The 144,179-nt window shown below is 47.7% G+C and overlaps 1 protein-coding gene across 1 annotated transcript; it reads left to right on the forward strand.

Moving 5' to 3' along the window:
* Nucleotides 1-33,038: 33,038 nt before the first annotated feature.
* On the forward strand, nucleotides 33,039-95,195 carry DR1 (down-regulator of transcription 1). The gene is made up of 3 exons (XM_069641835.1): nucleotides 33,039-33,552; nucleotides 86,957-87,120; nucleotides 92,406-95,195. Exons 1-3 carry the CDS (start codon nucleotides 33,333-33,335, stop codon nucleotides 92,547-92,549), a joined length of 528 nt encoding a protein of 175 aa, XP_069497936.1. The 5' UTR covers nucleotides 33,039-33,332; the 3' UTR covers nucleotides 92,550-95,195.
* The last annotated feature ends 48,984 nt before the right edge of the window (nucleotides 95,196-144,179 follow it).

Raw genomic sequence — 144,179 nt, forward strand, 5'->3', positions numbered from 1 at the left:
GAAGTTGGGGCGTGGCTACGAGAGCCATGTAGGAGGACGCGTCCTGGAGGAGCTCCCGAGATCCTGCAACGATCCGGGCAAATATGTGCGGTACGACGTATCGCTGACCACCGACGATACACAGGATGGTGTGTGAAGGTATTGGCCACGCATTGTGAACTTTTGGAGAGAATCGGATTAACAGCGACGGAGATCGGTGGCTATGAGTTAAAAGACTCTGCGAACAAAGGGCGACTCAAAATGGCCGACCGGGGCCCGGGACTGGAATAGAGGCGAGTTGTGCGGTGGCCTAGCTGTGAAGGTGCACTGTACACAAACTTGCTACTTTAGCAACTGATCGATTTTCTGAACCATGTCGAACAGGCCGGTGCGGCCGAAGGGGAAACAGCCTACCTTAGATGACTTCACTAGAACTCCCCCGAGCCAGGACACTACCAAAAGTATGGAAGTGATGGCTGGGAGTGGCACGACATCTTCGTGCACCAACCAAGAAATCCTGGCGGCGATTGTGGAACTGAGGGCGGCCTGGGAATCCAAGTTGGAACTGGCCGTTACGGAACTGAAGATTGCACTGGATCGCAAGGTTGGAGAGGTCCAAGAGGACGTTAATCTGCTACGACAAGATGTCAGGACCCTGGCGGAGCGCACGGAGGCCCTCGAAAAAGAAGTTGGCCCGAATACAGCAGATTGCGCCACTCATAAGGCCGACTTGCATGCCCTGACACAAAGGATGGGCAATCTGGAGAGCAGAGCGGAGGAGGCTGAGGGACGAGCCCGCCGCAATAACATCCGCATCGTGGGCCTACCGGAGGGGATGGAGGGCCGTGACCCTACGGATTTCATCGAATCCATGCTCTTACAGGAGATATCTGGAGGGGCCCTATCTCAAGGATTTGCGGTAGAAAGAGCACATAGAGCCCTAACTAGGAGGCCACCTCCCGGGAACCCGCCGAGGCCTGTGATCGCCAAAATCCTTAATTACCGCGATCGGGAGAGGATACTGGAATACTTCCGCAAAGGAGGGACGATTACGAGAGGAGCGGCAAACATCACGGCTTATCCAGATTATACTTTGACTGTACAGCGTAGTCGCATGAACTTTGGGTCTGTAAAGCGGAGGCTGAGAGAAGCGGGCCACAAATATATGTTACTCTATCCTGCAAAATTGAAGGTCTTCCATGCACATAAAACCTTATTTTTTGAAACTCCGGAGGATGCTATGGGATGGCTCGATGCGCATGGATGCCCCCAGGAACCAGAAGTTCGGCCCAGAAAGGGCTCAGAAGAGACGCGGGAATCATAACATGGCGTCGCAAGATGGCGTGGCTCGTGGGACTTGAATATAGTCGGTGTGGCACTTTCGGTAAAGAAGGTCAGATGACTGCACTATTTGTCAGGACACTGTGAATTTTTATTTGATCGGGAGCCTTACAGGGCGATACTCTCTACCCCACAATAGTTTTAGTTGGGTGACCACTAGGGTGACCTCACCCTACTGGGCTCCGTTCGCCGATCGGTGTTTGCGGAGCTAGATGTGGGGGTGCCTGAGCTCTGAAGCTGGAGCTGGGCAGCAGTTGGGGTGTGTGATGATGGGGGGAGGGGAGGGGAGTTGGGGTTTAGTTGTGTATATAGTTGAGGGGAGTTTGAGCTTATATGAGGAGTTACTGGACCAAAACGCTATCTGTGTCATGGGGGCGGTTGGGGGTCGCTACATGGGAGGCAGGGGGGAACGAGCTTGCCATGGGAGACCTTAAGATTGTCACCTGGAATGTCAGGGGACTTAATAGTTATTTAAAAAGGAACAAAGTTATGTTGTACCTCAAAAGGCAGAGGATTGACATCGCACTATTGCAAGAAACACACCTGAATCGACACAAGTTAGAACTGGTTGAGAAAAAGTGGAGTGGCATGGTGGTGGGCTCCCCGTACTCTGCCTATGCCAGGGGAGTGCTAATCTGGGTAGCACCGCACGTTCCGTTCAGAGTCACGTGGCAGGAGGTGGACACGGAGGGCAGGTTGGTTATGCTCAGAGCCCTGGTGGAGGATAGAGAGGTTTGCATTATTAACACATATGCCCCCAATCAGAATGCTGCCGCATACTTCAGGACCCTATGCACCCGTCTGGGCACATGTGTGGGGGGAGCGATCATTTGGGGAGGGGATTTTAATTGTGTTCTCGACCCAAGGGCTGATAGGTCCGATGATAGGATTGATCGGCCCACCCCGGCGGCCAGAGCACTACAGACGTTACTGGGCGACTTTGGGCTGGCGGATGTTTGGCGACTGAAATACCCTGGTACCTCGCAGTATTCTCACTACTCTGCCCCACAGCGCTTACACACGAGATTGGATTATTTTTTTGCCACGTCAGAAGTGGTGTTGGTGACCACTCAAATTGAATATAAAGCAAGGGTCCTATCGGACCACTCGCCCTTGGTGCTGACCTGGCAGTATGGCCGCCCTCGTGCACGAATACCTACATGGCGCCTCCGTGCAGAGGCACTTAAGGACACGGTTTTTAGGGAGGACATCAGGGAGGCGATCCAGCGGTACTTTGAGGTTAACACGGGCAGTGTAGATTCGGCGGGCACACTTTGGGAGGCATTCAAGGTTGTGTTACGGGGGGACGCTATTTCCAAGTCGAAGGGCCTGCAGGGTGGGGTTCTGATGGAGTTAGAGAAGGCGGAGAGACAACTGGAGCGCGAATGTAGCAAGGCAGGAGGGGATACAGACCTAGTACTTGAGCTGCAGCAGCGGTGTTCGGAGCTTTGGGAGAGGCTTTGTAATCTTAACTATAGAAAATATGTTGAGAGGCAGCATGCGGGTGGAGACAAAACTGGCCGCCTACTGGCATGGCTATATAAGAGAGAAACCCCTAGGCCCCCGATCAGGATGATGGTTAGAGAGGACGGAGAGGAAGTAGACACCCAAGAGGGAGTTAATGCAGCCTTCCTTGATTACTATAAAGCACTGTATGAGGACATAGGGGGAGAAAATCAGGCAGAGATCAGAACTACACTGGAAGACATAGAGCTGCCCAGGATTAGTGAGGAAGAAAGAGAGGAGCTGGATGCGCCTATTACACTAGAGGAACTGGAGGAGGTAGTGAAGGGATTGCCCACTTGTAAGACCCCGGGCACGGACGGACTCCCTAGTGAGTTTTATAAGGTGTATGGAGCAGAGGTACTCCCCCCGATGCTAGAAATGTTCAATGAATCTTTCGAGACGGGTCGGTTACCGGAGACGCTCAGAGAGGCGCTGATAGTGCCGCTCCCCAAGCCTAATAAACCCCGACAAAGCTGTGGATCTTATAGGCCGCTGTCGATGTTGAACCAGGACAGCAAGATCCTTACGGCGGTCCTGGCCAACAGGCTACGTAGGGTCATCAGTAAACTGATACACCCGGATCAGACGGGCTATGTCCCCAACAGGAACATAACTCACAATCACAGGCGACTTCACCGGGTGATTGAAGAGGGGAATAGAAGCGATGAAGAGATGGTGGTGGTGTCCCTAGATGCAGTTAAGGCATTTGATTCAGTGAGGTGGCCGTGGTTGCTGGCGGCCTTGGAGAGGTACGGGTTTGGGCCTGGCTATGTGAGGTGGGCGAAACTGCTGTACAGCGAGCCACTGGCCAGGGTGCGCACGGGATCTGTGATATCCAAAAGGTGGCGACTTAGCAGAGGCACCAGACAGGGATGCCCCTGGTCTCCGATGCTGTACATATTGGCCCTGGAGCCCCTGGCGGTGTACCTCAGACAACAATATGACCTGGTTGGCATCGAGGTGGGAGGAGCGAACCATTTGATATCCCTATATGCTGACGACCTGTTGGTGTACCTGAGGTGTCCGGAGGAAAACCTCCAGTACATTTTAGAGGTCATGGAAAAGTATGCGGAGTTGTCCGGCATAGCGGTTAATCCCAGCAAATCAAGCATGTTTCCGTTGGGGAGCTTTATTGGAGTCCCTCTGGAACGGTTGCCGGTGTTGCCCGTGCCCTGGGCGACTGAGTCTTTCCGCTACCTCGGAATCGATGTATATCATGCTGTGAAGGAAGAACACTTGCACAATGCCGAGGCGGCGGTAAAGAAAATCCGCGAGAGTATGCGGTTTTGGGAGAAGCTGCCGCTGGCAATGGTGGGCCGGGGGGCGATGCTTAAAATGGTGGTCCTGCCCAGGCTTTTGCACTTTTTCAGTAATACACCATATTTCATACCCAAGAAGTTCTTTGTCAAACTTGATAGCGTATGCAGGGACTTCCTGTGGCACGGCATCCGCAACAGGGTAGCCTTGTGGAAACTGCAAAATTTCCACGATAGGGGAGGCATCAAGCTGCCGAACTTCGAGGCCTATTATGTGGCCAGCCAACTACAATACGTGACCAGATGGCTCTCTGATGAGGAAACTCCTGAGTCTAGGCTGGTTGGGAGGGACTGTGCCCCGTTTTATCTAAAAGAGGTTGTCTGGGTCCCTAGGTCGGACTTGCAAGGATGCCCAGGTATGTTGCTGCTGGGGTGGAGAATTTGGCGTAGAATGTGCCAGCTGATTGAGAGCCCGCACCCGTGTTCCCCGCATGTGCCATTGGTCGCCCTAACTATGGGGGATAGCCAGCTCAGGAAAATTTTCAGGACATATTGGGAAACGGTTGGACTGGCCACACTGGGAGACATATGGCAGGACGGGGTCATTAGAGAATTCGTAGACCTGGGTGAAGAAACAGGGTTGCACGGGGGCCAATATGTTACATACCTAAGGCTGGTACAGATTATCCGCAAAACTTGGCCGGAGACGGTGCTGGCGGAAGACCCAGATGCACTGATCGGAACGATATATGATATATCAGAGGGCGGGCATGAGATCTCTAGATTATATGAGGTGGTGATGACCCGGGTGGGGAAGGATTTGATGGATTTGAGGCTTGACTGGGAAGCGGAAGTGGGGGTACAGATGACTGATGGGATGTGGGAACGGGCCATGGGATACCATAAGAAAGTGTCCAGGAATGCTAGATTGCAGCAAATACAGCTGTACATCACGCACAGAGCATATATGACCCCGAAGAGAATAGCTAAGTTCGCGAACGCAGGCAGACAAGCATGCCCGAAATGTGATGAAGTAGACGCAGGCATGACACATATGTTCTGGTCCTGCCCAGTGATTGAAGGCTTTTGGGGGGAAGTGGCACAGAAATTGGCAGATAAGGGGGTTCTGCTACGCATTGACACGGCCTGGGCCTGCCTCCTGGGAGGGTTCCCTAGACCACGGAACACCAAACATCTTGGGAAACTGAGAGACCTGGCGTATGTACTAGCTAAGAGAAGGATAGCTATGAGTTGGAAGCAACGCCATGGGCCAAGAATAGAGATATGGTGGCGGGACCTGCAGAAGTGGGCGGAGGCTGAAACGGGGGTATGGCAGGAAGCGTGTGGTAATTGTGGGGAGGAAGAAATGGGCAACCTGGCGGCTTGGAGAATGTTAATCACGGGACTCTTTGGCGCGGAAATGGACCCTGCTGCTTCCGGTAGGGGCGGCGCCCGGCCGCACCAAGCGTACACAGAACTGTAAGGTTGATAAGCTCTCAGGGGGGGGGGGGTTTAAGTGCAGTAATACGGTATTAATTGATGTTTACAGTTTGCAATGTATAATGCTGCAAGTTTGGTTTGTATTGTGTTATTTTGAAAATAAAAAATTATTTAAAAAAAAAAAAAAACACTTCTAATAGAAGTTTGGATTTCTGCAGAACCCACGTGGGCACAATAGCTTCTATTTGCAGGTTGGCTACCCAGAGCCTGCATGACAATTATAACACCAATTTGCAAGTTGCCAACCCAGAGCCCGCAATTAATTAAAATTATATTTCAAACATATTGAAGATTATTACATTTTATATACTGTGAGAAACCTGAGGGTAGTCTCACTCCTAGACCCCTTGCATCCTGTGAGCAGGTGGCCAGGGAAAGGCCATCGCTATTGGATCCGGACCCTGGGGGCAGAGAAGCGAGGGAGGGTCATTTGGGTGGAGGATCCTTGGAAACTGGGATTGGGGTACCCTTGGGCGAGACATGGTATCCTCCTTTCCCTAGTGACAACCAACCAATCCACCACCAACCTTTATTGGCTAATGTAAGCCAGTTCCCCTAATTTCTTCACAATTGACACTTAACAGTACCAGATGAAGAAGAGGCAAATAAGAGCAATGCAATGAAGACTATGCTTTTTTACCACTCTAGTACTGAGAAGAGGACGATGCCTGCTAAGAGTAGTGAAGGTCAGGCATGTCCCTTTGGCGAGAGTCTGGCAGGTCTGAATAATCATCCAAACCTGCCTGTCAAGGGGCTGCAGGTGTATAAATGGAGCCCAACCCAGTGGCAGAGAGAATCGGCAGGAGAAGGACCAGGAGTTCAGTGCAGGCAGCGGAGGTCCAGACCGCATGGCGTGGGAGTGAGAACTCCCTGGAGCAGATTAGGAAAGCTAAAGGGAGCAATGCAGGAAGGCTGCCCCGTTCCTTTCCATTCAACGTGCTTGTTCCCCTGTGGTGGAGGACCACCCCTGGATTGTCTGAAGGGTAGGTACTGGAGCCCCGACACGGATGGAAGAAGGATGTGTGTTCCACACTGCAGCACAAGCATTCAAAGCAACCACTGAGTTTCTAGTGTTCGAGAAACCCGGTACGCATTTGTGAACTGAAGTGTTTCCTGAATTACATTGTATTGGAGTGGTCGAGTGTAGCAAGAAATACATTTTCGAAGGTCTCCGAACATTGAATTGATCAATTAAAGGGAAACGAACAATTACTTTGTATCAGAGTGGTTGGAAGTGGCAAAGAATATGTTTTCCAAAATCTCTGACCACCAAACGTTTTAAATTAAAGTACAAGAAACAGTTACATTTGATCAATATTAAATAAAAGGGAATATCTTGCATCAGAGTGTTGGCATGTGGCACGAAACATGTTGTCGAAGGTCTCTGCACATTGTACTATGTATTTAAAGTGAAACAAACAATTATTGAACTCCATGCGAAGGGAAAACAAACCCTAACCCAGAGGTTTAATTATTGAACACCGAAGTGATTTAAGACTTTACTATTAAACAGAACTATGAGTTTGCTACTAAACAGAATTAACCAGTTGACATCTAAAGGAGGAAAGAAAGTTGAAATACATACAAATCATCATATATTGAAGTGCTATAAATCAATCATCTCATGCTGCAATATAACAAGAGGTGAAAAGAACAGGCAAACAAAGGACACTGAAGCATGATTTATAATGACATTTTCAAAATGTGGGAAAGCTACAAACTTATTTGAACTATATGTTTGAAAACCAAACCAAACCATAGAACACAAGGACATTTTGTGCTTCTTTTGGAATTGTGGCCTTTGGAACTTGGGGAAGGGAACCCTGAGTCCTGACTGGAAGCCCTTCATATCAAGGTCATTTAAAATGCGATTTGGAACTTGGGGAAGGGAACCCTGGGTCCTAACTTGGGGGAAGGAAACCCCAAGACCTGGAGAGACTATTGCATTCTAATTCTCAGAAAGGGAATTTTGAGACGTTACTTTGTTGAATTGTTTCATACTTGGGGAAGGGAGTTGAAAGAGAGCTATGAGCTGGAGGAAGCTCAGGACTTTGTGTTGAACACTGTTTTCTTTTGGTTGCTGACATCCCTACATATTATATAGTTATAGTTGTGAGTGCAAGCATAGGATTTGGACACAGACAGATTCCTAAATTGAACTCTTTGACTTTCCTTAGGTTTATTTAGGTAGGGAAATCCCACCATGGTATATGGCAAGTTAGGCCTTTTTCCATACTGACATTTAAGTTAATAAACTTGGTTATTTTTAATTCGGCATTTGTTGTCCGTGTCTTTATGATGCCTTCACAATACATCTCTTTATTGAAGCCACAATATTAACTGCACTCATCACGAGATTGGCTTATAATAGCTACACTAAGAACTACAATGTTGTGATTTCCTCTCTTTCACTAAACCCACTGTTCTTGCTCACATTCTCACCTTCACTCTTAAAACTAAGCTTTAGACTGGCCAGTAACTGGAGCAAATCTGGTGCAAACTTCACAAGTGCACTGTGCTGCTCACAACACTGTAGGGTCAGGTTTAACTTGCAAGCCAGACACTCTTCTATGACTCGACACTGCTCAGGTTCAAAATTCTCTTTTGCTCCATCTCCAAAGTCAGTGCCAGATGTCTCAAGGAAATCAAATCTTATATCATCCTCTGCTTCACCCGGTGCAAAGTTCTCCACTGTTCTTTTTTTCACATGTTTCCCACACTTCCTTCTACTCCTTTTTTGCTTTCCTGTCTATGTCTCTATTCGACTTTACTTCTGCTGGAGCCCTTTCTGCACCCCACTGAGCATAGTGAACAACATGAAAAGAAGGCAGTACATTCCCCTGGCCTTGCTTTCCGGGTCTTTTGCTGGTGGAGCTCGATGCAGCCAAGTTTCATCACCTTATTGAGCTTCAACTGACACTTTGCCGCAGCCAAACACTGTCATATCCAAAATATACATTAGACACCTTCCGGCACATCCAGGCATCATCTTACAGGAAAGGACCTTTCACTTCTTCCCTGAGCATGTCCTTGGAACACCAGCCTCCACAAAACCAACGGCTCGCTCTGCCTCCACGTACGTCCTCATTCTGCTTGATGGATGGCCAAGCACAGAGCTCTCTTAGCTTCAGCACCGCCTGTAGCCCTGGCACGTGTTGGCACCCACTGTGCCAACCACTTTGTCGCCTTCTCCACAATCGGGTGACGCTACTTCTTGGACACCCCACTGGCACTCTCCGGCTACCAGCTCCTTCATCCTCTCACCGAAAGTGGCTCTCACCCGGCTTGCACAGGTCCTCTTTCGGTTTCCCGTTCACAGATTGCTTCAATGGCCTACGGTGCAATTTGCACGTCCCTCCGATGCACACCTTTGGCACCACTGTGTTTTCCACACCCGCAATTCTGGCTCCTCAGCAGTTCGTTAAGTTTACAGCTTGTCCACTCCAGCATCCTGAAAAGGGGCATGAAGTAACCAAGGTGGGGTCCTTCCACCACACCGCATGCAGGAACCAGGTAAATCATAGATAGTTTATTGTGTCCAGTTGTACAGGTAGGTTCACCAAGAACATATAAAGAATACAATGGCTCATCCACACAGCTCCCTCTCTCTCTCCAACTGACATCTTAGAACCTCCACACTCAAAGATCCACATTCTACACCAACGTTCCACCCTCCAGAGATTCTACATCGCCAGCACATGACACCAGCACATTACAACACTTCTCCCCCGTTAGTTAACCCAACCACAAGAAAAAGATGCTAAACTGAAATTGTTATCCAAAACACACGCTGCTGCAAACCATAAACCAGAACACAGCTCTTGGAAACACAAATTGCAGATCAAACATACACCATTGCACACCTAAAGCACAATGCCCTGCACTACGGAGACACCCTAAACTACCTTGAGGCCAAACCCCCAAAACAATTGGAAACGAAGCACAAGTCCTAAACTGGCAGGATGTAAACCAACCCACGTTACAACTGCTAAAATGAAGTGCAACAACACAAACAATGTGCATCAACACCCAACATAACCCACCTCCTGCGATGGATCCTCATGCATATTACTAACACCTTCATGCACCTCAGTCTATACACAATCGACCCCCTACCGCCTCGACAGTAACCAACAGCACAAACCGCAACCCGCAGTCAACCAACCTGAAAAGGGGCATGAAGTAACCAAGGTGGGGTCCTTCCACCACACAGCATGCAGGAACCAGGTAAATCATAGATAGTTTATTGTGTCCAGTTGTACAGGTAGGTTCACCTCGAACATATAAAGAATACAATGGCTCATCCACACAGCTCCCTCTCTCTCTCCAACTGACATCTTAGAACCTCCACACTCAAAGATCCACATTCTACACCAACGTTCCACCCTCCAGAGATTCTACATCGCCAGCACATGACACCAGCACATTACAACACTTCTCCCCCGTTAGTTAACCCAACCACAAGAAAAAGATGCTAAACTGAAATTGTTATCCAAAACACACGCTGCTGCAAACCATAAACCAGAACACAGCTCTTGGAAACACAAATTGCAGATCAAACATACACCATTGCACACCTAAAGCACAATGCCCTGCACTACGGAGACACCCTAAACTACCTTGCGGCCAAACCCCCAAAACAATTGGAAACGAAGCACAAGTCCTAAACTGGCAGGATGTAAACCAACCCACGTTACAACTGCTAAAATGAAGTGCAACAACACAAACAATGTGCATCAACACCCAACATAACCCACCTCCTGCGATGGATCCTCATGCATATTACTAACACCTTCATGCACCTCAGTCTATACACAATCGACCCCCTACCGCCTCGACAGTAACCAACAGCACAAACCACAGACAACCCCAATTCTAACACCAACACCCCCTGACTGACTATAGCCAACAGTCAAAACACTGGCTGCACCTTACAACACCACACTCCTCACCAACACCAGAATGTACTCCTCCTCACATTCCGGACCAACCCCTCCAACACATCCATTCATACTCAAACTAACTCCAACACATCCTTACATACTCAAACCAATTCTACAATGCTCCACAGCCCTAAAATACTCATCACCCATGCCACCAAGCACCTCTCTAAAGACTCTGGGTAAGGCTCTTGTAACCAGGACGCATGTCTGGCAGAGAGTCTCCCAGGACCCACCTTGTTATTTGCACCAAGCACCTCACATGGCACCCTGCTGTAACCAACACCCTTAAAATACTATCATCAACAACCAACATAACCCACCTCCTGCGATGGATCACCACGCATATTTCAACTGGTACCATGCAGCTCAAATGGCCCTATACCAAACCAAAAGTTGCACAATACCGCTACCAAAAGTACCATGCACCTCACACAGTCCCTGATGCCCCACGGTAACCAACAGTCAACCGGTTCCATGTACCTCACATGGCCCTAAACCAAACCGCAATCAACACTGAACAATACCGCTACCAAAAGTACCATGCACCTCACATAGTCCCTGACGCCCCACTGTAACCAACAGTCAACCGATACCATGCACCCCACACAGTCCCTGACGCCCCGACTGTAACCAACAGTCAACCGGTACCATGCACCTCACATGGCCCTATACCAAACCGCAACTGTAAGATCAGTTGAACAATACCGCTACAAAAGTACCATACACCTCACATAGTCACCGACGCCCAGACTGTAACCAACAGCCAACCGGTACTAGGCACCTCACATGGCCCTACATCAAACCGCAACTGTAACCAACAGTTGAACAATACCGCTATCAAAAGTACCATGCACCTCACACAATCCCTGATGCCCCACTGTAACCAACAGCCAACCAGTACAATGCACCTCACACAGTCTCTGTGCAGACATACCGGAAACATGACAGATGGAGGCATCCAATACGTGCCTTAACAAATCTGGTGAAAAATGGGCGGGAACACTAACCCACAGAACCCGCCGGAGCAACCAATAACCCCAATTCCTGCTGTACCCCCAGCAACCTGATTGACTGTAACCAACAGTCAAAACCTGGCTGTAACCAACAGGCCCCATTCCTGCTGTAACTAACAGCAACCTTACTGACTGTAACCAAGTCAACACCCTGACTGTAACCAACAGCCAACACACCAACTACACAACAACAACACACACAGACTCGCTCCCCGACTGCACCGACAGTCACTCATTCACTCCCACCTCCTCCATCCACCAGGAAAACAATCACAAAACAACACTTACAAATATAATAGATGCAGAACACCTAGGAAAGTCGCAATATCCTAAATCACCCCCCCCCCTGCATGTCCAGAATGCACACCTGTAAAAGAAAATAAACACTTAACATGAACAGAAGAAAACAACACTACTGTCCCCCTTGGTAAACAACATTCCCTTGCACCCATATGTCCAATAGCACCTGCAACGGTGAAACCCTGTTACTGACCCAGGTTAGTACACTGAATGCATTGAACCAACACAAGGTGTCCCACCAGATAACACCCCACCCACAAGTCCAGGTTCCCCCTAGAAAGGAAAATACATGTTAAAGCAAAAAGCTGTGCATCAAAACCCCAAAACCAAACATAATGAACACTAATGGGATACCCGGGCCACCACATGTACACACACACTCAGGCTACTGGCCCACCATACCATTAACCCATGACCACCCCACTATGTCCACCCCCAACAGAAGCACTAACCCAGAGGCCACAATACCAAACACCACAACAACATTATTACCGGCCTTCCCAACACCTACCCGTGTCACACTTCTGTCAAAGTGAGGGCCATCATCCGTACCTAGAAATCCTAAAGATCAGGGTCAAGCTCCCTCAAGCTCTCCACAACGCTGCAACACTTGCCACAAAAGTCTTCTTAGAACTGCACCCCCCACACCACAGATGGAACACGTTTTATCATCCATAGTAATGTCATAAGAACAGTATTTTCTTTTCCCATCCAAAGGGCCATAATCCGCACCACCCCCTTGCGTATAAACTACACACCGGGCCTCATTACGACTTCGGCGGTAGCCATGCCGCTATTGCCTAATCGGGTCTGGATTCCAAAATTGGGGAATTACCGGGCCATTCTGAGCAGAGCCCGTTAACCCGTTCCACCTCAGTCGTAATGAGGCCCACCCCACCGTCTCTTAGCTCTGTGTTCCTTATTGCACTTCCCTAAGGCAATGACGCCAGGACCAGCCGTTCCTGCCACCGGCTATGCTGCCTCTGACAATGTGCCTAGTGAGCCAGCCGTTCCTGCCACTGGCCCTGCTGCCACTGATGATGTGCCTAGTGAGCCAGCCGTGACTGCCAACTGCCCTGCTGCCACTGACAATGTGCCTAGTGAGCCAGCTGCTCCTGCTACCGGCCCTGCTGCCGCTGTAGGTGTCCGTTGTGACCCTTGTCCCTCAGTTGTTGCTCTTTCCCCCTGCCACGAGGAGCATACATCATGCCCCCAATCCGGAGCAAGAAGATCACACTTGGGAAACACGCTGAGTTCCAAATCCACTTTGTGTTCCAGCTTCCTCTGCTGGAACGCCCACTCCAGTGCTGGCACTGTCATAATTCCTGCCACCGGCTCCCAAAGAGGAACCCCACTACCCTGGTACCGTTGTTGCTGTGCCACCCGGCCCATAGCAAAATAAATTCCTGAAGACACAGTCACTCCTAAAAGACACTCCGTTCTCCTGTCCCTCACCTGTACCGCCCGGCCACAGGCATCTAGTCCAACTTGGACACTGTTGGGAGCCCAAGTCCCTCTTGACCATGGGAACTTTGCTCTCACGTCCCCCACGGCCCCACCACAACCTCCGCGGTACTCTCTCCTCACCCCGACTTAACGTTATTGCCCCAGGCCCTCCTGCCTCCATTGGTGTCCATTGTCTCTCCGTTGTTGATTGTTTCCCATGCTGTGGAACGCTGCACTCCCCATGATTGAAACATGTACCGCGTCCCAATTAAACGTTGCGTTCCAGCCATCTCTACTGGAATCCCTCCTCCGGAGCTGGCGACGTCATCACTCCAGTCTCCGGCTCCGCAGAGGAACTCCTCCATCGCCTCTCCTCACAACAGCCGACACTGGGATCCTGTTGCTGTGTCACCCGGCCAACAGCTGCTCCAACCCCTGTCGTGCCCTAGGACTAAGGAAACACTCCTCCCGGGCTTACATCCGGTCTGCTGCCTGCCTGACAATACAGACGATGCTGCTCCACGCACCGTTACTACTCCAGCCCCTTGCTGTTGCCCTTGAGCAAGGACACACTCCTCTGGGGCTCGCTTCTGCTCAGTTGTCCACCTGAGAACACCTCCTCACACCGCCTGGCCTGCAAGGTACCCTGTGAAGGGTTGCTTGTGAATGGGAACCTTTGGGGGCAGTGCCTTTGCCCGCTGCTCCCCCACAGCAGCTCCTGGTGCTGGCAAGAAAATCCTTGTTGCAAGTTAATTAACCAAGGTGGGGTCCTTCCACCACACATCACGCAGGAACCAGGTAAGTTATAGTTTATTGTGTCCAGTTGTACAAGTAAGTTCACCCTGTACATATGAAGAATACACTGGCCCATTGTTACGTTTAACGATCGCTCGTCACACAATATATATTCTGAAATCAAGTGTAGGTTTATTCATAACAAGGAGTCCCCGGTGGATGGGACCTTCTTCAGCAGGCTTGCTTCTCATATGATTCTCGAACCCTGTGTTCCAGAATCATACGTGGACTTGAGCGCGTGCATAAACTAACTATACATCATGACCTCTCCCCCTCTACACTGTTCAAAAAAGAAATATAGAAATTGAGGTGGGAAATTAAGAAATGAGAAGAAAGGAAATCACATATTAGAATAAAGAATGAAACATAGAACAATCTGTGGCAAGTTGACCATAACATTTAAATGTTGTGAGGGCAAGCTCACATTATTAGCTAAGAATTAATTAACTTGAAACAACACATGGATATAACTATCCCACAAACTTTAAAGGATATAGTTAATTGTCATAACTCTTCTTGAACCAGCAAGTCTTCTAGTAGTAAATGTAGTCATCCTTAAAATTCTGCACAATACTTCTGTTCCTTGATGACATAAAATCGGTTCCCGTCATCTCCCCATAACACTCTTGCATTAACTCTTCCTGCAGGGAGTCTCCTCTTTATGCCGTATGATGTAATCACAAGACCACTCCTTGCCGTCCTCTAAAAGCCCTGATTTGCCTGAACACTTCATAACCCTTTGTGGAGGCCGATACCTGGATTCACCTTTCATCACTTTCCTTGGTTCTCTCACTCTAATCCAATCTCCTCTCTCCATCTTGTTCTCTGACACATGTTTCTTGTCATCATAGTATTTCATATATTTAGCTTGTCTTGTCCTCACTCTCCTCACAATCTCCTCCAAATTGATTCTCTTATTCTTGTTCGATGCAAGCCAGGCAGATCTAAGTCGGTTGGTAGCTATTCTTCCTCTCATAAGTGCAAACAGTTCTTCCTCTGTTACTGAATGTGGAGTGACTCTATACTTATTTAACGCCTCCTTAAGCGTTTCCTTCCATGGCAAAGTGTTGGCCACTGCTAATTGAATGATACTTTTTATGAAACCATTCATCCTTTCGACCAAACCATGGGATGATATAATGCTGTTGTTTTATGAGTGATGGTTATTTCCTTCAGAAAGTTTTGTACTTCTGAAGACATAAATTGCACTCCATTGTCTGATATCAATTCCTGTGGATCTCCTTCCCTGTTGAAGACTTCCTCTAAAAACTTCACCACTTTCCTTGCTGTAACAGTGTCTTCCGCCACTCCCCACTCTACCTATTTTTATTTTGATGTTTAGTCCATTAATACAATAAAGTAGATATCTTGAGGTTCCAGATTCTCAAATGGGCCTGTTATGTCAATGGCTAATTTAGACCATACAGACCCCGGAATTTCTACTGGTTCTAAAGGGGTGTTTTGTGTTCTCTTCCCTTTATCACTCACTGCACAGGCAGTGCACTTCTTAACCAGTGTCTCTAAATCATACCACATATTGGGCCTCCAGTATGCCTCCCTCACTCTTCTCTTAGTAAGGCTTCTACCCACGTGGACTTCCTGGGCAATTTCCATGATCTTTTCTCTCAATATCAATGGCGGAATTATGCGATCACCTCTGTAGACACACGTATTGTCACAGGAAATCTCATCTTTTATCTTCTCCCACGACTTGATACACACATCGACATCTCTTTAGTTGTTCTCAATGGCTTTTCTCAAGCATACTTGTTCTTCATCATCTTTTACAGGCGTCATCCATTCTTCTTTGGAAAATCCTGGATGTATGTGTGCAATAATACATTCCACACCTTGTTGTTTCTCTGTCAGCCCATCATAATTTAAGTGATCATCTTTATCACAATCCCACGGCAGTCTAGAAAAACAGTCTGCGACTACATTGGTCTTTCCTGGTGTATGTTTTACTTTGATATTATATTGCATAATATCTAATGTCCACCTTCTTATTCGTGGTGATGTCAGATGTGGGTTTTTCTAATTCAACACATGAACGAGTGGCTTATGGTCAGTCTTCAGATCAACAGGAATGCCCCAAATAAGTCCTCTAAAATGTTCCAATGTCCATTTAACTCCCAATGCTTCTCTCTCGATCGTCGAATAATTTCTTTCAGCCCCTCTCAAGATTCTGGACACAAAGGCAATTGGAACGACAATGCCATCTTGTACCTGCTCAAGCACACCACCTAAACCGATGTTGCTGGCGTCCACTGATATCATAGTCTTGGCATTACGATCAAACATTTTCAGAGTTGAAGCTTTATTTATCAGTCTCTTTATCTGGTCGAACTCCATTTTACAACCATCTGACCATGTAAAGTTCATACCTTTACACATCAACTCCCTCATATGTCTTGTTCTGTCGGAATAGTGATCAATGAATTTCGAGTAATATTCAGTTAAACCCAAACACTTCTAAGCTGATCTTTATCATTGGGCTCCTGGATGTTCAGAATGGTATTTACTAAAGCTTCTTTGGGCTTTATGCCTTCGGCATTTATGCAATGACCTAGGTATGTCACTTCACTTTTTTTTATCTTGCACTTATCTATCTTGAGGGTAAGACCTTTTTCTTAAATGACTTGCAAAACACGGAACAGTTTCGCATTATGCTCTTCTTCAGACATTGACGATATGAGTATGTCATCTTGAAAAAATGTACTCCTCGGAGACCATTAAACAGTTGGTGCATCAACCTTTGAAAGACAGCAGCTGCTGGTGCCAACCCAAACGGCATCCTCTTATACGTGAATGCACCCAACGGGGTAATGAAGGACATTAGATGTCTCGATTCATCATCTAGTACCACTTGGTGATAAGCCGAAGATAGGTCCAGCGTCATGAGAAATTTAGCTGGTCTCATCGTAGTAAGCATTTCCCCTATATTCGGCAACTGATGTCGATCCACCCATATGTTATTATTTAGGTGCCTCAGGTCCACACACATCCTAATCGATCGATCTGGTTTTTGTACAATGACAATCGGGGACAACCATTCTGAGCTTTCAATAGGTTCTATTATGTTCTGTTCACATAATCTTGTCAGCTCTTTCTGTAAAGCCACTCTTGTTGCTATGGGTATATTCCTCACTCTATGGACAACCGGTTTGGCACCCCTCTTCAGCATAATCCTATGTTTAAAACCCTTCAAAGTGCCAGTGGTATCATTAAATATCCTTGGAAAACTTTTTGCCAAATTTTGAAGAGGGTCACAACTGTTTTCCGTAATGCTCAGGATGGGTATGTCTTCACCTGGGTGTATTCTGATTTGCAACGAGTCTTGTTCCCATCATCCTACAATGAAAAAACCATTCTCAGCTACATATAATTTTCAGTACGTTTTCCTTCCTTTAAAGTCCAAGTGCACCCATGTATACCCTATGATGTTGATGGGTGTCTTACCGTAACCAGTTACTCTCACTTTTGTCATATACAATTCTACCATCTTTCCTCCCCGGTCATGGAGAAAAGTTTGTACATCCACCATAGTGTATGGGGAGCCAGTGTCAACCGTTACTTGTAAAGATAGTCCATTTATTAACATGGTCACCCATGGGCCCACAGCCCCTTCAGTCGGTGTGAAAGCTAAAATGTGTACTTCATCTTCAAATCTATTTGTAACTGACAGTAAACTATTGGGACCACCAATTTCTTTCAAAGCCTTTATACTGGCCATGTTATTTCTTCTAAAGTGATAATTATCCCTTTGCGTTCCACTATTGAAATGTGACTTTGCTCTACCACTACCTCTGACATGCTGGCAAACCTTACCAAAATGGCCAATATGTCCACATCTGTAGCACTCTGCTGAAAATGCTGGACAATCTTTCTCAGTGTTCATGGGTCTGTACCAACCACATCTGTGGCCTCTGCTTTGTCTTGTTTGTGGTTTCTCTTTCTTTCTTTGCATTCGTGCCAAAATCAGCTCTGGCCATCTTCTTCACTATGGCAATAAGCGCCTCCTCATTTTTTTCATGGATCTCATTGTGTGCTTCTTGAACATATTTGACTTTGTTTCCCTCAGACTTATCCTGTATCTCTCTCATGCATTTCTCCCCCAACTCCATTGACCTGGTTATTTCTATCGCCTGTTCTAGGGTGGGGTCTTTCGCCTGCCATAACCACTGTTGGATACGTGGATCTGCCACATGCAGGACCAACTGGTCCCTCAAATACTCATCCCCTATGCCAATGAATTTGTACGTCGATATGAGACCTCTCAGAGTGGGGATGTAGGTGTCAACACTCTCCCCTTTATTTTGTCGTCTAGAGAAGAATCTATACCGTTCTAGTACGATGTTGGTTTTATTAGCGAAATGTCTAGACAATTTTGTTAAAGCAGTCTCAATTGGCAATTCAGGCAATGATCTGAACACTCTCAGGGCTTCTGAACCAACACAATTCAACAATGTAGCTTCCTTGAGATGTATTTTGCGCCCCCTATAGCTCTTAAATAAACTTGAAAACAGTCTTGCCAGTGTTCCCATGTGCACACTGGGTTACCTGGGTGTGCCAAAAATTGTACAGGGGCTGAAATGTTCTGCATGTTGTTTTTATGCAACTTCTCCTGCAAGGAACGCTGTCACTGTAGGTTGTTTATATTTTTTTTATTTATCCATGTCTTTTCACTGGTTTGTAAGTGCTGAGTATAGCGTTTATATTATCTTCAGTGTCCTTATTTTTTCACCCCCTTTTTTTCTTTCTTTTTTTTTCCTCAGTGCTGTAGCTGTTTTGTATATTTGCAATGTGTAGCACAATGTTTGTCAGTAACGTGTTGATTTACTATGAGTTTTGCAGTGTTTGTGTCTCTCTGTTTCAAACTGCTTTGTAATACGTTTCTTGAGTTGTTATGGAAACTCACACTGTTATTTCCAATTTGGTGACACGTAATCTACGTTAATCAAGGTCCTTTTTTCTAATGTCCATACGGCGACCCACTCGTGCACACATTCATAAGATGTGGTCAGCTCCAACGTCCGCACGCATAGGTACAGTCTATGTTTCAATTGTTTATGCTATTTCCCTTTCCAGTACCCGCGATACCTTGCTGCGGGGTTCAGCTTGCACCCTCTTCCTTGTCTGTGTTACTCGGTTGGCTTGAGAAACCATCCAATAGGCTGCCGACAGCAACGTGAATTCCTCCTATGCAAATTCTGGCCAGGGACTCCTTGCACAACGAGCAATCCTCGTTGCCATTATGTTACGTTTAATATCGCTCGTCACCCGATATATATTCTGAAATCAAGTGTAGGTTTATTCATAACAAGGAGTCCCCGGTGGATGGGACCTTCTTCAGCAGGCTCGCTTCTCACCTGTGTTTGAGAATCATACGTGGACTTGAGCGCGTGCATAAACTAACTATACATCATAACACCCATCCACACAGCTCCCTCTCTCTCTCCAACTGACATTTTAAAACCTCCACACTCAAAGATCCACATTCTACGCCAACATTCCACCCACCAGAGATTCCACATAGCCAGCACATTACAACAGAGCACCTCTGGGCAAGGGCAGACATCTGTGTGGGCAGTGGCAGTCTCTGGCTGCACCCACAACACAACATCTTTCATTGTTCTGTGTGTCTTTACCCCGTCGCCAATCATATAAGTTTCCTGGACACCATGGTATGTTTTCTTGTAAGTTTAATTAAGCTTTATGTTCCCATAAGTTCCAATGCATATCACAGGACGTACACTTCATACAACCACTGTCCACCCTCGCCCAGGCTAACAGATCCTCCTATTCAAAACTCCACATTCTACAACCCCACGACATCCCGCTCTGACATTCCCCAAACTCCAACCGCAGAGATTCTATCCACAACAATAATGTAAACTAGACTTACATACAAATTACAATAGAGCAGCAGTATTCAAACTGTGGGCCGCGGCCCCATGGGGGCCACGGCCGCACCCTTGGGGGGCCGCGAGAGCCCAGCATGAAATGTAAAAAAAATATATATATATATATATTTTTTTTAGGTTGGATGAAAGGGGCAGGGGCGGCTCACATGGTCGGGCTGAAGCATGACACTGTCTCAGGCACCAATGAAAAAGTGGCCCGCAGTTGTAAATTGATAATCATTAACAGACTGTTTGAATAGTACCCAAGGGGTTGCTTTGTGTTAGAATGTAAGTGCATTGTGATATTTATAGAATATTATTCAGCAACAATTGTCAAAATTACTAACTGCGTAGGGAAGTAACTCACTAAACTGGCCCACATTGGCCAAAAAGGTGGCCCATTTTGACTGGCCCACAATAGCATTTTGTATTTTTGGTACAGGCATTGCCCTATGATATGATATGATATTTTATTTGTATTGCGCTCGTACACAGGTGTTTCATAGCACGACCAGGCAAAGGGAAGGGGAACAGGCCAGTAGGCCAGTCCGAGCCTGGCGGCTCATCCATAATGGTGAGGGAGTGCCCACCCAGTGGCACCCTCACCCATTATAGAGGAGCTAAGGATCCAGCCCAGTGAAACAATGAGCACTCCCTCAGTTGCTTTTTCCAGCTGAGGGAGTGCTCCTGGGCTGGCTGACCTGTCAAAGGGAAACCCTATTCGCCTTTGACAGTTCAGTTCATTCCCCAGCCGCACATGCTCACTGAGCCATGCAAGGCTGGGGCGTTTTGCTTCACCAGCATTGCATAGCTCATTGGAAATGCTGGCTGGCTGGCTGGAGCACTGCACGTCTGTATGTGCGAGGGGGAGTTCCTGCGCCTCCTCGCACATACGGACAGAGCAGCCTGGAACAGGGCGTTTCAGCACCCACATGCAAGCCAATGCAGAAGGTATGTTTATGTTAATGTCTTTTATTGAATTATGTGTATGGATGCGTGAATGCTTGTGTTATGTGTGAGTGTATGGTGATGGAGGCTTGTGTGAATGATAGAGTGATTGCTGTATGAATGTGTGTATTAGTTTGTTTTGGTCCGTTGAGCTGATTTTGGCAAGTGGTGGGTAGAGGGGGGAAGGAGGGTTGTACAACAAAGGCATTTTTAAAAAGCCTAAATGCCTTTGTTGCACAATTCCCCTGCCCACCTGCCAAAATCAGCTCTCCTTCTGAGGCGCTGTGGAGCCCAGGCTACAGGGATGGTATTTTTTTTACTGGATTTCTCTCATAGATGTCCAGTCAAAATACCATGCTTTCCCCCTTGGCACCCCAGCGCCTTGCATACACACATAACCATGTTGATTGTGTTAGGCCTAGTGGGGCTCAGGGGACAGGGATGGTATATTTTTGCTGGACATCTATCATAGATGTCCACTAAAACATGTCATGCCTGCCCCTTGCCCCCCCCCCCCCCCAGCAGCAATTGCAAACTGTTTGGATATTTACCCATTTTCTTTGAAAGAATGCTCTACAATGCAACATTGTAACCCATTATTTTATTTAAAAAATTCAAGGGGGAACCCCCCGAACCCCCCTTGATTGTTTCGGACTCCCTCACTGCGCTCGGTCGCTATGGCATTTTTGGGGGAAATAGTTATGCCCCTCCACTTAAAAAATTCACCAGCCGCCACTGGCTCTCGGACTGTGTTGGGAATGGGATGGGGGAGCAGGATGGGCGGGAACCTTTGGATAGTGATGGGAGCAGGGTGGGGAGAGCCCAGGGTGTGTGATGGTGTGGGGAGAGCCCAGGGACTGGGTAGGAGTCGGATGAGGGAGCCCAGCCACTGTGATGGGAGCAGGTGGGGGAGCCCAGGGACTATACTGGGAGTAGGGTGCAGTGACTGTGCGCAATACATACTATCCATTTGGCATTTTTTGGGGGGCCCGGTGTTATAATGTAGACCACTATGTGTATATAGTTCTATACCAGAGCTGTGCTTATTGTATGGTTCCAGGATCTGATTCCAGAACCATACAAGAAGATGCCTGGATGTTGAAGGTTGGCCTTTAGGGGACTTCCTCCCAATAAACTGCACCTAATCTTAAACTCATGAAGTATGAATCTTATTACAACAATCCCCGGCCTGCCCAAATTTTGCTCAGGCTAAACATTTTTGAAGACCACTGGCCTAGTGGATTTACAATGTAAGGCATAGCTCTCAACCATTTGTGTCGCAAAGTGTTGTATAATAGTTGTAAGGATGACAGGAGGCGTCTTAGTTATAGTGATGTCCTTTATTCAGCATACGACATCAGTCGTCACATATAGGTGTATATGTGGTAAATCCACTTAGGCAGCTTGCCTCTTAAGTAAAGGGTTGCAGCTGGGAGGCTGTCTTGTCTCCTGTTAGGCCTAAGGCCTAATTCTCGGAGGAGCTGGGAGGGCACGTCTTCACGCGTCCTCTGCTGCTCCCGTAATGCGCGCCGAGCGCGCTGGGACGGCCCTAGTGGCCGTGGCCGAGATCTCGTGAGAGTTGCGGCTCTCGCGATATCTCTACACACCTCCCCCTGATAATGCAAAGGCAGTTAATTGCAATACATAGTCATTGTATCTCACCGGTCTTCTGTGTTCTCTTCTTGGCCGGTCACTTTTCTCGCTGTGGGCATCCTGATGTTCCAGTTCTCGTTCTGCTGTGGGTGCATCCGGTTCCATCTCTGTTTCCTCCCTTTCTCTGTCATCATTCTCTGGCTCACGTTCTTCTTCTCGCTCGTAGTCCATTCCTCCTTCCACTTCTGATCTCTCCGGGGTCCTTGCTCTCTCTTGTCTCTTCTGGAATAGGGCTACTCTTTCCAGGTTCCAAGTGCGCCCGTCTTCGGTACGGACGTGGTTGGTTCCTCTGTGGATCACTTTTATGGGTCTGCTGAACCGAGAGCCCGTGATTTGATCCTTTGTCGGTAGTCGTATTTTGATCCAATCTCCCTCTCTAACGTCTGACGCTTGTTTAGTCCTTCTTATTCTGTCACTCCATGTTTTCATGCGTGTTTTGCTGTTTTCAATTCTCCACACCACCTCTGACATGTCTACTTCTTCATCTTCTCTTACTTTGGTCAACCATGGTGGTATAAGCGTTGAAGCTGCTCTCCTCCCTCTCAACATTCGAAACGGGGATACTTGAATGATCCCATTGGGAGTAAGTCTGTGGGCCGCTATGGCCTCTTTGGTTGTTTTGAGCGGGTCCATTCCGGAAGCGGTTGCTAGCTGGATAGCACCTTTGATAAACCTGTTGGCTCTCTCTACCAGTCCATTGGCTTGGGGATGATACAAAGCTGCTTTCTTCTGGTGTATGTGGTGCTTCCTCAGGAATTGTTCCATGTCCCTTGAAATTAGTTGTACCCCATTGTCCGTTACTACTTCGTTGGGGAGTCCTTCCCTTTGAAAAATTTCAGTGAGGACTTCGATTACTGTCGCGGTGGTGATGTTTGGGACAAACTCAGCCTCAACCCACTTTGATAGGTAGTCCACTAGCACTATGCCATAGCGATGTTCGGGCGCCATCGCCTCCAAGGGTCCTATAAAGTCTATACCTACTTTTGACCACACCGCTTCTGGTACTTCTGTGGGAATCAGAGGCGCCTGTCTGACCTTTAAGCGCTTGTCGCTGTTGAGGCATTCATGACATCTCTCTATCATGGTGCGAATCTCTTGATCCATGGACGGCCACCAGTAGGCCTCTTTCACTCTGCGACGGGTCATAGTGTTCCCTAGGTGGCCCGCATGGGCTCTGCAGAGAATGGTCTTTCTCATACCTACGGGTGGGATTATCTGGTCCGTCTTCAATATTATTCCATCTGTTTCTGATATCTCATCCGCCACCTTCCAATAGGGCCTCAAGCCTTCTGGCATCGCTTTTTCATTCGGCCACCCTTCCCTGATCCACTCTCGTATTCTCGCCATGGTTGGGTCCTTTCCGTCTTCTTCCAACCAATGCTTCTCACTGAGTTCCAAGTAGTCTGGTGCTTTGAGATCTCTGATGGATGCCACGATGCATTCCTCTTGTAGAAACGTGGTGGCCTTGTCTTTACCCTCTGGCAATCTTGACATGCAGTCTGCCTGCGAATTCTTCCATCCTGAGATGTGCTGTACCTCAAACGTGTACTCCTGCAGTTTGGCTGCTATGCGTGCCAATCTGGGTGTTGACACTTTAGTGCCTCCTGGGCTGAGCATGAGGATGAGGGGTTTATGGTCGGTTACCAACCTAAATTTTGTGCCCCACACATATGTTCTGAAATGTTCTACCGCCCATGCACACGCTAACATTTCCTTTTCTATGGTGGAGTAGTTCTGTTCGGCCGAGGATAAAGCTTTCGAGGCAAAGGCTACCACATGTTCCGTGTCACCTTTCTTCTGCGTTAGGACAGCTCCTAATCCGTACGCACTGGCGTCTGTGGTGATGACTGTACCCCATTCGGGGTTAAATGGTTGAAGACACAGCGCTTCCATTATGTGGCGTTTTATGCTTTCTACCGCTTTCTTTTGGGGTTCTTGCCACGAGCACTCCGACCCTTTTTTGAGGAGTTCGCGGAGGGGTGCTGAGGTTTCCGAGAACTTGGGGATAAATTTTGCATAGTACTCCGCCAGTCCAAGGAATGACCTCACTTCATCTTTGCTGGTGGGTTCCGGTGCTTAAATTATGGCTTGCATTAAATTTTGTTTGGGACTTATCCCTTGCTCGGATATTTTGTACCCTAAGTACTCAACTTCTTTCGCTTTGAATACGCATTTCTCGTAGCGTAACCTCACCCCCGCTTCTTGCAGCTTAGTTAGGACTGTTCTCAATGTGGCATCGTGTGTCTGTTCGTCCCTTGCATAGACAAGGATGTCATCCTGAAAATATGCCACATTTTTGACCTTCCGTAGTAGGACATCCATCATTCGTTGAAAAGCCGATGCAGCAGAAGATAAGCCGAATGGCATCTTGGTGAACTGATAGGTGCCAAACGGAGTGATGAATGCTGTGAGGGGTTTGGATTCCTTGTGCAATTGTATTTGATGGTACGCGTTTCTCATATCCAGTTTTGAGAATATTTTGGCTTCTTTCATCATAAGAATCAGTTCATTTATGCTCGGTAGCGGGTAACTGTCCGTAATGACCTCCAAATTTAAACCGCGAAGGTCAATGCAAACCCTTAGCTCTTGTGAGTTGGGTTTCTTTATGAGCACGACTGGGCTCAGCCACTCCGAAGCTTCAATATCTTCAATGACGCCATCCATCCTCATTTTGTCCAATTGACTCCTGAGTGTGCCTCTCGCAGTTGCTGGTACTGGTCTCACGCGATGTTTGACTGGGACCGCATTCCTTTTAAGAATTATTTTGTGGACGAAGACTTTGATATGCCCCGGCTCCTCCGAGAAGAGTTTAGGATAATCACCTTTGACTATTGGCACACTCCTCCCGCAGACAGAGAGTACTTGATCTTCTGTGCTGGGATCCAGTTTGATTTTCAATTTATCTTGGTCGTCCCATCCTAATACTGCTGGGCCTTCTTGGCTGAAATATACTCTGGTGGTGGTTTCTCTTCCTTTAAACTCCACCTTCCCATTGATATAGCCCAGTAGGTCAACTGACGCCCCTCCAAAAACCGTGGGTTTGTGCCGTGTGGTGAGCACTCGAACCTTTTCCGTCCCCAACATTTCTTTGTATGTGCGTAGGGGTATTATGGTGAGGTCAGAACCTGAGTCCGCCAGGACTTTTGTTTCCACCCCGTCGATTTTGATTATGCAATGGGGTTTTTCTCTCCTGGCCCGTGTGCTGTTCACCATGATGACTGTGGGTCTCCCTTCATCTTCCGAGGACGAATCTCTCTCCGTGTTGCGACCCATGTTGACGTTTGTGACTTTCTTGTTTCTCCACCGACACACAATCGAGAAATGGCCAATACATTTGCAGATAGAGCACTCTTTATCTCTGGCTGGGCACTCCCTGTCAAACGCCAAATGTTTCGTGCTTGTACACCTGTGGCATTTCAGTGGTTCTTACGTGCTCCATTTTTCTTCTTTTGTGTTCGATACTTGTCTCTCTTTCTTCGGGCGAAACGCCACTGCTTGTATTTCAGTGGAACTATGGCTTCCCGTGAGTTCTTTTCGTCTCCCAGCTGTTACTTCGACTGCTCTGGCAATCTCAATCGCTTTCTCTAGCAGCAGTTCCTTCTCCATAATGAATTTATCTTGCACTTTCCTGCTGTTGGTGTGAACTACCAGCATGTCGCAGATGAGGCTCTCGGCATTGTTACCAAAGCTGCACAGCGCTGCCAATTCCCGCAGCTTTGTAACGTAGTCGTCAACGGGTTCCGAGGCTTCTTGTCTGCGGCTATAGAAATGTATTCTGTGCAGAACCGTGTTCTCTTTCTGGCAAACCTTTTTACGATTCTTCTTACAGCTTCCTTGAAGGCGTCATCGTTGTCACCAACCACCGGGCCCGGGGTGAGACTTTCAAACACCCTCTGTCCTTCTACCCCTAGGGCGTTAAGTAACATTGCCCTGCGCCGTGCCGCCGAGAATCCTGCACCGCCCACAGCCTCTATGTATGTCGTAAATAAGGGTTGCCATTGCGGCCACGGGCTGGCAGGTTTACCTGGAGTTTGTAGGAAGGGCGGTGGTGGTGTCGCGCCTTGCATGGTTCACGTGGGTTGTAGCGGTGATCCTCGTCGCCAATTTATGTTGTATAATAGTTGTAAGGATGACAGGAGGCGTCTTAGTTATAGTGATGTCCTTTATTCAGCATACGACATCAGTCGTCACACATAGGTGTATATGTGGTAAATCCACTTAGGCATCTTGCCTCTTAAGTAAAGGGTTGCAGCTGGGAGGCTGTCTTGTCTCCTGTTAGGCCTAAGGCCTAATTCTCGGAGGAGCTGGGAGGGAACGTCTTCACGTGTCCTCTGCTGCTCCCGTTATGCGCGCCGAGCGCGCGGGGGCGGCCCTAGTGGCCGCGGCCGAGATCTCGCGAGAGTTGCGGCTCTCGCAATATCTCTACACAAAGGCGGGTGAAAACACCCGATTTTATTTTTTGGCGGGTGAGAGGCCCATTGAAACGAATGGGTGTGCAGGAGGCTTGGCGGGTGAGTCAGCTGTTTACAAGGCAGGCAAAAAGCGTGTGAGTTGAGAGCTATGCGTAAGGCAACTTCTTTGATCGGCATGCTCGTATACAAAACAATCCAGTGTGATCGTGCAAGGACATCGCACATTTCACAGCTATCTCTGTAATAAATAAAAAAAAAAAACATCAACACAGAGGGGCAGGGGGGTCCCGAACATTTTATTGTTTGCTCAGGGGGGCCCTGGCATAAAATGTTTGAAGACCACTACAATAGAGGGTTATGCTCTCAGTACAGAAGGTTGGGAAATGTTAAATGTATTTGTAAAAAAAAAAATGTATTTATACCGCGCACCGTCACCAACGGAAATGTGGCGTTTAAAGAAAATATGGAATGGGTGCCTGGTGTTTGTTATGTTCCGCCCTGCGTCCCGCTACGCGGTGACGCAGGGCGTCTCTAATAAAAGCCCCGTCCCCGCGTTTGGGAGGCAGTTCCGGGGCAGACCAGCAACGCGTGTGGGTGTCTGTCTCTGCAGCTCGCGCTGGCGCTGCGCCACAGGCCGTGCGGCCTAGCCCGGACACTCCAGCCCCCGCGTGCGCACACCGCGGGCTGGAACCCAACAATGGCGACGAGGCGGAACGAAGTTCAACACGCGCTCGGCGTGTAAAGCATACCGATGGCCCACAGCCATCGCGGTGAAATTTTTGGACACTCGGTGGGGGGTGGAGATCACTCGCGTGACCCCCCACCCCAAAAAAAAAAAAAAAAAATTTTTTTTTTTGTTTTCTCTCTGCATTTCTCCTTCGCTCCACGATCTCCTGCTGGGCATGGTGGAGCCATTCCAACATCTGGCACCCCCCCATTTGAGTGCAGCGACACGGATTGCCAACCAGGACAACGTGGAGACACCAGGTCCTGCGCTTCATCACTCAGTGGCTGGGGACCGCAGCACGTCCAGAGAAGGCCCATTTCCACGGCACTGGCGATGATCTAAGCGAATCACGACAACACCGACAAGGTACACGTCGACATGGCGGCCGGCACATCAACCCCTGGGCCCACCACGCCATCCAGAATTGCGGCAAACCTGTCGCTGTCATCCCCCCAGCCGCGCACGCAAGGAGGGTCGTCAACTCTAATCCAGCCGTTTGACCCCTTCACGGACCCATCGTCATGCGGACCCAGATGGCAGCTGTGGATCCAGAAGTTTGAAATGGCGATGGAGTGCAAGGAGATTACGGCGGCCAGGAAGATGAAAGCACACCTACTGCTCAGTGTGGGTGACGAGGTATTGCGCATTTTCAACTCCCTCAATGTTGATGATGGCCAAGATGCATACCAAAGCGCGAAAGATGCCCTCACGGCTCACTTTCTCCCTCAACTAAACCCGGACTACGAGACTTTTATTTTCTGCACCACCATACAGGCAGCGGACGAAACCTTAGACGCGTATCACACCAGATTGAGAAAATTGGCTATGTCCTGCGAGTTCACAAATGTGGAGAGGGAAATCAGGAGGCAAGTTATCAACAGCATACACTCAGAAAAACTAAGACGCCTGGTCCTCAGCGAGAGAGGTATTCCCTTACAACACATCCTTGAACTCGGACGCCAAAGGGAACTGGCTCACACCAGAGCGGCCAACATGGAGGCCACGCTACACAGATTGCAACCTACCCTCAACACAGCCATGGTGGCCCAGATTGCCAACAAACCATCCTCGAGGGATGATCACAGTAGGGGATATGGCCAGAACAGGTGGCAACCGCGCATTCCTGGGCCCACAGAGTGCGGCTGGTGTGGTGGCCCACGACATGGCCGTCGCAACTGCCCCGCACAAGGAAACACGTGTGGAGCATGCGGCAGGAAGGATCATTATGCGAATGTATGCAGATCAGCGGGCAGCTCCATCCAGCCCCTACAAAATCTTCCTGAGAAGAATGCGACCAAGAAAAAGAAGCAAGCCAATGCAAGGAGGGTCGCAGTGGCCAACTCCTCCACGGAGGAAGAAGGGGATGACGTCTCGACGATGCAGCAGAATCCCAGTAAAGACAACGACAGAAAAGGAAGGAAGGTATATCTGGTGCATGCATTGAGCCAAGGTCAAGGACCGCAAAGAAAATCTGCCCGAAGGCGCAAATGCATGGTCACCGTCCAAAACCAGAGCATCCTTATGACCATTGATACAGGCGCCTCAGTGAATGTGATGCCCACAAGCACATTCCAGACTCTAAACCCTCCACCAGAGCTGAAAAGCACAGACACGCTGCTATACGCATACGGCAGCCGGAAGCCCCTACCAGTGATTGGCAGATTCCGCACCATGCTGGAACACGGTGAAAATAGACTATGGTCGAAAGTCTATGTCGTGAGGGCAGGAATTGAAAGCCTCCTGAGTGGGGACGCAGCAGAAGATCTGGGAGTGGTTAAATTCGTCTGCCACGTCGATGAGGGCGAGGAGGTGGAGAACATACTGAGGCAATACCCCCAGCTGCAAGAGGGAATAGGCTGTCTGAAGGGCAAAACCATCAAACTACACATTGATGAAACAGTACAGCCCAAGGCCGTAAGACATCGGAGAACCCCATTCCACATGAGAGAGCAAGTGGAGCAGGAACTCAAGGCTCTGGAAGAAGCCGGCATCATAGAAGAAGTCACAGGACCCACACCATGGGTCTCGCCAATGGTGGTAACGCGGAAACCCAAACAGCCTGGAAAAGTGCGGATTTGTATAGACATGCGCCTCCCGAACACTGCCATTAAAAGAGAGCGCCACATCACACCAACAATCGATGAAATCGTGGCTGACCTCACGGGTTCCTGTGTATTCTCAAAGGTTGACCTGAAGGCGGGGTATCACCAACTCAAGCTCCACAGGGACTCTCGCTATATCACGACATTCTCGACGCATTTGGGGCTGCGGAGATACAAACGCCTGAGCTTCGGGATATCGTCGGCAGCTGAGGTATTCCAGCAAACCATTCAAGAGGTCATCAGGGGCATCCCTGGTGTCCTCAATGTGAGCGATGACATTTTGATTCACGCCCCCGACACGGAAGAGCACATCAAGAGGCTTCGAACCCTACTGGACAGACTACAAGAGGCTGGGCTCACCATACACCGGGAGAAGTGTGAGTTCCTCAGATCAGAGATCACCTTCTTTGGCTAGAAGTTTGGCAGCACGGGCATCTCCCCTGACCCCCAGAAGGTCGCCGACATTCAGGCCGCAAGCCCACCGATGACCCCCACGGAAGTACGCAGTTTCCTTGGCATGGCCACCTACTGCGGGAGGTTTATCCGAGACCTGGCCACCCTATCTGAGCCATTACGGGAACTGACGAAGGCCAACACCAAGTGGGACTGGGGGCAGAAATGCCAGGACTCGTTCGAAAGCATCAAAGACTCCCTGTCTGTCGACACCAAAATGGCATATTACAACACCGAGCTGCCCACTGAACTGTTCGTGGATGCAAGCCCGGTTGGGCTCGGTGCCATCCTGATGCAGGTAACAAAGGAAGGGGAGAAAAGGCCGATAGCGTACGCATCGAGAGCCCTCACGGAGACCGAACAGAGGTACTCTCACATCGAAAAGGAGGCCATCGCCGTGTTGTGGGGGTGCCGGCATTTTCACCTCTACTTATATGGGCGTCGGTTCACGACAATCACCGACCACAAACCCCTGCTGCCCATCTTCATGGGGACATCGTCGCACCCTCCGGCACGAATCACCAAATGGCTCCTACACCTTCAGCAATACGACTTTGATCTCATCTACCAGCCAGGCAGTGGAAACCCCGCGGATTTTCTCTCGAGACATCCGCGAGCGGCGACCCACCAAGAGATCAAAGTGGCCGAAGAGACTGAGGAACACATATGCCAAGTGGTACGCGCAATGAGGCCTAAGGCGGTGAGCATCGAGGAAATTGAGTCAGAAACCCACAAGGACCCTTGTTGCGACTTGGTGAAAGATGCCATCATCTCGAGTGATTGGAAGACTTTCATGAGACACACCCACAACAGGACAGAGGAAGCGAAAGGGTTTCTGTCCGGCATGTTCACCGTCAGGCAAGATCTGTCGATCACTGAAGGTGGGGTGATACTCCGAGGAAACCGCATCGTAATTCCTCTCAAACTACAAGCCAGGGTTGTGGCCCTAGCACATGAAGGACACCAAGGACTGGCTAGAACAAAGGCCCGCATAAGGCACAGGGTATGGTTTCCCCAGATCGAGGAACGTGTAGAGGCACTAATCAGCACGTGCCTATCCTGTCAGATAACGGGAGCCCCGCCAGAACCGGAACCAATTCTATCGGCTGAACGCGGCCGCTCTCGGTGGGAGGCAATCAGCATTGACTTCTGTAAGCTACGAGAAGGCCTCTACCTACTGGTGGCCATTGATGATCACTCGCGCTATCCTGAAGTGGAAATAGTCGAATCCACCGTGGCGGAAGTGGTCATTCCGGCCATCGAGAAGATGTTCGCAACTCACGGATTACCCACCTCCATCAAAAGCGACAACGGGCCGCCGTTCACAGGGGAGGAATTCAAGAACTATTTGCAAGAACTCAATATACAGTATCACCACATCATGCCGGGATGGCCCCAGGCAAACGGGGATGTGGAACGGTTCATGAGAACAATTAACAAAGTGCTAAGGGTATCCAAGGCGAATGCCAGCCCATGGAAAGTTGATCTGTACTGTTTCCTCAGAAACTATCGGGTCACCCCCCACAGCACAACCGGTATACCACCGGCGGACCTTATGTTCGGCACCGTTATCAGATCCTCGATTCCGCACCATCCGAGCAGGACCCCGGACGGGGTCAACGAAGAACGCACAGAAATGAGGAGAAGGAGTGCCAATGCCCACATGAGCGGCAAGAGGAGAGCCAGGCCGTCCAACCATCAAGTAGGGGATCAAGTCATCATGCTACGCAACCCCACCAAGGCAAAACTCGACACCAGATACGATGAACTGCCATGGACCGTCAGTGATCGGCGCGGAACCATGGTGACAGTGACACGAGGACGCCGTCAAGTGACGAGGAATTCGTCGTGGTTCAAGGCGGTGCCCCACACCATGTGGACAGACAAAGAGGACCACCGGGAGGAAGAGGATGCTCGGTCCAGCGAAGAGGAGCCCGGATCCATCCCGGACGAGACAGGAGCGGGGGACAGGACTTGGGAACCGCCGGATGCCCCTAGCCTCGAGAATACCACCAATGAAGGTGAGCCAGATCAGGGGCCAAGGGGGGGTAGTCCCCGAGAAGGGCGATACGGCCTGAGAACTGCCACGAGGCCGCCAGCCAAGCTAAGTGACTATGTGTAGTAGCCAACACACCCCGTAGACTAACGGTGAACGTCCAGTTGATTGCAGTTGTATTGTGTTTGTTTGTTTTATAATAAAGGAGGAATGTTATGTTCCGCCCTGCGTCCCGCTACGCGGTGACGCAGGGCGTCTCTAATAAAAGCCCCGCCCCCGCGTTTGGGAGGCAGTTCCGGGGCAGACCAGCAACGCGTGTGGGTGTCTGTCTCTGCAGCTCGCGCTGGCGCTGCGCCACAGGCCGTGCGGCCTAGCTCGGACACTCCAGCCCCCGCGTGCGCACACCGCGGGCTGGAACCCAACAGTGTTGAGGTTGAGACTACACGAGTAGGCAGTGGGACGAAAAAGAGAGACTTGAAGGTAATACCATGTGACAGATAAAAGCAGATAACACGAGCGGATAATTCGGACAATTAAATACCATCAACTCCCTGCCGTCTCCTTTCCCAGTGAAGCGCACAGCATTCCCTAGGTCATGTCAACAGATTAGTTTCGTTTTGTCATCACAACAATTGAGTACGGAAGAAGGGTGGCAAGTTTCATGAAGATCAAGTTAGAGTCAGGCGAAAAGGAGTGTACTAGATCCAGTCTACTGACGTCAGAAGTGGGCCGGACTTGCACATTCGACACCATGGTAACGTCTTTGGAGCACTGCGCGATGGGGCACCCGGAAGTGGACGCTGACTACGCTGCGTTGTTCTCGGGCAACACTTCCGGCGAAGTAAGAGCGAGCTCCCGTCCCATCTCCCGCGTGTAACCTACGGGTCAATGAATTAAAGGGAGCCGCGCAGGGGGTTTTACTGAGGCGCCGCCCGACAATGTTGCTGCGGCCCTAGCGCCGCCTTCCAAGGAAGGACGAAAGGAGGAGGCGCTGGGATCCTTCCAGCGGCCGCTGTAACTACCTTTTCTCACCGCCGATCACCCCCTCCCTACCCCGGCATGGCCTCCTCATCGGGGACCGATGACGACCTGACGATCCCCAGGGCCGCCATCAACAAAATGATCAAAGAGACTCTTCCCAACGTGCGGGTGGCCAACGACGCCCGCGAGCTGGTGGTGAATTGCTGCACCGAGTTCATCCATCTAATCTCCAGCGAGGCCAACGAGATCTGCAACAAGTCGGAGAAGAAAACCATATCACCCGAGCACGTCATTCAGGGTGAGCTCCCGGGAACTTTAAAACTGGAGGTACCGAGGGTCTCGGTCTTTGTGCGAGCAGTGGATATATGGGCACTCTGCAGGTCTATGTATTTAGATTGTGGTCGGTGTAGATGCAGAGGGCTCTTTGCTCAAATTAGCGATGCACCCTTCCGTATGCTCCCCGGGCATACATCCTTGTTGTGGGCAATCGCACAGTTCCCCGTGCTCTCTGTTTATGGGCGGAGGAGAATCCATTCAGTGCTCTCTTATGCTTGCATACCTCACGACATTTTCTTTTTCCGGGTGAAAACAGATTATTTCCCTTTTAGCGGGTGAGGGCCCATTGAATGGTATGGCCAGGTTAAGGGCTTGGTGGGTGAATGGACGGGTTCCTTGGAGGTTGACACCTGTCAAAAGCATGTGAGTTGAGAGCTATGTGGTTGGATTTACAGTATAACATCCCGACCGTAGCGGATATCCTGCACTTGATCGCTTCACAAATACTGGGCATTTAACTTATGGTGCCGTCTGTTTTCCAGATGTGGACTGGAGAGGGTGTAGTGAGTTTGAATCGACCAGCTCTACGTCAAGTGTTTTCAAATAATGCTCTAATTATGAAATGAGTGCACAATGTGTGCAGTTCATCCCAAGTGTGTTTCATCAAGTATCGTACGTTAGACATATGCAACACATCTGTACTGTCATCAAAGGCTAGAGGGTTGCCCTTGCTCCAAGCACCGCCTCCTGTTGCATGGGTCGTGTTTTCTATGGTTGCGTGGACCAAGTCGCAGGAACGACGGGGTCCCACGTTGTCTGGTCACATAGAGATGCACTACGTCAGCCTCCATTATCGGAGTAGTGGCAACGTGGGGCCTGTTTGCCGTCGTGTTGCTTGTGTTGACTTGCAGTAAGGCACACATCCGGGACAACTAGATGCAGAGACTAAGTAACATACGTATTAACATTTACAATTAGCACAAGTCACCCCCCAGAACAGCAGACTTCAAATCTAGAAGTGAGTCTGGAGCACTTGTACGTGTGTGTGTCACCCCACCCATCTATTATTTGTTTGTTACTAAGCTCTGGTCTGTTTTTGCTTCACTCTGTTCTGCCTTCCTTTGAAATGCTGTGAACTTCTTTGAGATGTAGGATCGTGTTTTAGAGGCAACACGTTTTATTTCCTGATCCCTATTTTGTTACAGTAGTTGGATAGATCATGTTAATATCGGGTTGTATCATGTCACGTTTCATTATGCCATTTTGTGTGAATGTTGTTCAAGTGGTTTGAAGCAGCCATATGGTAGCACGTAGCCCTCCCCACAACACCCGAATAAATGAAATCCAGGAGCAGCACGTAGTTTATGAAGAAGGCATAGTACCCAGGGTTCAAAATTGAGATCTGTGGACCAGGGGCTAAAAGTAGCCCCTGGATGTCTGCATCACCCAGTAGGTAGGAGCTTGAGCTGGGAAATCAGGAGTGAGTGCACAGCGCACCTCAACTCTAATGTCCAAGTGAGATGCTTTAACTTGTAAAAATGTCTACTAGATTTGTCCTAATTCTACTTTATTATTTGTCATTCAGTGTAAATATAAAACCTTTCACAATCCTCGCACAAGAAGAGTACATATTATATGCAAGAAATAAAATGTATCAAACATAAGTTGAAATTCATGCTGCACTCAAACTACATAATATAATTCATCTATAAACCTCATTAATTACATTTGGAATTGATTTTAGATAATGCTAAGCTGCAATAGATATTTATCTTTTTTAGAATTTCCCAAAATTAGTTATACTGTAAACTCATTTCATTGCATTGTATAAAACAATGAATTATTTTAGGACTCAAAGCTTGACATTCAATAATTAGATGTTTTGGGTGTTCACCCTCATAGCCACAAAAAAATTACAATGTCTAGATCGGGCTTGTCCAACCTTTTTGAATGTGGGGCCGAAGTATTCACTTTTTGTCACCCGGAGGGCCGGCGAGCCAAAAGTGAACACCCTGACCCAAAGCAGTATATTCAAAAGCGATGGTGTGTGACCTTTCACACAATAGCATCAAAGGCATAGCCATGCAGTCCCAAAGATAGCTTTTGGTGTCGGGGGCAGTGATGAAAGGTTAGTTTCTTGTGATTTCTTCCAGTGTGTATGTGTTGATATTTCTCGGAAATATTGGGGGCGACCAAGCGTAGCGAGGGAGCTATAACAATATAGGGAGGGTTTGGCGCTGAAATTGTGCATTTTACAGCAGGAAAAGTGACCAAAAAGCCATACATTTACAATCAGTTCTAAAGGGGAACATGTACATTCCATGCCACTAACACCTGACAAGAACATTGTAGAACACAACACATTTTAATGATCAATGTGTCCACAGTGTAAGACAGCACTGTCACTACATTGACATGCTGGTTGTGCCCAAAATATGCCTCTGTAGCAACATGTCTGTGCTGGCTGTTGCCAATTTAGGCCAGCATTGTCCTCTACAAAGCATGATTGATGCTGCCTGAGCATGTGCAGTGTGCCCAATGCATATGCCAGCTTATCTCTGTAATACACATTCATTACTTCTGTGGTAATGAAAGAAGCATAATCCAATTCCAGGGGGGCGCCTAAGGCAGTAAAAGTCTTCCGCCACAGCCCGGTTTATTGGTCGGACCCAACATTGCAGAAATCAATTAATTAATCGTGTCCACGGACCCGACAAACATTGAATAAATAAATCGGGCAGGGGAGCCGACTTATGAATTTCCCGGGTGGTGCCCAAATATAGAAAGTGACATAACCAGCACTTATATGACCGCATTTGCATGTGGTCGCCAACTTGGTGCTAGAGGAACGGGGGGGTGCAGAACAGTGGAAACATTGGCTAGCATGTATTGCATATACTAAAGGCAAGTAAGAAGGAGGTTTAAGCCTTCCAGTTGCATCCCAGTAGGCCAATACTGCCCCTACTCCACCCCTCTATAATCAACCAGGTTGTAGTAGCCCTCAAAAGGCAGAGCAACACAACTAGGATGGGAGAACGAAATGCCAGCCCATCCTGTGAGTGTGTCAAACCTCAGAGCAAAGACTGCGCGTGCCTTGGAGCACAATCTCACTAATTTGGTGCAATTCGCGCAAGTCGGTGCATGGGAATGCCATGCGTGTGTGTGGGCTGCATACCCCGGATCACTTGCTCACTTCTTCACTGTGAAACTCTGTCCAAGACAGTACTGTCCCGATGGTGAGAAGTGTCATATTTTCACATAAACTATGCTTAAGCACTTTGGGTTATTGAATAGTGCTGCTACATTTGGAGTAATTCCATCCCTTTAAATATATTAGCTCTTGTATAACCACAACATTGTTGATTTATTCTAATGATGATGATGTTAGACTTGCTCAATAGTTGGTTCTGTATCATTAAATGTACTTCAGATCTTCGGAGTCTCGGGAGGATAGCTCAGGAGCAACACAGGTTCGATCCCGCTGGGTACATTATACCTCTACAACTGTGCACCCCTCTTACCAAGAGGGGTGCACAGATGTACAAATACACCCAACCCAAAACGATTTTTTAGAAATTGGGGGACAGACTTGCTTTGCATCTGTGCCTCCATTTCTAAAAATCGTTTTGGGTTGGGTGTACCTCTACATCCGTGCACCCCTCTTGCCAAGAGGGGTGCACAGATGTACAAATACACCCAACCCAAAACGATTTTTTAGAAATTGGGGGACAGACTTGCTTTGCATCTGTGCCTCCATTTCTAAAAATCGTTTTGGGTTGGGTGTACTTCTACATCTGTGCACACCTCTTGCCAAGCGGGGTGCACAGATGTACAAATACATCCAACCCAAAACGATTTTTAGAAATTGAGGGACAGACTTGCTTTGCATCTGTGACTCCATTTCTAAAAATCTTTTTGGGTTGGGTGCACTTCTACATCCGTGCACACAGATGTAGAAGTATACCCGAACCAAAACGATTTTTAGAAATTGAGGGACAGATGCAAAACAAGAGCATCTTGCTTTGCATCCGTCCCCCAATTTGTAAACATTGTTTTTTACCCGGCTTTTACCCGGGCCGCCAGAGAGAGACACAGTATGGATGGAACAAAGGACCATCCATACTGCGTCTGTTCTCTCCGGCCTGGGGGGCCGGAGCACCCGCATACTCTGCGCCCCTGAAACTGGGCCGTGGCCTGTAACTGCCTCTGGTGCTGGGGGCACCAGAGGCAGTTACAGACCATGGCCCAGTTTATTTATTTATTTGTTCAATGTTTGTCGGGCCCGTGGACCCGATTAATTTATTTATGCAGAAATAAATAAATTAATCGGGTCCATGGACCCGACAAATATTGAACGAATAAATAAATAAACCAGGCTGTGGCAGAGGCAGTAACAGTCCTCCGCCACGGCCTGGTTTATTTATTTATTTGTTCAATGTTTGCCGGGTCCGTGGACCAGATTAATTTATTTATTTCTGCAATGTTGGGTCTGCCCAACATTGCAGAAATAAATAAATTAATCTGGTCCACGGACCCGGCAAACATTGAACAAATAAATAAACCGGGCCGTGGCCTGTTACTGCCTCTGGTGCCCCCCCCCCCCTTTAGGGGGCACCAGAGGCATTAACAGTCCTCCACCACGGCCCAGTGTATTTCTTTATTTGTTCAATGTTGTCTGTACAGCCTCGCGGGCCACATGAAATGGCTTGGAGGGCCCCATTGTGGCCCGCGGGCCGTATGTTGGTCTAGATAAACTCAGCATTTTATGTCTGGATCCTATAATTTCATTATTATTCAATTAAAATCACAAAAGTATTCCTCAAAGCTCAAGATGGGTACTGTAATAAATAACGAGGAATTATATTAAAAGCTTTGACCTCCATCAATGACTGAGAAAATAAATGGTACTTCATAATACTTTATCTTGTGTTGATTCAGTCAGTGACCACAATTTTTAGTTTTAATTTTTGTGGGATTGTGAAGCAACTCTTCCATATCCTATTTTCAAAGTTAATGTCACAAATGCATGTTTTGTAAGGCAGAAGGGAGCAAAAAGCAGCTTCTGGTAGCTGTTGGTTCCAAGCTAACCACACTCTCCTAGGATAGAAGCAAGAGCTAATTAGCTGCCAGCAATTTAGAATCCTTCCTTACAAAGTAGATGTTTAAAAATCCGGTTAGCATAATCTACACCCGCTTGGACCTAGATTTGCATGCTATAATTTTGTTAACGTGGCACAGTAACTGCGGCTGAGGTCGATAAGGATATACAAGGCTGGATTATGCAGATGAACTCCCAGAAGAGCCCACCCTATAGATAGTCTGGCCCAAATGCCACTAAAACCATGCACATGAAGTTCCTCGCTGGCCACAAGTCCTTCCACGAATCCCAGGACTTTCTCCCAAAGTAACCACGATTCAAAATCCAGCTGCATGCCCATAGTTCTTCCAGCTGTTGTGCGTACAAAACCTTGTTGTTTGTGGCTTAGGGGAGTAAGTATAAGGGCTCTTCCCTCCCTGTTTTCTTGGTCATGGTTTGCTCATGCTCCGGTTCAAAGGACGCCCTGAGACTCTGGACTGTTCACTATGGAACCAAAGAAATTGTTTGGTGTCCTTAAACATTTTGCACAGAAGGGCAGGGCTAGGTGCCCTGAGACTTCTGCAGTTGTGATTTGGCACAATATAAACCCTTCGTAACGTAAGGATTACATTTTGTCTGTTTTGTTAATTAATTGTCATTAAGGTATTCATATCCTTAGATCAGCCCTCAACAATTTGATCATGGAATAAATGCAAGCCTGGAAATTTGCAATTGCTGCTAATGGTTTGCTAGGGATAATTGACTCTTGGCAAAGAAGAAGAAATGCTGCATCTCTGCGGCATCCAAACACTCGGCCGAACTTTTAAAATCTGCAAGGAGCTAGCCAATCCAGCTGCAGTTCCTACCTCTCCTGTCCCCTCCTAGGCCCTCTGCACGGCCCTGGCTTCTCATTTCATCTCTAAAACTCAGGACATCCTGGTCTCTCCCTCTCTCTTCTCCGGCCACCTCTCTTTCCTCCTTCTCTTCTTTCCCCTGTTGTCTAGAAACCTTGTTTGGGGAGAAGTCTTGTCAAAACAGGTTCACCCCTGTTCCTCCAAAACCATCAAGGACCACATTGACCCCTTTTCCCCTGCTCTGGCTGACTTCTTCAACCACTCCTTCGCCACTGGGGTCTTCCCTTCCCGAAGCACTCCCTTGTACACCCTCTTCTTAAGAAACCCTCTGCCGAACCGTCCTGCCCTGCTAACTATCGCCCAATCTCCATCACTCCTTTCCTGGCAATCTCCTAGCTTAATCTTCACACTGAATCTGTTTGTCTCCATGACCACCAGTCTGGCTTCAGAGCTACCAGAAGCACTGAAGCTGCTCTCCTGGACATCCGTGAAGACCTGCTCTCCAACCTTGATTCGAACACTCATTGTGTCCTCATCTTACTTGATCCTTCTTCTGCCTATGATGCGGTCAACCATGCTGTCTTGCTCAACCGTCTGCGTGGTAACCTCGGCATCATTGATCAGGCACTGGCTTGGCTGACCTCTTTCCTCACCGATCGACCCTCCCTCCTAGGTCCTTCCTCTCCTCTATCCCTACTTGTTGTGTTCCCCAGGCAGCTAATCTCTCTCCCTGGCTGTTCAACCAATACCTGGCACTTCTTGCACACCGCATTGCTGCTCTCTGCCCCAACTTTCAGTGCTATGTGGATGATGCTCAACTCATTTTCAGGCTCCCTTCCGCCACTACTTCTCCTTCACTCATCTCTTGACTGTGTCTGCTATCCAGGAGTGGTGTGCCACCAATGATCTTTGCCTTAATGCCAGCAAAACTGAGATTCTCCTCATCGGTACACCTGCTCCCTCCGTTCCTGTCGCTCTCTTGGTCCCTTTTCTCCTCCCACCTGTGAGGCAAAAAACCTCGGGGCCATCTTCGACTCCACACTCTCCTTCTCTCCTCACATCTGACGTCGCTAAGAAGTCAGACTACCAGCTGAACCTCCTCAGAGGTGTTCTTCCTTTCCTTCCCCCCCTCCCCCAGAAGCTCACTGTCTCCAGAGCTCTGGTTCTCTTTAGGCTAGACTACTGCAACAACCTCTTTCTAAATCTGCCTGCTTCTACTCTCCGCCCTCTGCAACTCATCCAGAACAGGACTGCAAGACTTTTCCTTGACTTCAAGCCCAGGGATCGTGTCTCTCCAGGACTGAAATCTCGGCACTGGCACCCAGTTGCTGTGAGTATTAAGTTCAAAACCCTCTGCATTGTCCACAAGGCCTTCTGGGTCCTCAATACCTTCAACTCTCTCTCCCGGAACATCTTCATTCTCAAGCATACCTGGTCAAGACATTTTTATTACACAAATAGCAGTTTACTGCTTGAAGTAATTAACTCTGACTGCTTTGAAAAAACACTGGCAGGCACTTTGAGTGCAAGTTTGATTAAAGCTAGCTCAAAGAGTTCCTATGAGGAAGCATGCATTTTGGGTGGGTAGGTGCAGGAACTGGGTTGGAATGGCCATAGGAATTAGAATGGCCATGGGTGGGCAAATTCCAAAACCACACATACAAGTTGTGTATCCCTCCTTATGTAATTTCTCACCATTTGTGCTGTAATGCAATAGTTTCGGCTTCGCCACCTAATAGCTTAAAGTAATTAAAAAAATACTGCATTGGACATTACTTTTACTCCATAACTATTTAACTCCAGCTTAAAAATGGGTAAAGCACCCGTATGTCAAAACCTTAGCTGGGGACTTGAGTAACGGCTCATTCCACTTTCATTGGGGGGGAAAAACTGGAGGGGGGGGAAGAAGCAGCTCCAAGGTGGTCGGAGCTAACAAGGTGCCCATGACTCAGTTCTGCAAGTGGAAATAAATGTAGGTAGGCACAGTTGAGCTGGGATGAGGTCATTTTACTGTCGTGCACACATCACCCTTTCATTCACAAAGGCGATCTTGCCACGAGTTTAAGAATGCAGGGGATTTCCCACTTCGGAAAGGAAAACAAACGAGATAAAATAAAAAGCTTGACTTAATAGTGCCGGGCCTGCTATAAAATGGCATGGGATTGCTGCGCCCTGCGTAGGAGTTACCCAGGCTTCAGCAATAGTTAGCAGACGCCACAAACTCCTCAAGATCAGCGCCGACTTCTGCTCAAAAAGATACGTTCATTTGCTAGGGCAGGTGAATTTCCTCTAGTGACTGACAGCTGTTAAAAATTAAAGGCACAAGAAACTAATTTGGCCAATTTAAATGGAGACATTTTTGTTCATGAGATTTGCTTACTTAAATTAAAATGTAGACACCGCTCCGAAAATATTAGTATCTCGGATATGTGCGACCAGTATTAGCGCAACAAAAAATGTCACATCTTACTGTTTAATAATTTGGAAAACGCAAATTGATTTACACTTTTGATAATTTTGAGTTGCTCTCAAGGTATACCATTTGCATTCTTGGCATCGTTTTGCAATAGCGCAATGGGTAGAAGGTATGTTGAGGTCCTACCCTTGTCCAGACAGGTACGTCCATTTCTTCTTTGTGCCTTCTAGTCAATTTGTCTGTTACTCGGATTACTTTGTAGCCGTTTCTTAGCGCTTTTAACTATATTGTATTATTGAGCTTTTAGTCTTTTTAAATACGAGGGAAGATTGTTTAGTTGCTCCGCCGCTAAATTCAACTTTATTTGGAACACAAGGGTGCTAAGAGAACCTTATAGTTGTAGCTAGGATTTTATTCCTGAACGCTGCTTTTATTTTGTGTATTTGTTTAAAACGCATTGCACTGAATTGAGAATTGCAAACCACATCACCCAGACAACCTGGTAGTTCTCGCGCCGTTGAAATTCGCAAATCAGACGTAAGAGCGCCGGCGCGAGAACACCAAGCGTTCTGTGTCGGTCCTTGAAGAGTAGGGAACGAGGTACAGTATTTTACTTTTTTCATACCGTTGTTTTACGTTCATTTCTAAAATATTATGGGCATCCTGGAAGGAATTCCATTATCCCAGCAGAGGTAGGCAGGATGCCTTTAGCAACCCACTTGCTATGCAAGACATAGCCACTTCATTGAACTCACGTAAGGCTCATGTGCTCCAAACTACGGCGCACACTGTCAGTAACACTGTCATCACTACTGTACCACACATGCCACCCATCACCCCCCCCCCCCCCCCGCTACCGTATGAGGTTGCTTTCAAGGCCCTTAATGAGTGGGAGGGGAGAGGTAGGGAAGGAGTTTCTCAGTCGATGCTGGCACCTGTAGTAGGGCAGAGCCGCACAGCAATGAACTGTGCACAGCTGTGAATGCACCATAAGTGTGCCAAGGAAGGAGTCAACATTTGTCACTACTGGAAATAATATTGGGGGAACAATCGTCCAACTGACATGCACGCTGAAAATTATGTTTTTGAATACCTGGTCGCTGCTTATTCAACATGCCCAGGAAGTAGCCACACATTGAAGAGCGCAAACAAAGACTTGTGCGCACTTACGGAAACGTGGAGCCATGAGGCAGCTGGGCCATCTCTAGGTTTGGCCATAACAGAAGGGTACTGCATTCTGTGGCAGGACAGACGAGAGGGGGCGGAGTAGCACTAATTTTTGTTTTTTAAATCAGACCTCATAATTTAGGAGGTCAAGTTTTTTTTTTTTTTTTAAATTCTTTTTATTAGGTTTTGTTAAACAAAGAAAGCACAACAACATGAGTACACATGACATTAGGAGACCTGTCTTCGAGGTCGCGATAAATAGCAGAACATAACATAGCCTTTGACGGTTAAATGACACGACAGGGGCAGAGTTTGCACCGCCCACCATGCAGATGCACCGGGCACCCAGGCTCTCCCTTGTTCTTGGCTTTGATATTATACTTCCCACTTCCCCCATATTTTCTGGAACTTACGGGGGGACCCCCTTGCATTATAAATTTGCTTTTCCAGGGAGGCGCATCTGTCCATTTCATTGGACCATTGTTTATCTTGTCTCCCGAGCCCCAGGTGGCTGCCGTTAGTCTCTTTCCCGCTCCAAATGCCATCTCCAGAAATGTTCTTTCGTGTTTGTTGAGGTCAGTTTCGCCTCCTATACCAAGCAGGATAAGTTTGGGGTCCCTCGGGATTGTGGTATCAAGTATTCTGGAGAGGCGGAGTAAACATGCTGTCAAATTCCTGCAGCACCCCACATTACCATATCATGTGGTAGAAGGTGCCCTCCGCCCTTTTGCAGCGGCGGCATTCTGTATAGTCCTCTCCCCCCCCCCCTTCTGTCCCCCCGGCGGGCCATGTGCGTTCTGGAGTAGTAGGACCTGTTTAGGATTCGAAGCTGTATCAGCCCGAGTTTGTCGTTAATACCTATTTCCCTTGGGGACAGCAGGGCTTCCACTCTTCCGCCTCCAGTGGCCCCAGGTCTTGTTCCCATTTACCTCTGAGGTTGGCGAGGTCCCCCGATCCAAAGGAGTTGATTGCCTGATAGAGGGTGGACGTTACCTTGAGAGGGATACGTTGTGGGAGTATATTTGTTTCCAAGGGAAAGCAGGTGGGTATGTCGGCCAGGTTCGGAAATTTTGTGTTAATGGCGTGCGTGAGTTGGCGGTATCTAAAGCGGTCCATGGGTGACAGCCCGTGTTTCGTTTTGTAGGGTTTCAAAGTCTATCAGTTGGCCCTCCTGGACGATGTCCACCAGTGTGGATATCCCTTTCCTCTCCCAGGTTTCAAAGTGGCCCATTTTTGGATTTCTGGGATTTGTGTATTGCGCCAGAGGGGTTGGATCAAGGTTGGTCTACCTTCCCAGCCGATGTATCTATGTATTTCCCTCCAGACTCGGTGGATGTGGCGGGACCCACTCGGTGCTGCTCTTAAGTTCTTTGGGCTATCGTATAATATGTGCAGGGGGGAGGGGGAGCCGATGTCCCCCTGCCTCCACCCGGATGTGTGGGAGCAGGGGGTCCCTGTGTAGCCATTCATTTGCCACCCCAGCCTGTGCAGCCCAGTAGTATGTGTGAATGTTGGGCAGTCCGATACCCCCTTCCCACACCAAGCGGTAAAGCGTTTTTAAAGCAATGCACGGTTGTTTCCCTCCACAGAGTAATGTACAAAGGGTCCGGTTGATGTCTGCAAATGTGGCCGAGATGGGGAGCAGGGCCTTTTGGAGGACATACAGGAATCTTGGGAGTGCCAGCATCTTAAATCATGCCGCCCTCCCGAGTAGTGAAAGTGGGAGGAAGTGCCAGTGGGCGACGTCGTTCTCAAATTGTCATTATCGGGTGCAGGTTCAGTTTGGGGAAATCCTCCTGTGTCCTGTTAATTTGTATGCCCAAGTAAGTGAAGCCCAGTATTGAAACAGAGTATTGGCAGGGTTCTGGGATAGCTTCCCCCAAACACCCCCCCCTGTACCGGGAAGTAAATAGTTTTCTGCGTGTTGACCCGGAGTCCCATGAAGTGTTGGTATTCCTCCAGAGTTCTGGTCACGATCGGGCAGGAGATTATTGGGTTGCTCAGATATAACGGGAGATCATCCGCGTACAGCGAGACACGTTCCTCCCCGCCCCTTGGCCAGGCAAATCCTGCCCATTGTGTCTGTTCTTAGCCGGATTGCCAGAGGCTCGATGGTGAGGAGAAACGATAGGGGAGAGAAGGGGCATCCCTGCCTAGTCCCCCCTACTCAGCGGGAATGTGACGGATGCTTTCCCATTGATTCTTACGGAAGCCTCAGGGAGGGAGTAAAGGAGCTTGACCCATGACATGAAATGTTGCCCGAAGCCCATGCGTTCCATTATGGCCCACAGGGCGTCCCACCCCACTGAATCAAAGGCCTTCTCAAAATCCACCGCGAGGAGGGGATCTCTTCTGCCCGGCCGAGGGCGATCTGGACCCTGCAGAGGTTCATTTGTGTGGACTTACCGGGCATAAATCCACACTGATCTGGCTGAATTAAAGATCCGATCACCCCCAGCAATCTTTTTGTGAGGACTCTAGCTAATATTTTGGCCTCTCCGTTTATTAAAGAAATGGGCCTGTAAGAGGCACATTGCTTTGGGGGTTTCCCTGCTTTGGGAATCACCACTATTGTCGTTTTCCAGAGATCCAGGGGGAGGGTGCCCTGTTCACTGCTGTGGAGGAACATGCTGTGCATGTGCTTCGTTGTCTTTCCGCTCAGTCTTTTCCACAGTTCCACCAGGAATCCGTTGGGGGCCAGGGGTCTTCCCCATCTGTAGTTGTGAAAGGGCTTCCCCTACCTCGTCTTCGGTGATTGTGTCTAGCTGTTCTATCTGTAGTTCAGAAAGGCGGGGGAACGTGATCGAGTCTAGGAAGTTTGGGGTGTTTATTGGGGGTTCTTGTATTGGTGGAGGATATAGTTCGCTGTAGTAGTTTGCAAAGGCCCCCGCCTTCTCAGCGTACCCCGCTAGCATATCCCCTTCCTGGGTTCGAATGGCCCGTACTTGTCCTTTGCTCTGCTCCCTTCGCTCTAGCCAGGCTAGTGTTTTGGTGGCTTTTTCCCCCCTCTCATATATCTGACTCCGGACCAGCCACTGGGCGGTTCGAGCATTAGCTAAGGCCCTGTCTTTCAAAATTGCTTGTGCTGTCACTAAGGCATCATGCGCCTCCTGGGTTCCCTCCTCGAGTAATTGCTCCTCCCGCCTGGTTACTTGGGCCTCTGCTTCGGAGATTGCCTCGTTGTGTTTGCGTTGAGCTGCCACCAAGGATATTGCTTCCCCCCCTTAATAACTGTCTTATATGCCTCCCACCTTATTATTGGGCAATCCACTGCTTCCTCATTTAGGTCAAAGTATTCTGACGTTTTATTCGAGAGCCCCTCCAGTATTTCGGTTATCCCTAAGTAATGGGCGTTAAGGCGCCAGGTGGGTTCCTGTTTTGGTGTTAGACCCTTGAATTTAAACAACAGAGGGGGAGTGATCGGAAATCCCTCTCGCCAGGAATTCTGCGGATAATAGTCGGTGGGCTATGTTTTTAGGAGTGAGGATATAATGGAGTCTGGATAAGGACCGGTGTGCGTTGGAATAGAACGAGTAGCCCCGGTCCATTGGGTGGGTTGCCCTCCACGTATCGGGATAGTCCCATTGCTTTGGCAAAAGTGCGGAGCTTGGGGTATCCACCGCCCTGTTGCCCATGTGTGTTCTGTCCCGGGCTATCTCCATGACTTTAAAGTCCGCCCCCCTATTGCCCATGAGTCCGCTCGTTCTTCCAGCATTATATCTTGGAGCTCGACAAGGAGTTCTGCTGTGAGCGTGGGAGGTGCATACACTGCTATGAGGCCCCAGGTCTCTCCCCGCAATTCCCTCAATACCATCACGAACCTTCCCCCGAGGGTCTGCTTGACCTTTCTTGCCTTGAATGGGATTCTTTTGTGTAAAAGGATCGACTCCCCTAGAGCTTCTGTAAAACCCCGTAAGGTATGTGTGTGGGTAATTAGATTTCCCAAAGAGCCCGCTGTTGGTACCAATCAGGTGGGTTTCTGTTATGAATGCAATGTCTGGGGAGTGGCGGTTGAGGTATTGGAGTACCAGTTTACACTTTATATCTGACCCCAAGACGTTCACGTTCCAGGTCAACAGGGATATTTGTCTCACCTCCGCAAGACTCTTGGCTTGGGGTTGTGTGGGAGGATGTGATGTGATTCCCGTCGGCCGTCTTGAGGTGCGGCGGACACCTGGGCCAGTCTTCTGCTCTCGCTGTACGAACAGTCTTGTGTACTCCTTGTGCAAACTCTAGAACCCCAACCTGTGAACCATAGGCCGTGTCTGTATGGATGTGTACGTGCGGGTCAATGGGGGGGGGGGATGTTTCGGTCCCTCCCGTATCTTGGCAAGGGTTTCTCTGGTCGTTTGTTTCACTGACCTTTGTTGCTGATACTTGTGACATTAGGCCTTTCCACTCCCCCCAACTAGAAGCACCTGTTTCCCCTAACCATTCAAACTATTGGAGGGACAAAACCCAACTCAGGAAGGGTCAGGAGGACCCCTTACCCCAACTCGTGTGGCTTGAAATTACCACAGAACGTAAATGGAACTAACAGTGAAAGCTCCCCCGCAGGGGTGCGGGGGTGGTGGTTGTTCACTTTCTCCACATCCCCATCCGGGGCCGCCAGCTTTGAAGGTCTCATGTGTTTCTTTTGTCCTGTCTCCCAGTATTTGCCCGATTTCAGGTGGGTCCCATGTCAACCGGAGGCCTAGGTGTCCCTGCTTCCCCGCATGCTGGGGTGATCTGCCCAGGAAGGTGGTCATTGCCACTGTCCTCCTTGCGAGGTGTGTTTCCGCTCGGTCTGTCCGGGCGTGGGGTAGAGAGGACCTGTGTTTCCAACCACTCCCAGGCATCGCAGGGATTATAGAACATGTGAATTTTGCCGTTGTGGTACACTTTGAAGGTTGCCGGGAAGAAGAGTGCGTATTTGATGCCCAGGGGTGTCCATTTCTTTTTGATAGTCAATTGTCGCGACTTCTGGACCTCCCTCGTGTAATCAGGGAAGAACCCAATCCGGTTGCCGTTATAAGTGATGGGGCCAGTCTCCCTCGCCAAATGCAGTAGTGTGTCTCAATCCCTATAATTTAGAAGTTTTCCGATCACTGTTCACGGAGGCCCCTGGGACTGTTCTGCCCTAACACTGTTCGCTCTTTCTATTGAGAAAAATGTGGAGAGTTTCTTGGGAGACATCAAGTCTGTTAGCCAGTCTTCCAGGAAGAGTTACGTGGAGGGCCCCTCCTCTTTCGGGGAGGCCGAGTATGCAGAGGTTGTTTCGGCGGGACCTACCCTCACTGTCTTCAGCCTGTTTTCCAGCGTGGTGATTTTCCGTTCCATTTGCTCAAGGCGGCCACCCAGGTTTTTAATGGTGTCTTCGGTGTCAGATATTCGTTGTTCTGCTTCCTCAACCCTGTTAGTTAGGTTCCTTAAGTCTTGCCTCACAAAGGACACCTCAGAGGCCAGGCCATCTATTTTTGTCTCAACCGAGGTTCTAGAGTCGCTGGTTGCTGCCATGATGTCGGTGAGTGACAGCAGTTGGGCCGTGCCCCCACTCGTTGCCTCCTCTTCCACGCCGTTAGTTGGTCTCGGGAGATTGCTGGGATGCTCATCGTATACTTGTCTATTTTGTTCTGAGTTGTTCCCCTTCGGGGCAAATCCTTCCCCATTCTGGCCCTGCGGGGTGGCTCTAGGTGTAGGTGTCTCGTTGGACCGGAGCTTATCCCGCAGTGTGGTCCCTCTCCCTTCGTTTCGTGGTGCTTCTGTGTCTTTCCCGGGGGCTATCGGTGGGTGGCTGCCGCGTGTGGACCTTAACCCTGCTTCGCCCGTGCAGCCGCCTGATCAGTCTCACCCTTTCAGTACCCCTGCTTTTGGAGTCCCTTTGTGGGGTCGCAGACCTCACTGAGCGCTGTCTGCGCTTCACCTTGTGTGGGATGTGGTTTGCACCGGGGTCCGGTATTACCAGGGTTCCCTGCTTCGGGTGTACCCCCAATCTTGGTGGTGTGGGTCCTCTCCCCTTGGTTGTTCTCCTTTGCCTCCCTCCGGGCCTTGGCCTGCGCAGTCCGTCACTCGGGCACCAGAGTGGTCCTTGGGTCCTTCCCTTTGAGCCCACTCACTATGGTTCTGGTAGGCGGTTCTGCCCCAAGGCGGGTTGGCGGGTAGTACTGCCCTTTGGGGTTTTTCCTATGCTGGGGTCTTGTGTGTGGTGCTCCTCATTTCACTGCTATCCACGGGGGGGGGCGCTCTTGCTTAGCGAGGGACCCCGAGGTGGTGTAGCCTCTCACCTCCCTCGAGGTGTCGGGCCAGTTGTACAGATTTTGATTAGGGTCTCACCGGGTCCTTATCTTTTCGTGCTCGTGTAGTGGACCTGCCCTTGGTTTCGTCCAGGGTGACCCACGTCTTGCTTGATAGTCTATGGACCGCTGTACCTCAATCTAACAGTGCGGTCAGATTTGAGGTACCAACCCAGACTCCGGTCCATGATCCGGGTGGTCAGTTTTACCCCCCCCTTCCACTGTGTGTGCTTCCCCACCGTTTGCACCTCCCCCACACTTGTCTCCCGCGGGCACCCCTCGACCCGGGCGGCCCAGCCATTCGCACACAGCGGGCACCGGGGAGGGAGAGCCTGCACGGGGGATCGTGTGGGGGGGTGGAGAGCCCTGGATCTGGTTGAGCGCCCCTCACTGTTGGGGACCAAAGGGTCCGATGGAGTTTGCAGAGGGGGGACCCAGGGGTGAGATGGGGGGGGGGGGAACGTACTCACCTCTTCTTCTTTTGCTGGTCGGCGTCTCTGCTCCCAGGGCAGCTGTCCCGGGGTCGTTGTGGAGGATGTTTCCAGTGGGCACAGTTGGTGATGGCGTCCGCCGCTTCCCTCGCGCCGGCTTTGCCACACAGTCTCCAGCAGGTCTTTCAGACGGTCGGGGAGACCTTAACCAGGTCCGATTCTCGTCGGGATTTCAGGGGGATGGTCCGTGTACGTTCCCCTCCAATCGTATGTGGTTCAGATCAGTATGGGATCTGAAGAAACAGCAGGATTTAGGCAGCCCCGGCGGAGCGACGTGGAGCTAGGTCTTCATTCGGTGGCCGACCTTTGGGAGGTCAAGGTTGAAGATATCCCAGGATCTGAACTAATAGTTGTGCAAATAGGTATTGGCAGTGAAATGACCCTCAACCTCTTGTTGTATAGAGCACCCACAGCAGGAATCGATTTCCCCGATCAGTTGAGTAACTGTCTATTACCCATGCTTAAATCTAATACAAAAATGCTAATATTAGCTAACTTTAATATCTGGCTAGGTAGTGACCTGGATGCTACGGCAGGGACCTTGGAGGCCGCATTGGACACTTTAGGATTTCAACAATCGGAGCCTGCACCCATATAAAGGGACACATTTTAGATTGGGTGGGTTCTCATAATATGAACATCTCAGACATCGAAATCCTGCCATGCCCCTGGCCGGACCTTTCATGTATTTATTTTCAGACTAGTAATTAATGTTTCACAAGGAAAACGGGCAACTACAGGGTCTCGATGTTAGTAAGAAATTGTAGGAAATAAACATCAGAGACCCTAAAACCATGGGTCTCCACCCTAACCTTACAGATTATCAAATCAGAAACATTTATAAGAGATGACAGCTCGCTTCTTGAATCCTTCAAGGAAATCATAGAAGCACTGGCGCTGTTCAAGGAAAAGCGTTGCCATGAGGGACAAAAACTTAATTTGTTTAACGCAAACCTTCTAAGCTTAAAAAAAATATATATATTTTTATGCTTGGAGAAAAAGTCGGGATTTTGCAAGTCTGGAAACATAAAGCAGCGAGGATTTACAAAACTGCGATCCTGATGGCAATAAGAGTCGTTTAATGAGGCTTATGAACTCTAGTTCAGACAGCAAGGAACTCTTTAAAATCCTAAAAGAACACCCAAAAGGACCAAATAACGAACCATTGCTGAAAGATGAGGCATGGTGTGCTGTTATCCAAGCAGTTATGATGGGTAAGCTAGAGAAAATCGCTAGCAGGTTTTACATTTTTCACCTATTTCTGAATTGGAACCGACTAGGGTCATTATGCAGCTTAAAGCCACCAGATGCAAGGGGGACTCTTGTTCTTCTGTGCTAATTCTGGCTCTCACTAAATGTAACCCTTTATTTGCACAAAACTATGTTCTGGAGGGTTTAAAGAAAACCTGGATCACAACCCTTTTAAAGAAGCCAGATCTCTGCCCCTTGACACCGACAAACTACAGACTAATCACTAATACTCCATTTCTCTTAAAAATCAATCCTGGATAGGGTGGCCTACAATCAGATTTTGCTACACCTCAACAGCTCTCAGATCCTGCACAAGTTTCCATCAGGGTTTAGAGAAAATCACGGGACGGAGACCAATCTTCCTGCCCTGAAAGCTAAGATGTTGGAATCCATGGATAGCGGCCAGGCCTCCATGCTTATGATCATGGATCTTTCGGCGGCCATTGACCTGGTGGATCACTCCATCTTGATCGCCAGCTTAAAGGACATTGCCCTAGTCTCTGATCATGCCGCTCAATGGATTGCATCCTTCCTGAGCGGAAGACAATGCAGGGTTGCCAGTGGGGAGGTGGAGGCTAAACCTGTTTCTTTGGCTTATGAGGTGCCCCTGGGGGCATGTGTTTCTCCATCTCTTTACAACATCTTTATGGTGACTTTTTTTTGTAAATTTTTTTTGGTTATTTTAGTATTTTTTATTTTTTTTTATTTTAAACTTGCTAGAACACAAGGGCATTTTATTCGCCAACTAAGCGGATGACACACAATGTGTCTGTCATCCCAATAACAGGGTCACACAGCATAGATGAAGGTATCATCAATAAATCCTATGATACCATCCATACCTGGATGGTGCTGAATGGCTTAGTCCTCAAACATGAAAAAACAGGCCTTATGGTGATGGGAACGGACAATAGGCCAGCCAAGTTAGGTCTGTTATCTATTTAACAGCTATAATATCACAAATTACAAGATAAAAGTGAAGAAGAAATTGAGAACATTAGGCATCATTCTTGACTGGAATCTGAACATGAAAGCTCAGGTGAGCAATCTGGTATCCACAGCAATAGATCGAGTTGCTTGTGCACCTTTGGCCTCTCATTAGAAAAGAATGCAGAGACTATAGCTAGAGCTATAGTTGGCTCAAAGATTGATTATTGTTGCAGACTCCTGCATTACACGGGCAGAGACTAATTGTTTACCGGTCATTCAGAATGGTGCAGTCAGGGTGGTAAAGGGCTTAAAATTGGGAGATCATATGTCGGAGGCCGGCAGAGTTTGCATTGACGCTCTGCTAAAGCAAGAGTGCATTTCAGAATGCTAACTAATCAATCACAAATGTGTCGTGGGTCGCATGCCAGCCTACTTGATGGAGGCTATAGTGGAGAAACAGCATGAGATTGCTTAGTTCCAACAATACTAACCTTCCGAAAACATAACGATGTAAAACAAGCAAAGGTCTTAAGGGAGTATTTAATATAGCAGCTCCGATAGCTTGGAATGCCCTCCCACCTGACCTCCGAGATATTAAGTCTACTGACATCTTCAAAAAGAAACTGAAAACCCTCCTATTTTGTTAGTTTCCCAGCCTTATTGCGGTTTCTCTTCCATCCACTAAGTGTGAATATAATCATCCACTCGTGTATATGTCTGCTCTGTCTGTGTTATGTTTGTGCCTTTTTAAGCCTTCGGGTACCTGGTGTGCGGTAAATGCACCTTGGAGAGGATCCTATTAAATCTGAATCGTGCCATTTCGGTGCCCTCTGTGACATTTTACCCCCATAAGGAATGCCTCTTTCACTTGGTCCTCATGGAGTTGTGCTATCTCCCCGTGGGTAATCCTTGTTCTGGTGAATTGGGCTCCATCGTGTGAGCCACAATGATGCTGGGAGTGTCTTTTAATAGCAACCCAAAGAGATTAATTATGCGTTTTCTATTGTTCAGCTCGAAGCGTTCTGGTCGTGTTATTTGACTCCGCAATAATGCAAATTAAAAACATATCGATGTTGATTCGTATTGATATCCTGTTTTATTGTTTCTTTCATTTAATGGTGTTTTGTGACCTGAGAGTTATTGCTCTTGTAATGTCTGGGGGAGAAGCTGTTCATTCTCCAGGGAAGAAAAGCGGTCTTGAGAAAGAGGCCAGTAGTTGGTGCAATGGTTTTTGGGAAATGCAGAAGATTATCTTGGAGCACAGGTTGATTTGGCTGAACCAATACCAGCCATACATTTCCCAGAGATAATTGCTCCTTTGATTCACAGGGAACGCCTATATTTTCCATTAGTTTGAATTTACAAGAGAATGCATTGGTGGTATCTGTTTTAGATGAGGTTTAACCTGCTGTTAAAGTGGCATAGCATTATAGTGCTAAGTGCGTTGAATACTAAGACTGCCAAAGTAATGCACATTAAGGCACATTGAGGGTGATGGGGGTGCACCACTGACCAAACGTAACAACTAGTCTCTACTTCCACTTGAAAGGTATGCTAATTACACCAATTATCCAGAAGCAAAAGTGTGCTAACTGAGTACGAAGCTGAATCAAAACGTCTGATTCAGAAAGGGGGTGGGGTGTCTTTTGGAGAGTTATTGACATGCAAAAAACCTCTAGCTAAGTCATTGGTGTTGACCTTGGTAGAGAAGGTAGCCTTGTAAGAAAGTAGTCTTGCTGCCACTGTGGTAATAAAGGCTTTAGGCACAAAGGACCCAGAAGCTAAGACTATTAAAGTCTGAGATTAGATGAACATGTTTGACTCGCATGCTCCCCGTTTAGAGTGAACCAGATTGTGGCAAGCAAGAGAAGGCAGGTTCTGTCCCGCCTGTCTGTTCTCCACCTCACCTCCAAAGAAAAATCCCTTATGATTATTCTAATGGGAGTCCCAGTGTTCAGACGTAGCCATTGAACCTTTAATTGGTTAAATGTTTGCAACCAAGAGTATGATTTAGGGACAGCAAACACTTTTAATAGCGAGGGCATTCGTTATTGGTAGTCTTGGGCCCTAAGCAAACAGCTGTGCCTTTTTGCTATATGGTGAATGTTTGGAATATGCGAGCAGGGAGATTGGTTCAATTTCCATGAAAAATAGGGAATTTTCTTTATGTAAACCACTGTTTCAGGAACATGTGGACTGAGATGCAGGAATATGGTGCGCCAAACCTATTTAATGGAAGACCTACTTTGGGCAAATTGATTTTATGAATTTGCCACGTTAGATGTAGGCGCTGCAGCACAAAATGGAACAGGTGACTGAAATTGGCGGTACTGCAGTGAGATGATAAAAACTAGCTTGTCGGAAACCTTTTAATTGATGGATAATCCACACACAAACAAGACTGCATGCCTCTGGAATCCCCCTGAAGGGAAGAGGTATCTGGAAAACTAGTAAGTAAATGCACTTCTGTGCTGATTGAAAAATGCCTATTCTGGTTTTTGAGCTTTGGTACAATGAGTATGGGCTTCTACACCTTGTAATGTAACCCGCTTAGGTTTTGAAAGGGTTTGTAAAGGATTTCCCATTTCTCAATAATACTGCCTCTGGTGAAGTACCCATGAAGGCAATTCATTTTTTGTTTTGATGGGTTTTATTGCATTCCCACAGGCTTGCAGTCCTGACCTTTTTAAAAGTGCGAGGGGCCTAATTTGTTTACGCCCTACCAAACCTATTTTTAATACCATGTCTACCATAATGGGGGTCTTTGACACCCACCCCTACCCATTGCAGGCACTCCTGTTGGACCTCGCCTTCTTTCCATCCTTGTTTTTTTGGCATGTTGGTAATTATACTGCTCCCATCACCATTGTAGTGGTCTTGCAGTGCCTAACCTTGTCTGAGAAGTGGTGTGTTCTGACTCAGCTAGGGGGTCACCCGAACATAGTTTGTGGATAGGAATGAGGTGATTGGAGAGAGGCATTGGCCAATATACAAATCAATTCAGTGGCCGGAAACAAATGGGATGAGGGGGAGGAAATATGGTTGTGGTAGGTTTGTTTGCTGCTTAACAATGGATTAGATATCAGTTAAGTGTGAAAAATGTCAGGAAAGTACAACTGGTTAGAAGGAAGGATTACTGTGGGATCGATTTCTAGACCTATTGATTGATGGTACTTAGAGGTATTTATGTTGTTGCGTGATGGACTTGAGCAGTGCTCAATCAGACCCTTGAAGTGTGGAGACTTTCACCCAAGTAGTTTTGTAAGAAACACCCCCTGTATCGGGGTAGAGTTCTGGATTTGCCAAGCCAGTTGACTGATGTATGTGGCAAGAGTTGGACGTGTGTTGATGAATTGGTGCAAGTGGAGACCAGAGAAACCTTTTTAAAACTTAGTCCTTGGGCTGTGAGCTCAGTATATACCACTAGTAAAAGGGACTTGACACCTTTGTCGCCTCCGATGTAGTTGCTCCATTTTGGAAGCTTGCGGTAGATGTCCCTGCGTATAAAGAAAAAAATGGAGATACAAGGGTCTCTAAATTCCTATAACTCTGCTTCCTCCTTGATACACGTTCTAAAACCATGACAATCTACGGTGCATTCGATTGCAGAAGTGACTGAGTGCAATCCTGGTTTACTGCAATCTCGTTTAAGACGCACTTTGCCCTCCTAGAGAGCCTTGGCACTAATAAACAGATCTTGAAGCGTCTTCTGGTAATTTCTAAATCTAGTTGAAGGGTTCTCCTGATGTGACATGTTACACTCCACAGGCCCCCAAATAATTCAGTAATGCACGCCAGCACTATTATTTCAAGTGGGCTAAATCGTCCATTGCTGACTTGCAAAGGCAGGCTCCACGACCCTGCTGAACTCAGATTATCCTGCTGCCCTCTGTTAACAGATGAGGTGACTTCAGCCCATGTTGGGAAGGCTGGGCAACACTGGATTGATTATGCAGATTAACTCCCAGAGGAGCCCAGACTCAGGCTAAAAAAGTTTCACGTTGCGACATCCATCTCCATAAAGCACCTAGCAGTATTAAACAACTTAAGGCAGCCTTGCCCAGTGCCTTGCTTAAGTGTCTGAAGGTCCTCCCAACTTTACTGTTATAGAAATAGCCCATTCAAGGGCCTAGGGAGTAAGTGCCAAGAGTGTGTGCTGTTCTGCTCCTTTAGGCATCACCTGAATAAACTTTGGCACCGTAAACGCAGGGTTTGAGGCTTTCCTTCACTGCCCGGCAGCCTCTGCATTGCAGGCCTTCCTTATGGACCGTTACACTGTTCCAAAGCACGGTACTCTATGGCCACAGCAGCAGCAATGCTTGTCTGCATCAAAATCTGGATAGAAAAAGAACTGCGTTTTTTAAACAATTTGCGGAGGAAGGAGGTTGGCGATCGGCCGCTTATTTGTGAAGGGATGAAAAGAACAATTGGAATTATTTTACTGCACATTTTTTCAGAAATGAGACCCACTTAATACAGTGTTACATTGCAATGGACGTTTGAGATTTATTTTCTGTTATAGTGGAGGATGAATAGGGTGGGAATCTGTAGCACTTTGCCTGAAATTAAATTACCCATATCACTTTATTTTGACAAATTAGATATTCGTAGGCCACCTAGTTTCAAACTACAAAACGTGCTCACTGCAATTAACTCCCACATTTGCTGCTATTTCTTGGTGTGTACCCCGTAATTCTAAATACTTGTCACAAAGCCGAATTAATTCCTGCAATTTTCCTCCTAAATCCTTTTCTTACCCTTTTTTCAAAACCCTTCTAGATAAGCAGCCCATGTGTTGGACTATTTTGGTCTTTGCCATGGCAGGCTATGTCTCAACACCTCGAAAGGGTAGTTCTGGTCAATCATGTCTTTAATTATGATCGGAGTTGCGTAGCGGAGCAACTCTAAAGCCCCTCAATCATGCATACTGTACAGCCACGTGTCCAACCCCTACAGATAAAGAGGCTCCCCACGCCAACAAATACTGAACACGCGCTTATATGCATTTACCTCTGTGCGTTTGTGACAATCTATAAATAAGCAATAGGACACCTCTAGGCAACATTTTAAAGCATACGGGCCATGAGTAATGGACAAAGTGATGGGTTTACTGCTTACGTCAAAGTTGGATTTGCGCAACGCTATGGACTAGCTCCTCGTTCCCCCAGTGATAGCTCCTGATCACCAGTTAATGCTGAATGGCCAGGAGCTGCTTTTAGCTCCTGCTTATCGAATCTTAATTTGATCCCTGCCATTTATTAAATGGTAATGCAAGGACAAATGGACACAAATGCAATGCTATATGCTTGGGCAATTAGTGCATTGCACATACACCCTAACATTAAGTTATGCATAGCTCATGAAAGGCAGACCAGATACCTTCATATTCGCTTGAGGATCCTTCTTTGTAAATGTTATTTCTGACTGAGAGGCACCCAAAATGTCTTACTCCTAGCCCATTTGAGGTTCTGAACAGTAGTATTGAACAGCTATTGGTGGGAGGTTGTCTTTATCTATGTTCAGACCTCTTTCTTGCATTTGCTGAGGTATAAAACTGGAAGAGGGAAGTCAGGCCAAAATGGGGGAGGCCGTAAGGGAGACCACAGACAGGGCCACCGTTTTGGACCAGGGAGTCAACAGACCCGGTAGGATTGCGTTGTGTATGCAGATGCTCCCCTCCCTAATCCCCCCCCCCCCCCCCCCCCCCCCGCAATAACAGGCTGGCTGCACTGAAGAGTGAGACCACAATGAAGGCACCAAAACCTTTGTAGAAACCAGGTACAGATTTATTACAGGAAGAGGAGTAAACTCATTGCCGGTAGGACAAATCAGACACACTAGACACAGGTGATGGCCTACCCTGGGATTTGGGCACAAGGCGTTGCATTGTTGACGGGCACACCCACTGGGATGGAACTAGGGGGCCTGGGGAGTACCCTTGGATGCACAGGGAAGGGACCTGAGAGGGAGGGAGACGCGTGCCCAATGAGAAAGGTGGCACCCAGTGAGAGAGCGCACACACGGGGCAACAATGGTGATATGGACACACCCCCACACAGGCACACCGAGACACACCCCCGACCCTCTCTGCTGCCCTCTTCACATCAGCATACCACTGCCGACAACCAAAGGGAGGAAAGCGAGGCCCCACTCCTTTCTCCACAGGCTTATATAAGACTGCTGCTCCACCCACTGCAGGGCTAGCCTCTCACCCAGGCAAGTGTGTTTTTGGGCTTTGCCAGGATACGTTGTCTCTCTCTGCCCCCTGCAGGTCCGCCTTCCTCACCCAGGCAAGTGTTTGTTTGGGCAAGTGTTGACAGGGTCGTTTCCAGGGGAGACTGGATGCAGAGTGGGACTCACACTTCCAGGTATTGTGTGTGATTCCCAGGTCAGGGGAGTTGGCGGTTTGAACCTAGAGGAGATATTAATTGTAGGGTGTGGGGAGATTAATTTATACAGTGCAGGGCAGTTGAGGCCAAAGGGCACACTAATTGTTGGGTGTGGAATGTAGGTTCCCAGCAGGAGCTAGCCTGGTGACTTGCAAAGGGTAGGCCGACTAACACCAGATATTGGAGGAGGGCCTCATGGAAGGGGAGTAATGATTCAGTCCTATGCAGCCGATTACACTGGTTTCTGGCTCAAGGAAGCTGCTCAACAGGTTTTCTGACGGGGGAGTTGGCCAGGCCCTTTGGTGGAATGTGATTCCCCTTATTACTGGCTGTAGGTTGGTTACCTGGGAGTGTAGTCCCCAACCATGTCCAGTGTGCAAGAAACAAGCAACTGTAGGGATTATGAAGGTATAACATATAGTGATCAGGCAATGTTGGGGAACATGCAAGCACTTTACAGAAATAAACAGCTAGCGTAAACAGTGCAGTGAATATACAGTCCTATGCAGTGCAAGGTGGAAAATACATTTGAGAAACATGAAAGTCAATCAATACATTGGTAAAATGAAAACCCACAGTAAACAAGTGACATCTGGATACTATCATTTCCACAGAACGTTGGACGATCTGCACTTGTAGGTCTCTTGTATCTGTATAGTTCAATTCTGTGGGATTGAACCGGTGGTGTTTGTCTCCTAAACTTTGGTGTTCTGCTTGTCCTGACTGATCCTGCGGTGGTGGCTGTTTCCCTTCCTGAGGCATTCTTCTTTCCCGCTGCTTTGGGGTTTCTGCGTACTGTTTTGTTCTGCCACAGCTGTCACTCTCTCTAGACAACGGAGATTTGTGACAGAGCTGCTAGTGAAAGGTACCATTAAATCAAGCACGGGGCATGTCGTTCCATTTATTAGATCTTGTGCCTTGAGTTCTGTATAAAACTGAGCCTGAAGTTTCAGCGGGTGTTCACCTTACTTTGACTTTGTTTTATGTAAAGCAAATTAAATGGCTACATCTAGGTGTCGTCCTATGAACTCCATAACTGCGTGTGCAAATGATCATTTTAGAGCAAGAAGGGATTCAGTAAATGTCTTTTTGGACAAGCTAAATCCTCTAATCCTTGAATTCTGGTGATTAGCTTAGTTTTCCTTAAGACTGAAGGGGCTAAACCATCCCTATTGGAGAATGTAGCCACATCTACCCCTTTACTATCGCAAACAAGTGAAATCTAAGATGTTTTGGAAAGGAATATAAGGTGAAGACGCCTGAGAGAACAAAGGTGTAGATGGTGTGGTGGTGTGGGTCGGGGGCTGCGGTCGGTGAGTGTATTGGAAAAGTTGCAACACCTGCTGAAGAGCCCCGTCTTAGTATAGTGACTGGCATGAGTCTCAAGGACAGTGTCCCCTCTACTGCTGTCCCCGATCAAACCTGATCAACAGTTTGGCAAGAGCCGACACCTAGGATAAATAACTTGAAGATCGAAGACCGTGTTGAAATCATTGATAGCTGTATATTAAATGTAAGTAGTTATTGGCCGCTACATTGACTGGAGTCGCATGAGGAGTAATGGAAGGAACAACAGATCAGAACTTTGTTAGTCACCTATAGGGTTGGTGGTAGAAGACCCGTTAAAGATCAACTCCTCCCTGGAAAAGACATGCTGTGAGTTAAATAAGTTACTGGATTGGCAGCCCACTGGGGGAAAGCATCATCACAAAACATAACCTCGCTGCCAATTGTTGGGAGTTTTGGCAGTGGTTGGTGACTCTTGACCATGAGATTCAAGCTCCTCCAATTAATTGTGGCTAATAACTGTCAAACTGACTTATGAGCATTACAGAAAGCCAGAGATGATGATTTGGTGAGAGTTGATTGCAAAGAAACTGCTTGATGAGTATGTTTGATAGCCACTTTGATCTTCCCCGTTAGAACCAGCATTTGACGTGGCAGATAAATCCCGGGTTTGTGTAAAGCAACATTGAAATTAAGTAAATTTCCCTAGCCCGGGGTCTGCGGAACAGAAGCAAAGAAAAGTGATCCGGTTCAGGACAAAAGGAATGTAATCATTACTAACGTGGATACGCCGTCAAGAAATTACCCCAGAGATGCATTAAAGAACATGTTTTTGCCTGGTTGCGCTTGAAACTGGGAATTGGGATCATCAGATCATATGATTTGAAAATGTGCCACAGGCTTCAGATTGAGGAATGGTGTAAGGTAGCGTTGTCATTAGATGTGGCAATAGTAATCTCCCTCTCTTTCTGAGCATCAGTAAGAACTTGGCAAATATCATCTGAAAGTTTGAAACGAGTGATGGACCTTGCACAAGGCTATTAGTTTCTGTGCCTGAGGTCACACATTTCTTTGCCCTGTGCTTAGTGTTATGTCTTGTGTGTTCTTGTGCGCTCTGATGCCTGTGGGCTATGGTGCGTAATAAATAAAATGGCATGGTTAAATTCCAGGGGTTCTTTGTTCTTTAGCTTGTGGAAATGTACTACTGGTCAAGAGACCTTGCTAGGTCTGTTAAATGTATGCATTTAGGTAATATTTCTTTGGAAATGTCTTATCAGCTACTCATCCCTGCTAAATATTAGTTGATCCTTAACAATCCTATACGCTTTTAGTGATGGGTGACAACCAAGGATGCTCATTCTGTATTGCTGCTGTCTCTGTTGTGACAGGTTTTCTCAGGGTATGTTTCAAATTTCCAGGCCATTTGTCTGGCTAAGAGACCCTTTTGCAAGAAGGCTGCATCGATTGCGACTGATAGATTGTCCCTGATCTTCCGGATTGAACAGGTGCTCTGGTACTGGATGATCTGGCTATAGACAACCAACTCTTTTTAGTGTGGCTTGGATGGAAACTTGTCCCGTCCAGGCATTTGTTCCTGTCTTTGTTTCTTGCATACAGCTGTTTCTGGGCGGCTGTTCCTTCCAGCAGAGATGGCTGTATCCAGAAAGTGTATGGTTTCTTCGAATATTTCATGGTGAACTTGGTGCATTGCTGGAAGCCATCTACTGATTCCTGAAATTACTATGAGTAATGTTTTCCTTCTGTCCAAATCAAGGAATGTTCACATTGGTTAAATGCTTAATCTTATTTCCAATCTAGTACAAATGCAATACTTTTCCCAAAAAGATGGCAAGAGCGAAGGTGAATTTATTAAACCCACAGCAAGTAAATGTCGAAATAGATGATCAAATTAAAGAGCGTACAAAATCCAATATCCAAAATATTTACAAAAAGACAATTAGATGGTCAGTCATGAGCAATCATTTATGAAATTCTATGAAGGAATATTTACAAAAAAGGATAGAAATTAGATGCAATTGAACAATTCTATATGAAAAAACAGGTGTTTCCATGCAACTCATTCAATGGGAAAGAAGCAGCATTTAGTATTGTAAGTTATTGACAGTCTCTTAATGTCCAATGAGACCTACTCCACTCAACCTGCGTGTGATGCTTGATTGGCAGTACATTTGCGCACAAGTTACTAACTGTTTTCGGCACAACTAGCCTAGTTTTCCATGTCTTCCTCTGGGTAGTAACACTACAAGAATAACCTTTATATTCCCTGCTTGTCGTTTGTTAACTCAGTAACATGAATTTGGTAAATCCAAATTCATTCTCACTCGGGTCGAAATTAGCCTTGTTAGTTTGACGCCAACAGCTACCAGTAGCTACGTTTGGCACCCATAGCCAACTGATGCCAAACAAACAAATCTATGTGAATTTAACTTGGCCAATCTATAAGTACATATTATGGTACATGTATACAACATTTAAACCATACAGGGGCATAACTAATGGATATGTTTCCACCATATGTGGAAGTTAGATTTGCGGAAACGCTATGTAGTAGCTCATTGATCCCCAGTGGTGGGTCCTGGTCACAGGTTGATGCGGATATCGAGGAGCTACTTTTAGCTCTGACTTATCTTAATTTCGAGCCCTGCTCACTTAAGCCCAGATGGGTAATTAAATTCCACTTGCAACAAAGTTGTAGGGGAACGCAAATCCATTCAGTAAACCTACACACTCCATGGTGACCACCACCTAGTATGTAACAAAACACCACAATACTCCCAAGCACATGGAAGTACTACAGCTTGATAAAATCCATGAAAACTACTGCATGGGAATGAATAAAAAGGGAGAATGACTTGCACCTCATGATGTATAGGTAGCTATTTCCAGTTTCTCCCTGGGTCACTGGGAAACCTGCTTTTCTGCATTACGAAATCAAGAAAGATGTCATCAGTGGATCGCTGATAACGTTGGTGGTTTCAGGGATTGTTGTAAAAACTCTTGCTAGAGCTCTGCCATAACCAGGTTACAATAGTGTGAGGTGCATAATTTGCACACTTCACTAGCCATTGGATAGTGATAGTTGACTGTTGGTGAGTAAGACATTGTGTTCTATTTGCATTGATTTGAGCTTGTGACTTTTTGTGACTGGCTAGCAGCGTGCAACTTGACAATTTTCCCACCCCTTGGCATAGTGAGGTGCTACTTCATGGCCATTCTGGACTTTGTAGGGAACTCAAATTGTGTTATGCAAGTATGAGTCTCATGAGATCTGTGAACGCCATGGTTGGGGTGTCCATCTTGGTGTTCACTTTTTGCAGGAATCTCTATCATGCAGCAATTCCATCTTCATTCCAAATGTTATAAGGAGAGGTGAACTCCAGCCTGTCTAGGAGTGCATCCAGTTGTGCTGTCTACCTCCTTGTATTTTGCTTTGTTTTTTTTATCACAAGAGCTATTTGGATAGACTCAGTATATTCGGCTAATGTATTTATTCTAGAGATGATCAGGCCACCCAGCTTTCCTGGTTTCTGAATATTTGGGTGCATGTAAAAAATGCCAGGAGTTGGAATTTTTATCATATGCTGGACAGGTTCCTCAATAATGCATGTCAAAGAATTGATAGTTGCATGGTTCACAGAATGCTGAACGTTTCTTGCAGGGACAGAACATGTGCATGCCAGTGCCTACATTCCTCTTGTAAGGCGAGCATTTATGATCAGTGAGTAGTTTGCACTTATTCTGAATGGCGTGAAACACAAATGTATCTGTTGTGTGTACTGCAAGTCCATCTCAAGCTTGGTTGTAACCAGGTTGCACATATTCTCAGCCATTGCTGTCCCTACAAAGGAGTATCCTATTTTTTTTTTTCCTTTTTCCAAGCGCACTGGCACCGTCAACCTGTATAGAGTAGAGGTGATCAGTGTCTTGGGGAAGTTGCAGATTGGCCAGTGCTGCGTAAAACTGTGTAATACTGCAGTTAAGTAATAAACCAATCAGCAATTTTGTAGCAGACGTCCATTCTTCCACCTTGTTCTTGAATTTAATACATTCAAAATCAACTAGTGTACCTTGATGCATATTGTTCTTTAATGTCTGTAGTTCAGCCTACCACATTTTCTGGTTCCACTTCTTTCCCCTAATCTTGAGAGCTGCATTTTTCCATAATAGACTCCATTGAAAGCAGGTTATTTTCCTTCCTAGAATATTTACCTTGCAGTAGTACAAAACCTTCTTTTTAGAATTCGACGTAGCAAGACCTCCAAAGATGGCAGATGGGTGTCTGTCGTAGGGACAGGGACCCGTTCTACAAACAGCAGGCTTCTCTGAGAAACTGATTGTTTATTAAGTGGGGCAATTCATGCAAGGGAAAGGGTTGAGGAAGATTCCCCGCCTGCTGAGGACTGGGCTAAAGCCAGAACACTATAGCAGAAATGTAAGAACTGGCTGAAATGTCAGAAGCATTGTTTATTCTAACTAGAGGCAGAGGGGATTCTCCAGATTCTGAAGGGTAAGGATACCTAAGAATTCTGGAGGGCAATAAAAGCCAAACCAGGCCAACAAGAATTCATGCAGGGAAATGGTATAGCAGAAGAGGTGTGGGTAGAGTTGAGTAAACGTATGCCATGGGAAAAAAGGGTAATGTCGGTGGTGATTCACAGCTCGAGTCAGGTAGCTACGACCTCTTAACTAGATGAGGAGTACAATGGCATTTAAATCCTCGTCCAGCAGACCAAGATGGTCTCTCGCTTCATATTGAAATCTGACCCAGTCTTGTGGGCAGAGATTCTATTTGTTTTGAAACTTCTTGCTAAATAAAAAGGATTTTGTTGCCTATCTTTATCACCTTTCTTGACTCGTGCAGCAAGATCTTTTCCACTATGGTGTTGGGCCCTGAGGGGGGTGGTCCATCGGGGCCGGATGTGTTGACCGAATCAGTCTGGTTTTATGAGAGGTCTTGGGACACAGGTGAACAGCTTTATTTTATCCATGTTGGTGAACATAAAAAGATCTGAGAAGAAGTCACTTTAACTGGTTTTGTGAACCTCTCCTCTGCATTCACTGGGGTCGTTGGAGGCCTCCTATGGCAGAAAATTAAAATCTTGAAGCATTCTTCCGTATCTGTTGGCAATCCTCCTCTCCTCGCATAAAATCTCAGGTGTCCGGGTCTGTTTAGATGGGGAGGGGATGCTTACGAGGATGACATGTCTGGGTGTTTGACAGGGTTATGTGTTGGACCCTTGCTCAATCTGTACCTTTTCAGGCTTGGGCTATTGGTTGGATGGGGTCAAGGCATTTCCCCCTAATATTGCTTCTGTGACATTTCACCATCTGCTCTATGCAGATGTAGTGATTATGGAACAAACCCCCAATAAGTCTTCAACGGTCCATAAATGTGTTAATTTCATTTGTGGATGTACATGGTCTTGTGATAATGTGATAAGCTTTCAGAAAACTAAGGTAATGGCCTGTGGGAATAGAAAGAGGAAAGTCCTGTCGGGTTTGGAAAATGAAAGACTCTCCTATGGAACGTATAGATAGTTCCTTATATCTGGGTTTCACTATATATGACTGTCATAACAAAAAAAATGGATTGGAGCCTAAGAGGAAAAAGTGGAACACCTTTAGTGCCCAAATGAAAAGAATTGTGTGGGAATTGGGAGCATTTTCTCTAATACCTGCTATCACCTATTTAGGGTTTACGGTTTTTGATAAATTCTGAAAACTGCCTCAAAAAGCCCCCTGAGTTGTTTTCTCTCTCTTTGGGGGAATCTGAAAAACTCAAGTGCATTTCCGTTGTTCTTGGCATAGTAAAGCTTTTGGTAGGGGCGGTGCACATATTAGAGTGGCATTAGAAGGCCAGCAGGGGGCATATGATTGTCTGCGTGCCTCTCTGGAGAGCGGGGCGCTGACGCACCTCCCTCATAATCCGGAACTGCATTCAATTTTCAGACTACTTTGGGTTTCCTCCATGAGAGCAGCTGGTGAGCTGGGTTGAGCAGATGCGGTCTCGTGATTGGCTATGTAATAGCTACGTGATGGGCCTTCCCATCAGTGTTTTGTAGACATTACTATCTTGACCTGAGCTCCAGGGCTGATGCCCAATTTGTTCCAATAATTGAAATTTCCATCCACCCGTAATACCTATGGTCAGTGCTTGGGCATCTTCCACAAGTATGGAGGAAAGGAGACGGGATGTAGGACTATGACAGTTACTCACCGTAGTGCCTACCTTACTCCTAGTCCATAGTTCCCTTTCCTCCATATGCCCGCCCGCCGTCCCCTCTAATAAGTATCCTCTGTTGTTGCTAAATGGTCCTGGACCTGGCAATAGAAGGACTACAGGGCGATACACGGGGCGAAGCTCAGGAAGGTGGGGTCTACGGTCACATGCTGTGGCCCCACATAAACATAAAAGGACGGAAAAGTTAATATTTGGAGGCTTTAAAGTACTCCTGTCCCATCCCGAAGGATGTAATGTCCCACAAGTATGGAGGAAAGGGGACTATGGACTAAGAGTAATTTAGTCACTACGCTAAGTAGCTTTGTCAATCCTCATAAATCGGCTGCGTGGGTTCCTGGGCGTCACAGACCTGGTACTGGATTGGTTGACATCTTTCCTCTCGAATCGGCCCTCCCAAAACCAACTGGGCCCTTTTCTCTCCTACTTCACTCTCAACTTGGGGCATCCCTCGGGGCTCTATCATTTACCTTACCCCGATTTCCTACTTGATCTCCATCTTCTCTCCTCATTTTCCAGTGTTATGCTGATGACACACAGCTTTCCTTTAAGCTTCCCTCTTACTCCTCCCCGACTGCTATTCAGATCTGGTGCGCTGCTAACGATCTCTGCCTTCACGCCAGTAAGACTGAGATCCTTCTCATTGGGACTCCTATCCCATCCTGCCCTCCTACACACTGGCCGCCCTCCTTGCGCCCCCCCCCCTCCCTTCACCCTCTGAGACTAAAAACCTGAGTGTCCTCTTCGACTACACTCACTCTCTCCTCACACGCTGACTTTGCCAAGAAGGCCCACTACCAGCTTCACCTCCTCAGAGGCATTCTCCATGTCCTCATCATCCCCTAGAAACACAATGTCTCTAGAGCTCTGCTTCTCTCAAGGCTTGATTACTGCAACAACCTCTTCTTAATCTGCCTCTTTCCTCCCTCCACCCTCTTTAACTTATCCAGAATCGTACTGCGAGATGTATCCTTGGCCTCAAGCCTAGGGACGGCATCTCTCCAGCCCTAAAATCTCTTCACTGGCTCCCGGCGGTTGCTAGGATCAAATTCAAGACCCTCTGTATCATCCACAAGGCCTTCTGGGGCCTGGGACCTCACTACATCAAACTTCCTCTCCCTAAATACCTCCCTGCTAGAGTCCTTCAGGCCTCTATCTCAAACTCTCTGCATATTGGGCGTGTCTCCAAGCAGAGAGTGCGGGGGGTTAGATCTCTGTTCTCAGCAGGAGCCTCTCTCTGGAATGGCCTCCTTTCCCCTACATCTTGAGACGGATCTACTTAAGTACCGGAAGCTTCTTAAGACCTTAGTTTTACAGGGTCAGGACTCCCTTAGACCAGTCTCCCATCGCGCCCCTTCCTACCAGCTCTTGCCCTCAGGCACTCTTCCCTGACTAGCCTTCAGAGACTGGTCCACTTACTCCCACACATTGCTGATCGCTACCCTCGTCTTCCCCTGGGTACCCATTAGCACTTGCCCAGCCCCTTGGGCCCACTCCCTTCGCACTTCTCCTTCACATACTCCCTGTCCCATCCCTATGCGCCCCATCTTCCCCCTCCCCCTGCACTTCCTGGACTGTGCTTGCAGAATCTGAATGTCACATGGCCTAGTAGAACCATAGTTTCTCTTGTGGCACCTGGAAACACTTTCTGCTGTACAGGTGCCATACAAATGTTCAATAAATAGAGACCTGGACTGAGTAAATTGAGGACAGACTTGGCAATTGCCAGAAAGAGCACAGAGGGTGGCACAAGATGGGTACACGGTGCCATACCCCATACCCACATCCAGAGCAGTCTGCAGATCAAAGGTGAAAAGCCAGATCATTTGATCCAAAACTATGCCTCCTTGGGTGTATGGTCCTGCTCTAAGAAACATGCAAAAGAGTATCTTTTTACCAGGTGAGTATGCTAAGATCTCCTTACTGATCCAGGTTATGCTTCAAATGGCGTGAAAGCCAATATCTCGTCCACTTTTCACTGATCCAACTTCATTTTCCTTTAATAACTAAAGCTGGACAGTGTTGTAACCCTGGTAAGGTTGTTATTCTCTTGCATTTTGAGGCAGATTAATGGAAGCCTTAACACTCCTGTTGTCCCCTAAGTGGTCCCTTATTTTATAACAACCAGCTCAGAATCTTAAAATAATCTAAACAATCGTTGGACAATTGGAATCCTCTCTGAAAGTGTAGTATGCAGTTAGATCCTTGTGGGATTTCATTTGATTTAGATCTGCCCTAGATCTAGGGAGAATTTAGATCTGCCTGTTCCACTTTAAGCAGCCTCACTTAAACTCATTGCTACCTATGAATATGCTTCAAGTGTCGATCTATTAGTCCTTGACTAGATTTAAACTATTCTTTTTAGTTTATGCATGTAGAACATATAGTCATGATGGAGTTAAGTTGCGTAATCTGATCCTGTGCTTCTTTTATATTGCAATGATTTGGCTGCAGCCAAAGGGCAAAATTCTCTCTGTCGCTCATTCTAGAGGACGTGCATATTGTGAAGCAATGCAGTATTACCACATTTAGCAAGATGGTGGGGTGCTAAATCCAAAACGAATCCTCCTCAATGTTTATTTTGGATTTCCATAGCTAAATAACCTGCACAATGAGAGTAAAGACAATAAAACGGTCAAAAAAATTAACCTATCATAGGCTTTATAGTGTCAGATAAATCTAATCTAAAAATTAAAAAGGCAATTTTGCCAGGGCTAAAACATAAAATGCATTACATATGACATCAAACCTAACTTCGAATGGAATCAAAACTGCTACTCCACTTACATGTCCAACTTTTCTTAACGGCAGGTGCTTTTTAAAAATAAAATAAAAGTAGCCAGTTAAAATGTTTGTTTTGAAGATGGGCATTGGGAAAGAAATGGCTGCAGCTTGATGGGTTGTGCAATCCTCAGCTTCCAATAAGGGAAACGATGAGCACGTTTTTAAAGTGAAAAACAGTGGAGACCCCAAAGAAGTAGTCTATATTTTCCACCACGCCTCTGCTCCATCAATAGATGAAGACCGATGACTGGCCTGTAGTATGTGGAATCTCGCTCAGCTAGTTTTGGGCAAGAGGGAGTTGGCCTAGGCACAAAGATTGTTCACAATAAGCTCGATGTACATTTCCATGTTTTAAGGTGGTGCCAAGGCTCTTGATAAAATAAATTCCATTTATCTCTATCTTATTAGGATAGGGAAAATTGATGAATTTAAAAACTAAAACCTATCTTTTTGTAATCCATATTTCATGATTTTTTTATTTTATACATTTGTCCCTTTTCAGACATGGAGGTTCTAATATTGGATCCGACACGGCACTGTTAGTACCAACCTATCCATAGAGCTGTACGGGTGGACACTGTGGCGGCATATCATAGGTGTCAGTTGCTTCTTACATTTTGTCGTAGGCATTTTTTCTCTCTCTTTTTGTTGGGAACGTTTGCCAGGATGTAGGATGTAAAATTGGCTTATGGTGTTTATAGCAGGATGTTCAGTTCTAGGGAAACCACAGAAGGGTGAAGTGCTAGAGAGACTGTTGCACTGCAACAGGTAAGTGCAAGAGCAAGTGTCGGGCAGTGACCACTAGATTGGGGGAGGGGGGGGTCACAAGCCCATACAATAAGTGCAGGCCTGTGAGGTATCGCAGGCCAGTGAGGTATCACAGGCCAAGTGGTGCCTGAAGGCAAGTGCAAGTGGAGGCCGGATGCTGCGGGAGATCGGACAGAAGGGCAGGATCCTGAGGGACACATATGGGGTCAGTCCACCAAACGCAGCTACTGTCGGGTTTAGCCTGAGGGGGGTTTGGGGGGAGAGAAGGAGAAGAGGAAAGCCTTGAGGTATTTACAGAACCTGGAGATCTGGGGGTGGGCATAGCGCTCAAACACATCTAATATGTATTGCAGGTTGGTATCCGTTTGTTGGAAGTAGAGGAGCATGTCGTCTGCATATAAGGAAATCGGGCTCTGTTTGCTATTCAGGTCTATGCCTGCCTCTAGGTACGCTCTACGCAGGTACGCTGCTAATGGTTCTAAAGCCAGTATGAACAGCATAGGGGACCATGGGCATCCTTGCCTCGTCCCTTTCTCTAACTCAAATTGCTCTGAGATCTGGTAACCTGTCTTGACCCTTGCAACTGGCTTGCTGTACAGCAGTTGTGTCCATTTAATGTATGTGGGCCCCATGCCGAAGTTCCCAATATAGCTAGCAACCATGGCCATTTGACTGAGTCAAATATCCTGAGCACATCTAATGAGACTATTGGATACCGATGCATACTTTCTCTGGTCTGATCTATGGTGTGGTGCAACCATTTTAGGTTCCATGTGATGTTCCTGTCTGGCACATATCCCATCTGGCCTCGGTGTATACGTTAGGATATTACACTCCTGAGCCTGTTGGCCAGTAGTGCTGTGAGTATCTTACCATCCTGATTGAGTAGCGACAGGGGTCTATAGGATCCACAATCAGTGTCTGGTTTATTCGGTTTTAGCAATGGTATAATAATGGATTCCCAAAGTGACAATGGTAGGATCCCTTTGTCGAGAGATTCATTAAGCATTACCAACAGTGGGGGCGCAACATCTGTGATGTTTTTCTTTTTTATAAAATTCACTAGGTAAGCCATCTGTCCCTGGTGTCTTACCAGTCAGTAGCCTTCTAATGGTGGTCTCTAGTTCTTCTAAGGTTATGGGGGCATTGAGTCGCTCAGCTGTGTTGTGGTCTAATCTCGGGAGGTGTATCTGTGTTAGGGCTTCCTCTATTTCAGGCGTGTGAATCTCGTTTGTCACTGTGTACAGTTCCCTATAATAGTGTAGGAAACATTGATTTATCCCCACCCGGGTCACATTTTGTGTGCCGTCACTACCCTTGACTGACCATATCATATCTCAGTAGTTTCATTTTGCATAGCCAAGATAATATATGTCCCGGCTTAATGTCTTCGGCATGTTGCTTCTCAGTGTTTCATGTAATTCTGGGTCACAGACCTATCCCAATGCCTCAAACATTCATGTTTTAGGCGGGTGGCTTCTTGGGCTCTCACTCGTATTCTCACTATGTTCTACGTCCTCAAACATGGTTTCTGTCTTGAAGTCCCTCACTATCATGGCCCTCATCCCACCTGTTTTAGCTATTGCCACGCCTCTAATTACTACTTTAAAGGCCTCCCATAGTGTCCCTGTCGACAGTACACTGCCCGTGTTATGTTTAAAGTATTCCTGGATGCCCTCTCCAAGCTGTTACCAGAACACCTCCTCTTTCAGAGATTCGCTTCTGAGCTTGCAAGTCGGGATATGTGTTTTGGGAGGGAACACCCACCATGTGACTATCAGAGACGCATCCGACAGTACCCTTGCTTTATATTCCTAAACGATTTTATGACTGTGGGTTTCCTCTCCTGTAAGCACGTCTATCCAAGTGTAAATTATTCTGGGCTGTGTAGTGAGTAGCCATAACCCTGCGGGTGGAGTGCCCTCCGCATGTCGGCCAGACTGGCTGTAGCAGGGATTTCAGAGCTTTAGCTGAGGGGGCTGGGTGCTCTTGTTTATTGTCAGATCTGTCTACTTTGGGATTAAGTGTGCAATTAAAGTCGCCACCCCATATCCTTTAGCAATTCCTGCATGGGCCAATTCGGGGATATAGTGAGTGGAAATAGGTGGCAGTGTCGTGCTTGGGTGCTTCTAGGTGACTATTTTAAGGTCCTCTATCATGGACCTAGATTTCTATGTGTCCTCTTGGTTTATTATGCTCATCTTGCATATCTGTGTGCCTTCGTAGGCTGGTTTACAACTATCCCCTCCACCCTAAACTTTCCCCGCCCCAATTGCCAAGCTCTGTACCGCATGCTCGGGCATTCTTGCTTCTCACTCCCTTCCCAGATGTTCTGTCCACTGGTGTCTGGAATGCAGCAGGTGGATACGTAACGGCTAATATCTGGTAACCTCTGACCTATCTTGGGTAGAGTATGTTTCCTTGCGAGCTCCAGTTATCTTGGAGGCTACATTGTTGCTTTTGCCGTTCATGAAAGGAGCTGTCGCCAAGTGGTGTTCTCCGCTTAGATTGGTTCGTGTCTGTTGTTCAGTTTTTATGTTCTGGTTTTATCAATGTCTGTTGCGTCTATCTTTTGTCTGTCTCAGATGGCAGATTTTCTGAGCCCATCCATTTGTGCGCTTCTTTAGGGGTATCAAAGAAGACGGCTCTGCCTTTACGTATAAACTTCAGTCTCGCCAGGTACAATACCATGTATTTGAGAGTCTATTCTCTGAGTCTCCTCTTCACTGAGTAGGCCCCAGGCAGCCTTATGGATGATGCAGGGGGATTTAAATTTGATCCTTGCAGCAACGGGAGCCAGTGGAGAGATTTTTGGGCTGGAGCGATACGGTCCCTGGGCTTAAAGCCATCTTGCAGCCCTATTTTGGATTAGCTGGAGGGGGGCAGATGGAGGAGGAAGGTAGATTAAGAAGGAGGCTGTAGCAGTAGTCCAGCCTTGAGAGTACCAGGGCTCTGGAAACATTGAGCTTCTGGAGGAAAGGGAAGATGCCACTGAAGAGGTAGAGTTGGAAATGGGCCTTTTTAGCAAGGCCCAGGATGTGAGGAATGAAAGAGGGAGCAGTAGAAGAGAACTCCCAGCTTTCTGGACTCTGAGGAAGGAGAGCCCATTGAGGGTGGCCAGATTGAAGGGAGGAAAGATGGAACCAGAGTTTCTGATGGTAAGAATCTGTCTTTCTGGCATTGAGGCAGAGGTTGTTGGAGGTGCACCAAGACTGGATAGCAGACGGGCAGTTAGGAATGACAGAGAAGGTCAGAGGAAATGCAGAGGGTAGTCTGAAGGAGAGTTGTGTGTCATCTGCATAACACTGGAAGTGTGGTGAAAAGATGGCTCTATGGTGGGCAAGAGGAGCGAGATAGATGTTATAAAACCAGGGCGAAAAGATAGAAAGGATAGATTCCATGACTGACTATTGTAAGGGCTAACATATAATGAACTGCCAAATGACAAAAAATGGTTTTCTTCGGTTGTGTCATTTTTCAAGGGAGACGCAAGCTGTACACCCAGCAGAACATTAGCTGGTCTAGATCGTTTTTTCTCATCCCAATGCATGTCTTCCCATGTAGGCGAGAATAGTGTTTGGTTTGAATTTGCTAGAGCCACTTTAGCTAACCACTTCATGACCAGAGGTATGGCTAACCACTGCATGACCAGAGGATAAACAAAATATCTGGGGGGATGGATGTTGCAAAAGCAGCATTAAATAAGGCAATGTTTTTTAAACTGGCTCTTTACAATTTTTTCAATGTTCATTTTCTATTGATCGCTTCCTGTATGAACTTGTCTTAGTGAGCAAAGAACTTTACCAAAACCTAGAACAAATAACGCCAGCAGGGTTCCTGCTGCTTTGCTTGTAGTCAATGAGCGTACGAAATTACCAAAGATCTTTAATATTCAACAAATATCATACAACTTGCGCATTCTCAATGTCACTGGGCCTAGTAAGATTGTTGTTTTGTCCTCCCTTGTTCCCCTCTCTTGCCTCGTCATGCTCTGAAACACTTGTGTATGAGCGTGATACAAATAAAATATATCATACAGGGGGGGGGGGGAAATGTGCACTCGCCAGTATCCATTGGCTAGTGATATTTGACTCTTGAGTACATTTGTGTACTGTGTGTATGCACATAATTGAGGATGTTTGAGCACATGCTCAATTACTGATCTGCAGACCTCCTAAAATGATGTTTTCTGGTTACAGAACGAGTCTGTCGCTATACTTAATTCAAAGCAGTCTTTAAACTACAAATTATCCACCGGACTAATACAGCCTCTTCACTGATGGGTGGTTTTGGCAGTCTTGGATTATGTTTTCCCTCAAAGAGTTTTGAACCAGGGTGAAGTATGATAATGGCTGAACTAAGGGGCTGCACTGAGAAATGCTGATACAGATCGTTAGATTGGAATTGGGCTTGCTATTCTTTCGATCATTCTGCCACAAAACAACGGTTTCACAAACAGAAGTAGTTGCTGGAAATGTTGGGTGTAGTTAGGTTTTCTAGCTTGTTTGGAAAGACCAATAGCTATTCTGCGAATTTACTTTTTTAAGTTGTGTATAAAATTGACATAAAGTTGGCAATACATGAGGAGCAGATGGCGCATCTAAAAAAAGCAAAGTAATATTCACTGGCTTTTGACCGGACCATAAGACTGTCACTTAAAAGATCGCCCTCCCTTAACATGTCCATTTTTAATCCATCACCTGCACTGGAAGTCGGAGGTGCATTTCACTATGCTAGGTAATGTTAAGGGTATTTGTATAGCTCACCGTCCCCACCAACGTTGGTCTCCAGGCACTCAGGTGGATTTGTAAACAAAAGGTGGATGGGGTGGGTTAGTGGGTGAAGAGGGCGTAGGAAAGTGAAATGTGGTGTACTGTTGGCAGCTTCAGTTCGGTTTTCACCGTGTGCTGAGCTTGGTTGTGCAAGTAGGACCGAAGTGGGTCCTCGCGTGCTTTTGCGATCTATGTGTTGGTTGTTTTGTTGCGGTGTGGTGAAGTCTGTGCGGTTGGCTGTGAGAGAGGTGGTTGTGTGGGTTTTTGTGTGCATTAAGTAAGCAGAAATTAGATGTTTTGGTTAGTGGGTTGTATGTCTCATAATCTCTGTAGTTTAGTTCATGTATCAGGAAGTCATATTGGGTTGGTATATTCTCTCTAGGTTTACTTAATTGTCTAGTTTTGTATGGTGATACTGTGGCTGAATTAGCAGATTAATTGACATAGTAGCCCTGGTTCGGTGAGCAGTGTCACTAGATAAATAGTGGAGTTTTATATCATTAACCAGCTTCTTCTATCTATTTACTGTCAGTAGTCCATTTGGTGTTATAACGTCTTCCCTTTCCTGACTGTCTAGTATCAATGCCGGGGGTTGAGGTAGTCCTCCAGCTAAATTATTGAGCTTGGTACACCCAGGGGGTGGGCACAATCCTGTTTAGGTAGCGGAGATATATTGATATATTATCTATCCCCATTCTTTCCTATGGATTACTGTTAATGGTCCATTGCTGCCTGTGCCCTCAAGGTTGCCAGGTGCCATTTCTGGGTAATACCTTGCTCTCCCTTCCGATTGATCTGTGGGTCTTATTGTTATGATTGGTGGGTTTTTTTTTTTATTTTTAAAATAGATAAGTGGATATGTTACATGTGCGTATATCCTTATTTTAATAAGGGTTGATGATTAGGGAGTCAGGGTAGGCTCTTCTCGCGACCTAGTTCCTCTGTGTATGTCCTTATGGGCATTCTTTCTGGTTAAGGGGTGAAGAGCCATGATTTGAGGAGTTTCCTAAATTGTAGGGGATTTCTTGTGTTCTGTATGTTCTTTGGTAGTTCGTTCCAGGTTTTTGGGGCAAGATGAGAAAGAGTATCCCTCAGAGCTTTCTCTTGTTGTATGATTTGGGTTCCAAACGGATGTCGCTGCTGGATCTGAGTGGCTTTGCAGTGTGATGTACAATTAGTTTTCTTCTGAAGAACTCTGCACCTTGGTCTTGGATTATGCACATTGATTTGAACTTGATCCGCTTTTTGATTAGTAGCCAGTGTAACGTTTTCAGTGCTGGTGTGATTGTTTTCTCTTCGAGGTAGTTTAAGGAGCAGACTGGCCGCCGCATTTTGTATGCGTTGGAGTGTATTTAGGCGTCGCTCTGGGAGGCCTAGATATAGGCTGGTGGCATAGTCTAGTCTGGACATGATGAGGGCGATGATGGCAGTTGTTTTGTTGGTGAAAGAGAGGAATGGTAGGATCCTTTTAACCGATCGCAGGAGAAAGGATGATTTCTTGATTAGGGCGTTTACTTGTGGTTCTAGAGTGAGTTTGTTGTCCATCGGGATTCCCAGGTTTTTTACAGTTGTTGATGGGGCTGAGGTTTCACCAAGTTTAGTTGGCCATGGGATGTAGTGGTTGTCTGTCCTGCTTTTTGTGATGATCATTATTTCTGTTTTGCCTCCGTGAGTTTGAGGTAGTTTAAGTTCATCCAGTTGTGTATTTCACAAAGGCAGTTATCTAGTGTTGCGTTGTCTACTTGTAAGTCTTGTATTTTGTAGATTATTTGTGTCGTCAGCGTAATTGTAACAGGTGAGGCCATGTCAGTCGATGATTTTAATTGGTTGTGACAGGTAGATGTTGAATAGTAGTGGTGAGAAAGATGATCCTTGTTGGAATCCGCATGATGATTCTCGTGGGCTTGATTTGTAGGGTGTCATCCATATTGTTTCTGTTCTATTTGTTGGGATGTATCTGACCCAAAGTAAGGCGTTGTCAGTGATTCAGAATTCTTCCAGTCTCATGATGAGGATGTCATGGTTAACTGTGTCAAAAGCGGCAGGGAGGTCTAGAAGTATCAGAGCGGCACTGTTTGAGTCTGCTTCCACCTTTAGATCATCCCAGATTGAAATAAGTGCTGGTCCTGTTCCTCTCTTTGATCTGAAGCCTACCTGTGCCTGGTTTAATAGGTGAAGTTCTATGAAGTCTTGGGTTTGTTCTGAATATGTGCATTTCAAGGAGTTTACCTGGGTAGGGGATGTTGGAGATGGGTCTGTGGAGAGGTCCTCTGTTTCCTGTTGTGTCCTTGAGTGGTTTGATGTATGCTGATTTGATGGTTTGAGGCACTCTTCCCGTTGAGTTTGAATGGTTGAGGACTTTTCTGTAGTATTCCATTGGTGTTCCTTGTGCAAGGATTGATTTGTAGATGTCAGGGATCCGCGGGGGAGACAGATTTGTTGCTTTGATTTACGAGTTTGATGAAAGTCTCCACTGATATGTGCGGGACGTTTCGGAGTTTGTTCTGGTGTTCCTTGCATCAGTGGGTGTCTTCAGAGTTGTGGTTGCATGGTCTGTTGGATGGTCCTGATTTTATTTTTGAAGTGGTCTGCGAGGTCATTGCATAATTTCTTCGATGGTATGAGTGTTGTTGCAGCCGGGTGGGTTTTTTATTTTGTTTAGGATTCTAAACTGTTGGGTGCTTTGAGGATTCTGTTCTTGTAATATTTCCTTTTTGCTTTTTGTATTTCCTTTTTGTATGAAGGTGTTTTTGAAGTTTGATTTTTTTTTTTTTAACAGTCTTTATTGATCCTCCTTTCTAATTCTAATTTTTGTTTTTTCCTTTTCATGGCTCCAAGTAGTGGGGTGAACCATTTTGCAGTTGATCTTTTGCGGGATGGATTGAAAGGTTTTTTTCTTTTGCGATCTCGTCGATTGTTGTGGTGATCCCATTTGTGAAGTATATCTATTTTAGTGTCTCGGTCAGCTTTGCCTATGGTCCTTGTTTGCGCTTTGGTGATCTCCAGTCGTTCCGTTAAGTTGGAGTTTTTTATGGTTCTCCAGTTTCTTTTCATGATGGCTGGTAGTTTTTCTTGGTAATTGGGGAGGGTAATGTGATTACGAATGGGATGATGAGGTGGTCGCTCCAGAGGATCTGAATCAGTGGTGCTCTGGTAATAAGCTTTCTGTTGGCGAAGATTGCGTCTAGTGTATGTGCTGCCGTGTGGGTTGACCCTTTGACCAGCTGATGTAGTTCCATTGTTAGTTGGCCGGTAAGCGATTTTTTTTTTTTTTTTTTTTTTTTTTTTTTTGGCGTGGTTTCTTCATCGAACCAGATGTTGAAGTCTCAGAGGATAATCAGTTGGTTATGCTCGATGGCTAGGTTGGTGATTGCTTCTATGAAGTTGTCTATGAAGGCCGCATCGTAGGTTGGTGGTCTGTATCAGTATGAATTTCAGGCTTGTTTTGGGATTTGTTGATAGACGTATGATTAGATTCACATTTGTTGATGTTTAATGGGTCTTCTGCTTTAATTTCCAGATGTTCCTTGTCGATGATTGCTAGTCCACCACCTCTTTTGGTTTTACTGTTTACTTGGATGCACTGGTATCAGGCATGCAGTTATTGAAGGCAATCTTGTAGTTGTCATCTAGTCATGTTTCGGTTACGAAAAGGATGTCGATGCCTCCGTCACTTAGGTTGTAGATTTTGGTGGCGTGTTTGGACATTGATCTTGCGTTGATATGGTTGTAGTGGATCTTCTTTTTTTTTTCTTTTCTTCCCGGTATGGGTTTGTGGGTGCTACATTTAGAATTGTGAACACTAGCCTGAGTCGCATCTAGATATGATTGTGAAGGCTAGCAAGTGCCACACTTAGATGGAATTATGAAGCTTAACAAGAGCCACACTTAGACAGATTTGTGAATCTTAGCATGATAAATGTCATATGACCCACTAACCAAAAAGCTCAAACTTTCTGCATACTTAGCTCACTCAAAAGCTCACTCAAAAACTCAAACAACCATCTCTCGCACAACAAGCCGCACGCACTTCACCACACGCAACAACACATAAGCCGGACCAACAGCACACAAGGACTACCAATGATCCGATACTCGCACCAAAGCTCAGCACCCGGTGTTTAGTTGAAGCTGCCAACAGAATGCCAGCCCTCTCACTATCCTACCCCTCTTCACCTACTGACCTATCCCACCTTCTCGTTTACAGATCCGCCAGAGTGCCTGGGGACCAACTCCATTGTTGACAGTGCACAGTACAAATACCTTTTAACATAACATTTGCCAGGCACGAGCACTAGGTGTGTATTTAGATTCTAATCTTTCCTTGACCAAACACATCAGCGCTCTCTCCTCTTCCACGTTCTATACGTCTAAGTTTATCTCACTCAGCCGCCAATTCATGACCCCTGCCAACTGCATCACATTAGCCAGGGCTCTGATACTATCAAGACTCGACTACAGCAACATACTATTTCTAGGCACCACGGCCACTAATCTTAATAAATTGCAATTAATACAAAATAAAGCCCTCGGGGCAGCCCTGGGAATAAGAAAATATGAGCACATATCGAACACTAGAAAAGAGCAACATTGGCTCTTTATCAAAGATAGAATCTTATTCAAAACCCTGTGCACCACTTTCAAATGTCTACACGAGAATGCACCCATATACCTAAACCACGTAATAACAAAAACAGTGATTACCAAAACCTTAAGATCTAATAATCTCTCACTACTCGCAATCCCCCACATTTAGAAGACCCGAGCAGGAGGCGCTAGCTTTCAATATTTAGCCCCCAAACACTGGAACGCTCTGCCGCTCCACATCAAAAAGGAGACCACCCTCACTGGATTCAAAACACGATTGAAAACTTGGCTATTTAATCAAGAGCAATAACCTAGCCATTTTATTCTGATGTAAATATACCTTCCCCTGCACATATGCTAGTGTCATGAATATATACTCTGTACTGCTCATGTATATGTCTTGCCAACTATCATTGGCCAATGTGATGCTTTGTAAGTTATTCATATATCAAGCTGTCTGTAACTTCGCCGTGATACCCAAGGATCTGGGCGACTAACAAATGTAATAAAATTAAAATAAACTGCTATTATTACATGCCCAGGTACTCCCACCGTTATGTGGCTTAAAATTCTTTCTACAATGTTTGTTTGTACTAAACGCACCCCTCCACCCCGAAAGGTGTATAATCATTTTGTGTTTAGTCTGAACTATTCCAACGCAGTGCATTTTGCAACTACGTAACTACATGGGACTATGAAACATTGCAGTTGGTCCAACATTCTTCCAGAAGGTTCATGTTTGGCTTTTTAAAGATCTGATCCCATTTCAGCAGCCAGGGATCGTTTTTAAGGATCTCCAAGTTGGCACATAATTGAGCAGCATGCCTTTACAGGTCCTTAAAAAAACTGATTAAATCACCTCGGTGCTTACATTCCTCAAACCGCTACATACACCGAGTTTATGTAGTTAAAATCTAGCCTGAGAACTTAACTTAGTGCTTGCTGTGTTGGACGTCCTCCCTGTGTGCCTATTAGTTTTAGTGCACATGTGCATCTAAGCTGTAGAACTGCAAGAAGAAAACCTAGGTCTAAGAAAAGCACTCCGTTTCCCAACTCTTGATTCTTAGGTGTATACTGAAATTTCCCCTGCTCTGAGAGATGCCCCTGTGAAGCCACTTGCCCCAGAAAATTGTTGTTTGGCATTTGTATAGTGCCTTTTACCATTGTCATGATTCCAAAGCGCTGTGATGTTGAACGCCCTAGGGGGACCGCAGTCCAGGTCAGTAGAGGAGAGTAGTGTAATACAACCTGTGCACGAAGTAGTGTAGTACGTGATTGGGTGCACTTGGTATTTGTACAGCCAGTGTACAATAGGTGGGGTGTAGCTGCATACTAGTGCTAGGTGTGGTGAGGTGGTTGAGTAAGATCGGTAGAAAGGATGCAGAAATACCAATGGACTATGGTATCTGCATTCTGCGTTGTGTGCAGCTTGCCAAAATTCGAGGGGTATAGCTGCGTTCTAAAGACTGTTGATGTGGAGATGTTTAGGTATGTGTGCAGCTAGCCCAAATTAATGGGTGTAGCTGCATTCTGTTTGTTGGTACAATGGCAAGAGTGTGAGCATAGTGGTTTGCTTTTGAGTTTGTGTGTTTTTCAGGTGATCAGTGTTCCTGTTCAGCTTCCAGTGTTTGTCGTGGCGTGTCATCACCCTGTGGGTCAAATTATTTGCCAGAGGCTGATTGGGGGTTGACAGTAAGTTCTGTCCCACATCCCATGTTGGTTCATAGGTGTTGGCGGCGTACTTGGACGGCAGTTTGCTAAATAGAATCGCTGATAGGAAGTTCTGTTAGGACATTCCCAGATAGATGGGGTTAGTTAGTAGGGGATAACTGCTATGAAGGTTCCTTTCTATATAATTCTCCACATGTGCAAGATTTGGGTTGCTGATTACCATGCCTTGGGTACTAACCTAAAACGCCAAGAATGTTTGGGACTGCTGTCTCGCTATGAACCCTTGCTTGCGTCTCTCACCACCTCTCTTCCACCCACAAATACCCGAGATATGTCCACCCATTTCCCTTCTTTCGCTTATGGTACTCGAAAGCGGAATGTTGCAGTGTGACTGCACTTTTATGTTAAAAAAAAATGATTTTGTGTGTATGCTACCTTACACATAATCGCTGAACAGACAATAATAAGCAGTACATAGAGGTAAATGAAAAATCAGAATGAGGAATCTAGTCTGGAATAAAGATGGTCTTTTAAGCCGGGTTTTGAACAGCGTTTAAGTAGGTATACAACCAAGCGAGAAAGGGAGAGCATTACAATATTTTGGAGTGAGCAAAGGGATCTGAATCAAGAGGGAGCACATGGAGGGCAAGGTACAGACCAGAAAAATTGAGACCCAAGAGATGACGAGGAACATAGTAGTTGAGAGTGGAAAGACATTGGTGGACTGAGGGTGGTGGGGGGTGAGTAGGTGCCAGGGGGTAGCAGGGACAAGGAGATTAAGGCATCTAAAAACTATACAAAGAAAATTGAACAGTAAGCACGATTTGAAAGCACGACCAGTGGTAAAGAAAACTTAGCAGGACGAATTGACCGATGGAGAAAAAAGAAGACATTTAAAGGAATTGTATATTGAACGGAGGGGGGCATGGCTGTACACCAGAAGGCCAAAGAGGCTAGAGTAGCAATTGAATAGGTGGAAAAAGACTAATGAGGGTAATAGTATTTAGTGGCAAAAGAACTGCGAGAAATGGAAGATATTTGAGAAACAGAGAGGAAAGAGTCCATGCTCCAATTTATGAGTGAATAATAGGGGAAGAAAGGGATAAAAGGGAGAGGAAGTGGAGGACTGATAGTGGAGGCGGGAAATGGATAACATCTGTTTTTGGGGGATTTAGAGGAAAATGGAAGGCCATGCATGTTTTGGAACCCAAGGAAGTGGGCAGAAAGGTTTGGATGGAATTCAGAAGGATCTGAGTCATCCACATATAAGTGATGGGAGACACCAAAGTAATTAATGGCTAGTATATAAAGAGTAAAAACCTAGGACAGAACCCGTGGGACCCCATAGTTGAAAGGAAGGATGGATGGATGGATGGATGGATGGATGGATGGATGGATGGATGGATGGATGGATGGGAGAGGATTGGTTAAACGAGGAGACCAAGTAAGGGAAGAAGAACCAAACCAGAACCACTCCACGAAAGCCAAGAATGTGAAGAGGAAAAAAGGAAAATGGTGATTCACTGTGTCGAATGCCACTGAAAGATCAAGAAGATAGAAAATTGAGCAGTATGGTGGAAATTGGTGAAAGCAAGAAGAGCAGTTTCGGCCGTGAGCAGGTAAAAAACCAGATTGGTGAGGGGGGGGTGCATTAGTGAGAGCATGTGGACGGATCTCGGACTATACTGTGCTGCACTCAAGGAGTTTAAAGAGGAAAGGGTAGTAGAGAAATGGGATGACATTTTGTTGGAGAAGACTGGTACAAGGCAGGTTTCCTTAGAATGGGAAGAGAAGGCATATTTAAAAGAAGGTAAAACAGCGTTCAGAAGAGAAGAGTTAAAAGTGTCAAGAAAAGGAATGGGAAGGGGATAGACTAAAGGGACAAGGGGAGAGCGTCAGCGGCTGCAGAGTTACGATTAGCCATGGAGAGAATAGTAGACACCCTCTGAATCAGAGAGTGGATAACATGGAGAGGGAAGGCAGGACTGTGGAGGAAGCAGCAATAGAGGATCACAGTAGGGACATTTGTGGAGGAGGAGAAATTGGCAAAGTCGGGCAGTGAGAGGAACAGGAGTAGAGCGGATACGATTAAGAGTACGATATAAGTGACGGGGTTGAGAAGAAAGGTAGAGATTATTGAAATCTTCCTTTTTGGTAGACTGCTAGAGAATTAAAGGCGTAGTGTAGAGAAGATCGTGAAGTAGGGTCGATAAGCACGTGGGACTTGAGCCAACAGCTTTCAACTTTATTTAAAGTCGCCCATGGCGTTGACGCGATGGGTTCATCCATGTTTGAGTGGGGCTTTGTGGAAGGGTGGGGGAGAAAGGGAGAGTGAGGATGAAGAGAATTCAAAGTATCAAGTGCCGAAGACGGAACAGAGGATGTAGAGTCGGGAGATGCAAAGGAAAACGTATCGAGTGAGGGAAATGAGAGAGGCGCAATAAGAGAGTAAAAGGCTCAGAGGTTGCGACCTAGGAAAGTCGAAATTGAGGGAGTGACAGCTGAATGCGGGGAGATTGCAAGGGAGGTGGTGGTCGGAGCAAGAAAACTAGAAAGCAGAAACAGAGGAAGATTGGGGAATAGTGGAGAAAATCATGTTGAGTGAAGAGCCAGAAGTGTGCGACTGGGAAGGGGGATGGAGAAAAGCTGATGGGAGCCAAGAATAGATGTATAGAGTGAAGTTGACTTAATTGCCTACGATCTAGGCGTGACCATGCGCCTCTTATCTCCGCCTCGTTTGAGGCTGTGAAAATAGACCCGCGATCATCAGACTTTTCATGCCGACATTCACCCTAGGCTGTTTCTCAGCGCTAAAAGACAGGCCTGCCTAGGTTTGTGTGCTTACAAGCACGATTAATCATATACAGCTAGGAATTGTAAAGTTCATTGACTCAAAGAGATACCACTTTGACACATTACTCTGAATTTTATACTTGGCACAGGAGTTATCATGTTAGGGTGTGACAGCTCTGATTCCCATCACACAAGCTAAAGCAAAAGCAGATATAACATAACACCAATGAACAAGATTGCTATGTGGGCAACAAGCATGTTTGAATAGATAAACAAATTGCCACTTGTTCTATTACTTAACAGCATGAGTAACATTGGAGTTATGCTATATTACATGCCATCGGTCTCATTGCACTCAGCAAGTCCCCATCCTTCATTTGCGTTTAGAGCAGAAGGTGCTACAAATGAAACAGCGCCTTCTGGGGTTTACGAGTTCTGCTCAGCTTGGCACGGCTGTCCCTTTCCTGCTGCTGCTCTGGACTCCTCTTCCCCAGCCCCGCTGACATCGATGGACCGGCAAGTCTGCTGCTCCCCCACAACCCACTCCTTTTGCTCAGGCCTTCTAAGTAAGAAGGAACATTGTGTGTGTCATGTCCGCTATCTGGAAGAGTAGGGCCTAAAGCCCAGAGTGTCACTGTGCTTGTTGAGTACGATCTCCTCAATACAACTCCATTAAGTGGGTTTCAGCACCTCCTTAGTGAGCTTCGCACTCATTCAGTGACTGCTTCCACTGTATTCCATGGGCCTTGGCTTAGCGAAGAGACTGGTATGTCACTTGATATGATACGATGGGTTATTTATAACACGCTTAATACCCAGACGTTTCTAAGCGCGGACCCGGGGATCGAACCTGTATTGATCCGTGTCGTCTTGCTTCCAAGGGGAGCACGTTGCCCCTGAGCGATCCTCCCGAGACTTTTTTCATCATAGTCTTGCATATGTGCACCAAACTTCTATTGTTGTCGGCTTATTTCCTGTCCTTGTCTCCTTATCAGATGTAACACTTAATGGTGTGAAGTTAACGCTTGCATCTACTGGTGTGCAGTTTAAAAAGGGCAGCTACCGTTTGTGGTTTTGCTCATCTGCTAGAACAGGAAAGCACCACTTTCTGGACTTTGGTTAGGCCAAAGCATATTCGCCCAGCAAGCGTGCACGCTATCTTTCTGTCTAAAACGAGTGCTGTATGTTTGACAGCAACCATTATATTTGATGAGTATTTTACAGCTGTCATTTACATTTGCCATTTTTTTCACTGGCTACAGGCTCATGGACTATGAAAAATTGTCTTAACTTAGTTTTGTTTTTATGACACCGCCCTGAAGACAGTTGTTATAGATCAAAGATTTGTAGCACTCTGAAGCCGTCACTAAACCTTCTAGGAGCTACATTTGCAAAAAACAGGCCGCCTATATTGGTGGCAAAAATAAAGCATACGCATCCTAGCACTGGCGAGTATTAATTACTGTATGCAAAAGTAAATGAGTTGCTTGATAAATATGTGAGTGCCTAGAAACCTATTGTAGGTGCTACACAAAATCAAAATAAATGACTGCATCACACTTTCAACAGTTAGCGGTAATTGCCAACACAAGCATACATTAGTACATGTATTTAACAGTGAGGTATTCAGGACGAGTCCAATATATTGTATCATTTACATTTGCCATTGTCTCACTGGCTAGAGGCCGCATGAGCTATGAAAAACTGTCTTAACTTAGCTTTGTTTTTATGACAAAGTGGCCAGATGAAGATTATTTTCCATGGTGACTAGAGAAGATGGGGGTCCGTGAGGAAGAAAAATAGTAAAGAAAGCAAGTCGGCAAGGAGAAGAAAAGGAAGCAAAATGATATTCCAAGAAAAGAGAAGATTGGGGTTGATGGCAAGACTATGAGTAAGAATGGTGGGGGAGGGAGAGTTTGCCCACGCTGCTGCCACCCTTGAGGAACAAGGGGTATGAGTGCAAGATGAAGCAGATAATGGGGCAGCGGGAGTTGCAGAGTTGAATTAAATAAGCCAGGTTTCAGTTAAGCAGATGACGTGGGGACGAAGGTGAAGAAAAGTATCCAACAGGGTATGAGCTTTGTTGCAGAAGGATTGCATGTTCCACAGTACTACATGGAGTTGGTTAAAGGTGGATAAGGGAGATTATCAAGGTTGCGAAATTGGAAGTGGGAATCATTGGACCTATAGATTGGTATGGATTGAGACATGTTCTGCTGTATGCAGGAAAGGGAGTAAGAGTGGATAGACCATGAATGCAGGTAAGAAACTGCAAGGGTTGATCAGCACCATAAGTTTAATAGAAAGCAAACACTCAAGATTGGTCTTAGGGCATGGTGCAAAGGAGAGTAAAAGGAAAGAAAAACTTGGTAATCAAGCTGAGGGCAGAAGGAGGAAAGAAAGAAAGGAGGGAAAGGAGGAGTCATTGCACATAGTCTGGTAGGTGTCACTGATGTGCCGCTGACAGCCGCAGAGAGTGGTCCAGGGACTTTACCTGACTTTGCTGGACTGCACCCTGGAACTGAATATAAAAACTTCTATTTAAGTTAACATCAGATTGCATTGCAATCTCGAAGGTTGTGCTGTTAGAAGCACACCAGTGTCTGTCTGTTTGTCCCATGCAAGTCACAACGCTGCTTGTGCCCAGTGAGAACTTGCAGTCCGCTGACATCTAAACTGATGAAATCTGAAATGGCTGATTTTTGCTGGATACTGCCATTGATCATTTGGGATGTTACCTGAGCCTTGAGCATAGTAGAATGATGTGTGGAAGTGTTCAATGTTTTCATTTTTCTTTTTTTTCTTTTCTTTTACTGTCGTTTCATGGGTATTTTTGTATTGCTGTTATTTGCTTCTGATTCAGTGTTGTGAAACCTCCTGGTGATGTGAAGTAAAAATTGAACATCCCAGGTTGTGGTACTGCATGATCCTCGGCGTGATTTAATGGACACAGCTGCTGCCTCCACCATGGTACCCCTTCTCCATTCTACGGGTTCCTCAGCAATTGAGCGATGTTTGTATCACACACATGTTGGATGGCACACCTGAAATGCCCCTTAAGCACTGCAAAACCAGAGGGATGCATAGAGCCCATGCTCTGGAATTGGGACAAACTGGCTCCAAGTGATGTCAGTATTTAACATAAATTCTGAAGCCAAACCAATCCAACTTTGTGAATCGTACATACCTGCTGGAGGACTTGATCCTGCTGGACAGTGTACAATCCCTGGCTTCTGGACATGAGGTGGTCCTTTTAAGCAGCGCTTCTGCTTTTTCAGTCCTTTAGTTGCTATACAACCGCATAGCCCATCTTTCTTTTATCAAACTCCCCAATGTGGTTGTTTGTAAGGTTCAATGGCTGGTCTGACCATATTTGAGAACAGGCGCAGTGATGATCATGTTGAATATGTCTACTCTACGCTATTGAACAAAATGTGTTCACATATTCAAACACTTATAGTGACTGGAATACTGTGCAGTATGTATGCTTATGATGTTTCCTCTATGCCATTTTGTTTAGGCAGTGTTGTTGAATGTTAACTGCATGTGAACATAGAACACAATTGCAACGTGATATGTTGACATGGTAGTAGCTACATCAGTGTGCTTTATTAGGTTTTTTTGACTCTTGTAAAACTAACATGTGCATTTGTTCTAGCATTAGAAAGTCTTGGATTCGGCTCCTACATAAGCGAGGTGAAAGAAGTCCTACAAGAATGCAAAACTGTAGCATTGAAAAGAAGAAAAGCCAGTTCTCGTTTGGAAAACCTTGGTATTCCTGAAGAAGAATTGTTAAGGCAGCAGCAAGAGTTATTTGCTAAAGTAAGTAGTGTTGTCGCGAAGGATTCACTTTGTATATATTTATGTATTGTCTGAGTAAAAAGCATTGTTCCCACTTAATTGCGCACCACACATGGAAGCAGACTTCTCATAGTTGTATCCCCACACGCTTCACTTCTCATCTTTTTTATGTAAAGGCAATGTTCTCCTTTCATGCCTGGAACCTATGGCCTCTCGCAGTTCTGGGTTACAGACTCCCTCAGTGTCCCACATCCTTTGCTCCTCGCGCTCCCTGAAAATTGGGGAAATACAAAAACTTTTTTTTTCTTTCTTTTACCTCACCATGCCTTTTTATCACAGCCCCTTCCAATGCCATTTATGAACACAATTCCATAACCATGTAGCTACTCGGCTCCAATGTTAACTACCTGTCTGATCTAAAATGCTAGCAAACTGTACAAAAGCGGTTCCTATGTGCCCTGCGAGTCAGCTTTTTTTAATGGCTACCAGTGCTATTCATTGGGTCTTCCTGCCACTGGCCTCTTATACCAAGCTCTTAACGGTTGTATGCAGCCATACAGATGAGGGCTGTATCTGTCCCTTTTACTTGCTAAAAATAGGCAGATACTCCCAAAAAATTGCGAGTAAAAATACTCCCAACAAAAAATAGGAAGCACACACACACACAACCTTGCGCTCCTGCTTTCACTTTCACCCACACAGCTACATGGATATGTTTGGACCAGTAGCGCACATATTGCCACAGTAAGAAACTATACTAATATTACTGCCTGATCAGAAGCAGTAGACCTGTATCTTTTAATGTGCTTGAATAATTGGGTGCAAATAAATAATTATTTCTAAAGCATTTACGTTTTCCTGTTAAAACATATTTTTACACGCTTATACTCCTATTGGGTTTTGGGTTTACAGGTTTACTCCCTAAAATAAATAAATAATAAATAAAAAAAAAGTTAAACTTTACTCCCAACTTTAAAAAATGGGGAGAAAAATGCTCCCACTTCCAAATCTTATCCGGAGCACTGATTGTATCCAAATAACTACACATGGGTAATTCAGGGCAGAAAATTAAACACTACCATAGAAAAGACGCATGCCTCTTGGAGACCCGCTGTTAGCCTTTGTATCAATGTTGGTATTCACTTTAAGCCAATGAGGTATCAATCTTGACTTTCCTAAACTCCTTAAGAGATTAATCACTGGTAGGTAAGCCGGTAAGCTAGCTCAGTGGGTTGAGCGCTCACTGCTGCATCTGTGTGATCTGCAGGTCTCAGGTTTGAGTCCCGGCAAGGCCAACTCAGCCTTTCATCCTTCTGAGGTCGATAAATGTGTTTTTTGTTGAAGTATAAGTTTTGGAAGAGCAGCATGTCTAACCACAACATGTCTAATGTATACTTCAACAAAAAACTGTGTTTCTTAAGTGTGAACATCAAACTGGGTAACCCACAGTAGGCAACCCCGAAACGGTCCTGATTGTTATATACAGTCGATAAATGAGTGCCAACTTCGGTTGGGATGACGATGTATGTAAATATGTTCTATGTACAGCACTTAGGCATAAGTACTACATAAATAACAAATCATTAGATCCAGGACTGCGCCAGATAAACCACACTACCCCGGTGTTGCTGCCACCATGCAGCCAGACAGCACCGTGCCTTTCTCTACAGCTACAGACCTTCCTGAGGTATGAGCCAGTCTCTCCAAACTAGGGGTGTACCGATATTCAGCTTCAATTGAGTATTCGGCTGAATTACATCTGAAAATTAGATATTCTGCTTCGGCCGAAATATTTAATTATCACTCAAAGCCGAATAGTTTCCCCTCAAGTACTGCTGCCTGGAATCATTCAGGCATGTCCTGTTTATCCTTTAAAGGATAATTAAGCAAATGCTGCTGTCATTTAAACAAAGGGGGTGGTCAGCGAATTTCAGAGAATCTCTCCAAAAACACCAATATCCTCAGGAAGGGCTCAAACAAAGGAAGTGAATCCACACTATCACAGGCAGGCATCTGCTATTTGGGACTGGTTTTAGGGTGACTACAACCTCCCCAGTCCTGGGACACAGGCATTCAGTAGCTAATGATGGCCATCTGCTCTCACATACAAAGAAAGGGACAAAGAAAGGTCTTGTGAATTCCCTCAGGTCTTCGAGACAAACCAAGACGACCTCCATTTTGTGAAATGGAGGTGGTGTCAAAGGGGACCCCGCCAGTTAAGATAATTTCCACCTGGTGGAGCCATATTATATAGGCTAAAAGCCACCACCCGCCTAGCCACTGCAACACTATGGGGAGGGCGGGGGGTACCTCCGGTGCTATCCCTAAGTTAGGCATCATATGGATCCTGAAGGCAAACCCCATAAAACAATTCCACACGATCAGATTTGGGATGAAGCTTGGGATGGGAGAGAAATAAAGTTAAAAACCCAGAAAAGCAATCACAAAGTACATAAATCTTGCCTCATGAAATAAAAGGTGAGCTTTCTATCCAAGTGTGTACAAGATATTCTATTCCTCCACCCCCCCCAGCCCCCTCCCCCGCAATTGCTCGAAATGGACTCGGTGTGCCTTCTCAAAGACAGTGGATTTTTTTGTTTTCAAGTGGGTACTCCGATCCTGGTTAACCTGTTTAGCTTCTGCATTTCTAGTACTGATTTGAATCCTCTTTTTCATTAACCATGTACACTTAGAATCAGTAGCTCATGCTCCAAGAACAATTTAGTTTGTCGAATTGTACCTTTCACATGAGCCTATTGTCATACAACCTTCTTGTTTTTATTTTATTGAGCATTTGTAAGGCGCTTTATACAGCAGAATTGTTTTAGGCTAAAGGGAACGGGGGAAATAAACAATGGAAAAACAGTAATATACAGTTGTGGTCCTACTAGGCATCGTGGCATTCAGGCGTGCAAGTGCATTGAGGGAGATGTGCAGGGGAAGAGGATGGGGCAGGGAACAGAGGAGTGAACTGGTGATGGCCGGGCGGGAAGTGCTAAGGGGAGCCAAGGAGGAGAACCTCCGGGTAAGAGGTGACTCTTAAGTTGGGATGTGGCGCCACCAAGCAGGTGCCTGCAGGGCAGTGCAGCAGGGAGAGGGGTTCTGGTATTGACTGGGAGGAAGGGCCTGGAATCCTGTGAGATTCATGAGGTTCAGGCCACCAGTCACAGCAGTAGTGGGGTGATAAGCAGGGAAGGGAAAGAGGTCGAGAAAAGGTGAGCAGTTTCCTGAACTTAAGGAGGTCCGGCTCAAGTCTGAAAGGGGCAGGGAGACTGTCCAAAGGGAGGCAGCAGCGTAGGAGAGACCGGCCCCCCACTCTCTGCCTGGAGAAGCTTTTGACAGAGTTGGAATTGGAGGAGTGTAGGGCTCTACCAAGGGAGTATTTAGGGAGGGAAGGTTGGAGATGGCGTGGTCCCAGGCCCCAGAAGGCCTTCTGGATGACGCAGAGGGTCTTGAATTTGATTCTTGCAACCCCGGGTGCCAGTGGATAGATTCTAGGGCTGGAAAGATGCGGCCCTTGGACTTGAGGCCAAGGATAATTCTTGCAGCCCTTTTCTGGTTTATCTGGATGGGGTGAAGGGAGGAAAGAGGGAGATTGAGAAAGAGGCTGTTACAGTAGTCCAGTCTGGAGAGAACCAGAGTTCTGGAGACCTTGAGCTTGTGGGGGAAGGAGAGAAAAAGAATGCCTCTGAAGATGAGGAGCTGGAAGTGGGACTTCGTGGTAAGGTCTATGATGTGAGGGGTGAAGGAGAGAGCAGTTGAAGATGACCTTGAGGTTTTTGGCCTCACAAGATGGTGGGGTAGAGGGCCTGAAGAGGGTGGCCAGCGGGTAGGAAGAGAAGAGGGCACAGGTGACCCGATGAGGAGGATCGCCGGCATTGAGGCAGAAATCATTTGCTGCACACCATGCCTGAATTGCGGACAGTCGGTCGGGGAGGAAGAGGGGGGGGGGGGGGGTTTGAAGGACAGCTGGGTGCCATCAGCGTAATGCTGGGAATGAGGAGATCAGGTGAGCAAGAGGGGCGAAATAGATATTGAAGCCATGGCGATAGGATAGGACCTTGATGCAGAGCATGGTGGAGGAGAAAGGGCCCAGTTGCAGTTGGGAGTGCCGTTGGTGAGGAAAGTGGTAAGCCAATCCAGTGCCTGGTCATTGATTCTGAGGTTGTTGCCGACTTGTTTCATGAAGATGGAATGGTTGACCATGTCAAAGGCAGAGGAGAGATCGAGGAGAATGAGAACAGCAGGAGAGTTGGAGATGAGATTTACAAGCTTGGTTTTAAAGGTGTTAAGGAGAGCAGTTTCCATGCCTCTGGATGCCCGGAATCCAGATTGATGGTCATGAAGGCAACCAACAAGATCAGTGTGGAGGATCAGTTGGGGGCGGACCAACTTTTCCAAGAGTTTATCCAGGAAGGCGGTAGTAGAGATAAGGCGATAGTTCGCTGGGCAGGAGGGGGGGTCAGCAGACAGCTTTTTTTAGAAGAAGGTGCTCAAGTGCTTGAGAGCTGGAGGGAAAGAGTCAGTGGCGAAGGAGTGGTTACAGAAGTCAGCAACAGCTGGGCTGAGAGGAAATGTTGTCCTTTATGGATCTGGAGGAGCAGCGGAGCACCTATTTGGAGGAGGCCTTCATAGAGCAGACCACTTTAGAGACCTCATCCTGTGCTATGGCCAGGAGAGAGTAGAGTGAGGGGGGGGCAAGAGAGGCAGGGGAGCAGGTGTGGTAGAGGAGATGGTGGTGGAGGAGACTACTTTTTTCAGCATATGCAGAGCAGGTGGTAGAAAACGCCTGTTGATATGGAAGAATCTCAAACTGGCTATGACACTAGGAGGAGAAAGGTGGCTCCTACAGCCTAACCATGCACCTATTTAAAGGGAAAGTGAGTCTAGGATCCATGTAGACCATTGTGGAGGTCCATTGTTGGAGCTAGCAAGATGGATGGCACAGACAGGACTACGTCGCAAACCTTGAAGGCGAGCTTCGGAAGGTAGTTATCAGCAGAGGCTACTTCGTTTTTCACTTCCACCATTTCCAATTTGATTAGTGTGGCCCAAAATATTGCAGTGATCAAAAGAAAGCAAGTGCAAAATAAAAAAAAATGATTCTGTCAAATTAGCAGCTATTGAAGTATTCTTCACAAATGTTATTGTCTGCAGTTTAGATTTCGGCAGAGCCTGTCCATTCTTCAACTTGTCAAAATCACACGTGATTTGTCATAGCTGAATGTTGATAGTTTAAGTATTTATGTATGTAGCGGGAGCATCACGTGAAATTATTTTTGTAATGCTATTTTGTGTTTATACAGGCGAGGCAGCAACAAGCAGAACTAGCGCAGCAAGAGTGGCTACAAATGCAGCAAGCAGCCCAACAAGCCCAGCTCGCAGCAGCTTCAGCCAGTGCATCCAATCAAGCAGGATCTTCACAGGATGAGGACGATGACGATATGTGAAAACTTTACCGCTGGATTCTATAAACCTCTGCAGCAAATTTTCTCTTTGCGGAAAGGAAATCATGAAACGAATGCTTCTGCCATTTTTTTATGCATCTTGGTGGACGGGCCATTGGTATTCTAGGGATGTCGCCTGTTAAGTCTTAGCTGTCGTGTGCTGTACGTGCTAAACTCTCCTTTTGAACTGATGTAAATTGAAGTTTCAGGATCCTCTTGGGGAAGAATTTTTAATGTTCTTTATGGAAATTTTAGATAGTGAGTCATTTATTTGATCGATAAACAGTGTTACACCACACTATAATACAACTTTATAGAAGAAAGTAAGATTTATACAGAAGCTCTCCACATGTTCGAATTTCTCTTCCCTTTTAACTAAACTATAAAATCTTACATGGGGGAACATTTTAATTTTTTTTTTTTTTTTGGAAGGTTGGGCTTGAGGGTGGGAGAAGGTCTTTGTTACCTGATAGATGAAGTTGGTTATTAAAAGCCTAGCCTGACTTCTCAGTTTTCTAAATTTTCAATTTTAAAAATTGGTGTATATACACACACATCTTTATGTATACATATAACATGTGGCAATAAAGACTACATTTGTGAAAATTCAGTAGTATACCTGTTGACCAGATTACACAGAGGTATGTTAAATAGGAGTTGTACAAATGTCCTTATTCTTTGTATCCGAGTGACTGTTTTATTATGCTATCCATTAGTCGAGCCATTTCAATACAAACCAGTTCCGAATGCAAACCCTTGTGTTAACACTTGATGGTATTAAATATACAATCTTACTATGTTCACTTTTTCCAAATACGAATCTGGAACTTTGTCAGGTGAGAGTTATTCCATTGGGACTAGCATATGCGTATATAGCAGAAGCAAAAATCCATTGAGCATGTTTACAATATGGAGGGGCACACGTTTTCAATTTATAGTACCCTGGTTGGTTCAAGTTTTTTTCTTTCCGTTTTTCATTTTTCTTTTCATCAATTCAGGTAAGCTGTGACACAACCATGTTTAAGTTGTTGTTTTAATAAGGTAGCAAATAGTTTTGTTCAGTGTGTTATTAAAGCATCCAACACATCTGGAAGGCACTTCTTATAGGTCAGCGTATATAGTGAACTCGTTAACAATTGCTTCTTCTATGCCTGTTTGCATCAGTGGACCAAAACCGCATCAACTAACATTGTGATTGAAGGCACCGCAATGCTGGCAAAGTGGCATGCATTCGTGATCTGTCTTTGATGCTCGTAAGACAGTACTTGTGGTAGCCTCTCCTAATGTGATGAGACCCTTCACACACACACCCCATCGAGTTTGCTACTTCTAATCTGTTCATATTTTTTGTTTAAATCTAATGGCACATGAGGTTAGTAGGAAGTTACAGTGAGTGTTACTTTTTTCCACTGCCTCCACTTTGCAGACACCCTCCCGTCTACTCCCTGGTCCTGTCCCCAAAACCACCTCCACATGTATGTTTTGAATGCCCCCTCTTGATCCTTACTGCCCTGGTTTTTGTTTTCTTCCTTTCGCGTTGTACGATTGGGGTGCTCGTTGAAGAGGTGTTCTCTACTGAAACCTAACGAATCTGGTACTGCCATCTTAAAAGTTAGAACGATCTGTACAAGGATGCATGGGCACTGCATTGGTTTTTCAGCTCTGCCTCTCCTTTCAGCTCCGCTTCTCACATCAGGTTATCTTCTATATTTAAAGAAGGGTTGTGAATGCTCATTTAATGCCTACACCTTGTCATGCAGCACCAACACACAACAGCAGAGCTTTTTTTAATGTTGACCTATTCAGTGTGACGTCAAACTAAATCAGAAATTCCCAAGGTTAACACAATCTACTGATGGGGTGCGGTGGAAGATCATTGCATTGCCATTTAAGACAGTCTACAGTCTACAGAGTGCATATCCAGGAGTTTCAATTGGACTGAAGAAACAAGATTCTGAAAACTACTCAAAGCGGCCTATATTATGTCTTTGGTACCCACAGGCCCGTCTATCATCAGAGCCCCTATTTTTCAAAAGACCCTCGCTATTGGCAATGGATGAGAAAGGCTTGATGGAAATATTACATGACCATTGCAGTATTCGACGACGTCTGGCACAAAACACAATATGAAAGTCTGTAGCAGTTGATATGGGATGCAGTTGGCCATGTGGATATTAAGTAGTAGTTTGAGTTTCAGTGCAGTAATGCCTCCAGTGTTTGAAGCCATTTTAGATTTGTTAGTGATGCAACAGGACCATGGAATCTACTTTCTGTAATGTCAACAGGAGGACGTGTTAATATGTTGAAGATATCAGATGGATACTGCATGGATCAACATCAAGATGTGAAGTTTTACATACCAAAGGTAGTAAAATCTAGTACAGTGAGTAATTTATTCATGTAGTGTTGGCCTTTCGAGTATGTATAATGAATTCCTTTGTTTTCCATTTAAAATAGTCCTTTAAAGCAAAAAGTGTTGTTTTTCATCAACTTGATTTTCCTATGCAGAGTTCAGGCCTCTACTGCTGCACCCACTATGTATGGTATAATTGTGTTGGTCCGATTCTTGTGATGTATACTTTTGACATTTGTGTGCTTTTTTCATATGCTGCATTTCTTAAGCAATAAAGCTCTCCTTTGTTTTATAAATGTGCGTCACATATTTTGCTGTTGCCCATAAAGGGTTCTGTTTTTGGAGGTCGTTATCTTACATTTAGACCAATTTCTTTCACTGCTCTAAAGCATCCGATTCGCTATAGCTGTTTAAATGATTTCATCGCACTACTCTATTCCTTAAACAGAATTTTACTGATTTTATTATCCACCCACAATAAGCAGATTACACGGGGTAACCGCCCTGATTAAACAACATAAGTGTTTATACTACAATACTACACAATTAACCATAATCGAAATAAAGACAATAGTCGGAGCACGATATTAAGTGTTGAACAATTATTAAAAGGCTGAACATCCGTTTCAATAATCTCGCAAACATATTGATTCCCTTTATCCTTTCCAGCCCTCTACTCCCAACCCTGTCCCCCCAAATATCTCTTTTTCCCCGCTCTCTCTCTCTTTTTCCCCGCTCTCTTTTTCCCCGCTCTCTCTCTCTCTTTTTCCCCCGCTCTCTTTTTCCCCCCACTCTTTCTCTCTCTCTCTCTCTCTCTTTTTCCCCCGCTCTTCCTCCCCTTCTGGCTGAAGCATATCAAACCATCGTTATCCCCTATGCAAAAACTGATTATCAAGAACTAGTCAACAAATCGTTTGTGTCCCTTACTATATTACCAGGGTCAATAAAGTCTTCAAATATTGCAGTCTTTAAATTTGACTTGTCACCTTGCTCCTGACTCTACAGTGCTTGCTTCTATGTGCTGCATAATATTCCAGGAAGGAGAGCCAGATCATGTCAATGTGGGCATGCGTCTCCAACAATGCTGCAGTGATGCTGTCCAGCCATTCCCTTTTCGTTTGTAGCATGCTACTTTTCCATCTGATCGTGAGGCAAACGCTGGCTGCCAGAAGTAGATTCCTAGGAATATGTGACAGCACTGTGCTTGCCCTCTTGGTATCCGTCTATGGCCTGTATCCAACCTAGGATCTCTTTCCAAAACATATGCCCTTTTTGACAGCTTCACCACTAATGCCAATAGTCACAGATTGCAGAGCAACTCCTGCAACAGTATGGCGTGACCCCAGGGTACATTTTCGCTAACCTTTTGTGGGGTTAGTTGCCAATGCATTAGTAACCTTCCGTTGTGCATCTTATATTGCATTGATATGGACCATACTGCTCTGTGTATAATTGCCCAGGTGTCTGGACAATCTTGCAACCCCCAATTCAAGCTCCCATTTGGCCTGTGTGCTAGGTTGTGGTAGGTGGCCCCTTGTGACTGGTGCGACATACAACTGTGCTATTGCTGGAACTGTGCTGGAATCACGATGTTCACTCAAAATGTGCTCAATGGGGTTAAGTGGTCTTCGAAGTGAGTCTCCCCAGCACAAATCTAACATCACACTTCTGAGCTGTAAGCAGCACAGCAGTGATATGACAACGCCTTGCTGTAATGCTTCCGGTTCTAATGTTATATAGGTACGCTCCTTCCACATCTGCGCCGCCCTAACCAAACCGCTCTCATATTGAGGCTGAAAGCGGCTTGGGTCAACTAACAAAACTCTCATGGAGGGGTCGGGGGGGGGGGCAAAACAACTGAGCAGGGATGGCCAAGAAGTTACTCCCTGCATTTTGCAAGGGGTGCCGGAGTGACCATAATAGCGGCAAGACTGGGTGTTCACGAATTCAACGCGGCATGGCTCTATAAGGGACCCAAAGCCACTCGCCTAGGGTGACTAGTGCGAACAATCCATTCTCAAGGCCCACCCATTGTTATTCAGTATTCTCCTACAAATTATCCAAAAGTACCTGCAACTGTGTCGCCCTATAATACTCTTAAAGATACCCATACCTCCCTTGTCCTTGGGTGTTATCAACATCGTGTATAGTATACAATGTCATCTGCCTGCCCACAAAAATGCGAGAAGGGTACGCTTTACTTCTGTGTGGAATGCCTCTGGGATAACCACTGGTAGTGTTTGAATGAGAAATAGCCTAAGGAGAATGTTCATCTTAATTTATGTAAATCTAGCCGCCTTGGAAAGTGCTATGTTGGACCACCGCGCCAGATATACTTTAATGGCATTCCATAAGGGGGTATAGTTCGCACAAAATAGATTTGATGTAATTTTAACACCCAAGTATTTGATTCCCTCTGCTTGTAATTGGAATCCTCAATCTGTTACTAAGCGATCCGGGTGGGAAATGGATTGGCGCAGCACCAGGGCCACGGTTTTATTTAAATTAGCGCAAAATCCCGACAGGGTGCCATATTGCGCCCAGTGGCAAAGAGGGCTGGAATCGACTCTGCTGGATTAGTGATATATGCTAGAATATCATCAGCAAATGCTGCCAATTTATACTCCCACCCTTAACTAATCTGCCCTCGTATTTGGATGTTAGGATGGCTTGTGCTAATGGTTCTAAAACCAAAACAAACAAGAGGCGACAGGGGCCAGCCTTGTTGAGTGCCATATAACAGGACTTTGGCAGTGGCATTACAGTGTAGTGCCCTAGCTCCGGACATCCATTGTTGGCCTAGCACCGCCCACCGCATTACTGCCAGAAAAGGCCACTTGACCCTGTCGAATGCCTGCTCTGCATCAATGGACATTAAGGTGGGACAGTCATCACATTCACTAATGGAAGCAATCAAGTCTAAAGTTTTGCAGGCATTGTCCGCGCCTTGTCTACCCATTACATATCCGACCTGGTCAGTAGTGTTAGTATTTGGGCAAGACGGCTGGCTAGAATACTGCGTAGATCTTGGCGTCAACATTTATAAGTGATATTGGAAGATATGAAGCACATTCTATTACGTCCTTGCCTTCATTTGGAATGACTATAATCCTTGATTCTGTGAATGAGGCTGGGGCTTGCCTGGTCCCTAAAATCTTATTGAAGCGTTTCACAAAAAAGGGCGCTAAAGAATTGCAATAAGCTTTATAAAAGGCTGGTGTAAACCGGTCCTGCCCTGCTGCTGAACCTGCCTTCAATTTGGAAATGGTGTTCTGGTCTTCCTCAATCGTTGTTGGGCTGTTCATCACCTGGCTTTTGTAAGGGAACCTTGCAAAGAATTAGGCTAGATCTCCCTCTGCTTCCCCCCCCCTTTCCGGTGTATACAAGGTCATGTAAAAACGGGAGAAGCATACCGTAATCTCTTTTGGATTGAGCAAGTATTTCCCCTTTTCATCTTTTACAATGGGTACCGCCTATTTGCCCTCTGTTTTCGTAGGCATGTAGCTAACAACTTTGTTGCCCTTCTCAAAGAATTTCTGCTTTAAATATCGCAACTGGGTCAATGCTTTGTTTTTCCTTGTCCCCTAATCGCTCTCTGGAGCGATCTTATGTGCCAACATTTCCTCTGTTATTAGGGTGGGACCGGAGAGACGATTCCTTTTGCCTATTTAAGCGCTAGTACTCTCAGCACTCTCTGCCCCCTCTGCTATTAAAACTCCCCGGATCGTGGCCTTAACTGCTTCCCAGACCATGATTAGTGTCGGAACCCGTGTGCCATTAGTGATAAAATAGTTACTAATTTCCTCAGTGAGCGTCGCTCTAAACTGGGGGTTCTTTTTATAAAGAGTATCATTACAGACCCACCTACGCTGTATATGTGGGTGAGGGCCTAGTTCAAGTTCTAACGAGCACATTTCGTGATCTGACCATGCTACAATTTTCGATAGCCACCCCTTGTACAATATGTCATATGCAGCTTCCATGAACACGTAGTCTATTCATGAATGTCAGGTGAGAGGGAGAATAAAAGGAGAACGCTTTCTTCTGTGGTGCATTCTTCACCACCAATTAGATGGTTGTTTCTTAGGCGGTCGGGAAACCTTCATCGAACATCCTTCTTTCAAGGCATATTCTACCGCTTGTACTTCCTGGCCCCTGGGGCATGGCCCATCTTCGGGGTGAAGGTTGTGTCCTTGTGTGTTGGACCTCTTGGCATATGGGTTTTATTTTGATCCGTTCCTTGAGAGCCGGATTGAAGGATCTCCAAGACCCCTCAAGCCTCTTCTTCCGGTGTGTCTCTAAACCCCTCACTGTCCTACTCAGTTTAGCAAAAATGGGAAGCCCCACCGCTATTGGGTTTCATGCTCACGCAGCCAAGTCGTTAACAGATGTCAACCTTTTCGCTTGATGAGTGTTGTAGCAGACAGATCTTGAAATATCTTAATATTGGATCATTCAAAGTCAATGGATTCCTTTTCTCTAGCCTTTTGCAGAATGTCCCGTTTCTGCCTAAAATAATGACATGTGGTTAGCACCGATCTTGGGCAATTCGCTGGACCCCCGGCCCTGTGTATTCTATCAAATTCAAAATTGAGTGACTCGGAGGGGTCAAACCATGTTGCAATCTGGGCCTTTACCCGACTCTCCAAAGCAGATGGGGTTCCTTGCAGCTTTTCGCTAAGGCCATAATATGAATGTTCAATCTCGATTCTACAGATCGTCTGACTTCAGTTCTGTGTCTCGTTCCCTCTGCTCCAAATCCAGGAACCGTGCTTTGCTGTTCATTGTCACGAGATCAACTGATAACTGGTTGTTCTCCAACGCCTCTGTGGTCTTCAGGTTTTACCATTCTGGTTTGCAAATCAGTGACCTTCTCCGTCAAACCGGATTTAATAGATCGGATTTCTCCCAGGGGGAGTCGGGTGTCAGCTTTGGTTCCTGGGGAGGACCACGACAGTGCGACCACTGACTGATGGCAGACTCGCTCCCTGCTCCAGTTCCATGATTGCTGACTCGTGGTGAAAATTGCGCAACTTGAGTGCTGTGCGCAGATCCAGGATGGATGTAGTCGTAAATGTGGTTTTCTCCCTGCAAAGCTGGTGCTAGCGGTGGCCTTTTCACTGGCTGCTGCTTGTTCTGTCAACTCACTGCCCTTCTCAAGCCAGGATGTCAATGATAAGTACTCTGACTCTAAGCGCTTTTTATTTTTTACCACCACTTGCTTATAAGTTGGCCCGCTGATTGGCTGACTACTTTATGGTATTGTGCTCAGATCAGGTCCATGTCCATAGCATTCCCATCTTTAAAGGTGCTTTCTGCAATGTGTGAAGAGAATTCACTGAGAACTGAGGCAGCTTGTTAATTTCTTCTTATTTAGTCGCAATCAGATAACGAGGAACGAAAGCACAATGCACTATGTAAGGCTGCCACTGCATATGGGTCCAACCTAGTTCTGTCTCCCAACGATGTTTCCCTGTCATGTGAGGCCGTATCTTTGCTGCCTGCAGTTTATAAAAAATTTCTAGCATCCCGCACCAGCTGAGTTGAAATGAGCGTGTGCAACCAGCTATTCTTTCATTGTGTGAGGGCGTATCACTGCTTATTACGGTCTAGCTCAATCCTTAAACTTCACGTATTGGCAATTTTGTTGATAAAGATGAGGTATTTTTTTAAACTGACAACAGCCATCGCACGTCTTCCTTACCGGGTGCAAAGTCTGCCGGCCTGAGCTCCTATGCGGACCGGCCAGCATCGGTGTCCACTCCCTCGTCGTTCACTCGGGGCCGGCGGAATATAGCTCCTTGTGCATATCTTCGTGGGCAGGGCATGTCTCTCCTTATTGGGCGCCGGCAGTCCAAGGCTCGCTCTCGGGTGTTTGGGGGGGGGCGGGGGGGTTGTTTCCCACTGTAGGCTGGTAAGACAGATTTCTCTCCAACAGCCACCATGTTTTCCTCACTGATGCGACGGTCATTATATCCGGCATTGTTTGGCTGGAAATATAACTCGGCACTGCTCACAGTCCAACCAGAGCCTTCCTCGTAGGTTTAGGTTTCAGTTTTTAGCATTTGTCTGCATCAAAGCCTGCCAATGATGAGTGCCATGCCATTATTCCCTGCTTGGAGGGGTGGGGGGGGGCGTATACTCGAGCAGCCATAACGCCTGCGCCCCCTGGTGGTCTCCTTTAGTAGGCTTTTGAACTATTTCTTGTGGTTACTAGAATGCCTCAATTTCAGAGAATCGGTCCCTTTTGCGTTAACTGCTTAAATAGCATGGGTTGGCTTTTGCCCCGACCTGTTTTTGATCTCTGCTCATCCTTTTTAGAACACTTTCTTTTTCTTTATTGATTTTAAAACTACTACAAATACAGAACCAGAGAAAGTTGGCCACAATCTGCATACACAAGCACAATAAAAAAACATTGTAGTTATTTGGAGAAATATGTCTACATCTCAAATATTACCAAACAATATATGCATTAACGCGCCAACTCAGAAGGAGGTTGTAGGGAGTGGGGGGGGAGGCATGTTGTATATATTATAAATATAAAAACATCAGGGGGCGGGGGGGGGGGTAACATTCAGTTGTTCCCGCAATAACTGAGTAAGTGTTTTAATGAACAAGGCAAATGACTTTGGGAATCAAATGGTTACAGTAGGGAAACCATTCAAGTGATTTTTAGCAGCTGAAACCAGAGTTTAACTAACAAACTCTTCCTAACAGTCTGTGTCTCAATGATTTTAAAAAAATGATATCCTCATTGTAGTGTCCCCCCCCTCTATTAAAAAAACCCTTCACTCTGACTAATCTATTACCATTGATAGAACACCCATCCCAGTACTCCAACAGGTCAAAACATTAGGCGTTTATACTTCAACCTTACCTTACTATGACCAAACACATAAGTGCACGCTCATCCGCTACTGCCTACATGGCCAAACAGATTGCACTTGCCTGCCAATTTTTTCGCCCCACAAAACTGCCTCACCGTAGCGCGAGCCCTCATACTATTGAAACTGGATTATTGCAATATCCGCCTGCTAGGAACCACAAACACAAATCTGGCCAAATTGCAATTGCTACCAAACAAAGCCTTGAGGGGCATCCTTTGGATTAAAAAGATATCATATTTCTCACATTAGGAAAAAAAGCACACTGGCTACCCATCCAAACTAGAATCCTATTCAAGTCTATCACACACAAATGTATTACCAATGAGGCCCCTGCATACCTCAATAACAATGTTGCCCATAAAAGGCCAACTAGATCCCTCAGATCGGGCTCCAGCACACACCTGTTTGTCCCAAGGTTCAAGAGCTCCAGGGTAGGGGGGTGCCAGCTTGCCAGGTGCTGCACCTAAGATTTGGAACTACCTTCCTTTGCACATTAGAAATGAGCCTTACCACCAGTGCTTTGAGTCTCATCAAAACATGGCTAATCATTCTACCCAGTATCATTGTATCTTGAAATGCTTGCCAGTTTTTTTTGTCTCCCGAACTGTGTTGACTGTATGGTAACTAATTATGCAACTTCTCCAGCATGGGGTCTGGCATGGATTCACATGCTCATGAATATTCCCGTCGTCAGGCTGGGAATCCTCAGTAAAGAAAAAAATCAATATCAGTTTCGTTTCTGATCTGTCTTTCTTAGTAGTAACCGATCACTGATCTCTGGGTCATACTGCCCCCCAGCCAATGGCTGCCCTCTACCTAAGCCCTGCCTCTGGCAGCCATCCTCAGATTTTTACCGCACGCTCAAGTGTTGGGAGTCCTCGTGCTTTAGCTCTCGAGTTTTTTGCTGCGTTTTCACGCTTTTTCAGGAGATTTTCTCATTTTTTCGGTTAATCGAGCCTCAAGCTCCACCGTTTCTACTTCCGACAACGGGGACCCGTTTCGGAATTCTTCTACGCCCCTCAACGGTGAAGTTTTCGTTGAGTTTACACTTCTTGGAGGATTCTGGAAGATCTGCGGCCTACCTCAACGGACATGGCCCAGGACAAAGGAAGCTCGACGCCTGGATCCAAGCTGTTTAGGTGCTGCCCTGGATGCGGATTGCAAAACGTTTTCAAGGAGGACAAGCATTCGCAATGTCTCTACTGCCTTCATGAGGGCAAGACGCACGTGGAGAAGGACTGTGCGTTCTGCAAGAACCTTTCAGAACGGACCAAACCAGATCGTCGTTCCTGCCTCGCCGCCTGGCTGGAGAAGGGCACAGCAGGTGAGAAGGTGAAGAAAAAGTCTGAGCGGGCTTCTAAGTCCTGTGAGGGCGCCCCGGCGACGGGGGCCCAACAGAAGGCCAAGCATTGCGAGTCTGCGGGCACCGGGAGCGCCGAAAGGTTGAGCTCTTCGGCTGCCAGGCAGGGTGCTACTTCCCCGGCATGTTTGACCACGAGCCAGCGCTCTGGTTCGGGGAAGAGAAAGTCAGAGAACCCGGGTAAGCCGCTGGAGCGGACCCGGTCGATCTCGAAGGGGGAGCGAGGCGCTGACCCTCTCCCCAAGGCGAAGGCCCAGGACGCACCTAAGGTGGTGAGGGCTTTGATCCAGCTGGCAAAGGCCTCTATCGAAGTGGTCGCTGCGACCTTGGCGAAGCCGGCTGAGGCTACGCAGGTGGAAACGGCCTCTGGGCCCAGAGTATCCCTGCCACCGCAGAGGGAATCCTCTTTCCAGCCCATCGTTAAGACCCCCGTGAAGTCCCTGGCGGAAAAAGAGGGGGGGAGGGGTCAGTGGCCATTACAGACTCGGAATCAGCCTCTGAGGAGGAGCTGGTGGAAACCGAGAAGGGCCTCAACGAGAAGCTCGAGAAGGTTCGATCCCAGGGGGCGGTTCCTGCTGGCGTGATCGAAGATAGCGATGATGACGACGAAGAGGGCCCAGTGGAGCGGCCATCCTGTCCGTCGCAGCCATTACCCGAGCCCTAGGATAGCTCGGCTGCCATTTTGTTGGCAATCTAATCCTTACGTACCGAGATAAGGACGAGATTACCACGGACCCCGACGGAGGATCGAGAACCAGGCCCGTCGGGAAGCCCTCCGAACAAGCGGAGGAGAGTCCACCCCGCCCTTCATGCCTGCGAGACCTGTGGACCCCGCATCCCCCTCGCCGGACCCTAGAGAGGATACGGCGACGGATACAGCGACGGGGACGGACGATGACGGTGGCGATGACGCAGCGGACATCCCGTCATCACCACCCCCCTGCGGGCTTCTTTAGCCGACGAAATTGGCTCTTTCCACGCCATGATAACCAGGGCATCGAGCTCTTCGAGCTCTGCCCTGAAGAACAAAAAAAGGAAGGGTTTCTGTAACGACGATGAGAGGCCAAGAGGAAGACGGTCCTCGCGGTGCCTTTGCTCAGCGACATCTGGGACGAGAGGCTTGCTGTCCTCAAGAACCCTTCCACGACACCCGCCAAGAGGGACGGGTACGAGAAGAAGTACAGAGTCCCCGATGCCGCCCCTTGCGGCTCAGGGCCCAGCCCACGCCAGACTCTGTCGTCTCAGCTGCGGCTAAGAAGAAGGCAGCGGGTGCGGCGGTTTCAACTTCCACTTCCCCGGCGGACAGCGAGGACAAGAAGTTGGACTCCATGGGACGACGAGTCCTCTCATTGGCGGCGGCGACAATTAAGGCGGCCAATGCCTTAGCGATTGTGGGCCGCTACGACAGGGAGCTCTGTTTCACGATAGCTCCCCTGCTAGACTTCCTACCTGTTGAGAAGAGGGCGGAGGCCCTAGAAATCCTGCAGGAAGGCGAGGTGGCGTCGGATCACGCCATAACGGTGGCAACAGACATTGCTGGTACCGGATTTCGCCAACTGGGCAACAGAGTTTGCCTCCGACGACGAGGATGGCTCAAGGCAACAGACTTTCGCCAGGACGTCCAGACCAGAGTGTTGGACATGCCGTTCGACAGCAACAACCTTTTTGGTAAGGCGGTGGACGAGTCTCTACAGGCCATCGAGACCGACTCGGAGACGGCCCGGGCCCTAGGGGTGCTTCAACAGCGACGGCCCTTTCGTAGCTCTGGAGGCAGACAGGGTGACTCCAAAGGATCCAGCGGTGGCTCCTCCACTTACCGCTAGGCGGCCCGCTCCTCTTCCCAGGAGGCCTACAGAGGTCGCTGGAAGCAAGGGGGATCCTGTCGTCGCCGCCAGGGAGGCCAAGGCGGCAAGGCCGCCTCCAATCAAGACTGACCCGGCTGTGTTGTCGGGCCCCCACCGACGCACCCCGGTGGGAGGCCGACTGACGAAGTTAGTCAGCGTGTGGGAGTCCATCTCCACCGACCGTTGGGTGTTGGACACCCTGGCCAACGGGCACTTGCTGGAATTCCAAAAGAAGTGCCCTTGCATTCCTCCCGTGGCCAGGAAGGAGAATCACGTCCCTCAACTGCTGTTGGAGGTAAGGGCGATCCTTAAGAAAGGTGCCATCGAGCTCGTCCCCAGGAGGCTCCGGGGCTCCGGAGTGTACTCCAGGTACTTCCTCGTCAGAAAGAAGACAGGCGGTTGGCGCCCCATCCTGGACCTGCGTCGGTTAAACAGATACTTCAAGGTGCAGAAATTCAGGGTGGTCACCCTCCAGCACGTGCTGGGACAGCTGGAGGAAGGCGACTTCCTATCGTCGTCGGACCTGGAGGATGCTTACTTCCACATCCCCATTCTAAAACGGCACAGTAAGTTCCTCAGGTTCATGGTTCAGGGACGCCACTACCAATTCAGAGCCCTACCATTCGGATTAAAGTCGGCACCCAGGGTTTTTCACCAAGCGCCTGGCACCAGTGGTGGCGCGGCTGCACCTGCAGGGGATCCATGTTTACCCCTACCTGGACGACTGGCTAATCCGGGCAAGGACAAGGGAACTCGCCGTCGAACACACAGCGAGGACCGTCCGGTTGCTCACGGAGCTGGGGTTCGCCATCAACTACCCCAAATCCCACCTTGTTCCATCGCAAGTAGCAGTGTTCCTGGGAGCGAAGCTCAATACAGTGGGGCAATTGGCCTCCCCTTCAGAGGAGAGGACCAAGACCATCCTGGGCAAGGTGTGGCGCCTGTTAGCCACAGATGTGGCCAGGGTGAGGTCCATCAAGTCCCTTCTCGGGATGATGTCCTCATGCATCTATCTTGTACCCCTTTGCAGACTTCGGATGCGTCCGCTACAGGAGTTCCTCGACGCCAGCTGGTTTCAGGTGACGGGCTGCTTTGAGGACAGGATCCCTCTCGACGAGGAGTTCTGTCGGGCGATCCTATGGTGGGGCACCCATGCTCACCTCACTACAGGCATGGACTTTCAAACACCAGCGTTTCAGGAGACGACGACGGACGCCTCTCTGGAGGGTTGGGGGGGCCACAACGGAGATCTCCACGCAAGAGGCCTTTGGCTCCTGGAGGAGAGGTCTCTTCACATCAACATTCTGGAGCTCCGAGCAGTGTTCTGGGCTCTCAAGTCGTTCCTTCCGTCCCTCAAGGACAAGTTGGTGAGGATCTTCACCGACAACATCTCCACGATGTTCTACATACGGAAGCAAGGGGGCACCAGATCCCCAGCTGTATCCGAGGCGGCACTGGGCTGTCGCCCAGGTGATGTTTCTGGTTCCCTTCCCCTTGGCAGGAATAAAAAACACCATCGCTTACTCACTCAGCAGGGAGCTGTGCTCGTGCCACGAGTGGGAACTGCGCCAGGATCAAGTGGATTGGCTCTTCCAACGATGGGGCAAACCCCAGATCGACCTGTTCGCAACGGCGATGAACTCCAAGTGCCAGAGGTTTGCCAGCAGGTTCCCACAGCTGAGGAGCATGGGCGATGCTTTCTCATTCCCCCTGGGACGGCCTGTTTCTATACGCGTTCCCTCCATTGCCGTTGCTGCTCCGCCTCATCAACCAGCTCAAGAAGTCCAGGTGCAGGATGATCCTCGTTGCACCGGCGTGGCTGAGGCAGATCTGGTTCCCGGACCTTCTGGACTTGTCAACGTCCCCACCAGTCAAGCTTCTGGCAGACGCGGATCTTCTCTCCAGAGAAGGAGGCGCCATTCTCCATCACGACCCACAGTCACTGAACTTGCAGGCCTGGCTCCTGCAGCACTAGAGTTTGGAGGGTATGATATACCGGCTGATTGCAGAGAGGTTCTTGCAAAGGCCAGGGCGTCCTCAACTCTCAAGTATTACGGTCATAAATGGAAGAGGTTCTCTTTCTGGTGCCGTGCACAGAAGATTAACCCTCTGCGGATTGTGGCCCCTCAAGTACTGCCGTACCTACTGTCGCTGGCCAAAGCTGGACTGGCTCACGCCTCCATCAAAATACATCTGGCTGCCATCTCCTGATATACCAGGACTACGGGACGGGCATCCTTGTGGTCTCATCGCCTGGTGAAGGAATTTATGAAGGGACTATTCCGATCATTCCCGCCGGTGAAGACTCCTGCCCCGGCGTGGGAGCTTAATGTGGTGCTGACCAGGCTCATGGGGGGGCCCCATTCGAGCCTATGCATTCGGCGCCTTTGAAGTTCCTGTCATGGAAGACAGCGTTCCTTGTTGCCATCACCTCTGCACGACGAGTGGGAGAGATCCAGGCCCTATCTTGCAAGCCTCCATACTTGACTTTTCATGACACGAGGGTGGTGCTGAGGACGCACCCCTCCTTCATGCCCAAGGTGCCGTCGGACTTCCACCTCAACGAGCCCTTGGTGTTACCAGTTTTCTTCTCGTCGCCTTCGACGCCGGCCGAGAGGACTTTGCACTCGCTGGATGTAGCTAGAGCGCTGAAGTTCTACGTGGACCGCACAAAGAGTTTTCGGAAGATGTCACAAGTGTTTGTGAACTTTGGGTCTGTGAATCAAGGGAAGGCTCTCTCGAAGACTTCCATTTCCAGATGGCTCTCCGGCTGCATCATGCACTGTCACCGGTTGGCAAACCGACCGCTGCCCGACCGTCCGAGAGCCCATTCGACCAGAGCGATTGCTGCTACCATGGTGTTCCTGTCTGGTGTGCCCCTGCTGGACATCTGCAGGGCTGCTACGTGGAGGTCGACCCACACCTTCACAAGATTCTACTGCGTCGATCGGGACTCCAGGGAGGAGTCCAGGGTCAGCCAAGCAGTACTGTGCAACCTGTTTGCCTAAGGTGAGCCTGGTGAGGAGGTAAGAATTGCTTAATGTTGAGTTTGTATGTAATGCTTAAAATTGAGCCTTTGCCACCTCCCGTGGTTGTGCATGTGTATACTGCTATGTATTCTTTTATTCATGAGCATGTGAATCCATGCCAGACCCCATGCTGGAGAAGGTACCAGTTACTTACCTATTACTGTTGTTCTCCAGCATGGATTCACATGCGAACCCTCCCACCTACCCCTCTGCGGCTCTTCACTTGGTCATACTGCCACTTGGCGTGCTACCAAATCTGAGGATGGCTGCCAGAGGCGGGGTTTAGGGAGAGGGCAGTCATTGGGTGGGGGCAGTATGACCCAGAGATCAGTGATTGGTTACTACTAAGAAAGACAGATCAGAAACGAAACTGATACTGATTTTATTTCTTTACCGAGGATTCCCAGCCTGACGACGGGGAATATTCATGAGCATGTGAATCCATGCCAGACCCATGCTGGAGAACAACAGATACAGGTAAGTAACGTGTTCCTAATCCTGCCTGTATTGTAACTTCCTCTGTAACCAGATATGCACTCCTATGTAACCTATGCCGTGATACCGCTGGGTTTGGGTGTATAACAAATGCTATAAATAAAAATAAACCACCCTAGTGGAGGGGATTGTCCAGCTCACACCATGCTTTAGCAACACATCACTGGGCCAGCATTAGATGTAACCCAGCTAACTGCTAGTGTGACAGGGATATCTTGAGTGAAACCCAGGAGACAAATTAAAGGAGAAGGTGGTAACTTGATGTCCAGAATTGTACCCGCCACCTCAAATATTTCAAGCCAAAACAAAGGAATGGCCTGCTCCTGCCAAGCTAAATGAAAGAACCCATCATATTCATGTTCACAATTGTGAAGCAAGGAGGAATACGGTGTGTGCTTGGAGACTGGTGTACAATAGCATTGATTAACACTTTTCGATTGTAACAATTAGAGATGATAATGAAGAGCCAAACCGGCAAACAGATATGATTACTGGCTATCTATGTGTTCCTGGTGATCTCGCTCCCACTTAGTTATCCAATGAATAGAGTAGAGCCTGGATATCGTGCTGCTCTCGCTCTACACTGCAAGCCTACTACGAAGGGGGAAATGGCAGGCTGCATTGGAAAGGAGGACCATGGATCCCTAAAATATGGATGATCATAAAATATCAACTGGCGGATGTCTGCCTGAATGCCTTGTTCAAGGTGGACAGGGTTGCCAAGTGTATGTACATGCAGATTTTCCACAGTGTTAAAGAACCTTTGAAATGTGATCTCCACATCTGTCGTAGTGATCAATATTGTGAGGAAAAGACTTTGCCAGCCTTTTCCAAGTGCTGCATGTTACAGTGACTGGTTCAGAAGTGCCCAAACTACTATGGATTTCAGAAAACCAATGCCGTGACTGCCTTTTCGATGCTAATCTGCAGACGTCAGATTGGGGAGAAAACCAAAAAGAAGGTAAATTAACTTGTGGGACCAAACCATTGATTTCAAAACCACCTAGCTCCAGAGGTGTAGTTTTATTAAGGAGTGGGTAAGGGATTTCCGCTTTGCAGTTCATGATGCCAGGTTAGGAACAGCAAGCCAGAAATGTATCTGAAAAGCATAGCGGGAACTGTTGTGACCTCAACCCCCAAATATCAAATAGGGGAACATGTTATACATTTTATTTATCTTTGACCCAGCGAACACACCAAGAGCCACATCAGACATAGAAATATTTAGATGGCTTTGCGGGTCGCATCCTCTTAAAAAGAAATGTATAATTTATGTGAATTGAGTTGCAGGCCATGATGCCCATGTTCCTCATTAAGAGCAGCAAGAGTCTCTGCAGCTAGAGCAAAAAGAGGGTATGGCATCCTTGGCGGTGAGTGGCAGGTTCCATGTCAAAGGCATTTGATGTTTTCCCATTAACGCATACCTTTTGTGCAACATTTTTTGTTGTGTGCTGCCTCCCATTGGTGAGAGGGAGGTGCTATAGTGCTGCACCTGCACAGGAATAGGTACGTTGTTAAGCATGACATATCACCGGAATCCTGCAAGTGCATCAGAAAACCTCCGTGTGTCTGTGGCGTGCCGCTACTGGAGTGTTAATGGTTCTCCAATTAACCCTTGGGCAAGACAGTTAAGATGTGACTCTCCAACGCTTGCAGCATGGTGGTTCCAAACCTTTTCTTGCCGTCTTAATAGTAACCAGAAACAAGGTAAAGGTTCCCTTAAATATGGCGGTGGTTCTGGACAACTCTTGCCTCCCCAATCCCCCTTTTTGAGGGATGTCACAATGTCAGTCTGCATCCGCTCTTCCAGGCTACAAAGACCCTAGTTTCTTTGTTTTGTATTTTCAGTGATTTGTTTGTGGGCTGAGATAATCGGGAAGTGGACAAATTATGCACACAAATTAAAGTGGGCCTGCAGTTGCAGCCTATTATGTGCCTGTCAATATAAAGAATTGGTAGTGTGCACTTTCAATTTGTTCAAATGGTTCGAGTGATGACACTTTACTTGTATCAGCATCTTCGCATGAACCCTACCACCTGCAGGTAATCTTGACCCAAGTGTCCTGAAGTGATGACTCCCCTCAGATCACCTCAGGCGAGCACCTGTGAGTTGTGCTGTCCTCAGGGAGGGGTAAACCACTTGATTTTTACATCGCCATACTCTCACAAGCCCTGGCACTGACTGCTGCTCGGGTGCTGATTATGCTCACTGCTCATGGGTGTCTCACCATCAGGCTGCTGGTGACCATGGCACACCAGGTAAGGGCGTTCTCAGTGGGTCAGAGCCAGCAGCCTCAAGGTCTGAAATTACCAATGACTGGGACCTTTAGGTTTGGGTCGAGGAAAAGGGATTCAGGCCTGAGACTGGATCCCAAGGAGCCCAACCCCACCACCACTGGTCAGAGCTTCACCTCTGCCACCAACTGTCCCAAAACACTCCTCTCAAACAAACTCTTCTCGTTGGTCAGCTTGGAATGTTCCAGATATACCCTAGCTTGAGCCCTTTCCAGTGCAATGTTGTATGTAACAATCCATTATCAAGCTGTCAACCTTTGGCTTTCTCAACATTCACATACAGTAATCTTCTCTACATATGATTCTTTGACAATAATGCATACATTAAGATGTTCTGCTTGCATTTTCCTAATCCTTTAGTCCACATATTTTGAAACCGGGTGCACAATGCATTTTATTAGTAGCTGTGGAAGACCCTTTTAACTGGGTTGTTAAAAGAAACGGGTTTAGATGTCTTCTTTTTTAATACCCGCACATTTATATTTTATTCTTTAGTACCAACCATATGGTTATGCAAGTCTGCATGGAGGCATGTTTCCAGCTTCCGTAGTTTCATAAAGGCTTAACTGAGGTTTTTGGTGACCACCTGTTTACATTTGCACAAATGTTTGATCAGATGGTCCATAGAAATAAATTGGGCACCCAAGCCCATCCTACCGGTAGCGATAAAAGAAAAGGCCATTAAATAAGTTTAATGGCATTTGGGCATCCAAAAGAACAGATGCAGCAGTGATGTCTGATTAAATGAGATTTAGAAGACTGAAATGTCTCTGAAGTATGAAAGATGTAGAGTGACCAAGGATAAACCTGGATTGATTTTCAATAGCACTGAAGCAGCCCGAGCACGCTAGCTAGAAGTCAATAAGAGAAATGGGTCAATACAAAGAGCATAACATCCTTATTCAGCTTCAAGAGAAGAGCAGTAGGCTGATTAATCGCTTCCCAATGATTACCTTCAACCCAAATCAAAGCTGCCTGGTTTAGAAAGTTGATTTGTGATGTACTTTTATCTGCCTTCCAGGTGTGCACCTGAGAATAGAACGCTGTGAAGATCTGGTAAATAGTTATTTGTGATGCAATGTACCAAAGTTATCAAAAACCTTTGCTGTGTGTAGTTTGCCTCTTCTTCCTTCCTCTAGGCCCGTGTACAAACGAACCAGTCAAGTCTTCTACACTTTGTCCCTTATCGTATTATTTGGCTGTGGCATGCTGCCCAGAATAGCAAACCTCACTAGCAGCCTTGTGAATGTGATACAGAAGAGTTTGAATGTCTGCAAGTTTGGATTCCCTGGAACTCTGGGATGCTTGCTCAAGTTCAGTCTGCCCTCCATTGTGTTTACATTTTCTTAATTGTACGCACATCTCCAAAAACCTGCGCGTGTCACATTCTTTTAATGTAACTCTTGACAGTTTCCCATACTGTATCACAGGAGGCCAGTGATCTGACGTTCATATCAAACGCATTAGATATTTATTTATGCAAATGAGACAAATGCATGATCCAAAAGAAAATTGGCTGTGAACCTCCAGCCCGGAGGCCAAAACGAACTGGAGCGCACCTGAAGCCGGAGTTCAACCAAAGGGTCATAATGTTCTCATGAGACTCCTACTACCAATGAGATGCAAGCATGGCCAGGAGAAAAGAAAATCAGTATGTGAGTTGGTATCGTGCACAGAGGAATACAAAGTCTAACGCATTAGAATCGGTATACCTAGCCTGCCAACTGTCAATAAGCTAATGTGGGGGAATTCGTTTATTTTAGGAGATTTAAAATGGGAAGTAGGGTGGTGTGGCCTGGCTGGTGGCCGATGGAGGTGTGAGCCCGTTAGCTCCAGCAGCACAATCTCACGAAAAATGGCGTAATCCGCCTTTAATTGGCACAGTTTTACAGCGAGACGCCAAGCGCGACGTACATGAGCAGGATGTGATTGGGAAGGTGCAGTTTGGCAATAGTCGGTGGTGGAGGAGCCCTGTAAGGAAGACGTACTCTCTGCCCGGCAACCTGGCCTCATCGGAGAGGGGAACATGGCAACCGTGCCAAAGGGCGCGAAGGCGGAGCTGCAGCGGCTGCAGCCAGAATACCCCAGTGATGAGCACCCCACTGCACTTATTATGAGGCTGTTGCTGCCAAGGATGATTGCGGGAGCCCCTGGCGAAGGTGAGGACAGCTCTCCCCAGCTGAGGCGGCTTGGAGTGAATCTGCCGGTGTCAGCCGCATGTTCGCTACCCCTCGTGGAGGCAGCGACTAGAGCTTGGAAGTCAGCACCTTAAGCGGGAGAGGGCGAACAAGCGCCCCCCCCTACTCCTCTCATTCCTAAGTGTGTGTGTAGCCCGCTGACCTCCCTCTGTTGGCTCGTGGCGGGCAGCAGATGAGCGATGATGCGGTCGGCTGGGTTGTTGTGTCTAGTGTTCACTGCAGCAATGGGATCAACGGAAACTGCCTCCCCCCGCTTGCAACCCGGATGAGCAGTGGGCCAAAACAAAGCAAATTGTAATCGCAGGATGTGAGCGACGTGAGATAATCAGAGTGTCTGGCATATGAAGTGGTAGGGGGGGGGGGGCACCGGAAGGCGCAGTGTATGACTGGATTGAGCTGATGAATACGGAGCAGGCAGGGCTCCTTAAAATGCGCTTTTTCGGCGCTCTGCACCACACATCAAAGGCCCCACTAGATACAACAAGCTCATTAACAAGGTGGAGCTGGTGGTTGGCGTTGCAGCAATGAAGGGGTTAGAGCCTGAAGAACACCCTACCAGAGGGCAGTACTCCCAGTGGACTGATCCACCAAATGATCTTTGGGTGTGAGTGGGCCTCATTTTAGTAGCTGAGAAGATAAACTCTGACTGGGCAGTTTGAAGTGGTAGGGTGGGCTACCGCGGCGGTGCTGTAGTAGTGGTGTGGGGGAGAACGAGTCAGATCCCAGTTAAAGAGCCTGGGAGAGGCGGTGTTCCACTCTCTTCATTGCATGGAACTTCTTCAACCACACCCCCACCCCTACACATCCACATCCATGCACAAGATGAAGTCGGTAAAGAGTAAGGACAAGCCGGTTCCCTCTATTAAAGAGATGCTCCTGCCGGCTAAACTGACACCTGACTCGCTTCCGGCTTTAGAAGATGAGACTCAACTCACCACGAAAGGAGATATCTCATGTCTGTTTCAGTCCCTACAAAAGGAAATGGCCTCCACAATGCAGGCACTGAGAGCTCCTTCTAAGACGTATCCCGCAACGTGATACAGAATACAACTAAATTGGGGGAGCTGGAGATGGCCTTCTGTGACCAAGTGAATGCTCAGGACCAAATGGAGCAGAGAGTGGCGGCATTGGAGGTGTATAGACAGGCCACAGAAGAGAAGCAAATGGATATGGAAAATCATTCCCGAAGGAACAATATACGGATCAGAGGAGTGCCCAGGGAGATCAAGGAGCAGGAGCTAGAGGATTGTATCAAGGGGCTGTTCCAGGAGATACTGGGGGATGAAGAAGTTGACCTTATGTTAGACTGCACGCACAGAGTATACTCACATTTTTGAACGTGACAGAATCTTCTTCTAGATGTCCTGACGAGAGTCCACTTTTTCAAAACCAAGGAACTGATCTTTTAGAAAACTAGGAAACAATTCTGCCTAGAGTACAAAGGGGCATCCCTTCAACTGTTCCAGGACCTCTCACAATGAACAATCCAAAAGAGAGGCTTATGCGGCCTCTGACCAACTGGTTAGGGGAGAAGGGTGTTCGCTACAGGTAGGGTAACCACATCAGCATCCTGTTTCAACTGAATGACACCCAACACCAGTTTACCTCCCTATGAGCAGCGGTTGAGGCACTTAAGATACATGAGGTGGATTTGCACTTATCAGATGACCGCTCCCAGGGCCCCTCTTCATCTACCTGGTCCTAGTTCCGGTCAAGGAAAAGTAGGAGGAGGGAATGTCGCTGGCCATCTATGGATAGGTGTGAAAGAAGCCTGAACATGGAAGCCCCGACTTGAGTCACCACTCCAGATGAATGGGCATTTTGATCAAAGGAGAAATAGTGAGCCGGTTTCAGAAGGTGCACAGGCTGTGTTTAGCCGACAGTGAAATGTTCTTAAGCAGTTATAAGGGCACTAGGAGTGCACGCCTTCATTCAGGCAAGGTGCCTGATGTTTACCCCACACTGGGTAGTTATGGTTCTGAAGTATTTGTTTTTACTTTTTGTTTTTTATTTTCTTGTTTGGTTATGGTGCAGCCCATTGAACGGTCCTGGTGACAAGGTTGGAGATGGCCAGGGCAATGAGGGTAATGCATGGAAATGGGGGACAATTGCCACACAATGTTCGGATGTAGAAGTCATAGGCTTCGCAGTTAGGGCTGCATTGGGATGGCCAAAGTGAAGGTTGTGTTCCTAAATGTTCAGGGGCTGAATTCGCCAAGGAAACTGAAGAGTGTGCTGTCTTAGCTAGTTGACTTCTAGGCAGACATAGCTCTGATCGAGGAGACTCACCTGTTGCAGCAAGAGTGGCCACAATTGCGATCCGGTTGGTTTCTCACCAATATTTTACCTCTTACACCCAGAAAAGGGGGGGGTTGCAATTCTTATAGCGGGTTCCCTTCACTTTGAACGGGGTAAGGTCCTGAAAGACCCCTTGGGTAGATATATTGGGTTGACATTACGAGTGGCGGGCAGGGATCTGACCGTAGTTTCAATATACGGCCCTAACCAGCATCAAGATCAGTTTTACACCCACCTACTCCTGCAAATAGTGCAATTTCAAAATGGAGAATTGGGGGTGGGGTGCGGGGGGGGGTCTTTAACGTGGTTCCAGAGGGGATGGAGGACAGAATAAGCCCAACATCCCCCACAGAAGTGGCCAAAGCGACTACTCTTAAAAAGAGATGGGGCTAGTGGATGTATGGAGTCATTTACACCATCAGCAGCTGGATTCCATGCATTTCCCCAAGCTAAACCAAGCTCTTCAACTAGCCTTGCCTCCTTCCAACCCAAGAACTGACAGATTCCCATAAAACGCTGGAACCTGTCTAGGGCTTAATACCTTGTTCTTGTAACTGTTCATACTGCTGCCTTACTGTACTACAACTGAATGTATCCTTTCACTGTACCATATTTCTCCAAGCAAGTCCTTAATGGATCCTTTCACTGTACCATGTTCTCCAAGCATGTCCTGAATGTATCCTTTCACTGTACCATGTTCTCTAAGCAAGTCCTTCTGTAACAGCACCACAATGCCCCAGGGCTGATTGCGCTCTTTATAAATTCAAATAAATAAAATAAAAGGTATGTCCATCGAAGCTGTTCCAGGATCAATGTCTTCTTGGTATCTAGTCCCCTTCTCCCTGGAATAACTTCGGCCACCATAGAGGTAGCTTTGGTCTCTAATCATTCTCCATAACTTTGAAGCTTGACGGATTTGAGATGGAAGTTAGGAAATCAATGGGTTGTAAGCTGATTGATTCCCCATAAACTGATCAGGCATTTTGCACTACCATCACAGAGAGGATAACCCAATATTTTCAGGAGAATCTTATGGGGGATGCAGCCCTATCCAGGTTGTGGGAGGTGCTAAAGCCTGTGATCAGCTTAGTTTCAGCCCGGAAACGAGTTCTCACGGCCCATCGGGTGCAGGTTGAAGGTTTAGTTAAAGGTTGGGAAGCCCAATTTAAATTAGATGGAGGACGTATAGGCAGTTGCAGGTGGCAAGGGCAGAATTAAAAGCCTTATGGGAAGACGATATCTCCCATAAGCTACTCAAGACAAAACGTTTTTATTGTAGCACCTCGAACAAAGCATCCCGAGTACTAGCCTATAAACTTCAGGCCCAGAGAAATAGCACAACAATTGGTGGGTTGAGAGACATTCAGGGCCAGCTGCATGACGGGGAGCCAGCTAAAATTGACCTCCTGACCCAATTATAAACCGAACTGTATGCAGCAGAGCCTTTCCATGGCCCGACACAGGACACGTTTTTGTTGAGTCTACCCTCCCCCTAATACCTGACGCACACAAGCAGGCATTGGAATCACCCATAACAATGGAGGCGGTCACACAAGCAATTGGGGCCCTCCCCAGGAATAAAGCCCCTGAACCAGATGGGTTCACAGTCTTATTTTATGAAGTCCTTGCCCCTCACATGGCTGAAGTGTTCGACTCCTTTCTCGAGAGTGTGTCTATTACTCCCCTCAATGGGAGAATTGACATTAACATTGCTGGCCAAGCCAGGGAAAGATCCCACGTTGTGTTCCTCCTACCGTTCTATAGCAGTCCTTAATTACGATGCCCGCATATTTTCAAAAGAATTAGCTACTCGCTTGGGGGGGGCTCTCTCGGTAGTAGTAGCAACAGACCAGACGGGGTTTGTCCCGGGTCGTCAGACATTTGACAACATGGGCGCAGCAGCATAAGCAATCGTTAGTTAGCCTCGTTATAAGACCTCAGATTTTTACATTTCCTTTGCTACAACTGCAACACATGAAAAGCAAATAGACCAACAAACACACCTTAGACATGAATCTATGGTGAATGCTTTGAAATTCCCTATTTTCCACCGATTATTGACTAGTACCTTCATGTGGCAGTGGCTGAAATAGACAAACTAACTCATGGGCGTCGCCAATTTAAAATCTTGAAAAGGGACAGATTGGTTATATCCAGACGCGATTGATCTAGCACACCACAGGCACCAACGCCCCAGACACCGAAATCTCCTATTTATTTGGAGATGGTGTGGACATATCAAAGAACTTATAAAACATTCTCGGGCGTGAAGCATTATGAGGAGTTCAGATTCATAAACTTGAACCCCTTGCACTCCCTGGGGCATGGGTTAACAGTTATAACTAAGTCTGTGGAAACACTGGTCCAACAAATACTGGAAGCTTTTGGTCCCAATTATTTTGCTGAAATAAGAATTGAGGCTGAGGGTTTAAATAGAACCTTGTTTACAAGGTGATCCCCTAAGGGTACTTTCAGCATTTTGCAGTTTTTTTTAGAATTTGCGATGCTTCTGCAGAGTAAGACTGAGATTTTGTGTTTTGTACCGCTAAAAATGGTGGCGCTAGGTGTCGGGCCACGGTCCGGTGGTGCTTATAAACCTTTGAGCAAAATTCTGCACAACGACATCATAAAATCCGGAGACAGATGGTTATTAAATTTCGATCACGGACCCATGAATCTCTGCCTGGCGTCTAGTCTCATAGGTTTAATCGAATCGCAAAGCATAACAGTCGCTGATATACGTGCACAAGCTTTGCAAGTACACGACAAGCAAGAGCTTCCACCGGACACTCCAGTAGGGTTTGGAAATCTGAATCTCTTTGAAAAGTGTTTTGATAGACCCATCAAGATACTTTACTTTAACAATAGGGTGTGGTGGTATTTCCTGTTAACAACTAAAACGGCCAGAAACACTTTATATGTTTTACACCACAACAGCCATTTCTATGGTGTAATCAATTTAAAACGTTTCATGGGGGCTGAACATCCGTCAGCACGGCCATCACATTTCCAAAAACAACCATAGACACAGTTGTCAATATCACTGTCGTGTATGTTTAAGAGAAGAGTGACAAACGCTTAAGGCAAAACCTGAAAAATGTCCTCACTGTCACATGTTTGTGAAGTCTTGGAGCTGTCTAGACATGCACATTCAAAAAGCGGTATTGGGGTCGGCCGTGTGCGAGCCGCACATTGATTGCCCCGTTGCCATGATCCATGCTTCTGACCCCCTCAGGTATAACAGCCCCCTGGCAGCAGTGGGGCTAAAGCCTTCACACTGGCCCCAAGTGCCTTAAAGCTTCATAAGAAACCTACATGGAGTCAGTCCTGGCACCTTTGGCGCCAGGCTCATTATCAGGAATAAAGCAATACCAGTTTTGAACCTCAATCCAACATGGAGGCCTATTACACAGCTCAGTTCTTTTTGAACCAAGCAATGCGGACTAGTGTTTTGGGTGTGGCTGGCCCTGGAACTACTTGGTCTGGATCTACTTTACCAGGGCTATTTAAACCACACCAAAACAGCTGAACATGGTTCGCGTTATTCTGCACTCCTGCAGCGTAACTCTCACCGTGTCCAACTCCTGCTCATCTGCTTCTCCGGTGGCCCGATCCTGAAGCCCTAGATCTGGATTCCATTAATAACCTGAAGAACAAGAACAGCATTAGCGAGCAAGAACACTTACCTGTGAAGTAACCGGTCCTGAATACATCTTGCGCTTCACTTATCTCGCCCATCTCCGGAGTTCGCCGCAACCTGCAAAGTTAAAGAAACGAGGACAGCATTAACAACAATTCTTACCTGGGCAAGCAGCGAGTCCTGGCCTGCGCTTCTCTTACCTTGCCCATCTCTGGGTTTCCCTGCAACGTGCAAGGGAGAAGGAACAAGGTCAGCATTAACAAAGCAATTACCTGGGCAAGCAGTGCTTCGATCGCTCATCACTCTGGAACATCACCGCAACCTGTACAAAGAAGGGAAGAGAACACAGGTTAGCAATTAACACCAATAAACAGCGCAGTGCTCTGTGTATCAATAACTCACTGTGGTCTTCGCCATCGGCGCGGCAACTCCAAGATCGCAACCATCCCTGTGAAAACAAAAAGAGACATTGTTGGGGAACAGCGTAGTGGAGCAAGACGCAGAGAAGACAGAGAAAACGGAGGGAAAGAAAGAGACAGAATAAAGACGGAAAAGACATAACTCACCTGCAAGACAGCAAGCAGAGTTGGAGTCACAGCCGGTCTGGACCCGACATAAGGGCACACGGAGCAGTGAAGCAACTAGGACCAAGGAACGCCCGCACCAACCATGCGCCCCTGTACAGAGACGCATGACGGAGAGTTCAACGCACAAAAACCTAAGGCGCTATCCAACGTCTGGCACATAACCAAGCAGAGAGGGGTCCGGGATAGCGCTTAGACCTCCATCCAGTATCATGTGGTGCCCCCGTGGATACCAGGTGAGCGTAACACCTGTGTGTGAAAATGTTCTTCCAGAGAGTCTACCAGGATAATCTGTAAAGTGTGTAAAGTTTCTGTTGTTAACCCGGATGAACACATGTGCTACATAACACCCGGTCAACCTCAAAATAAAGCCGAGAACTACATACTATGACATGGAGGCTTACCAATAGAATGTAACCCACCAACCAAACTATATTTATGCCAGACATCTAACGGGGAAGAGCTATTGGAAATGTACAGAAGACTCATGTGTGGCTGGCTGCTAACCAGAACTACATAGGTCTGAATCCAACCCCAAACTAGCATGATGTTCAATACACTATGCCTAGTGATAAAGACCAGTTTATTGCATGGTATAAGGCGAATGAGCATGCAGTGTTAGATTTTTGCCGAACGTTAAGGATCTACCGTCAAGAAGATGTCAACAGGCTTGTAATTTGTTCAGGGGTGGGATCATTCAAATGACTCGACGTGAAACACCCATAAAGGGTGAAGTATCCTTTTCAAAGCACTATGCTGGCTAACTTTTGTATGTAGATCTCCAGACAACTAAAGCTAAAACAATCATGCTGCTGCTCCAGGATTCATATAACTGACGTAAATAATTTTCGAAGCTGTCTATTCAGTGGCTCTTGTACATCTCAGTAACAGACAACATCTCTATACAGTACACCCTAACTGGCAGTGCTGAAAAACACTACAGAAAATATTGGTTGTACAGCTATGCAGTGGTTCAGGGAGTAGGCGTCCATTGATGGTTATTATAAACAGCAGAGCATATGCTTGTGTATGGAACACATGGAGGACAACCCCGCTCGGCAGCTGTTGGCAAAATTATGGCTTAATTCTTTGTGGGGTAAGTTTACAAAAATAGTTAATTTGCCCAACACACCCATCATCACAGACCCTGATGTGCTTCACCCAGAAGGTGTCTTACCCACTAGTCCCCGGGGATCTGTCATCCAGGTGGCCAGGACACGGCCATCACTTTTGGATCGAGTTCCTGGGGATGGACCAGTGCAGGAGGATCCACCTGGGTGAGGGGTCTTCTGGAAGTGAGGCACCGGAAGGCGAGATGTGGTATCTCCTCCCATGTAACACCTTTACCTCATTGTATCAGGTAGGATATTTGGGAACTCAACCCCCGCCCCTTTTTACAACACAAACACTTTTTCATGGCCAGCCCACTATAAGAGAAAACTGACTAACACCTGAGCCGTATACCTGACATGTCCCAATACAATGATCAGGCAATTACTGACTATCACACACACCTGACTCCAATTACACTTTCCCGGATCGATAAAAGGTGGAACACGAGAGCACACTCTGTGTGGCAAAGCACATGAGGAAACAATGGTTCCAAGAGAGCAGTTTAACATGAAGAGGAAGACGGCGAAACCAAAGCGGATCACAAGGAGGGAAGTTCCCTTGACCGTTTTCGCCAAGGAACTGCTACTTTCATGAAACTCAAGAATAGAAAGCGTAAGACCCGGAAACTAGGCTGAGGAATCCTGCATTGTGTGTTGGAGGTACTCGGGGCCCTCCTGCGTCGATAATCACGGCAGGGAGAATCACCTGCTGCCGTGGTACTGTCCTTGGCTCCAAGAAGAAAGTTGCATCAGCGAAATTAATACCTCATTTTTCCATGTTGGCTACCCCTCTAACAAATCTTTTAAAGACTTCAGCCCCACCCCGGGGAGACTGATAAAAGTCTGGTCTGTTTCGAAGCCGAGGTTGCAAGCTGCAACATTGTATGGCGAGCGCTGGATGTAAGAAAATTGAGTGAAATGCGTGTGATAACCAACGTGAGTAAAGTTGTACTGCTGATGAGTGATTGAACTTTGAAGCCAAAATATATGATAACTTTGACAGAGTGGTCCGGGAATGCGTGCATGCTCAATCGAAGGTCTCTCTAAGGTATCCAGCTGAGAGTTGACAAAAGTGAAGGAGTGGCAAAGGATTGTGAATCGAAATGGTCCTGCAATGGGTCAAGCAAAATCATGTGCACAATCGAAAGTCTTTGATATTGATACAATAAAGAAAGTTGATGACTGTTACGACGTGAACTCTTTATGGGTTTTGAATAAATAATTACACTGAGCCTGCAAGTAAGTGCTATGGTTTCAGAAACAACTTTTATTCAAATTCTACTTTCTTTTCTTTTAGGAAAAAGGATACATTTTCATCAACCGAACTGCGAGTGGAGCTGTTTCACACACCAGTCTATCCTTCAAGGTAAGTTTTTAATCAGTTCTTTTTCTGGCAAAAGTCTCTTTAAAAATCTCTGTTTGGTCAATTCTACCCCCAGATTCAGGAGTCTTGGTACGTTGTTTCTTCCTTTTAACTCGTCTGTCAATCTTTCTTTTCTTGCTCTACTTTCTTTAAAATATATTTCTCAGAGTTCGTTTACTTCCTGACTGAAATTTCTTTAAAGCATTCTTTAAACTTGGATTTGCCTTACTTAAGCTCCTTTATAAACTTCACTGTTTCTTGTCATATATTCTTATAGTTTATACTTTCAGCTTTTCTGTGTCCGTTCCACTTGACACTCTGCCTCTTTAAGTTCCTGTGCTAGTCCTCCTTGCTTTCTTTCATCGCCTCTGCCTCGGAAATTCACTTTATGCTTTCTCTAACATTTGGTACACTCATGCGCTCCTTCCCTGCTACGATCCACGTACCTTTCACTTGTTTTCAGTACCAGGTTTAAGTTGAGCAGGAATCAGGTCCCGTAACCACAGTCTAAGCGGTTCTCTTCGGCCCTTCGGTGAAACCCCTGTTCCGCTTTCACTCTTCCCCACTAGCGGCCGTGGGCTGTCAACAGTGTCAGCTGTGACTCAGCTTCACCCCCCTTGACCGCAGAGCCGAAGACCGCGGCTTTGTTTCAGCCCGGCGTCTCGGTCTCTCACCTTCAGTGACGACTCATATCTCCCTCCGCCGGCAGCCCGAAATCAGCTTCTCGTCGTCGTGCCTTTTCACTGGCCGACGAAACTTAACGACTTCTCCTTCGTTGTCATCTGTAGACAACTCCGCCTCAACTCACAACGGTTACAAAACAAAGTCCAAACTTAGCGACGATCGATCGCTTATCTTTTAAAGACGCTTAACTTGTAGGGAAGAGCGCAACGGCGCCACGGAATAACTTTGTATTTTTAGTTCACTGCTCCTTCTTCAACAGATTCCCTAGTACACCCATTCGTAACTGTCCTTTTCAAAACTCCCCTCCTCCTCCTCTGTTCCCTAGAAACCAAGAACAACAAAGAAAACGTGAAATCCCTGCCGGTGATTGGCTACAAACATTGTCAATTACTTCCTCCAGCTGACTGTAGTTAACCCTTGATAGCCCTGCTTGTCCTGCTTATCTTGGTATTGCCAGAGCCAGCGTCCGACTGCAGATCTCCTGCACATTTCGCAATGGATTCATTACACACCCCCTCTTCTAGGCCCTTACGCTCGGGAAGGGCGGTGTTGCATGATAGAAAACCGTCTTGAGCCAACAGTTTCTCAGGTAGATGAATGGTCTTGAAGGTGAAAGGTTGAAGAGCAAGACACCACCTAAGTACCCTGGGATTTGTGTCCTTATTGCGAGCCAACCATACCAAAGGAGCATGATCGGTTATCAATGTGAACTCTCGACCTAACAGATAATATCGTAAAGCCTCTATAGCCCATTTGACAGCCAGGCATTCCTTTTCGATTGTGGCATAAAGCATCTCGTGGGGAGGTAGCTTCCTACTTAGAAATACCACAGGTCTTTCATCTTCCCCCTGGTTTTGGAACAGTACGGCTCCAAGGCCCGTACCCGATGCATCCGTATGTAAGTAAAATGGTGCTGAGAAATCAGGACAATGGTGAATTGCTTTTTCTGAGAGAGCATTTTTCAAGTTGTTAAAAGCTTTTTCTGTTTCCGGTGTACACCATTCTTTCCGGGGTGGGGCTGAAGTCTTTAAAAGATTTGTTAGAGGGGTAGCCAACGTGGAAAAATGAGGTATGAATCTTCTGTAATAGCCTATAAAACCCAGGAAAGCTCTCACTTGTCTGGGAGTTACGGGAAATTGTAAGTTTTTTATAGCTACCAATTTCTCCTCTTGGGGTTTTATGATGCCTTGGCCAACAAAATATCCCAAATACTTTGTATGAAAATTAGCCATAAAAGACTTTTTAGGATTTACATGTAGTCCTGAGTTTTGTAGTAGTCGCAGTACAGCCTCCAGATGTACAAGGTGATCACTCCAGGATTGACTAAAAATAATAATATCATCCAGATAGGCTCCAACATAACCTTCATGCCCTCTAATAATTGAGTTCATCAGCCTTTGGAACGTTGCAGGTGCCCCATGTAACCCAAAAGGTAAGACTGTACATTGAAATAACCCAGAGGGAGAGGCAAAGGCAGTTTTTTCTTTATCCTTTGGATGGAGCGGTATCTGCCAATATCCTTTTGTTAGATCGATGGTCGTTAGAAACTTGGCTTTTCCGAGTTTATCAAGTAAATCCTCGATCCGAGGCATAGGATAGGCATCAAATTTTGAGATCTCATTCAGTTTCCTGAAATCTAAGCAAACACGAGTTGTCCCATCTGCTTTGGGGACCAAAACTATGGGTGACGACCATTCACTACTGGAGGGTTCTATCACTCCTAGTTCTAACATCTCTTGTATCTCTTTATTAATTGATTCGAACTTTGTCTCTGGTAGCCTATAAGGTCTAATCCTGACTACCTCTCCAGGCCGGGTCTCAATGCGATGGTATGCTAATTTCGTTTTTCCTGGTAAACTGGAAAAGATCTCTGAATATTTCATGTTAAGTTCTAAGAGTTCCATCTTCTGTTTCTCTGACAATTTATCATTTACATTTAACGCCTCCATTCCCAACTTTTCTTTTAGCCGTGGGAATTGTTCCATGGGTATTTCTTTAGTGTTGATCATTGCGATAGCTGTCACAGGATCAGACCATTTTTTTAACAGATTTACCATGATACGTTTGTGTCGGAAATCTTCGATCGTTTTGCCTCACTTTATAAGTCAAAGGCCCCAGGACTTCTTCGATCACATGTGGCCCCCTCCAAGTAGCCAACATCTTATTTTCAGAGATGGGTAACAATACCAACACTTTTTCCCCTTTTTTGAAGGTTCTTAATTGAGAGTTTTGGTTGTAATAATACTCTTGCTTGATTTGATTTTTCAGCAAATTTTCTCTTGCAATTTTCTGCAAGTTCTCCACCCTTTCTTTAAGCTTACAGGCATATTCGGTTAAAGAAATCTCCTGACCTGGATTTTCTTCCCATCCCTCCATTAAAATATCGAGTAATGTTCTCACTGGTCTCCCAAACAACAGTTCAAATGGAGAAAATCCCGTTGAGGATTGGGGCATGTTACGAAGAGTGAGTAATATCCAGGGTAATATCTGGTCCCAACTCCTTTCCCCAGGTTCCATTGATTTACGCAACATCTGTTTGATTGTCTGATTATATCTCTCCACGAGACCATCGGTCTGTGGGTGATATACAGCCGTTGTCAAATGTTTTATCTTTAAAATCCCACACACTTGTTCCATGACAGCGGACATAAAATTAGTCCCACGATCTGTGATGATCTCTTTTGGAATCCCCACTCGACTGATAAAAGGGATCAATACATCACAAATGTTTTGTGCGCTGGTAGATCTAAGAGGGAAAGCCTCTGTATATCTAGTTGCATAATCAACGACCACTAGGATGTATTTATGTCCTCTGGAAGATGGCTCTAAATGCCCAACAATATCCATCCCGATTCTACTAAAGGGCTCAAAAACGATTGGCATGGGTTGAAGTGGAGCTTTTTTCACATTTGCTCGATTTTTCTTCTGACGTTCGGGGCAAGCCTGGCAGAAACGAGTTACTTGTGCATATATTCCTGGCCAGTAAAACCTCCCTAAGATTTTCTGGACAGTTTTCTCCGTTCCCAAATGTCCTTCACCCAACTGTAAATGCGCAACTTCCATGACGGTTTGGTAGTATTTGCTAGGTACTAATAATTGTTTGGTAACAACGTCATTCGCATCTTTACAGTATCGATAGTACAGACCCTTCTCTTTAATAAAGAAAGGCCCCCTTCCAGATATTTCGTCTTGAACACTTGCCCTACCATTTGCCAATAATGTATCTAGTTCCTGGGCCATGCGAAAACTATCACCACCTTCATCAATTTTCCAATCGACCACCATCGGACAAACATTTCCTGCCCCCCAGTCTTTCTTCAACCTTCTTATAGTGGCTCTGGTTTTCTTTTCTTTTGTAAGGGTTAGTGGAATTTCCTGGTGAGCAAAAGGAGCGTCTTGTAACCAACTTTCCTCGACTTTCTTCAGTATCTTGGCAAAGTTCGGTACATCAGACCCAATGAGGAGTGGCTCTGGCAATATCGGCATTACAGCGGCCCTGACCTCCATCTGTTCTCCCGCCACCTTTACATTTATTTCCTTGGTAGGATAAGATCTCACATCCCCATGGACACAGCAAATAGGAATCTTTTTATTCAAGAGCTTCACATCACCTACCAGTTCAGTACTTACTACGGTTTGTAGACTGCCGGTATCTATCATATCCCTCGTTGGTCTCCCATCGACCTCAGCTTCGTATGTATAGGAATAGGGAGATCTTGTCCCAATGGCTGTGTCAGATGATTCTCCTTCTTTGATTACCTCCATGTTTCCCACGTCCATAGGTTCTGTTTTGACTCTTTTAGGGCACATTCTCGCCAAATGTCCCCATTCTCCACACTCGAAGCACTGTATTCCTTTTGGAACTGCACTTGGTGCTCGTATCGCGGCGGGACTTTCACTACTTGGTCGCACTCTGGTGGGTTCCCAATCGGTTTTCCTGAGCATTGAGTTGGGCCATCTTGATGGGTCTAGGTTTTTGGCGGAAGAGTTATTTAAGTTAACATTTGGCTTGATGTTGGACACATAATTCATTGAGCGTCCCTGTCCAGCTTTTTGATAAGCCGAGGCAATGTTAACTGCCTCCACAAGGCTGGGTCGATGATGTTGACGGACCCAGCGTTGCATAGGGATGGGTAGGGCTTCAATGAATTGTTTCATGACAATCTTTTCGTTCATTTCCTGAACCGTGGTGTTCGGTGTCTGCAACCACTTATCTCCCAATTCTTTAAGTCTATAAAAATGTTGTCGGGGTGTCTCTTCCGGTTGCAACTTGATCTCACGGAACTTTAGCCTATAGGCCTCTTCATCATGTCCCAAGCGTTCTAGGACCACTCTCTTCATTTCCATATAAGTTGTCTCTCCCGTTGGATTAGCTGCCTGGTAGGCACTTTGCATATCGCCTGTCATGAGTGGCGCAATGTAATGGCACCAGCTTTCATTAGGCCACTGCGCATTCCTCGCTACCCGTTCAAAATTGACAAAGAAATGAGCGGGATCCTCTCCAACTGAGTATTTTTGAAGAACTGAAGCTGGAACCTGAGCATGTCTACCTATGACAGTCGCCTCCAATAATTGGGCCTGTTGGACTTGAATCGCTTGCTGAAACGCTTGTCTATCCGCTTGTGCTAGCTGATTCTGTAGTTGCAAGGCTTGTTGGAGGAGTTGTTGCCCCTCACTCAGTGTTTTAATGAGCTCTTCCATGGTGTTCTATCGATCCCACTTCTGTCACCAATTTGTTACGACGTGAACTCTTTATGGGTTTTGAATAAATAATTACACTGAGCCTGCAAGTAAGTGCTATGGTTTCAGAAACAACTTTTATTCAAATTCTACTTTCTTTTTTTTTAGGAAAAAGGATACGTTTTCATCAGCCGAACTGCGAGTGGAGCTGTTTCACACACCAGTCTATCCTTCAAGATAAGTCTTTAATCAGTTCTTTTTCTGGCAAAAGTCTCTTTAAAAATCTCTGTTTGGTCAATTCTCCCCCCCAGATTCAGGAGTCTTGGTACGTTGTTTCTTCCTTTTAACTCCTCTGTCAATCTTTCCTTTCTTGCTCTACTTTCTTTAAAATATATTTCTCAGAGTTCGTCCACTTCCTGACTGAAATTTCTTTAAAGCATTCTTTAAACTTGGATTCGCCTTACTTAAGCTCCTTTATAAACTTCCCTGTTTCTTGTCATATATTCTTATAGTTTATACTTTCAGCTTTTCTGTTTCCTTTCCACTTGACACTCTGCCTCTTTAAGTTCCTGTGCTAGTCTTCCTTGCTTTCTTTCATCGCCTCTGCCTCGGAAATTCACTTTATGCTTTCTCTAACATTGGGTACACTCATGCGCTCCTTCCCTGCTACGATCCACGTACCTTTCACTTGTTGTCAGTACCAGGTTTAAGTTGGGTAGGAATCAGGTCCCGTAACCACAGTCTAAGCGGTTCTCTTCGGCCCTTCGGTGAAACTTCTGTTCCGCTTTCACTCTCCCCGCTAGCGGCCGTGGGCTGTCAACAGTGTCAGCTGCGACTCAGCTCCGCCCCCCTCGACCGCAGAGCCGAAGACCGCGGCTTTGTTTCAGACCGGCGTCTCGGTCTCTCACCTTCAGTGACGGCGCATATCTCCCTCCGCCGGCAGCCCGAAATCAGCTCCTCATCGTCGTGCCTTTTCACTGGCCGACGAAACTTAACGACTTCTCCTTTGTTGTCATCTTTTGACAACTCCGCCTCAACTCACAATGGTTACAAAACAAAGTACAAACTTAGCGACGATTGATCGCTTATCTTTTAAAGACGCTTAACTTGTAGGGAAGAGCGCAACGGCGCCACGCAATAACTTTGTATTTTTTGGTTCACTGCTCCTTCTCCAACAGATTCCCTAGTACGCCCATTCGTAACTGTCCTTTTCAAAACTCCCCTCCTCCTCCTCTGTTCCCTAGAAACCAAGAACAACAAAGAAAACGTGAAATCCCTGCCGGTGATTGGCTACAAACATTGTCAGTTACTTCCTCCAGCTGACTGTAGTTAACCCTTGATAGCCCCGCTTGTCCTGCTTATCTTGGTATTGCCAGAGCCAGCGTCCGACTGCAGATCTCCTGCACATTTCCCAATGGATTCATTACAATGACAAAGTAGGTAAAGTTGGTCTGAGCCCGGCTGAGGAGAGATCAATTGAAAGCTTTGGTTTAAAGCAAGTGTGTGTTATTATTTTGATTCCGGCAGAGGGAGACTGATTGAAGACTTGATGTCAAAGTGGATCTGAGCCCAGCGGAAGGGGATCCAAGGTGGTTAGTACAACATCTAAGAAAATTGTGTATATGTGAACTACAAAATGAAAGGAACTTAATTGTTTATTGTTGCATCAGGCCCTCTGAAAGAAGACACTTTGAATGGCAAAGAGACTTTGGTACAGAAGGCCATGATGTTTACATTTTGAACTGCACCCTCGTGCTAGAGAAGCCAGAGACTGTGTTAAGCTAGAGTGTACCACCTTGTCCTATGCTTAAAACGTGGGAAAGGGAAGCCTATTGGATTGAATATCCTGACATAATATTTCTTGAACACTTTTTCTTTTATATAACATGGTTTCCTCACACTTTTTGTATTTAGAGGTAAGGATTTGCAATAGTTTTATTAGTATAGGCCCTTTAATTTTGTCAAGACACTGCTAGGGCTGCGTTGTTATTATTTGATGGTCGTAGCTTGCTCCCATTTTTGCATTTAGGATTAGATGGCCATTTTTCAAACCAACGGAAATTCAATAAAACCCTTGAACTGTGGATGCGTGTGTCTGTCTTACTGTTGATACCATGCCTTCCTTACAGTGTTCATAGATGAGGAAACGGCTTGTCTTTGCTGGCGCTATGCCATGGAATATCCAACATCTTCAGAAAATACACACTTATTCATAGCGGCGTTCACAACTGCTCACGCACGCTTAAAACAGTTAGGTGTGATGAAACAATTACAAGAGCGGGTTGTGTATCCCAATAGCATTATTTTTGTCAGTCGCCTGGGGATGTCAACCCAATCACAGGCAATTATCTAGGGGATCTTACTTTGGAGCTAGCTCCTGGCGAATACATAGTGGAGTTTGTATCGCGGGTCCCAAAACATAAGCCCATCACACATGTCTGGGGGCCGTCATTGTCAAGTCTACTAAGGGAGAATAGGGTATCGACCCCCCTCTCCCGAACCACAGAAGCCGAATAGATTGACCCTCCCACCGTGGTTGGCACGGGTGTCTGAATGTTAATAATACAGAGACCCACGTGGCAGCCAATGGGGGAAGATGGAATTAGGGAAGGGTGTAGACTGACAAAGGGAAGGTAGGGAAGAAAAAACATACATATCTACACATCTAGTACATATGCTTAACACTGAGAAAGACTATGCTCCTAATCCTGCTTTCCACACTTGTTACAGATTTTCCTACCCTACTCCTGCTTAATTAAATACATAAGCAGCATAATAAACATTGATTGGTATTTGCTATACCAGATAATGTGTCAACATACAGAGGAAGCAACATCATGGCCCCACATTGCAGACATGAAGCAAACAACAAACTGTATCACACAAACCAGGGAGTTTGCCCTATAATGAAAAAACATGACACATGGCCCGTTGGGCTGACAGGCAACATAAAACATGGTTTTCTCTGTGCATGGAAGACGATTCTGCCCTTCCACATCTCATACCCTACACCCTTAGTAAAGATACCACTCTTCACTGCAGGTATTGCGTCATACTCCGGGCTTTACATCGTACAAAAAAAGAACCTTTCAATGCTTGAATATATTACTTTGTGCGTTCCAGAAGAAACAAAGCCTTTAGTTCATTAGTTGAACAGAAAACTTAAAACACATGTCCCAATTCCTTAAACAAACAAATATTGTGCACTTATCTTGGCGTTTACGTGACTCGAGAGCACACCCGGACCGCTTAAAATGCCGCATTGGAAACACTGTAGCCTCTTGTGGCCCACCGCCGCATTCTGCCTAGACTCACTGGGGGTAATTCATAGAATTCAGCGCACAAGTGTGTGTAGGCTTACATGCGCGTGCGAATCCCTGCGCCAGCCGCGTGCGCTAAAATCCATTTCCGCGCACAGCGTATTCATGGATTCCAGCCACCAAAACCAGCCGTGGCGCACAGTGGCGCAGCAACCCTGCAGCAGCGCCAGTTACGCCCCCAAGAACGCCTCTCGCGCAGGGAAAAGCCATCAATATACCCAATCCAGCGCAAAGGGCTGCGCTAACCCTGTACCAGCACGGCAAGCGGGCTACGTGTATCACTGGGGTGCACGGGAAGTACCTCACGCGATTGGCCCCGTGCGAGCAGGGTACGCGTATTTCAGGGGTGCGCGGGAAGTTCCACACGCGATTTCCGCAGGGTACGTGTATTTCAGGGGTGCGCGGGAAGTTCCACACGCGATTTCAGCAGGGTACGTGTATTTCAGGGTGCGGGGGAAGTTCCACACGCGGTTTCAGCATGGTACGTGCATTTCAGGGGTGCGCGGGAATTTCCACACGCGATTGGGCCCGTGCGAGCAGGGTACGCGTATCTCAGGGGTGCGCGGGAAGTGCCACACGCGATTTCAGCAGGGTACGTGTATTTCGGGGTGCGGGGCAAGTTTCACACGCGATTTCAGCAGGGTACGTGTGTTTCAGGGGTGCGTGGGAATTTCCACACGCGATTGGGCCCGTGCAAGCAGGGTACGCGTATCTCAGGGGTGCGCGGGAAGTGCCACATGCGATTTCATCAGGGTACGTGTATTTCAGGGTTGCGCGGGAAATTCCACACGCGATTGGGCCCGTGCGAGCACGGTACGTGTATCTCAGGGGTGCGCGGGAAGTGCCACACGCGATTTCATCATGGTACGTGTATTTCGGGGTGCGGGGGAAGTTTCACACGCGACATCAGCAGGGCACGTGTATTTCAGGGGTGCGCGGGAAGTTCCACACGCGATTTCATCATGGTACGTGTATTTCGTGGTGCGGGGGAAGTTTCACACGCGACATCAGCAGGGTACGTGTATTCCAGGGGTGCGCGGGAAGTTCCACACGCGATTGGGCCCGTGCGAGCAGGGTACGCGTATTTCAGGGGTGCGCGGGAAGTTCCACACGCAATTCCATCAGGGTACGTGTATTACAGGGGTGCGCGGGGAGCACCACACGTGAATTGCCAGGTGTTCCCTCTACACCCTCCACGGCCCCTGCAGGTGGCTCACACCACAGGGGCCTACCCTGCACATGTCCTGCAGGCACCCCATCCACCATGGCCATGCCCCCCAGCCAACCCACATGTCAACTTGCACTACTGCCCACCAACGCATGTCCCCCTGCACCCCCAGCCACCAGGGGCACCCTCCACCAGGCCCCCACCCATGTCTCCCACCACCCCCCAGCAGTGCAGGGGCACCCTCCACCAGGCCCCCACCCATGTCTCCCACCACCCCCCAGCAGTGCAGGGGCACCCTCCACCAGGCCCCCACCCATGTCTCCCACCACCCCCACCCCCCAGCAGTGCAGGGGCACCCTCCATCAGGCCCCCATCCATGTCTCCCACCCCCCCCACCCCCCAGCACTGTGGGGCACCTGCCAGCAGGCCCCCACCCATGTCCATTTCATGTCTCCCACCACCCCCACCCCCCAGCAGTGCGGGTCACCCTCCACCAGGCCCCCACCCATGTCTCCCACCCCCCCACCCCCCAGCACTGTGGGGCACCTGCCAGCAGGCCCCCACCCATGTCCAACTCATGTCTCCCACCACCCCCACCCCCCAGCACTGTGGGGCACCTGCCAGCAGGCCCCCACCCATGTCCAACTCATGTTCCCCACCACCCCCACCCCCCAGCACTGTGGGGCACCTGCCAGCAGGCCCCCACCCATGTCCAACTCATGTTCCCCAGCACCCCAACCCCCAGCACTGTGGGGCACCTGCCAGCAGGCCCCCACCCATGTCTCCAACCGCCCCCACCCCCCAGCAGTGCAGGGGCACCCTCCACCAGGCCACCACCCATGTCTCCCACCACCCCTACCCCCCAGCAGTGCAGGGGCACCCTCCACCAGGCCTCCACCCATGTCCAACTCATGTCTCCCACCACCCCCACCCCCCAGCACTGTGGGGCACCTGCCAGCAGGCCCCAACCCATGTCCAACTCATGTTCCCCACCACCCCCACCCCCCAGCACTGTGGGGCACCTGCCAGCAGGCCCCCACCCATGTCCAACTCATGTCTCCCACCACCCCCACCCCCCAGCAGTGCGGGTCACCCTCCACCAGGCCCCCACCCATGTCTCCCCCCCACCCCCAGCACTGTGGGGCACCTGCCAGCAGGCCCCCACCCATGTCCAACTCATGTCTCCCACCACCCCACCCCCCAGCAGTGCGGGCACCCTCCACCAGGCCCCCACCCATGTCTCCCACCCCCCCACCCCCCAGCACTGTGGGGAACCTGCCAGCAGGCCCCCACCCATGTCCAACTCATGTTCCCCAGCACCCCCACCCCCCAGCACTGTGGGGCACCTGCCAGCAGGCCCCCACCCATGTCTCCCACCACCCCCACCCCCCAGCAGTGCAGGGGCACCCTCTACCAGGCCCCCACCCATGTCTCCCACCACCCCCACCCCCCAGCAGTGCAGGGGCTCCCTCCACCAGGCCCCCACCCATGTCTCCCACCCCCCCACCCCCCAGCACTGTGGGGCACCTGCCAGCAGGCCCCCACCCATGTCCAACTCATGTCTCCCACCACCCCCACCCCCCAGCACTTTGGGGCACCTGCCAGCAGGCCCCCACCCATGTCCAACTCATGTTCCCCACCACACCCACCCCCCAGCACTGTGGGGCACCTGCCAGCAGGCCCCCACCCATGTCCAACTCATGTCTCCCACCACCCCCACCCCCCAGCAGTGCGGGTCACCCTCCACCAGGCCCCCACCCATGTCTCCCCCCCCACCCCCCAGCACTGTGGGGCACCTGCCAGCAGGCCCCCACCCATGTCCAACTCATGTCTCCCACCACCCCCACCCCCCAGCAGTGCGGGTCACCCTCCACCAGGCCCACACCCATGTCTTCCCACCCCCCCCACCCCCCAGCACTGTGGGGCACCGGCCAGCAGGCCCCACCCATGTCCAACTCATGTCCCCCACCACCCCCACCCCCCAGCAGTGCAGGGGCACCCACCACCAGGCCCCCACCCATGTCTCCCAGCACCCCCACCCCCCAGCACTGTGGGGCACCTGCCAGCAGGCCCCCACCCATGTCTATCCCACCGCCACCCCCCAGCAGTGCAGGGGCACCCTCCACCAGGCCCCCACCCATGTCTCCCACCCCCCCCTACCCCCCAGCACTGTGGGGCACCTGCCAGCAGACCCCCACCCATGTCCAACTCATGTTCCCCAGCCAACATGTCATCACAATCTAGATCCCTGGTCCCCATGGTCAGCCTCCAAATGCAAAACACCCACCCGAGTATTGCATCCACCCACTCATAATTGGCAATTACATCACAGAACACCAATTGCAAGTTCCGAAACAAACACATTTCCCTCACATACACCCAATGGGTGTCAGTGAATCTCAAAACCCATATAATGAAATGCATGAAACCAATGAGATGATACTACACATCGAAGTATGATAAAAAAATATGTATTAAAGCAAAAATAAATAGAATCAAAAATAAAGAAACAAAAATGTGAATGTACAAAAATCAAAAGAAGCATGTCCGTGAAAAAAAGCAAAACCAAAAATCATATCCCAAAGTAATGGTGTCCAAAGTCACTGTCCACAAAACAAAATCCAATGGGAAATAAAAAAGAAAGCCATTGCTCCATGGTTAAAATGTGAAAGAAAAATACAATCCAACAGTGAACTATGCACATGGGAACAAGCCAGGGTCCATTATCCCAACAAAAGAAAGGAAACCTATCTAACTACACTAACTAATAAAATAAACTATATACAAAAATGTGGCCAATGTCCGAAAGGTCCAAATAAAATCCAAACAAAAATGAAACCTAACACTACCTACATAACTATGTACAAGGGCAGCGGGCTAGTTTGACGGCTCACTTGTGGATGTCCCGGGCCAGGGCATCATCGAACTCCTGCTCAATGTCCCGGAGGCGGTCCTCCTCCATGGCCCCGAGGGTCCGCAGGGCCGTCAACGTGTCCACCTCCAAACCCCTGCGGATTGCCTCGAGGCACTCGGCCCGCCTCAGGGCCCTCCGCATGGAGTTCTCCGCCCTGACCATTGTGAGCCGTGCCTCTTCCGCCCGCTGCCGCTCCGCATCTATGGCGTGGCCCAACCGCTGCCACACGGAAGACACTCTCTGTCCTGGGTCCTCCTGCCCTCCGGCCGATGCCTGCCCCTTCGATGTTGAAGGCCCCGAGCCTTCATGGCTTCCACCACGTTGCTGCTGCTGCTGTGCCTCTGCCCGTGCACTGCCTCCTGCTGCCTGCACATCCTCCGCCGGCTGGGGTGCAGTCGTTGATGTGGCCACCCCTGCTGGACGTCCGACTCCCGACTGTGGCAGGGATGCCTCCTCCACCAGCCTGGCCGCACCGTCAGAGGCAGCTCCACAGGGCACCCAGGTGACTGATGGGTGGGAAGATGGCACGGAGGACGACTGGCGCGTAGGGGGTCCAGTTGAGGAGGGGGTCGTACCAAGCCCCATCATATGGAGGAATCCAGCCTGGGTGACCTGTCCCAGCAGGCTGACGTGGTCAACGAGCCATTCGAGATGACGTGCAGTCTCCTCATGAAAAGACTGCAGGTCACCTTGCATGGCCCGTTGACGCAACACCACACCACTCAGAACAGGCTCAACCCGGACCCGGATAGCCACGTCCGCAGGCAGAGGAAGGCCAGTTGACGTGTGCTCATCCCCTGCCTGAAAACGGGTCTGGACGTAGGCATCCCTGCTGGTGCAAGATGATGCAGGGACAGGATCAGGGACAGGATTGCACACAGGCACCTCCGCGGCGGCCTGTGCTGCCTCCTGTCCCTGGTCCTGCACTGCACCACTAGCACCAGTGGGATCCCCACCTCCAGACCCCGTCTCTGGTGCTTGCACGGCCTCCTCCTCCACCAAACCCCCACCAACCTGGATGACTCCGTGGCATCTTCCCCTGTTGGGCCCTGTGGGGTCCCAGCTGCCCCTTCTGCTGCCGAGGAGTCCAACTCCAACCTCCGCCTCTTGGACCTCCCCCCGGCAGCTGTGGCCTGGGACGCGGCACCGGACTCCTCACTCCCCGACGAGATCACAACATGGGAGGGGAGCCGGGCCTTGCGTCTCCGACTGGCGGTGGGATCCCCTCCGCTGTGCTCCACAGTACCTTCTCCGCCCTCTTCATCAGTTGACGCTGCAGACAGGGAGAAATAAAACACAGGCATCAGGGCACTGTACAATGGACACATACACACATGACAGGTGTACATGAGTGGCATTGGCAAACCTCAGACATGTCATCACAATCCCCAACACACATGTCATTTCAACTCGCACACATGAGCCATACCACAACTGCCAGCACCATCCATACACATACAACAGCATGAGCAGGCAAAGGTGAGCCAGACATCACATGCAACACAGGAAGTGCACCACACATGTACACACACCACCACACTTGCATGCATGTGTACACCTCTGCCAAGTGTCGCAGTGTTCAGACGGGCATCCATGTCACATCTGCCGATCAGGCTTCCACATGCCGCTGTCACATGCATCCATGTTGCACCCTTGTCAAATACACACACATGCACATGTACACAGTGCTGATACATGCAGATGAAAACAACATACATGCGTGACATCACAGACATGTCTACTTACATACACATTCATCCAAACATGTGTGCCCACACAACTGCATTTGGCATGCAAGCCTACACACACAAGCACCATCCATGTCTCACACATTCCAGCCCTCGCATGTGTTAGCCCCCGGCCCTGTACACCCCCACCCATACTCGACCCCATACAAACAGATGTGCAACCTGCACACTACTGAAAAATCACCACACGCACTGCTCACAATCAGGATGCATGTACACTTACCGCTCGACTCCAGACGGGTCTGCCTCTCAAGGACCTGGACGTGGAGCGCTGGGGATATGCGTTCCAGGACCCTCATCTGTTCTTCCGACAAGTGGCCCCGGCGCCCCTTGGCATCCGCTGCCTTCAAGAGGCGCCGGGCCTTGTTCAGGGTCCTGGACCTGAAGTCCTCCCAGCGCTTCTTGACATGTTGTAAGTCGCGGACTGCCACCCCCTCCGCGTTGATGGCAGTCACGATGTCAGTCCAGATCCGAGTCCGTCCTTCCTTGTCGGCGCGGGAACTTCCAAAGAGGGCATCATACTGCCCCAGGACTTGCTCCACCAGGACACCAACTTCGGTGGCACTGAAGCTGGTGCCCCTCTCCCTCTCTGGCCGGGGGTTGTCAGTGGTCTCAGATGGTGTTTGCCCCGACATGACAACCCCAGAGGCAGGAGTGGGTGGGCAACTGGGTCCTGGGGCTGGGCTGTGGAGCGATGGAATCCCAGTCGGGAGTCTTCGGTTCCAGCAGGGGTGGTCACAGCAACAGCACCCCTGGCTGATGTGCAGGCAGCAAATGGCAGGGCACGTGGACAGCAGGCAGTCAGGCAGCAGCAGATGGCAGGTGGGAGCGTGCTCGGGGCTCTGGGGGGCAGTAGTTCGGCCTTCTGGGCAGGAGCGTGGTCTTCCGTATGCTTACGCGTGGCCAGCTTGATACGGAATGATTTGGCACGTGAAAAATCTGCACGTCAGCGTGTAATTCGAGGAAAGGCCCTTAGCGCGTAAGCGCGTCTGCACGCATACGCATTTTCATTGGACAGAAGGCCCCTCAAGCGCAAGCGCCCCTGTGACGTGACGCGTACAGACGTGCATGGGCATTTCAGCGCACGTGAAAAACTGCACGTCCGCGTGTAATACGAGGAAAGGGCCCATGCGCGTAAGCGCGCGTGGAAAACTGCACGTCCGCGTGTAATACGAGGAAAGGGCCCATGCGCGTAAGCGCGCGTGGAAAACTGCATGTCCGCGTGTAATACGAGGAAAGGGCCCATGCGCGTAAGTGACGTCACGCGCGCATGCGTTTCCCTCAGCACGGGTTAAAGGTGAGCGGGCCCAGCAGTTCGCTGTACGTGCCTTTCGTGGAGACTGACGTGTGTTGATGCTTCCTGTTGTTTCGCGCGCCATCACAACATCACAGCTATCAAGGACGTATCTCTTCTTTTGGTGGGGGTATTGGCTACGCGTGTTTTTCTGCATCGCGCTAGTCAGACGGTGAGTCGCACACGCTCTTTTTCCCACTGCGGGTGCCCCTGTGTATCGCACCCATTTTCGATGTCATAGTAGCCTGCGTGTCCCACGCGTACGCGTTATTCGTGTTACTGGGTGCCACTGCGTACTGCGGGAGGTTGAATCTACGCACGTAGGCTGCAGGGTTGCGTGCACGGTTTTACTGCAGTTTTGGGGTGCCTGAGCGTTGCGTGACCCGTCACCACATCACCGGGGTCACATACAGCCTTGCAGGTGCAGGGGGGCTGTTAACATCTTGCTTCCCACCCCCTTCACCCCAATTGCCCAGGTCAATTGTGGTGTACACCTCCCATTGGCACCACTCCATCTGTGCCAGCAGTACTACATCTGTGCCATGGTTGGGAGGCCACCAAAGGTGAGGGGCGCCTCAGCTGGGCGTCCTCCTCGTGGCGGGCGTGGTCGGGGACGTGGCCGTGGTGACCAGGGAGTAGGGGGACTCCAGGGTGTCCAGGGCCACAGAGGGGGAAGAGGCAGGGGTGCGCCACTTGAGCACAATGTTGTGCCATGTGTCGGTGCAGCCATGCCACCACCCCCTGTGGTTCCGGGGGATGCAGCTCCTGCATCTGGCACTGGCACCCGTCTGACCCGGCAGTCCGTTCCATCGACTGCCACGGGCCCAAGGGTAGTGGTAGCTGCAGGTGCAGCTGTGGACACCGCCACCCAGGCTCAGGGTCTGCCAGTGCAGGCTGCGTTGGCACTTGAAGAGCCCTTGGTAGATCTCCAACAGGCCAGGGGGGAAAACATAGGGGCACGCCGGGCTGCTCAGACCAAGACACGTGTCCCTGGGGCAGTCATGTCATCTGCTGCCCCGAACAGCCGGGTGTTGGCAAGTGCAGGGGCAGATGCACCCAACAGCACCCCGGTTGTGAGTCTGCCAACCAGGACCGTTGCGGTCAATGACCCTGCCACAGCTGATGTTGCTGCGCAGGGTCCATTAGTGGGCACCCAGCTGCCACTGACACAAGTCAGGCCTTTGGTCATCCCTCCACCTGCCACTCCCTTGGCTCAATCCACCGAACCCACTGGCCATACTGGTCAGGGCGGCATTAGCCAGCCAGGGTCTGCGCCACAGTCCAAGAGGAGGAAGGTTGCACCTGCAGCACAGGCTGGGACCCCACACACAGCCACGACCTCCTGCACGTCGAGGAAGAAGCCTTTCCGTAAGCAGGAACTGGACTTCCTCGTGGACTATGTGCGGGGCTACAGCCGTGACATGCTAGTGGGTGCCAATAGTCAGACTACGGCTGCCCAACGTGACACCCACTGGAAGCATGTTGCGGAACATGTCAGTTCATTCGGCCATGAGGTGCGCACGGCGCAGGAGTCCAAAAAGCGTTGGAATGACATCAAGCGCAGCACTAAGGCTAAGCGTGCCTCTAATTACAACTTGACTCTGGTGACTGGCGGTGGGCCTGCACCAGAGGAGGAAGAACTCACTCCGCATGAGGCTCTCGTTGCGGAGTTCATACCACCTGAATTGGTCGAAGGAGTGGGAGAGATGCTGGACTTTGATGCCCAGTCCAGTGAGTGTTGATGCGTGTTTGTTGAGGACGTGTGTGTTTCACTTGTGGGATGTGTTGTGCATGATTGCTGCTACATGTGACGTGTACATGGTTCTGATGTGTAAGTAATGCAATGCATGTCTCCTCTGCCTGCATGCGGGACTCCATGTGGGCATGCTCCCTTGCCCCTCCTCCGCCACTCTGCACCCCAGTTCCACCTTTGCACTGGTCTGCTTCAATCTTGCCAATGTGTAGTTTCTTGTTCATGTGTCCTGTGTAGATGCTAACTTCCAGCGTAAAAACTGCCAGACATATGCCGTGTGGTACAGCCTTAGTACTCGATGCAGGCTATCTCACTTGTACTGTGCATGGGTCAGATGTCCCGCAGGGACATGAGTGCCCATTCATGCTCCATGTGCATTGCATGCATGCCCCTATGTGTCCTTGACTGGATGATCACTGTAATATGAGTCCTTGGTTACATACATTGCCTGCCATCTCATCAGCCTCCCCATGTCAACTGTGGCTCAGTCCTGCGTTGCACACATGTTTAGGCTCTGACAATCTGTGTGGCTCACAGGCCTCAGCCTGTTCAATGGCCAATGACTCTGTCCAACTCTTGTTGTGTCTTCTTCACACGTGGGCGGCCTCCGGAGTTTTCATCATGTGTCCTGCCTACTGTCCCAGCATCATTTGCAGTGTTGTAATTTGAATCACATTAAGCTGTTGATGCCAGTCAACACTGCCTGTCAATACACAGGTGTATGGTCAGCCTTTTGATACCATGCTAGGCATCCCTGCTTTGGTACTGGGGTGGAGGAGTGCTTGGCTTCTAGACATGGTACACATTGAATGCACAATGCACGTGATGTGTGAATTTGACATTGCACTGCCTTCACATTTCCTGGCACACACCATGGAGTGCTTGTACATGTAGGTAGTCAGTGGCGTACACATTTTCTGCACTGCATAGACCCACTTCCATGGAAACTGCCACCTTTCAACAGGTCTGATCACAGAAGCTATTCAAAGTAGACCCAGCATGCATGCCAGGTCATATGTTGTGTGTCACATGTCTGCCGGATGCCTTTGCTGTCGGTGTGTGTGTCGTGTGCTTCTGACATGTGTAGTGACCTTTTTTCTCTCTATTTTTCAGGTGATGACGCAATGGAGGCGGAGGATGGTGTTGTCATGCCAGACACAGGGTTGGTAACACCACATCAACCCGGCACTAGTGGGGGTCGTGGGGTGGTAGGCCACGAAAACCCCCAAGTGCTGCAGTCCATCTTGTCTCTGGCTGCCTATGAGTCCAGCCTTGATGACGACTCTGACGTCCATGTTGAGTTGGATGAGCATCAAGTCCATGTGTCAGGGGTGAGTGATTCTGATGTGGACACTCCTCTGTCTGCGACACCTGCACTGAGGGATCAGACAGTCTTGGTTCCTCCGCCCGTGGTGGATCGGGACGCAGGGTCACCCTCCACACCAGTCACTGATGTGCCTGGGACATCACGTCGACGGGGGTATGTAGTCGGGCAGCCGCAGGCAGTGCCAACACAGCGAGGACCCCCGGTCCTTGGGTCCCGCAGGGGTCAAACCCGGCAACACGGTCGCCGCGCGCAACCGCTGTATACTGAGTGGGAGCAAGACATGACTGCCAATTCCGAACGGCAGGGGGCAGCAATGGAGAACATCGCTGAGAGCATGGAGCGTGTGGCCCGATCTGTGCTCCCCCCTTCTAGGCAGGTGCTTCTCCAGCAGCAGGCAGCAAGGTCCACGGCCCGCTCGCTCAGGCTGGGCATGGCGGCCTCAGACAGGGCACGCCAGGCTGAAATGTCGTCTCTGCGTCAAGCAATTGCTGCTCACGCAGAGGTGCACATGGATGCCCTGAGGGAGGAGTATGATTCCCTCAGATCCACTCTGGGTGTCCTTATGATGTCCCAGAGGCAGCAGGCAGAGGAGAGGTTTGCACAGCTTGAGCGTACCATCTCGGCTGAGCTACAGGCTTGCCGGGAGGTGCAGCGGTTGTCCAGCCAGGCCTTGCAGGAGGAACTCCGTGTTATACGTGCTACCTTGCAAGAGGAAGCACATGTATCACGTGAGGTTCTGCATGCAGACCTATGTCACATCGCCACACAGAACCAGGCTCACCCGTCTGGCAGACTTGCTGCCGACGAGGGGCAAGCTGCGGCTAGGCGTGGCCAGGCTACTGTGCCACGTCCTCCTTTACAGGATGAGCCAGACTCGGACGACCATCTATCTCCCACATAGGTCGGGCTGTGCAGGCGTTGAGCCCATGGAGGTTTTTTTTTTGGCTCAGCATCATCGCATGTGGATGTTGAGCAGCACCCTGTACCTCCCCCCTCCTGGGTGCCTCCCCTCCCCCCGGGTCGTATATGGCCATTTTTGATTTTTCTTTTAGTTTAGTTAGTTAAGTTTCTGTTTGATAGTTAGTTTAAATAGGTAATGTAGGTTTTCCATTGTTAGTGTAATTAGTTAATAGTTGATTTAGTTTAAAATTGCTAGTCTATTGTGCTTTCATGTGACGGTGCGGTGCTTTGTGGCTTTTGAAGGCATCCACTGTCTGTTCCAGCTGGGCCCTTCATGGTTGTCTTGTGTATGTGTTTGCTGCTTGGGGTCCTTGACTCACATATGCCACTCCTGCCTCCCTTATCCATGGGCTCGCAAGGATGGTTCGGTGTTATAGAATATTACACAAGGGCTTTGGACTGTCATATCTGTGGCATGTCTGGTGCTGTGTGACTTGTGTTGACACCCCTAGTGGGGATGATTTTGGTGTCATTGTCCGGCTTTTGCTAGATGGGGTGTGTCATGATTAATGTGTACATTGATTGCTATGCATTGTGTAGTATGTTTCATCTTTCCTGTACACGTGCTTGTTGCAATTCATGATGTAGATAGTGTACCACACTTTGGATGTGAAAGACGGACTGATGGTGTGATTTGTGATGTGACTCTCTGACATGGTCAAGTAATGAGATGCCTGATGAGACACACACAGATGACTTTGAAGCATTAATCATGTGTTTCATGCCCTTTCTGCAGGGGGATGAGCCTCCAGAGCACCTTTGCCAGCAGACATGGCCCATTGGACGACGGAATTCTGGACCCGTTTGTTGGTGCCCACATGCACATGTGTGCACAAGCAGAGGCACAGTGATTGCAGACCCACATCCTAGAACTGGTGACATGTTCCAAGGAACTCCAGGCAAGGTGAGCATCACAGGGGGGCCACGACACAGCAAAGCTTGCACCACACGAGTTGCACATGCAGGCTTAGTCACAGCACTGAGGGTGATCTTAGACGAATATTGGTGTTGAAGCACACAATGCAGCTCAGATGTGTTTGTGGACTGATGGCTGTTGATAGTAGGGTTGTCTGGGACACATGCATGGGCAGTGGCACATACCCTCCGGTACACAAAGGTCCATTGAGGCACTTGTATCAACCATGTAGCCTTCCGAGACATGGAAAGGGGCAGCTCACAGGGACATACAGCAAGGGACATACTCGGGTGCAGTGCATTTAATTTCCATGTACTTTATAATAAATGCACTGCCAACTTTGTTTCGGTCATGGTGGTACGCAACTTGCTCTGAAGTCATGGCTTGCTACATGGGTCTGTCTGCTTACCCAGGGAACATTGCATGTTGTGTGAATTGTGACACATTGGTGTTCCATTTTCCACGCACCCACCGGCGGCTGACTTACTGCATTGACTGTGTATGACCCGTCACAGGGGAACTGTTATATATGGGTACGAAGCATCTACACCAGATTGTCTGTTTGTAGAGTAGTTTGTTGCTATGGGGCATGTTTGGTGGTGTGTTTTTCTGTAATTGGCACGTACAGGTTGTTGACTGTGGCTCTCTTTGCAGCATTACAGTGCTCCTGTAACCGGACCTGAGAGTGCGCAGGCAGGAGGCCAGCACTCAAAACCAGAGCTAAGTGTCTTGTTGTTTTTCTTTCAAACTGCTCTGCATAGGCTTGCTGGGGGGTGCACTAATGCATGGATGTATGTGTGATTCAATTTGGTATGTTTTTTTCCCCCTAATCACCTGGAATCCTATGCAATTTTGAACCCTGTACCCTCTACCCGGTGTTCCTGCTTCCCGTACCTATCGAAGCAACGTTCCCTAACCCTCTTTCCCCGCTGGGGTTGCGGATGCCTGTGTAAGCCCCGAACTTTGCAGGCGCCAAAACCCTAGAGGGGGTGGTTGGTTCGTACCACTCCTAAGCCTGGACTACAGAAGGCCATGACAATGATGTCCAAGTTTGTTTGGATTGTGTATGTGTTCATGCAGGTAGTACATTTTCGTTCATTCCCTACTTTCATGTGTCATTCCTCCTCCCCTCTCCTGCCACTCATTCCAGTTATCCAGTGTGCCAACACCTGTCCCGTCTGCATATCCCTGAACCTCCTTCCCCACCAGGGTCTCAGGGGCCTGTGTGAGTTTGACCTTGCAGGCACCCGGGACACGGTGGGGGTGGTTGTTTCGTGACACTCCCGCGCCTGTACACGGGACCTGTGACAATACACATCCGTTCATGATGCATCATCCTATGTTATGTACCACACATGGTTCACATCCTGTTGTGACATTGTTTTACTGTGCTACCTTGGTTGTTGCA

Source organism: Ambystoma mexicanum, chromosome 1q, assembly GCF_040938575.1.
Source record: "Ambystoma mexicanum isolate Mex_15411 chromosome 1q, UKY_AmexF1_1, whole genome shotgun sequence".
NCBI lineage: Eukaryota > Metazoa > Chordata > Amphibia > Caudata > Ambystomatidae > Ambystoma > Ambystoma mexicanum.

Coding starts and splice junctions, on each gene's coding strand:
- DR1 (XM_069641835.1), top strand. CDS start 33,333: ATGGCCTCCTCATCGGGGACCGATGACGACCTGACGATCCCCAGGGCC. Junction 33,553..86,956: donor ACCCGAGCACGTCATTCAGG/GTGAGCTCCCGG, acceptor CATTTGTTCTAG/CATTAGAAAGTCTTGGATTC. Junction 87,121..92,405: donor AGCAAGAGTTATTTGCTAAA/GTAAGTAGTGTT, acceptor GTGTTTATACAG/GCGAGGCAGCAACAAGCAGA.